The 143831-nt window shown below is 46.4% G+C and overlaps 1 protein-coding gene across 4 annotated transcripts; it reads left to right on the top strand.

The window, feature by feature from the left end:
* The first annotated feature begins 80106 nt into the window (after window positions 1-80106).
* Window positions 80107-142253, top strand: TMEM260 (transmembrane protein 260). Of its 4 annotated transcripts, none has more exons than XM_051822918.2 (16): window positions 80107-80426; window positions 86183-86214; window positions 86916-87067; window positions 107798-107975; window positions 109545-109658; window positions 113678-113857; window positions 115130-115170; window positions 117823-117906; window positions 121251-121365; window positions 123305-123474; window positions 125456-125627; window positions 127730-127878; window positions 131944-132120; window positions 134102-134155; window positions 135832-135922; window positions 139538-139719. In XM_051822918.2, the coding sequence occupies exons 1-16, from the start codon at window positions 80201-80203 to the stop codon at window positions 139541-139543; spliced, it is 1941 nt and encodes a 646-aa protein (XP_051678878.1). In that variant the 5' UTR covers window positions 80107-80200; the 3' UTR covers window positions 139544-139719. The 4 variants fall into 4 exon arrangements, with proteins under 4 accessions (XP_051678878.1, XP_069909700.1, XP_051678877.2 ...); XM_008269705.4 differs by having other exon boundaries at window positions 80112-80426; window positions 139577-142253; XM_051822917.2 differs by lacking the exon at window positions 113678-113857 and having other exon boundaries at window positions 80110-80426; window positions 139577-142253.
* Window positions 142254-143831: the final 1578 nt, after the last annotated feature.

Genomic DNA, 143831 nt, shown 5'->3' with positions numbered 1-143831 from the left:
GGACAATCTTCCTCACCATAAGTCAGCTACTCATAAACATTAGTGGTGTTTCAGCAACCCCTGCCTGGGTGTTTGATTGAATACCTGGGACCTTTGGTCTAGCCAGGCTGACCATCATTCTCTGTTACCCTATGCCTGTGCCAGCATCACACAGTCTTGATTACTGGAGCTTTGTGGTAAGTTTTGAAATCAGAAAGTGTGAATCTTCCAGCTTTGTTCTTCTTTTACAAACTTGTTTTGGCTATTCTGGATCCTTTGCATTTTTCCCATAAATTGTGGGATAAATCTGTCAATTTCTGCATCCACATTCATTTAAGAAAAATTGGCAATTTTGAAATCTAATGTCTGTGCTTGCAGGGAGTTAATCCAAGATGCTGTGCTTGACTTTGTAGGGGCAAAAATGTGATGTCTTTTCCTTATCCATTGCCAGGTTCATGGATGAGACCCCTCCAGCAAAAGACAGAGTAACAAAAGGAAAGCTTAAAACATTTACCTGATATACGTTTGACATGATATGGGACTTCTGAAACGAATACTCAGAGACAGGGAAAACTGGTTTTATGGACAGCCTTGCCAAAGTGTGGTCGGAGAACAAAATTATGTATTCTAATAGAAGAAACTGGGAGGGATTTAGGGAGCCTATTTGTTTAGTCTTCTCTGTGTCTCGATGTCTTGGTTCTCTTCCTCCAGGTAGAGAGGACCCCTGGAGTGGGGGTCTTCTCACCTGCCTTAGAGGAAGGCCAGAGACTTCTTTTAGAAGCTGCTCCAGGGCAGGATGGCAGGAGACGCTCAGGGACATCTTCCTGCTTCTGCTGTTTATTCAAATGCCAAAGCACCATATTTTGGGGGTCTTATGTCTTGAACCCCAGCACCTCTCAGAAGCATCTCATATGTTTCCTGTCTCATCCGGGATCGTTGTACTCGAGGTGCCAGCGTGAAAAATTGAGATGGGAGCGCATCACAGGAATAAAGGGATGAAGGTGACATCCAACAAGCAGCTTCAATTCTCTGGTACCAGCACTTTAGCAGTTTTTTCCTGCTGATTTTAAAACAAAACCAAACCAAAAAAATGGCATGCTCCCCATTCTTTACTTGCTGTGATTATCAGTGACAAAACAAGTGATGGTTCCATTTCCGCTGAGGAATCGCAATCAATTCCCTAGGTTGCCTGTAAACCTACTATGAGGCTTTGCAGAGCCCTGCGAGGTGACTGGCGAGGTGCTTGAGCGTGAGGTTTGTTCTTGCAAAATTTGGACGGCTCTTGGAGCGCACGCGCGCAGCCCGTGTGAAGTAGTGAGGCTGGTGGCACGTGTTTAATGCAAGTCTCCAGTGTGCATTCCTTGCCCCATTAACCGGGCCATTTTCTGGTCATTCCTACGTGATTGGCTTCTTCAAAGACGCTTGGACAAGAGGGTGAGTGAAAGTCCCCACCGGTAATTGCCGCCTGCTCCCTCCACCCGCCTCCTTCTCCCGGTGCAGCCATTCTCTGGTCTGGGAAGTTTCTTAGTGCCGGGCAACCGAGATGAGATTTGAGAAACAAAGGACATTGTTAAGAATCGGTTAACAGCCACTTGCCTAGAAAGATACCTAATTAGCAAATGACCCCTTGGGGGCTCACACTGAGGGTTCCTCACCTCTGCTTGTCACCTGCTTTGAGAATTCTTGTAAGAAGTGGAGCTGAACGCTCTTCTATAGAGAGGTTTGCTTTCTTCTTTCTCATTCAATAATCAGTTCCCCATGAAAGAGACGTGACACAAGCTGGGCGTTGAGAAGCTGAGTGTTTTCTACTGTTGGAAAAATGTGTGCTTGCACCCACCGATGATGCGAGGCCTGGGAAAGTGGCCTTTGATTTTTAATCGAAGACATTATGCCCTACACCATGAACACGGCCATGTCTTACCCTCCGTGAGCCGGTACGCCTCCGGGATAAAAGGCGCATTCAAAACACCCTCGTAGAACACCCCAAAATCTGTCGAACAATGCCCACGAGACGGATGCGTTTCAGTGTAGAAGGACAGTTGGCTTTGCAGAGTAAAGGTGGGCTGGGTACAGATGTCGATTATTCGGCCGGCGCCGCGGCTCACTAGGCTAATCCTCCGCCTAGCGGCGCCGGCACACCGGGTTCTAGTCCCGGTAGGGGCGCCGGATTCTGTCCCGGTTGCCCCTCTTCCAGGCCAGCCCTCTGCTGTGGCCAGGGAGTGCAGTGGAGGATGGCCCAGGTGCTTGGGCCCTGCACCCCATGGGAGACCAGGAAAAGCACCTGGCTCCTGGCTCCTGCCATCGGATCAGCGCGGTGCGCCGGCCGCAGCGCGCCGGCCGCGGCGGCCATTGGAGGGTGAACCAACGGCAAAGGAAGACCTTTCTCTCTGTCTCTCTCTCTCACTGTCCACTCTGCCTGTCAAAAAATAAAAAAAAAAAAAAAAAAAAAAAAAAAGATGTCGATTATTCTCTGGATTCTCTCACCAATGAGGCAGAACCTGTCCCACCCCCCACCCCCAGGCCAGTTTAAAAGCAGCATGAATGCTGTGTAATCTAGCCAACAGGATTGATCCAGGTCAGGTATTAAGGGCTAAAATGGATTAAACAAAAGACATTCCCCTTGTAACAAGAAGGAAAAACTTCAAAGATGGGATTTGTCCTTGTTATGACAAAGGAAGTGGATTTACAAACTGCCTCTAGGCACACCCCTCTGTGACTTTCAATTTGCTCTCCTCTGTGTGGAGAGGCCCCTTTCTTCTCTGAAGCCCCCCACCCAGCTCCCAGAGTCCTCCCCAGGGCCAGAACTTCAGGTTAAGAGGGCTTCGATGAAGAAGGCTTTTTCTTGTTTGTTTTTAAAAGACTGGGCACCAGGCATCTGCCCGATCCGATGATACTAGTGTCCCGCACCCCCTCCCCTCCCCCCGAGTTCCCATCAGTGGACGTGATCCACGTGATCCGTGACAGTGAGCAGCTGAGGTCCCTCCACCAGAACAGAAGGGCTGAACGCTCCATGCAGTACTGGCACTTGATGTGCAAATCCCAAAGAGGGAAATGCCAAGGAGAAGCATGGTGTCCTAATGGATTAAAAAGCACTCCACTCTATTAACGTACCTTAATGCATAGACTTCCTGGATCACAATTAGCCCTGTTGGGCTTTGTTTTCACTACCCTGATGCAGTGTTATAATAATTCTGTTGTAACCATGCGTGTATACCAAACACAAGCTAGCTTCTAGGAGTTCCAAGCGCTTCATAATTTTTGGATTATTATACTCAAATTACCCTTAAAATACCGAAGTTCTCTGGGATGAAAATGGAAATAGTGCTGACATGTAAATGTGACATCAGTTTCCAAACCTGAGTGCTTGTACAAAGCCTTCTAAATAGAAGCACACTCAGTTCTCACTGCTCTCCACATGTTGATGTCACCTATGTTGAGAATAATATGACTTAACCATATATGAACATAAAACTAGTTCCGTACCCCTTCTGTTGCCATTCTTATTCAATTACAAAAACAAAAATAGATACACTAATCACAAACAAATCATAAAACCAATACAATTCAAATGTACAGCATTAAATCAATGTGATATGCAGTGTTTTATTGAAATGAGTTACCATGTACAGCGCGAATGTGGTGCAGGCTGCCCCCCCACAGCTGTGGAGTCTGCTGTGCCAATACAGCCATCCCATGCCCTTCTTCAAACCAAATGCCATAAACCATTTACCTGTTTGTATTCAAGTATGTCTTCTTTGAATAGCAGTTGTCATAAGGATCTTTTCAACTGCAATGTACACTCTGTTCTATTCGCCAGTGCCACTGTAAAAGCCATCAGGCATTGCCTTGCTCCAATCACTGCAAACAATCGCAGACTTTGGTGATGAGGTCAGGTAGTCTGAATCCATTATACATGGACCTCTAAATGATGCAGAATATGATTATATAAGATTTTTAAAAGTTTTTTTAATTTATTTGACAGAGTTAGTGAGAAAGAGAGACAGAGAGAAAGGTCTTCCTTCCATTGGTTCACCCCCAAAATGGCCACTACGGCTGGCTCGCTGCGCAGATCCAAAGCCAGGAGTCAGGTGCTTCTTCCTGGTCACCCATGAGGGTGCAGGGCCCAAGCACCTGGGCCATCCTCCACTGCACTCCCTGGCCACAGCAGAGAGCTGGCCTGGAAGAGGAGCAACTGGGACCAGAACCCGGCACCCATATGGGATGTCGGCGCCGCCTGGAGGATTAACCAAGTGAGCCACAGAACTGGCCCCCAAAGATTATTTTTTTTAAGAGAGATCTTCTATCCACTGATTTATTCCCCAAATGGCTACAGCAGCCAGGGCTGGGCCAATCCAAAGCCAGGAGATTCCTCTGGGTCTCCCATGTGGGTGCAGGAGCCCAAGCATTTGAACCATCTTCCTCTGCTTTCCCAGGCCACAGCAGGGAGCTGGATCGAAAGTAGAGCAGCTAGGATGGAAACTGGCACCCATAAGGGATGCCAGCACCACAGGCGGAGGCCTCTCTACACCACAGCACTGGCCCAAGTCAACAGCTTTTTAAAGAGAACTCACTGGCCTACCCGAACATGTCCTAGATATTGATTAAAGGATTCTAAGTAACTTTTACAGGCTAAGCAAGGTCTGTGTTCCAAAAATGCGGTCTCTTGTTACAGGAGAGAGCATCTGAGTTTAAGAACAAACATACTTCTCCTTTAATGTGAGGGCGCAGGTTCCAATCAAATTACTAGTCTTCATCAGCTAACGAATCAGTATATACTATCTAATAAACTAGCCAGTAGACAGGTGCTTCCCCCTAAGGAGTTTACCATCTATTTGCGGGGACAAACACACATGCATGCAAATTTGAATATTTGAGAATATTCCAAGTTTGCTTTGAGGTATTAGCATTTCTTGTGAGCACAGAAGGCTTCCATTAGATTTTGGATGTATTATTTGTCATTTCCACCTGAATACTTTGTAAAATTTCAAATCATATTGTGTTCCTTTGTGTAGTGAAGTTGGCCATTTCTATACTGGCACCATTGCAATGAGGAAGCTGGTAGCATTTGGACTTTGATGTTCTGGAAAACACCTGTGCCATTTTTATAATGATCTTGAAATTTTTTTTCATTTGACAGGCAGAGTTAGACAGTAAGAGAGAGAGACAAAGAGAAAGGTCTTCCTTCCGTTGGTTCACCCCCCAAATGGCCACTACGGCCGGCGCGCTGCGCAGATCCAAAGCCAGGAGTCAGGTGCTTCTTCCTGGTCTCCCATGTGGGTGCAGGGCCCAAGCACCTGGGCCATCCTCCACTGCCCTCCCGGGCCACAGCAGAGAGCTAGACTGGAAGAAGAGCAACCGGGACTAGAACCCGGTGCCCACATGGGATGCCGGTGCCGCAGACGGAGGATTAACCAAGTGAGCCACTGCGTTGGCCCCGAAGGGCTTTGTCTTTGAATAAAGTTCCTGTTATTGTCCAATAATGATGACTTGATTGATCATCATCAGTAAGAATGCTACAGACCAGGCATAACAATACAGAACCAACACATGAGTGACCCACAGCGCTGGCCCCATCTTGAAATTTGTGACCCTACAGTCAAATACAGCCCATAATCGAATTGGGTCTGAGTGTACTTCTGTTAAAGTTGTGTGGACATAAGAAACAAAAAGTGTATGGAAAGCACATTTCTGGTCAGTTTCAAGGTCTTTAAAATTACAGTGGAAAGAAAGTTACCTACAGCAAAAAGTCAAAAAATGTGTAAAATCCGATCAAATGATTTTCCTGAATGAAGATGAGGTGTTCAGATTTTGTGATTACAAAGAATTGGTTAATGTCTTACTCCAGTCCAAGACAATGAACTCACACACCATCCACTTGGAGGGTGTTGAATTATAATTAGTGCATTCTTTTTTTTTTTTAATTTGTCTATTCATTTGAAAGAGTTACACAGAGAGAGCAGGAGAGGCAGAGAGAGAAAGAGAGGTCTTCCATCCACCAGTTCACTCCCCAATTGGCCGCAACAGCCTGAGCTGTGCTGATCCCAAACCAGGAGGCAGGAGCTTCTTCTGGGTCTCCCAGATGGGTGCAGGGGCACAAGGACTTGGGTCATCTTTGGCTGCTTTCCCAGGCCATAGCAGAGAGCTGGATGGGAAGTAGAGCAGCCGGGACTCAAACTGGTGCCCATATGGGATGTCAGCACTGCAGGCGGCATCCACTGGCTACGCCGCAGCGCCAGCCCCTAATTAGTGAATTCTGTAAGGATTGCTGACAAAAATCCCGCCCCCGTCCTCCATGAAATCTCTGCCCACAAATCAGCGTCAATCCTCCTCGTGGCCTGAGGCCATTCAAGTCTTTCAACTCTAGGAAGACTCAGAACAAAACATGAGCATGTGTTAGGAGGCTCAAACTTGTAGTTCCAATATATTTTAGTGAAAGAGGATCTGTGCATATTTGGTATTTTTTTAAGATTTATTTTATTTATTTGAAAGGCAGAGTTATAGGGAGAGGTAGAGACAGAGAGAGAGGTCTTCCATCTGCTGCTTCACTCCCCAAATGGCAACAATGGCCCAGGCTGGGTGGATCCAAAGTCAGGAGCCAGGAGCTTCTTCCAGGTCTCCCACGTGGGTGCAGAGGCCCAAGGACTCGGGCCATCTTCTACTGCTTTCTCAGGTGCATTAACAGGGAGCTGGATCAGAAGTGGAGCAGCTGGGCTTTAACCTGCTGTGCCACAGCGCTAGCTCCATATTTGGTATTTTAATGACTTGTAATTTTTAAGGTAATTTGTCTTGTTAGGGTAATTGATCAGTCTTATAAGTCCAGTATCAAAATATGTGATTTGGTAACTGATTTCGACTTGTGATTTTAAGTTGAAATCCAAGTTTATAAATAGTCCTGGAATATCTAGGAGTGTTTAAGAGTCACCACATGGAAGTTTAACTTACTTGATTTATAAGAATAATTTGAGTACTTGAGAAGGTTGGTCAGACAACTGATGGCCTTTAAAAAGATATCAAGTGGGACCGGTGCTGTGGCATAGCGGGTAAAGCCCTGCATTGCTGACATTCCATATGGACACCAGGTCAAGTCCTAGCTGCTCTACATCTTTAATAAAAAAAAATCAAGTATATACATCAATAGTTCAAAGTATGCTAAGATATTTAATTATAAAATTAAATGGTTCATTCAAATTTGAATTTTAAAATGATTGTTCATTTTAATCAGGCTGTTAAATAAGAAAATAAAAATGATAAATCTAACCTAAATACTTTAATTACAGAAATTATTAAATAATTTATTATATATCCTCATTTGAAATAATAAAAGTAGGAGAAGCACTTTTGTTTTACAAATTGTTCTCTTTGAAGATTTTTACCTTTGTCTTCTCATGCAGAAGATACTATTTAGAAGATAACTTCAGTTAAAATAGTAAATATTTGATATGCTAAAATGATAAACTATTTCATTTTCATGATGCAATCATGAGAAAATAATTATTTGGAAATTTAAAGATGTCACCTGCTACCCCCACTACCACCAGTCGTGGCCACCTGGGGTCATCAAGGAACTGTGGTTTTGGTTTTGCTGAATCTCAGACTGGATGTGTGCCTGGCAAGGCTCACGCGAAGTCTAGCTTGTAGGAATGCGCTGTCTTAAGTAAAAAGCCCAAACCACTCCCAATTTATCCCGCACCCCATCTTCATTACAACCCACCCTACGTTTAGCAGTGGAGACACTACTGTGGTGGAACACCCCCACGTGCTGAGGAATCTACTGGGGCAACAGCCACTAATATGGACAACACCCTGTGCACCCTGTGTTGAAGCTCTAATCCCGCATCTATGTGAGGACGGGCCTCTAGAAGGTAATTAGCTTTAGAGTAGGGCCTTCGTGATGCAATTAGTGCCCTCTCCCTCTCCCTCTCCCTCTCCCTCTCCCTCTCCCTCTCCCTCTCCCTCTCCCTCTCCCTCTCCCTCTCCTCACATAGAAGGTGTCTGTAAGCCAGGAAGAGGGTCCTCACCAGGGTCTGGAATTGGCCTGCAACCTCCCTCTTGGACTTTTGAGCCCCCAGAACTGTAAGAAACAAATTCCTGTTGTTGAAATCACCCAGTCTATTGAATGTTGTTGACAGCCTGAGCTGCCCCTATGACAGCTCTCCCTAAGGAATACTGCTTCTGATTAATAATAATAATAAAAAGACAAGCAAGGTACTAGTGGCATTCCAGATGGGTCTTTCTGATTAGCAACCACAATAATTGACTCAGGACTATTAGATAATGAAGTTACTCCGTGCTTTTTTCTGTACTATTCCATTTAATGATTCTCTTCAGTTTAACAATAAATAGGGTATCTTTTCCAGATCAAACAAATGAGAACACTGGCCCATTTTCCACCCCTCCCTTTGTCTGTGTCCTTTGCCATGTACCTTTGCCTTCCACCATGGGCAGGTTAGCCTAGGGGCTGGCACTGTGGCATATAGAAGGTTAAGCCTCATCTCATATGGGCACTGATTCGAGTCCCGGCTGCTCCACTTCCAATCCAGCTCCCTGTTAATGCACCTGAGAAAACAGTGGAAGATGGCCCAAGTGCTTGAGCCTCTGCGCCCTTGTGGGAGACCTAGATGAAGCTCCTGGCTCTGGCCTGACCCAGCCCTGGCCATTGCAGCCATTTGGGGAGTGAACCAGCAGATGGTACTGCCTTTCAAATAAATAAATCCATGCATATGAGGGGTCTTTGAAAAGCTGTGCCTTGACACTGTGCCTTGACACTGGCCCAGCCACGTGACTTGCCTTGGCCCATGCAGTGTTAGCCTTTAGGATACAAGTGGAGGCTGAAGTGGGCTTGTGCATTGGATCTGCTTTCCCTTGCACTTCTGCCATCAGCACAGAGACTCACGGAGGTCGGCCTGCTGCAGGAAAGAGGGAAGTCACCCTCTCTTACTGACCTGGGTCAGCCTACAGTCAGCCTGGCCAGACACGTGAGCAAGCCTGGGCAAGGTCAGCAGAGCCACCTCACTGACCTCCTGATGATGGAAGATGCATGGGCCATCAGCATAAACGCACACAGAGTGCACCTGCGGGAGACACGTGCTCCACCTGCTCCTCCGCGCTGGGAGAGGCAACAGACGGTGTTCTTTGCTTGCCCTGCTGAACTCTTTCACAGAGAGAGTTAGAACTGGTCTAAGTTCAAACAACCACGGAAATACACCTAGCATATGGGCTCCAACCTGCAAAGGTGCCTGGCAGCCCCCCTTAGCAAACTGATGATGATGGCCTTCAAATCCTACACAGTTATTTGGAGGTGTCCCTTAGATGAGCATATTCCTATTTAAATTATGCCTAAAGTCATGTTCGACATGAATTCATTATCATCCTGTCAGGAACATGGCCATGTTAACACTCCCAACTTGACAAACAAATGTGTCCAATGAGCATCATTACAGCTTCTGTAATGACCTGTCTTGCAGGGCTGGCTGACAGATTCAGCCCAATGACGTGTTACATCCAAGAAATAGAAAGGACAATATTGGAAGAACGCTCTCCTCCTGCCCCCTGGGTAAGAGGGAAGAAACCCTAATAGGTCCCTCACATCTCTCATTTCTGTGAGTCGGGTCCTAGCAACACAATGAGAAGGCAACCCTGTGAATCATTTTTAATCCAAGCCTTTCTCCAAGGAAAAGTCCCTGAGGAGTTAACATCATGTCACTAAGTAATTAGATCTCCATTGCTTCGCGAGGATTCTGCACCAAAGGCAGGGTAATTCTATTAGAAAATGAGACCACAATATTGCACAGTTCTGAGGCTACTAAACTTGTTTTTAATTATCCAGGTAAGGTAATTATGCAATCACTCCTAATCTGATACCAAGAGGAAAAGTTCTTGATGTGTTTTATTTGTGTGAGTGTGTGTGTGTGTGTGTGTGTGTGTGTGAAAGGGCCATGTAATTAATATGACACATTTAATTACTGAAATATAAGGATCTCTTTTCAATGATATATCCTCATCCAAGCGTGTACCCTGTATTAGCTTAGATCTTTCACCATTACTAATGTATTTGTGGCTTCTTATCTTATAATGACCTATGGTAATAATTAGCCCCATGATAGAACTCTGGGCTGTGTGGCTCAGTTCTGTGCATCACTCCCCCAGAACAACAGAGAAACAAGGAAGGTTCAGGAAGGAATTTAGATTCCCTTAAATGCTCATAAGAAATACTAAAGAAAAAAAACTACCCAAATCATGAAAAGTGACCTAGACACAGATTTTCAAACCTCTTATGTTAGTGCCACCCAATTAAGATTTCTCCCTTATAACATAACCCTTTGGAAATAGAAATTTTTGAAAATTCCTTAAATAGCAACTGAATTCTTAGGGTTAATATGTGTCCAGCTTTACCAAAATTGTTAGTTAAGTTCCTTTATTTATGCACACATGTACCACCTAAACAATGTTTCCTGCCTGTTCTTCCCCCTTATTTCTTTGGAATCTAACATGGTTCTCTAAGATTTTACGTTAATCTGTTCAGTATTTGTTGTGTGTGAAGGAACTTCACACGTGTTCATGAAAAATAGAATTAAAAGATAAGTTCATTTGGTGCACAAAGTTTTGAAACCCATGTGTGGGTTCTCCATGTGTTTTTTCAATGTGCTTTTCAAAGACCCCTCCTATGCATGGATTTTGACATTTTTTTGCACCAAAATAAACTTACCACTTAATTCAATTACCACAAACTTTGTAAGTCCCCTTGTACGTATATCAAATGATCGCAGGCCAGCGCCATGGCTCACATGGTTAATCCTCCGCCTGCGGTGCTGGCACCCCAGGTTCTAGTCCGGGTTGGGGCGCCGGATTCTGTCCTGGTTTCTCCTCTTCCAGTCCAGCTCTCTGCTGTGGCCTGGGAGGGCAGCGGAGGATGTCCCAAGTGCTTGGGTCCCTGTACCCGCATGGGAGACTGGGAGGAAGTACCTGGCTCCTGGCTTCGGATTGGCGCAGCGCCGGCCGTAGTGGCCATTGGGGGAGTGAACCAACGGAAGGAGGACCTTTCTCTCTGTCTCTCTCTCACTGTCTATAACTCTACCTGTCAAATAAAAAAAAAAAAAAGAAAGAAAGAAGAAGAAGAGAAAAAATTATCACAGTGTACCGGTAAATATGTAAATACATTTAAATTTTTTAAAAAATTTATTTGATAAGTAGAGTTATAGACAGTGAGAGAGAGAGAGACAGAGAGAAAGGTCTTCCTCTTCCTTCCATTGGTTCACCCCCAAATGGCTGCTACGGCTGGCGCTGCATCGATCCAAAGCCAGGAGCTAGGTGCTTCTGGTCTCCCATGCAGGTGCAGGGGCCCAAGCACTTGGGCCATCCTCCACTGCCCTCCCAGGCCACAGCAGAGAGCTGGACTGAAAGAGGAGCAACCGGGACCAGAACCCGGCGCCCATATGGGATGCCGGCACCGCAGGCAGAGGATTAACCAAGTAAGCCATGGCGCCAGCCCCAACATATTTAAATTTTTTAAAAGACATAGGTAGCACAGACAAGAACACCCATGCCATTGCACTCACCTTCTGATAAACCTTCCTTTCCTTCTACTCTTGCACTGGGAGACCTTCCAAAGTCTCCCTTTATCGCTTAAACTTTAAGTGAGCCTCCTGAAACTTCCCCTGAAGTTGCAGCCTCTTCTGCGTGAGTTCTCCTCCCTGTTCATCCCTTTGGCCAATCGCTGTGCAGCCCCTTCTGTTCCTCAGCACGGTAGAAGCAGCTTGATGCGTGGTGGTTATTATTTAGCATGGCTTGAAATCTTGTTTGCTGCACAGTGGACCTTCACGATACGTGAGCTGGGAAGATAGGCAGGGGTGAGGAGAGGTGGTCATTTGCCAATGGGAGAGCAGAGGGCTGGAGTGATTCTGCAACGAGTGGAGACCACAGTGCACCTTCTTTAGCGTCAGAATAGCAGTGCACCAGCAGAGTGGCTGGGAAACAAACGCCCATAGGCATGGGGCTTGAAACCACGTAATTTAGTAGCCCCCAGTCTCTGGAGGTCAAGGTCCACAGGGTAGAAATCTGAGTGTCCACTGAGGCTGCAGTTCTCACAGAGGCTCAGCATCCTTGCCAAGTTCACTGGTTGTTGCTGGAAGAATCCATTTCTTTTTATTTTTTAAAGATTATTTATTTGAAAGGCAGAGTTATAGAGAGGTAGAGAGAGAGAGAGAGACGTCTTCTATCCACCGGTTTACTCCCCAAATGGCAGCAATGGCCAGAGCTGGGCCAATCCAAGGCCAGGAGCCAGGAGCTTCTTCCAGGTCTTCCATGCGGGTGCAGGGGCCCAAGTACTGGGGCCATCTTCTACTGCTTTCCCAGGCCATAGCAGAGAGCTGGATCAGAGTGGAGCAGCTGGGACTCAAACTGGCGCCCATATGGGATTCCAGCACTGCAGGTGGTGGTTTTAACTGCTACGCCACAGAGCCAGCCCCTGGAAGAATCCATTTCTTTAGACACAGGACTGAGGCCCTTGCTTCCTGCCGGCTGCTGGCCAGGGGCCACCCTCAGCAACCAGAGGCCACCTACACTTCCTTGCCACCTGGCCCGGCAGGCAGATCACAGCTTGCACACTTCGTCTCTTCCAGGCCAGCTGGGGAGGGAGTAACTCTGCCTTCTCCTTCTGCCAGAGAGAACACTCAGCTCTTAAAGGGCTCAGTGATTAGCTCAGGGCTACCTGGATAATCCCCCTAGCTTAAGGTAGTCCAAAATAATACCTACATTTATGTTTGATTAAATAACTGTAGCAAAGTACACACACACACACACACACACACACTAATGCTCACATGTGTATGTAGATGCTAGATACGGATACACAGGTGTTTATGTAGGTGCTAGATACAGAGAAAGGGACAGATGGACATTATGGCCAGCCAGGGCTGGGCTGGACTGATGCCAGAAGCTAGGAACTCCACGCAGATCTCTCAGGACCTGCTCTGGCTCCTGAATTCAACTTTCTGCCAACGCAGAGCTTGGGAGGCAGGGATGATGGCTCAAGTGTCCGGGTTCCCATCCCTTATGTAGGAGATATGGATGGAGTCCCCAGATCCTGGCTTCAACCCTGGCCCAGCCCTGGTTGGCCATGGTGGGCATTTGGGGAGTGAACCAGGGGATGAGAGCCTTCTGTCTGTCTCCCTCTCTGTCTCTCAAATGAAATAGACTGAGGAGCCGTCAGCAAGGTGAAGGAAAAGGAGGAGGGTCACATGTCAAGGTGCAGCAGGTTAAGCCGCCACGTGCGACACTCACATCCCATTCGGGAGTGCCTTCTTCCAGTCCTGGCTACTCTGTGCTTCTGGTCCAGCTTCATGCTAATACACCTGGTGTTACAGAAAGCTGGATTGCAGAGATTCCCTGAGTTCAAACAGGCGCCAGAGGCTGGTGGAGGCTCAGCGGAAGTAGTTTATCATTGTCGACAGGCCCAGGGGAATCACTTCCCAAGACTGGTTATAGGTCCGTCAGCATCTTGCAGGAACAGTTACAGCTTTGGTGGGCTTCACTGCAGCCTGCGGGACTCAGGACCACCCAGGAGGAACTTGAGGCTTAGGGGGACTTACGAGGACACTGAACTGGGGGACAGAGGGTTTTGCAGAGAAGTGAGATCAGGACACCTACCAGGAGACCTGCCCAGACTTGTCAGCACCCATGGGGAACAGAGACTTGGATGACTGCTCCGACATGCCAGTACCTGTGGGGAGCTGGGACTGGGGTGACAGTGAACAGAGGTTAGGACATCTACCGTCCTCAGGGGTCTTATCTCTCCCTTGTCTCTACTCACAGCCTAACTTCCTTGGCACGAGGAGAGAGAGGAGGTGGACTATGTTCTTGGGCTTCTACCCCCTCATGGGAGACATGGATGATGCTCCTGGATCTTGGCTTCAGCCTGGCCTAGTCCTGGCTGTTTCAGACATTTGGGAAGTAAACCAGCAGATGGAGCTTCTCTCTGTGTCTGTCTGTCTGTCTGCTGTTCAAATTAATTATTTTTTTTATAAAGAAGGAAAATGAAGAATGTGGCCTCTTGGTAACCAAGTACAGAAGGTGTCTCAAGGAGAGAAGACAAATCAACTGGGTCAGATAATCTTGCTTGTCAAATAACACAAGCCCTGGGGGCTCACCACTGGATTTGGGGATGTGAAGGTCACGATGACCTTGACAGGCTGTTATGAAGGAACTGCAGGAAAGGACACTCTGACTAATGAGGGGTATAGGAGACCCTGAGGATAGACAACTTTTTAGATGTCAAATTTGGATCCAAGATTGGGCAAACACCAAACAGGAAACGAGTTGTGAAGGGAAGAGAGGAGGTCAGCTTACCAACTCTAAGGGGCAGGGTCCGGTCTAGGCCAAGGCCGTCCCACCTGGTGTTCTGCCTCTGGACGCTCCCTTACTGGTGTCCTGCAGGGTTTGGGGAGCGTTGGTTTCAGTCCTGCTGGACAGTGTCCTGACACTGCCCGGATCCATCATTTCTCCTTTGGGAAGTGCATGCATTGTGAGCCTAATTGCAACACGAGACCCAGGAGGGGCTGGTGTGGTGGCATGGTGGGTTAAGCTGCCGCTGGGACACCCTCATCCCATACTGGAGTGCTATTTCGAGTCCCAGCTCCTTGCTAATGTGCCTGGGAGGCAGCAGAGGAGGGCCTGGGTGCCTGAGTTCCTTCCAGCCATATGGGAGAGACCCAGATGGAACTCCTGGCTCCTAACTGGCCTGGCCCAGCCTGGCTGTTGCAGGCACCTGGAGAGTGAACCAGCAGATGGAAGATTCTCCTCTGCTTTGTTTCTCAATCTCTGTCACCCTGCCTTTCAAATAAATAAATCTTAAAAAAAAAAAAAAAAAAAAAGAGTCCCAGGAGACTTTGTTTCTTGCTTCCCTGGAGGGTCTGGCATTTGCAGCAGGGGGTCCCAGTGACTCCTCAAATCCAGGGGTCCCTGCGCCGCCCACTCCACCTGTAGAAAAGCCGGCCTGCTAATGCGAGTCTTAAGTGTTTCTAAAAAAGGAAAACCAAAATGACCCCAAACAGAGAGGAACAGCGTAATGGCCTCTCGCCTGCCCGCCTGGGAGGAGGGAGCAGGCCTCGTGTTTCCTGCAAGAGGTCCCAAAGAATGCCCCAATTGATACGACTCACTTCGGCAGCACTGAGCCTGAGTGGCATTTCGTGGCAGATAAAGTCTCCCCATGTCACACAGCGGAGGGCTGTGTGGCCAGATCTTGTTTAGAATTACATTGAAAACCTGGAAATCAAATGATATGTCCAGATAACTTCTGTGGTAAACCCCGAACCAGTTATGCTCGGGTTAAGCCTCTATGTGGCTAAACAAGATGCCTTTCTTCTCCCCAGGCCAATGCCAGGGCCTTCCCGCCAGCAATATCAAATAGCTAGGAGCTGAATGTCCCCTCTGTGTGCGCATTAAAGGATCAGCGGCTGAGGGAGGCAGCTCCTCTCTGCTGAGAAAATCTCCATGTTTAGTTTGCCTCCACCTCTCTCTCTCTCTCTCTCACCAAATGCACTCATTCCCTCTTGCTTTATTGAGTAATTTTCTAATATCTCAAATTTCAGCAACACAGCCAAAACTAAACAGACCTAAAGCAGTCCACCGCCTGACAAAAAGAGAACCCATTGCCGGAATATTGTTTCTGTACACATCTTCCTTGCAAAGATCCCCCCTGGTCATTGCGTGGTGTCGTCTTGTGACATCTTGCTTCTCAGGCTCTCAGACTTCGAAGAAACCAGGGAGATGGACAGACAGACGCTGCTCCTGGTGGCACCCTGGGGGTTGGGTGGCAAAGTCAGTCATCTGTCCTGGCAACAAAGAGAGGAAATGAACAAAATTTGTTGATGTTGTTCACTCCTTGTTTTATTGCTGAGGAAACCAGAATTGACAAGACAATGGGATGTCCTGGGGCCGGCGCTGTGGGGTAGCGGGGAAAGCTGTTGCCTGCAGTGCCGGCATCCCATATGGGTGCCAGTTCGAGTCCCAGCTGTTCCACTTCCAATCCAGCATATCTGCTGTGGCCTGGAAAACCAATAGAAGATGGCCCAAGTCCTAGGGCCCCTGCACCCACATGGGAGATCCGGAAGAAGCTCCTGGCTCCTGGTTTTGGACTGGTGCAGCTGTGGCCATTGCAGCCAATTGGGGAGTGAATCAGTGGGTGGAAGACCTCTCTCTCTCTCTCTGCCTCTCCTTCTCTCTGTGTGTAACTCTGACTTTCAAATAAATAAATCTTAAAAAAAAAAAAAAAAGACAATGGGCAATGGGATGTCTTGAGCAAGGTCAGCGTACAGGCATGTAAGACAGACATGGGCCTGGACTGGTGCCCCGTGGGAATGAGCTGCATTTTCTCCAGGAGTTACTCAGGCCCTATCTTCTGCCTCCCATAGCTGAGTCCGATCTGTTGGGCACAGGTGCTCATGCTCACATCAGGCATCGGAGGCCCGCACGCACCCATTTCGGTTTCTTCCGGTCCCTGGGATCAGCTTCCGCTGAAGATCAGAGCTCAGGGCGGGTGTTCTGTTTAGTGGTGAAAGATGCTGTCCCATGTCGGAGGACTTGGATTCAGCTCCCAGCTCCAGCTTCCTGCTAACACAGATCCGTGGAGGCAGTGACAACAGCTCCAATAGCTGGCTTCCTGCCAGTCATGTGGGAGGCCTGAATTGAGTTCCCAGCTCCTACTTTGGCCTGGCCCTATCCCTGGCCCTGCCAGGGCAGCCATTGGGTGAGTGAACCAATGGACAGCAGCCCTCTCTCTCCCTCTGTATCTCTCTGTCCCCCTCTCAAATAAATAAAAGTTATTAAAAAAAAAAAAAGATGAGAACTCAAAAATAAGAAGCTAGGATTGTCTGCCTCGTGTGCTTTCCCCATGCCAGGTCTGATGCGGAGACACTGAGCCACCCTGCAGGGAGGGAAGCACCATCTGGAGGAGCCCACGCAGTGTCCTGTCCCTGCTTTAGGAGGGTCGGGTTATTTTTTTTTTCCTTCGTGCAAAACTGTTGCGGTAGATTCTCTTGCTAAAAGAGTCATTTAAATATTACTGGTCACGTCACACTGTAGTTGTTTGGAAATAATTATATCCATATCACAGACAGTAAATAATAGATGTGCGTCCACTAACGTTTTATTCATGTTCTGCTTTAATATGGCAAACTTAGAAGTCATTTAATCTCCCAGTAAATTGAAGTGGTAGGGGGTTCTTCACACAGAAGACTGCAAGTCATTAATTCTGGGCAGTCCTCATCTTGTACAATTAGTCACTGTTTGCAGCTGGAAATGTTTTATTAATTTTCCATAGCGGTTGATTTTCCACAGTTTTCTCAGTTTAAATTAAGCAGTAAGAGCTGCTGTTTCTTCTTAAATAAATTTTCTTTCCACAAAAATACATGGCTCTGGCTATGTCAATTTTCCCATTTGATTAAAGTGCCAGCAGGCAATTAATAACTTAATGCATTTTAAAGTACTTTTGGAAAAAGTAATTTGAATAGCCAAACTTGTGTATTTGAATTGATGGTTGCGGGAGATTTAATAGACATTGCAAAGTCCTGGAACCTTGGGAAGGACAAATGGGCCCAGCAGCCGTGTCTGGAGGACCACGGTGTGGGCTTGGTCAGGGGCTCACAGCCAGGACTCCCCCCCGGCGGGGGGGCATAGCGGGGGGGGAGGAAGCGGCAGGAGGTGACAGCCACTTTCCTGGAGACTAATGGAACAAAGGTGACCCTAAATGGCCTTCAAGTGGGTGCGTGGAGAACCCTGGGCTGCAATGGGAAAGCAGCCTTGGGAAAGCCATTTAGAAAGCAAGGAGCCAGCCTGGATGAACGTTGGAGACCCCACGTGAAGTGCGATGAGCCAAACAGAAAGGGGTGGCTGCTCTGTGATTCTGCTTGTAGGAGCTCTCAGACTAAAGGGAGAGTGGCCGCGCTAGCCAGAGGCCGGGGGAGGAAGCAGTGGGGAGTGACTGGGCATAGGGTTTCAGAATAGGAAGAAGAGAAAAGTCTACCGATAAATGGTGATGTTGGTCTTACAACAACGTGACTATCCTGAATGCCACTGGGCTGGTTAAACTGGTAAATTTTATATTACATACAGTGCATGACAAAAGACTCACAGAAAATGCAGGTTTACTGGGGTGCAAAAAATGTTTGGAAATCCATGTATGGTTTCTTTATAAGGTGCATTTTTCATGAACTTTTTGAAAACCTTGCTCGTATGCAAGGATTTCAATTTACTTGTTTGGACCAAAATTAACTTTTCTGTAATTCGACTTTTCTACAAATTTTCTGAAGTGTCCGACATGCCTACTGAGACTCAGGATTCTTCCCAGACCTGTTTACGCCAGGTTATTTTAAGGACGCCGGCTAATTAACTATTATGCAAGCTGATGAAATGTGAGCTCTCATAGAAAGAGCTGCTGTTTCTTTTTTTCTTTTTCTTTTTCTTTTTTTTTTTTTTGACAGGCAGAGTGGACAGTGAGAGAGAGAGACAGAGAGAAAGGTCTTCCTTTGCCGTTGGTTCACCCTCCAATGGCTGCCGCGGCCGGCGCACTGCAGCCAGCGCACCACGCTGATCCGATGGCAGGAGCCAGGTACTTATCCTGGTCTCCCATGGGGTGCAAGGCCCAAGCACTTGGGCCATCCTCCACTGCACTCCCTGGCCACAGCAGAGAGCTGGCCTGGAAGAGGGGCAACCGGGACAGAATCCGGCGCCCCGACCGGGACTAGAACCCGGTGTGCCGGCGCCGCAAGGTGGAGGATTAGCCTAGTGAGCCACGGCGCCGGCCAAGAGCTGTTGTTTCTATGACAGGCAGGTTGAGTGTGGTGAGCCCTAACGAAAAACTGTGGCTGTACAAGGAATAAAGTCAAGTTCAAGCCAAGGGGGACATGATAAAAAATCAAGGAAGCTTTCAGAGGGTAAGTTGCTTTACCGATGTCTGTAAGTTTTTCCTCCACTTGAGAGAGACGGACACGGGAAATCAGGGAGAAGGCACCAGCCGTGTTTTAAACCCAGGAAGATGATGGGGAGCTTCAGCAGGGTCACGTGCAGCTCAGTGCCCAAGTGCATCCCAGAAAACGATTTCCATCAAACTTACAGGGAGCATGAACCATATACACACACACACATACACACACACACATATATATATACACACACACACACATATATATACACATATATACACACATAAATATATATACACACATATATGTATATGTGTATATATATAAATACATAATTTTTTTGCAAAGCCAATTGGTTGGCGGTAGCTACCTAACAGACTGCATTGAGAAGCATCCTGAAGTCACATCTGGATTCAGTAAGCAGCAATCCAAATCCAGAATTCCCAGTGTTCTCCAGAGGTCTTGCAGGGACACAGAGTGCATAAAGAGACACAGAGAGAATAAAGTAATTATCTAGAAAAAGACAGACATGCATAAGTGAAAAATCAAACAGTTTAATTGCTTTCTTTTAATTTTTGTTTTATGTATTTGAAAGGGGGAGAGAGAGAGAAACAGAAAAAGAGAGAGAGAGATCTTCCATCCAGTGGTTCATTCTTCAACTGCCTGTAACAGCTAGAGCTGAACCAGGCCTAAGCCAGGAGCCTGGAACTCCAGCTGGGCCTCCCACATGGGTGGCAGGAACCCAAGTCACCTGTGCCTTCCAGAACATGCATTAGCCAGCAGCTCGCTCACAGGCAGAGCCAGAATCAAACTCAGGCACTGTGGAATGGGATAAGGTGTCCCAGGAGGTCACCTACTGGCTGCACCAAATGCCCACACTGAGCTGCTATTTTAAAAAAGTCTTCGCTAGATCTAAGTCCAAGTCTTCTTCTTAAAAAAAAAAAAGAAAATTTATTTATTTATTTGAAAGGGAAAGTTAGAGAGAGAGAGAGAGAGAGAGATCTTCCATTGGCAGGTTTACTCCCCAATTGGCCATAAGGACTGAAGCTGTGCCAGGCTGAAGCCAGGAACCTGAACTCCATTTGGGTTTCCCACATGAGTGGAAAGGGCCCAACTACTTGACCAACTTCTGCTGTTTTCCCAGGTGCATTAGCAAGGAGCTAGATTGGAAGTGGAGCAGCCAGGACTAAAGCCAGTGGTCATATGTGATGCCAGTGTCACAGGTAGTGGCTTAACCTGCTGTGCCATAATGGTGGCCTCCCAGGCCTTCTTTGATTCTCGCAAAATGGCATGAGTCATCCAAAGCACCCTTCTCGTTCCAAAGCTAGCATCAGGTCAGAGTGAGACGCCCTGGCTTTGGGGTAGGCTGACCCCCACCAGGGCTCCCTCCTGGAGAACCACATCTCATTCACTGATCATCTTTCCTAGGGAATGTCAACAACCTTGAAAACGTTTGATTTTTTTCTAAGATCCACTCTTAGGGGCTGGCCAGCTCATTACTTCTATCATCCACCTGCTTGAATAAAGTGTGTAGGGGCCAGCGCTGTGGCATAGCGGGTAAAACCGCCGCCTGTAGTGCTGACATCTTATATGGGCGCCAGTTTGAGTCCCAGCTGCTCCACTTCCGATCCAGCTCTCTGCTGTGGCCTGGGAAAGCAGTAGAAGATGGCCTAATTTTTTGGGCCCCTGCACCCGCGTGGAAGACCTGGAAGAAGCTCCTGGCTCCTGGCTTCGGATTCGTGTTCATCAGCAACCATCATGTTGTAAGGGTGGATTCACTGTCTGGAGAACTTGAGAGAGAGGGGGAAAGGAAATTTAAAATCATCAAATCGGTTACTTCTCCAGAAAACTTCCTCTTTTCTCATTTGATGCCTTACTCCTTTGACATTTAAATTTTTCCCTATTTTCTTGTTTTGTAGATTCTTGCGTAGAAAGAGGTCTGTTAGACATACCTCAGTGTATCAACAAGTTTATAAATCCTAGATCCCTGAGGGAATCTGTCCCAGCTTTTCCTACTTTACCATAAAGGTCTGTAGAACTTAATAGATTACAGAACCACAATGAATGAATGATAGAGAGGAGATGAATCTGCTAAGTTTAGCTCTGGCTGCATAGAATAACAACAACAACAACAACAACAAAACAAGAGATGGAGGTATCAGTCTTTCTCAGCCAAAAGAAGTCACAGCCATAGATTGATGTTGCAAAGCTCAAAGACACACAATAAAATTCATTAAAAAGAACAAGAAGACAGTCCAGGGCTGGTAGAGGCGCTCCCTGGCCAGCAGAGACCTGGTACTGCAGCTGGCCGCTCTGCTACCACTGGTGTTGTGTTCCAGCTCTCCCTCCCAGGCCCACCTTCCAGGCAGCAGGAAGAAGGATCTAGAACATCACCCCTTGTCCCCGAAAGCTGTGACATTTCCTCTTGGCTATCACTAGCTGAATTTGAGTTATTTGGCTACCCCCAAACGCAAGGGAGATGGAAGGGTACATTTGTTTGAGCAGACGATAAGGTGTCCAGTGAAAAAGTCGAATTTTTGTTACTAGCAAATGAAGAGAGAGAATAAAGATTGGAAGTCAACAGCATTCTGGCCCCCGAGGAGCACCCAGGATCTGGGCGGAGTGTCAGGGAAGGTAACTTTTCTATCTCCCTGCAGAGCTGTTTGTAGGCATGTTGAGGGTGCTTGTGTGCTGGCATGGATGGATCCCTGGGGACATACCCCCTGGGGCGCTCCCTAGATGTTTATCTGCTGGCCATGCAAGGTGCTAATTCAAGGCAGCCAGTGTTACCACATGGTGCTTCCTGCGGGAGACCCAAACCTTCCCTTGTCTTCGCTCTTCAGCCCCAGCCCATTTCTAGTTAAGGAACTGACAATCACTTAGCATTCACCACTGAAAAAGAAAAGAATACAAATTGCTATCCCTTTGTTGAAAATGTTTGGGTGGCCGGTGCTGTGGCATGGTGGGTGAAGCCGCCCCCTGCAGTGCCAGCAAACCATATGGGCACCGGTTGTAGCCCCAGCTGCTCCTCTTCCAATCCAGCTCTCTGCTATGGCCTGGGAAAGCCGTAGAAGATGGCCCAAGTGCTTGGGCCCCTGCACCCATGTGGGAGACCTGGAGGAAGCTCCTAGCTCCTGGCTTCAGACCGACACAGCTCTGGCCTTTGCGGCCAATTGGGGAGTGACCCAGTGGATGGAAGACCTCTCCCTCTTCTCTCTCTTCTCTCTCTCTCTCTCCCTCTCTCTCTCTCTCTGCCTCTCCTCTCTCTGTGTAACTCTTTCAAATAAATAAATCTTTAAAAAAAAAATGTTTGGAAATCAAAGGCCGTGCAGACCGGCGTGCAGAATAAAGGAGTCTGTCATTTCCTTCTGCCATCTCTGTGGGTTTGTTTCTTTCCTTTTGGGGTATTCCTTCCTCTCTCCCCACCTCCCTACTCCATCCCTCTCAGTTCTCTCTCTCTTCCTTCCCAAAAGGAATCCAGCGTGGTGCAGTCCCTGTGCAGTGCGCGAGCTCCAGCTCTCTGGTTCCTCGGTCGCTGTGGGCAGGAGATTGCTGTGTGCCGCGGGCTCCGGCCCCAGGTTCTCGTCCAGGCCTCCCCCCTGCCTCCCTCTGTCCCTATTCCACTGACAGCCACAGCTATTTGGGAGTTAGCATCTGCTTTCTGACTTTCCCAAGGTGTTTTTTTTTTTCCCCTACTGCATTGTGCCCCTGCCAGTTTCCCCTGAACCCCCTTGCATGGATGCCTGGAGAAATCTTCAACATCTAAGCTTTTTTTCTGAATTCTGCTGCTTGCAGATGGGAAACACGGGGCAACTTTTCTGCAAAGTTGAATGGAAAAGGTGAGCTAACAAGCTATTGAGCGTACAAAGCCCTTTACTCTTGGTTGAGGGAAAGAGCATCCTAAGCAATAATTTTAAATGCTTTTCACCGGGTACCTGAAAGCAATGGAGGCAGTAGGAAAAAAAGCAAGCTCAGTGGAGAGCATTAAGCAATTATCACTGAAAATTATTGAAGCTCAAATACCTACAATAATTTATTTTATAAAATCGTACGAAGTCCTGGGAAGGATTCTGCGTGGCCAGTGTGCTTTCTCGTGCAGCAGTTGAGGAGGTAAGCAAAAATGTTGAATCCTAAAAGTCTCAGCTTGCTGAGTTAATACAGACTGGGGAGTGGCAGCAGGCACTTGAAGAAGGTGCTGAGTCATCTCTACAAATGCACTGGCAAATGGGATTGAATGAGTTTCCGTGACACAAAGACCTAACCAAATGAAAACATTGAGTCTTGCCCAAGTGATGGGTGACCTTTCTTCCCACTTCTCCTGCAGTAAAATGAACACTGTCCAGTATTTACAGAGGACCATGGCTGCACCTCACGTAGGAACATGGACTCAGAGCCAGATGACCCGTGTTTGCATCACTGTTCTGCCACTTGGGTAAGTCAACCAAGCACTCCGTGCCTCGGTCTCCTCATCTGTGAATTGGGAACAATGTGTGAGTTGCTAGCGGAAGTGTTTTGAAGAAGGCCTTGCACACCGGGAGTACTGTGTGTGAGCTGCTCCTGTTAGTGACACTGCCTTCTTTGCTTGTCAGCTAGTTCTGTCCTTGCCCCGGCTAGTTCTGTCCTTGCCCCAGCTATCTTTGAGACCACGAGCTTGCTGGATGCGATGGTCCTCGCAGAGCCTGTGGTTCCTCATCGTCCTTGGAGAGTGGGGAAATGACACCTGTTGCGGCTGGAGGAGAGGAAGCGTGCTGGTCCCTGTGTGGTGGTGTCCAGAGGTGGTGGAACCTTTAAGAGGCGGGGCTCAGACCACAGACGGTGCTGCTCTCAGAAAGGATTGCCCTTGTTCTCTCTGGACCCTGCCCCGTTCTCTCAAGATGAGTTGTTATAAAAACAGCAAGCCCAGCCCCTGGGTCCCTCTGGCTTCCTGCCTCACCACGTGATCTGCTCTGCCACCTGCCACAGGGCCCGCCCCAGAGGCTGAACCAGTGGGACCACCTGATCTCGAGCTTTCAGCCTCCAAAACTATGACTTAAATAAACCTCCTTTCTTTTTTTTTATTTGACAGGTAGAGTTACAGATAGTGAGAGAGAGAGAGAGAGAGAGAGAGAGAAAGGTCTTCCTTTTGCTGGTTCACTCCCCAAATGGCCACCAGGGCTGATCCAAAGCCAGGAGTCAGGTGCTTCCTCCTGGTCTCCCATGGGGTGCAGGGCCCAAGCATTTGGGCCATCCTCCACTGCCCTCCCAGGCCACAGCAGAGAGCTGGACTGGAAGAGGAGCAACCAGGACTAGAACCCGGTGCCCATATGGGATGCCGACGCCACAGGCGGAGGATTAACCAAGTAAGCCACTGCGCCGGCCCCAATAAACCTCTTTTCTTTGTACATTGCCCAGCCACCTTTACTTAGTTACAACAGAGGACAGACTAAGAGAAGGCATGGCTGAAGTTCAAAGTTGAATGTGGCTTCCAACACCCGGTTTCCCAGGCGCCTCCCCATCCTTTTTTCTTTCTTTTTATTTTTAAGATTTTATTTATTTATTTGAAAGGCAGAGTTACAGAGAGAGGGAGAGACCGAGAGAGAGAGAGACAGAGATCTTCCATCTGCTGGTTCACTCCACAGACAGCTGCAACAGCCAGGGCTGAAGCACACCAAAGCCAGGAGCCAGGAGCTTCATCTGGGTCTCCCACGTGGGTGCAGGGGCCCAAGTACTTGGGCCATCTTCTACTGCTTTCCCAGGCCATTGGTAGGGAGCTGGATAGAGAGTGGAATAGCTGGGACTCCAACCAGCACCCAGATGGGATGCTGACGTCACAGGCAGCGGCTTTACCAGCTATGCCACAGCGCTGCTCCTCACTTTTTTCAAAAGGGGAAAATTGCTTTCTTTTTCTTTTTTTTTTTTTTAAGATTTATTTATTTATTTTAAAGGCTGAGTTACAGAGAAAGAGAGAGGGAGAGACAGAGATCTTCCATCTACTGGTTCACTCTCCAGATGGTTACAATGACCAGGACTGGACCAGGCTGAAGCCAGGGGCTTCCCTCTGGTCTCCCACATGGGTGCAGGGGCCCAAGCACTTGGGCCATCTCCTGCTTTCCCAGGTGCATTAGCAAGGAGCTGGATCAGAAGCAGAACACTCAGGACTGGAACCGGCACCTACATGGGGTGCCGGCACAACAGACAGCGGCTTCACCTGCTATGCCACAGTGTCAGCCCTGAAAATCAGGCCAGCAGATGAAACAGCCACAATTTTCTATTTCTCTTAAATTTTGCTTTGTTTTTAATTGACAAATAATTTGTGGGTACAATGTGATGTTTTACTACATGAACACAAGAGGTCTTCAAAAAGATCATGGAAACACCTATTATGAAAAACTGTTAATAGATTTCAAAAATTTTTGAGCCAAAATAAACAAATTATTTATTAATTTCCACTATACTTGAACAGCAGAGAGAGGAAAAAGAGAGACAGAGAAATCTTTCACATGCTGGTTCACTTACCAAGTGTCTGCACCAACCAGGCCGAAGCTGGGAGTCCAGAACTCATTTGGGGTCTCCCAAGTGCACCCAAGTACTTGAGCCATCATCTGCTGCCTCCCAGGCTATGCAATAGTAGAAGGCTGTGCAGGAAGTGGAGGACCTGGGACTCAAACCAGCCACCCTGACATGGCATACAGGGTCCCAAGCAGGGTCTTAACAGCTACACCAAAAGCCTGCCCATAAACTTATTATTTAATTCCAGTTTTCCATGAACTTTTTGAAACCCCCTTCCACATGGTGGAATGATCAAAACAGGCTAATCTCTGTAATGAGTGTATTTAAAATCTTCTCTTCAGAATGGGCATCTGGCATAGGGGTTCAAATGTTGCTTGGGACACCTGTATCTGAAATCAGAGTGCCTTGGGTTCGAGTCCCGGCTCTGCTTCTGCTTCCAGCTTCCTGCTAACGTGCACCTTGGCAGGCAACCAGTGACGGCTCAAGTGGTTGGGTCCTTGACACCCATGTGAGAGACCGAGATTAAGTTTCTCTCCTGGAAGTTTGAGGAGTGAACCAGCAGATGGGAGGTAGGTTCCTTCCTTCCTTCCTTCCTTCCTTCCTTCCTTCCTTCCTTCCTCTCTCTCTCTCCCTCCCTTCCTCCCTCCTTCCCTGCCTCCCTCCCTCTCTGCCTCCCTCCCTTACAAATAAAATATATAAATGAAGACTTAAAAAAATTTTTAATGAAATTTACTTTTAGCTATTTTTAATTACATCAGGTGATATTTTAATTCAACAAGTGATAAGAGATGAATGAATACACAGCAAATCCCAGGTAACAGCCTTGTGACCTAACAGAGCTCTCCCAGTGCCGTGGTCCCCCGTGACCTAACAGAGCTCTCCCAGCGCCATGGTCCCCTGTGACCTAACAGAGCTCTCCCAGCGCCATGATTCCTGCCTTAGCCACGCATTGGAATCCTCTAGGAGTATTCAGAATCGCTCCTGCCCGGCGCCAGCCCCAGACAGCTCCTGATGTGATGCTCTGGGGCATAGTCCAGGAGCAGTGGGATTTTAAACGCTCCTCAAGTGTTCTGATTCAGAGTTGAGAACGACTTTTCGAGAAGTGCCACCATCTGAGAAATTCTAATGGTGGCGTCTTCCAGTGTCCTGCCAAGTTAACCCATGGGAAGGGGTTGGGGGCAGCAGGGCGTCAGGGCGAATGACCCTGACCCTGAACTGGTTCAGAGGATGCCTCAACTAAACAGCTGCTCCAGAGCCTAATAACATCTCCAGAAACGGAAGGAGGTGCAACACGTTATACTCCCTGGAGCGCTTTCCAGGGAGAGGAGGGAATTCTTTGATAAGTAGCTTTAAGTATAAATTATTAAAACCCCCAGGGGCGTGCTATGAAAGCCAGTGGAAGAATCCCAGGAGCAGATTGCTACACTGGCTTCTAAGAAGAGTGAGCTTAGTTAATCCCAGGAATTTGGTTTTACTAGGTGCGAATTAGAAGTTTAGGCCCAAACTGAATTGTTGTCAGCAGCAATAGGCTTTCTTCAGCCATCCCTCCCAAATCTTCAGTCTTTCATATCTATTTGTTGAGGCCTTTTGTCTCAGTTTGGACCGACTACCGGTTCCTCTGAGCAAAACTCCACTGGCCCAGCTGCTGCCTCCTGCAAAATCAAGGATGCCCAGCCCTGGCTGCACTTGATAACGATGGGGAAGCCCAAAACCATGCTCCCTCCACGACAGACATTTTATTACAGCTATTGGAAAACCTTGGAGCTGGCACTCTGGTGTAGTGGGTAAAGCTGCCGTCTGAGGCGTCAGCTGTCCGTATGGGCGCCAGTCTGAGTCCTGGCTGCTCTACTTCCTGTCCAGGTCCCTGCTAACGTTCCTGGGAAAGCAGTAGAGGATGGCCCAAATGCTTGGGGCCCTGCACCCACGTGGGAGACCCAGAGGAAGCAACTGGCTCCTAGATTTGGCCTGGCCCAGCCCTGGGCCATTGTGGCCATTTGGGGAGTGAACCAGCAGATGGAAGACCTCTCTCTCTCTCCCCACCATCTCTCTGTAACTCTTTCAATAATATAAAATAAATCTTTAAAAAGCCACTCTAGCCAATTTAGATTAGATTTCCAACTATGCAGTTACAAAAGATTTTGCCAATGATTTTCCATTTTTTAAGAATTCTCACTAATGTTGACAGTCAATAATCATTTTCAAATTAAATACTTCATGTTTTCTAGTCAGTTCTTAGCCTTTTTCTTTGCCAGGTACACAAGTGACAGGACAAGCCACCTGAAAGAGGGTCTTGAGCAGAAAGGAGTATCCTTCTGACAGCTGAATGACAAGGTGAAGGTCAGGAGAGCACCTGAAGTCAGCTGGGAGCCTGGTGCAGCCGCATCACAGCTGCGGCCAGTGCGTTTGTGATGTCACAGCCAGAGCAGCTGTGGCGTCACAACCAGTGCGCTTGTGACATCATAGCCAGTGCACTTGTGATGTCACAGCCAGAGCAGTTGTGATGTCACAGCCAGAGCTGTTGTCACAGCCCGTGCAGCTGTGATGTCACAGTCAGTGTACTTGTGATGTCACAGCCAGAGCAGCTGTGGTGTCACAGCCAGTGCACTTGTGACGTCACAGCCAGTGCACTTGTGATGTCACAGCCAGAGCAGTTGTGATGTCATAGCCAGAGCTGTTGTCACAGCCAGTGCAGCTATGATGTCACAGTCAGTGCATTTGTGACGTCACAGCCAGTGCATTTGTGATGCTCTGACCCATGTGATTGGGGTCCCTGCCAGAGGGACTCCTTATCCTCACGTGCCATAAACTACCCAGTAACCTAATTCAACAGGTACCTATTTAAGAGCCAGCCAGTGTTCGGCGATGCGGTTTCTCCCCTCTGGAGCTCACAATTGTAATGGAGAGAGAAGGAACATTTCCCCATACGAAGCAGTTACACAGCAAACTGTATCTTAGCACAGACTGATGCTGAGATATAGGTTGATATTGGTAAAATGTGTACCTATGTCTTAACTCAGGTCTTTCACTGGCAAAACGAGACAGACTTACCCACAGGGTTGTCACTAAGTGAAATAACTATGTCTCATTGGAATAAAATCTTTAAGCACCTGAATTACAGTTACCAACTCAAGAAATGTTCCTTGCTTATCTTCTATTACTCAGCCGGATTGAAGATCATCTGGCCTAGTATCTCCATTTTAGAGAAAGGAGAGCTGTGACCCAGGGTGGTAAAATGACTTGGCCAAAGTCTCATGGCTAGAAAGAGGCAGAACTGAAAACTAAAAGAAGGAACTGCAGTTGTCTTTGGATTTCTCAGAAAGTGATTGCCCTCTACAATCAATGCTCCCAGAACCACCAGGGCCCGAGTTCCTTTAAGTGACAAGACACAAGTTGCCCACCTAGGCTTAGAGCCGCAGTGCATCTGTTTTCCCTTGAGAAAGCTGCTAGCTCTGACGGAGAACCAAAACATTTTCAGCCTGAGGACTCACTCCCGCTGTTTGTAGATCAAACACAAACAGAAACTGTGGGAGGCTGGGCCATCTCTAACAGCGAGAATCAATATCAATGAAACAGACAAAATCCCAAAATCTCAAAATAATGAAAACAAAGATATCCAAGTCATAAAATCTTCTAGAATCACAAAGACAACACAACTCCGATCTCAGCTGGCTCAAAGAAAGTGTCCATTAACAAGGGATTAGCACGAGGGAGGCACACAACCAGTCAATAGGAAGTGAAAACATTCCCCACAGCCTAGTGGCACTGGGCCCACCCTGGGATTGTGGCTGAGGGTAGCTCTGACTACAGAAGGAGTCTCCAGAAAGCATGGGCTCTGCACCAGCTCAGAGACACAGTATTTACTGCACTGAAATTTGCAACTGACAAACCAGAAGATGAGACAAAGCACTGTATGGTTTCCCTTTCTGGTCCTGTCCAGTCATTTTCAGTAGCTCCTTAGAAAGCAAGTCATGCTGGCTGTCGTACGTGTAGCTTTTAAAATACAGAGTTCCCAAATGCCATAGTTTTGGGGGAGGAGAGTGGAGGACAGAAGAAAGAAAGAAGACAAAAGAACACACACACACACACAGATGGAATACAATCTCATTAGCTTATCACAAAGCCACAAAATAAGCCACGTTCAATTTCCATGTTCTATATGAAGAGAATGTAGGGGCTATGTTTTGAATATTTGTGTTCCACCAAAATGCAATAGAATGCAGAGGTGGACCCGTTTGGAAATCACTAAGTCATGAGAGCTCCATCCTCGTGAGTGGGGCGATGCCCTTTCCAAGGGGGCTTCCGACACCTTCCTGCTGCATGAGGTCACCAAGAGAAGGCGCCATCTTGTTAGGGGAGAGGGAACCCATATTGGACATGGAATCTCCTACTGCCTTGATCCAGGGCTTTCTAGTCTAGACTACGAAAGCCAAATTTCTAATACTTACAGATGACCCAATCTAAGGAGTGACTAAGATGGTGAGCATTGCTCACTAAACTATTAACATTTGGATGAGGTCAGAAACATCAACCAAAATGAATATAGTTGACCAGTCGGTACGAATTAGTACAATAGTTAATTCTTATAGTGATTGTAATATTCCTACTAAGTAGTCAAACTGCCTACAGAGTTGAATTAAACATGCGCTATGTATATGACAAAATTCAAATATTTCTGCAATGGTTAATGCCTAAAAAGTAAAACCATTTTTTCAAGGTTTTGCTTATTCTATTTTAGTGTAAAGCCCTGACTAAGTTCATTGGCTAAGTTTGTCTGTCGCCAGGTGCAGTTATAGCAGACAGATTGGACTATGGGGATTTCTTTGTTAATTATTAGCAACTCCAAGAAGAGATCCAAATGAAAAACCTGTCTGAGCTCATGGGCGCACCAAGTTCTGTGGTCTGTTCCACAGAAGTGCCTTGGCCTGGAAATGTGACTTTCACCCTGGAGAATGATGATCAAGAACAGCGAAGCAGAAATGCACACCCTGTGTTGGCTGCAAAGAGATTCAGCCCACAGTAATAGGAACTGGTTGCCCCGAGGTCAGAGGTGAAAGGGTGCATTTCACACACAGCAGATCAGCACATGTCCTGTAGCAACTGATCTGCAATGGGACAGAATATTTCAAATAGGGCCTGATCTGCAATGGGACAGAATATTTCAAATAGGGCCTTCCAGGAAGTCAGACTCATCTGCAGGGTGTCCTCACCATGGATTCTGCCGCTCCCCTGCAGGAAGGTTGTACCTGTGATGTCTTCTCTGGCTGCTCCGTGGTCCTGGCACCTGGGCTCTCCTGTATCAGCCACTATCTCCAAAACCCCTCTCTCCCACAGCTTCTACGTCTGCACATGTGCTCCCAGAAGCTCCTGCACAATCACCCGTTTGTCTTCCAGTTGCTAGAATACAAGATGTTTTTAAAGAGTTCACAGAAATTGTATATTATGAAAATAACTCTGCATAGATTTCAAACATTTTTGCACAAAAAGAAACTTATCTTCTAACTCCATTTTGTCATAAACTTTTTTTTTTTGACAAGCAGAGTGGACAGTGAGAGAGAGAGACAGAAAGAAAGGTCTTCCTTTTGCAGTTGGTTCACCCTCCAATGGCCGCCGTGGCTGGCGCACGGCACTGATCTGATGGCAGGAACCAGGTACTTATCCTGGTCTCCCATGGGGTGCAGGGGCCCAAGCACTTGGGCCATCCTCCACTGCACTCCCTGGCCACAGCAGAGAGCTGGCCTGGAAGAGGGGCAACCCGGACCGAATCCGGCGCCCCGACCAGGACTAGAACCTGGTGTGCCGGCGCCACAAGGCAGAGGATTAGCCTAGTGAGCCGTGGCGCCAGCCTTGTCATAAACTTTTAAGAATATTTATGTATTTGAGAGGCAGAGAGAGGAAGACAGAGAGCAGGTGCCCATCCGTTGGTTCACTTGCTGAATGACCACCAGCAAGCAGCTGGGAACAAAATCCCAGTCCCCCCCACAGGCGGCAGGAACCCAATCACCTGAGCCATCACCACCACCTCCCATGGTTCTGCATTAGCAGGAGTCTGGAGTCAGGAGCCAGACCTGTGCATTGGAACCCAGGCATGCCCACAGGAGACATGGGTATCTTGGCAGCTAGGTCAAATGCCTACCGCACCAACAGACTTCTTGAAGTACCCTCACATCCTCACTTCATCTACTGGCATCCCACATCTCCTATTGAGAAAATGTGATTTTTGCAGAGACACAAAACTTAGTCTTCGATAACTTGCTACTTAAAAGCAAAGGAGGGGCCATTGTTGTGGTGTAACAGCTTAAGCTGTCACCATCAGTGCCAGCATCTCACATGGGCACTGATTAGAATCCCAACCGCTCCACTTCTGATCCAGCTGCCTGCTAATAGCCTGGGAAAGCAGTAAAAGACGACCCAAGTCCTTGGGCCCCTACACCCACATGGGAGACCTGGAAGAGGCTCCTGGCTCCTGGCTTGAATCTGACCCAGGTCCAGCTGTTGTGGTCATTTGAGGAGTAGACCAGCAGATGGAATCTCTCTCTCTCTCTCTCTCTCTCTCCCTCCCTCCTTCCGTAAACCCTGCCTTTCAAATAAAAACATAAATCTTTAAAAAAAAAAAAAAAAGGCAGCCTGCTATCAGCCTTCTTTTCCCCTCTGCCTTTCTCACTTTGGCCTGCTGGAGGTATAGCAGCCGTGTGGCAATACTGAATCCTGGCCGGCGCCGCGGCTCAATAGGCTAATCCTCCACCTAGCGGCGCCAGCACACCGGGTTCTAGTCCTGGTGGGGCGCCGGATTCTGTCCCGGTTGCCCCCCTTCCAGGCCAGCTCTCTGCTGTGGCCCGGGAAGGCAGTGGAGGATGGCCCAAGTGCTTGGGCCCTGCACCCCATGGGAGACCAGGAAAAGCACCTGGCTCCTGGCTCCTGCCATCGGATCAGCGCGGTGTGCCGGCCGCAGCGCGCCGGCCGTGGCGGCCATTGGAGGGTGAACCAGCAGCAAAGGAGGACCTTTTTCTCTGTCTCTCTCTCTCGCTATCCACGCTGCCTGTCAAAAAAAAAAAAAAAAAAAAAAAATACTGAATCCTAGGACAAAATCCAACACACATTGAAAACCAGGGTGGGAACACACAAAAAGCCTGGGGCCCGGGATCTTGGATCCAGTACAGCAAACCTAGACTGCTGCTCCAGAGGTCTTGTTGCATGGACCACTTGCTAAAGTGACCAATTGTCAGGTATTCTGTATTCTCAGCCAGACATTTCTGAATGATACATGCATGAATGACACCTTTGAGTTTCATCTCTCTCGTCTGCAAAGCAGGAATAGAGTCTCTCAACTTCTGAGTTTTGCTGCAAAGCTTAGGTAGTATGTGCATGGACCCTATCCCAATGCCTGGATCACAGAAATAACTTGGGGCTATTACGAATATCAATAAAATTGAGTATTTCTTTGTATTTGGGAAAGCTTAAAGAAGCAGAGTTGATCTTTCCTTGAGGTGGGACTGTCTTCTGGGCAAGATGCTAAGATGATACTGAGATGGAAACCATTGACTCAGCTCAGCCATGTAGGGACCCTTGCATCAGTAGGCTGGCCTACAAATAGTGTATTTTTTTAAGATTTATTTATTTATTTGAAAGTCAGTTACACAGAAAAAAAAGGAGAGGGAGAGAGAGAGAGAGAGAGAGGAGAGAGGTCTTCCATCTGCTGGTTCACTCCCCAGTTGGCCACAACGACCAGAGCTGCACCAATCCAAAGCCAGGAGTCAGGAGCTTCTTCTGGATCTCCCATGTGGGTGCAGGGGCCCAAGGGCATGGACCATCTTCTACTGCTATCCCAGGCCACAGCAGAGAGCTGGATCAGAAGTGGAGCAGCCGGGGTTGTGAACCGGTGGCCATATGGGATGCCGGCACTGCAGGCGGCTACTTTTCCCTGCTGCGCCGCAGTGCTGGCTCCCTCTGTTCTTAGGCCAGGAGATTTCTCTGACTTACTGCTAATGCACTCTAGCTGCTCCTAACACTTGAACAGCAAGCTGTTGCTCTGTTTTCCGTGAAACCAAATCCCTTGACTGAATTTCATTCCTGAGTAGGAATCAGGCCAGCAAAGTGCAAAATTGGCATCTAACAGATTTGGGATGGGGGGGATGCAGTGATGCACTCCCCACTCTTCTTGTTACCTTTGTCTACTTTTTTTGGTTGTTGTTCAGAAGATGTGAAGTTATCCTAAGCCCGATTTGTTCACTTTGTATGCATTTGACCCTCAATTCTATGGCAAAAATGACAGTTGTTGATTCTTTTTTAACCTGCAGACTAGTTTTAGCTGAAGCCTATTGGTCTTTCAATGCAACACAGTCAATATATGGGGACTTAAAAATACAACCTGGGCAATGACTGAGAAAAGCCCACCACGAACATAACAGAAGCAAGATCCTGGGCCAGCTGCCTCCTGCTGGCCCTCGGCGGTACTTTACCGTAATGCAGTTCCATGAAGACAGTGTGTACCCGCCCACAAGAGGGTATTATCCAGCCACGACCATGAAGGCAAGCCTGTCATTTGTGGCAGCATGAAGGAGCCTGGAGGACCTTATGTGGAACTAAGTGAAATAAGCCAGGCACAGAAAGACAAATACTGCATAGTCTCGCGCATGACTATGGAAGCTTAAAAAAAACAAACAAACAAACAAAAAAAAAGTTGATCTCATAAGCATAGAAGGTAGAATAGTGGCTACCAGACACTGGGGCTGGGAAGGGGAGAGGGCAGGCAAAATAGGTTGGTTAATGGGTACAAAATGACGGCTAATAGGAGGAATAAGTTCTAGTGTGCTGTAGCACAGTAGGGTGACCAGAGTCAATCATCTATTACATATTTCAAAATAGAGGACTTTGAACATCGTGGACACAAAGAATGATGCATGTTTGGAGTGATGGACATGCTAATTACCCTGGCTTGATCATATATGCTGCATACATGCCTGTACCCCATAAATATGCACCATGATGATGCACCAGCTTAAAAACGGGGAAATATTATCTAGGAGAAACCTAGGAGCAATGTTTAATATTTTCAAAATACACAGGGAAACCCCGTTTTCTGAACTTTGGTTAAGCGACTTTGGAATGCCAGTGGATGAAGGCTGAAATTCAGTCAGGGATGGAAAAATCCCATCTGAATCCTTGAGAAGTGATGACTCCCATAAATAGCGACAGTCTCGGGCTGGTGCTGTGGCACAGTGGGTTAATGGCAAGTGCTTGGGCCCCTGCACCCACGTGGGAGACCTGGAAGAAGCTCCTGGCTCTTGGCTTTGGATCAGCTCAGCTCTGGCTGTTGCAGTCATTTGGGAAGTGAACCAACAGATAGAAGACCTCTTTCTCTCTCTCTCTGGCTCAACCTCTCTCTGTAACTCTATCTTTCAAATAAATAAAGTAAATCTTTGAAAAAAATAGCAACAGTCTCACTTAAGTAGAGGTTTTTCATACTACAAAGATTTCAACCAACTCTTCCTGAATACTCTGAATTTCCCTGTTTTCTAGAGAAAGCTCTATGACAGCACGATTCAATGGAAGCATAATGTGAACTGGAAATATGAGACACGTGTATACTTTAAATTTTCTTGTAATCGCATTTAAAGAAAAAAAAGCTATCGCTTCTCGGCCTTTTGGCTAAGATCAAGTATGAAGAAAAAAAAAGCAAAACTCAACAGGCAAAATTGATTTCAACAGTATAGTTTACTTACTCCCAAAATATCTCCAAAATACTATCATTCCAACAGGTAATAAATTTAAAAAGTTAATGAAATACTTCTACTTTTTTTTTTCAAACTTAGTCTTCAAAATCTGGTGTTGATTTTCCACTTACAGTACATCTCAGCTCAGATTAGACATGTGTGGCCAGTGGCTGACACATTACACACCTGTGTTGTAAGGCCTGCCACTCCACGTGCTGCCTCAACAGCTTCGATCCTCACGGAACCCCGAAGCCCAACTCTTTGAGTTCCCCGCCCCTCCAAGCCAGCAGGAAAGGCGCCCCACCCAGCCTGGCCGCCAGAACAGCGGCTACCCCTGGTCCTCAACCTTATGAACCCCTCCCCTGCCGGCCTGCAGGACTATTCAAACAAGCCAGGTCGCCCCGCTTGAGATCCCCTCAGCATTCAGGAAGACTGAGTGGTCATCTCTGGTCTCGAGAACCGGAGCTAGCCGCGAGGCCTCTTCTTGATCCCTAATCTCCATATGGTGCCTTGTGGGCTACCTCTCCATTCCCACTCCAACCTTTCCACCTCCAAAACATGTCTTGAATAGACAGCCTTTCTTCTTCATGGGCATGATGTAATCTCTCATCTGGGTCTTTAGCACACCTAAGGTGGTCCATCAGACTCACATTCCAGTGGGTCTCTCCGCCTCCAGGCCCTCCATCCTCTACTGTTACCTGGCACCATCCAAATCCCTTTTCCTGATAATCAAGACCCTTAATAATTAAGCCCAATGTGTCCTTTCACTTTAATCTCCAGCTCTCTCTTATTTATCTGCATTCTAACCTATTTCCTGTACTCCAGACAAACCCAGCACCTTCATACAGTGCTACCTTTATGGAAGCGGCTGTCTACTTGGCTTGCCTCCGATTCCTACCTAAAGGGAAAGAAAGGAAGATGGAATTGAACCTGTTAAGCAAAAGCTATGGGCTGGCACCGCAGCTCACTTGGCTAATCCTCTGCCTGCAGCACCAGCACCTCTGGTTCTAGTCCCCGTTGGGGCGCCGGATTCTGTCCCGGTTGCCCCTCTTCCAGGCCAGCTCTCTGCTGTGGCCCCAGGAGGGCAGTGGAGGATGGCCCAAGTGCTTGTGCCCTGCACCCGCATGGGAGACCAGGAGGAAGCACCTGGCTTCTGGCTTTGGATCGGCACAGCATGCTGGCCGTGGCAGCCATTTGGGGGGTGAACCATCAGAAAAGGAAGACCTTTCACTCTGTCTCTCTCTCTCTAACTCTGACTGTCAAAAAAAAAAAAAAAAAAAACTCTTAAAACAAAACAAAAGCTATGCATTACAATGTGGAACATGATCCATGAGAAATGGATTATGTGGGGTCAGTGAACCCCGAGAGGACTGGTGGAGCCCTATACTCCTGCCGAGCACCCCAAAGCCTGCTGTAGAGTTGTGCCATCAATCTGGAGACATTGCTGCCATGATCCCTTGAAACTGGAGCAACTCCAACAAGGAAGAATTTCAGTTTCACTCATTCAAGACACCAAAGTTGATCGTGTAAGTTAAAAGAAATCAGCCTTCCGTAAGACAGCTTATATAGAGTTTGGGTCCTAATCAATAAGAGATAGTACACTTTTTTTTAAGCTACCTTACATCTTTTTCTAAAAGGGACTTTAATTAGTTAATTAAGCAACAAGTTAATAGGGTGGCTAATTAGTTCATTCCAAATAGCAGAGCAAAAACTGTTTCCATAGGACTGTGTTTCTGGCCCGGTACTTGAGACATGAGGCCATGGACACAAGCCTGTGGCAAGACAAATGGCGGACCCACCCTTGTGCACTTCCAGCCTTGTGAGGGGTGAGAATATGGGCCCCCCAAGGGGCCCTTTGGATTGTTGTCTTGTTTTTTTCGCTGCCATAAGAATGCACTGCTTGTGACAACCCTGCCGGTGCTGAGCATCATGGGAGAGAGGCATCTTGGGATCTCCGGCCCCTGGAGCCTGAGAAAGACAGAGAGCTTCTCCGGCGGCAGTCTGGTGGCTGACTACACTGCTGCCGAGTGTTAACTTCCCCTTGTCAGTTCTTCACCCAAAAAAGCTAATCGCCATAGACACACACACACACACACACACACATATGTACATATATATATATATTTCAGTTCATTCTCACAGTGATGTTAACTTAGGTAGTTATTTCCATTTTGTAGAGGACAAAGTGGAGGCTTAGGGAGGTTAAATCACCCACAGAAGGTCAGACAGCTGGTTATTGTAGCGCCCGCTAAAGCGAGACACCGGGGCTGCCTAGCCCCGGCAGGTCTGTATGCTCTCTTCTGCATGCCATGGGCCCTTCAGCGGGACAGATCTCCATGGGAAAGGAAGCAGGGCCATTTCCTGCTCATCTTCACATGCCCAGCTCCGGCAGAACCCCTCACTCAGAGCAGGTGCTCGGTGAATGTTTATAGAATGCACGAAAGTGGAGAGAAGCAGGTAGGAGGTGTTGCTATCTTGCAAACTGAGTGAGGGAAAGAAGGTAGGGACACGTGGGTGTCCTTCCTAATTCAAAGAGACCGCACGCCACGTGTGGCACCATTCCAGGTCAGCTCCATTTAACGATGCCCGGATCTGATTTACATGGTCAGAAATACACTCAACTGCAGCGACCATCATTTGGGGAGCCTGCTTGGGCTCTTCATACCTGCTGATTTCCATTAAATACTGTTTAGAAAAATAATTGCGCTATTCTGCCCTGTTGGCATTAAATAGGACTCACTGGTTCGACTGCTAAAATATAACATTCGAGGTGTGCAGAGAGACAGGCAATCCTTTTTTTTTTTTTTTACCCCAAGAGGCTCTCACCTAAGGCAGGGGACCCTGGAAGCTGCCCATCACAATTTGCGACACGTGCGCGGCTCGCTCTGCTGGCGGCGCTGTGCTGCCACTGTCGCGGAGCCATCAGTCACGGATTAGGGCTGCGAGGGGTGCCCGGGTTTAATCTCATTTTTGAATGAATTAATATTATTAGTTTTGACGAATTAATGGTATTAAGTGTGCAAGGTTAGTAGGAATTAGGTCCACACCCACCCATTTAGTAAAAATGTGCCTCGTTCTTCTGCCAGGGAAGCTGACTGAATCCATGCGGCAGGATCCGAGAGCTTTTCGGTTTTCTGAGACGCCTTCTTAGGAGACACACGAAGGCGCGCTGCTCCACCCTGGGCCAGTGCTGAATGATGTAACTCCGCGCTGAGGCCGCGCCGAGGGGAAACAGCCGTGTCCGTTAGCACAGGCGGACACTGCTTTCTGTCGGTTTCTTCTGCGGCCTCACACGTGTAATCAGAGGTATGCTCCGTCCAGGAGATATCTGATGTTTATAGGAGCCTGGAGTGTCCCCCGCTCTGCTCCTTCCAGTGGGAAAATAAGGTACTCATTGTCCTGGCATTAAAATAAATGAGAGGGCGGGCTGCTTGGGGTGCCGGTTTGAGTCCCAGCTTCTCCAGCTCACATCCCACTCCCTGATAATGCACCTGAGAAGACAACAGGAGACGGCCCAAGCACTCGAGCTCCTGCTACCCCTGTGGGAGACCAGATGGAGCTCCTGGCTCCTGACTTCAGCCTGACCCAGCCCCAGCTACTGTGGCCATTTGGAGAGTGAACAAACAGATGGAGGATCTCTCTCTCTCTCTCTCTCTCTCTCTCTTTGCCTTTTTCAAGTAAGTTAAATAAATAAGTAAATATTTTAAAATTTAGAAGTCCACATACTTACGTGTGTCTTTTTCAGTCTGAAACCAATTTTTCTCTCTGACCTCAGTCTAAATGAAATGCTTATTATTAGCCAGCAAGGCTAACACTTATGTGTGGTGTTGAAGTTCTAGGTACACTATGATCAATGTAACCTAATGATTTTCTGAATGATTTATTATTATTATTATTATTATTTGAGAAGCAAGATTGTAGATAGAGAGATGGACAGACACAAAGACACACTGGTTCACTGCCCAAGTGCCTGCAATGGCTGAGGCTAGGCCGGGCCAAAGCCAGAATCTGGGAGATCAACCCAGGACCCCGACGTGGGTGGCAGGGACCCAGTACTTGAGTCATCACCTGTTGTCTCGCAGGGTCTGCGTTAGGAAGAAGCTGAAATCAGAAACCACAGCTGGCATTTGAAGCCAGGTACTCTAATATGAGATGCTGTGTCTTAACCACTAGGCTAGATGCCCACCCCTGGATAATACATTTAAATGCTAATTGAAGACATCTATGATGTTGAATACGGTGGAGTATGCTTATCTTTTAACCCAGAGTCTGTGGCACACACTGAAGATCACATCGATGATGTGATGGTGAATACAGCAATTGTGCCTCGATGGCCTGCTTTAAAAACACAGATTTTGTTGAAGTGTGAAGCTGAGATGACTGATTTCAGGAAAGATAGACACTTCCCCATACACCAGGGGAATAGCCCTATTGCCCTTTGCTGCAATCAAAGACCTAATTCTGGCCAATGAGATGTAAGGAGATGGATAAAGATTTTGAACCCCAGTGTCAAGCACAATGCATAGTACTTAATAAATAAATATTACATTTATTAAATGTAGCCATTCAGCATCTTCTTAAAGGGTTTCCAACAGAAAAATATCTTGCACACCTGTGCTTGCAATAACTCTTACAGACTTTTCCCTAAAACGTGCTTGCATGTTCTTGAGGGACCATATCACCTCCTGCATCTTCTCACCCAAAATTTCCACCATCTCCCACTTCATTAAAGCCTTTGTCAACCTTCTGCGGTAGTGCTTTCCAGTAGAACATAATGTGAGCCACATATGTAGTTGTGAATTTACTAATAGCTGCATAGAAAATGAAAAGGAAACAGATGGAATTAATTTTAAGGTTGTGTTTAACCCAATCTATCTGCCAGTCTTTTTTGCTGTTACTACAGCAAAATATCTGAGATGGGTACTTTACTTTGTAAAGTAAAGAGGTTTAGCTGTCTCACACTTTTGGAAGCTGATGATCCACACAGCATGGTCCTGCTTCTGGTGAAGACCTCACGGTGGCTCTTGCATCATGGTGGGAGTGGATACAAGAGGAAGGGGTCACCTGGCAAGGCAGGAAACCAGAGCAAAAGAGCGGAGGCCCACTTTTATAACAGCCGTCCTGAGAGAACTAGGCAGGGTTCCAGCAGAGCCCCTCCGTGACCTAATTACTTCCCCCTAGGCTCTACCTCTTCAAGCTCCCGGCGACTGTCATGTCACCACATTGGGAACCAAGCTTCCAGCACATGAATTCTTGGGAACACACTCAAATCTTAGCAAATTACACAAATTTTTTTAAAGATTTATGAATTTATTTGAAAAGCAAAGTTACCAAGAGGCAGAGGCAGAGGCAGAGAGATAGAGAGAGAGAGAGAGGGAGAGAGAGGGAGAGAGAGAGAGAGAGGTCTTCCATCCACTGGTTCACTCCTTAAATGGCCACAACAGTAAGGGCTGAGCCAAGCCAAAGCCATGAGCTTGGGACTTCTTCCCGGTCTCCCATGTGGGTGCAGGGGCCTAAGCACTTGGGCCATCTTCTGCCGCTTTCCCAGGCCATAGCAGGGAGCTGGATCAGAAGTGAAGCAGCCGGCACTTGATCGGGCACCCACTGGGGATTTCCAGCACTGCTCTAACTGTTCTGACAAAACACTGGCCCCAGATGTTCAATATAATTTCATTTCAATACATAGACAATACTTTTAGAAATTGTTCAGGTATTTTACCTTCTCTTTCTCTTTTTTTTAAATGTTGTCTTTGTTCCAGTATATATTTTGTACATACAGAACAGCTCAATTTGACCTGGCCATTATGGGCCAGCTTTTCTAGCTTCTTCCTAATATAACTTCTCATCCCACGGATCAGGTTAATTTCTTACCATGCTGAAATGTTTGTCTTCCCCATGCTCTCAAACTCCTATTCATTTTTTATCTTTCAGTTAATAAGCAGTTATTATTTAGTGCCTACCATAAAATGGAGGAAATATTTTCAGACTTTGAGCTGTGTACACATTTGGTGACAAGAACCCCAGTCAGGGCCAGCGCCGCAGCTCACTAGGCTAATCCTCCACCTGCGGCGCTGGCACACCAGGTTCTAGTCCCAGTCGGGGCGCTGGATTCTGTCCCAGTTGCCCCTCTTCCAGGCCAGCTCTCTGCTGTGGCCCGGGAGTGCAGTGGAGGATGGCCCAAGTCCTTGGACCCTGCACCCCATGGGAGATCAGGAGAAGCACCTGGCTCCTGCCTTCGGATCAGTGCGGTGTGCTGGCCGCGGCGGCCATTGGAGGGTGAACCAACGGCAAAAGGAAGACCTTTCTCTCTGTCTCTCTCTCTCACTGCCCACTCTGCCTGTCAAATAAATAAATAAATAAATAAAATAAATAAAATAAAGAACCCCAGTCAGAACTATGGCCTCCTTCTTTCGCATTCCTCTACACGTGGTAAGCACCATTTTTATAGCAATCATTAGACTTCCTGCATTTAGGGAATGGTTAGGGAAACAAGACTGTCCACTTTCAGGAAGGATTTCATCTGCATACACATGATAAGTAGGAGTTTGTACATAGAGGTATAAATCAGAAGGGATCTCAGAGAGCATGATGGTTAATTTTATCTGTCAACTTGATTGGACCACAGAGTCCCCAGTCACTTCTCTGCATGCTCCTTTGAGGGAGTTTTTGTTCGAGATTAACATTTAATGCAGCTGATTAAAGAAAGAGGATCGCCCTTCGTCACATGCATAAGACTTAGACAATCAATGGAAGGATGGAATGAAACAAAAATAGAGGCCTCTCTTCCAGTTAAATATCTTTTTTGGCTTTAAAGATTTATTTGTTTGAAAGTCAGAGTTACAGAGTGAGAGAGGGAGAGACTGAGAGAGTGATCTTCCATCTGCTGGTTCGTTCCTCAGATGGCCTCAAAGGTCAGGGCTGGGCTAGGCCAAAACCAGGAGTAGTCAGAGCTTCTTCCAGGTCTCCCATGTGGGCAGCAGGGGCCCAAGCACTTGGGCCATTTTCCACTCCATTAGCAGGGAGCTGATCAGAAGTGGAGCAGCTGTATAGGACGGTGGCATTGCAGACAGCAGCTTTACCAGGTACGCCACAACACCGGCTCTAGTTGACTATCTTTGAATTGAAACATCAGCATTTTTCTTGCTTTGGGACTCAAACTGAAAGATGGCTCTTGGTGGGATTTGAGTAATCAGACTGGAACTACACCATCAACTCTTCTGGGCCTACAACTTGCTGACTTATTGGTAGACTTTAGGGCTTGCCAACCTCCACAGTCACATGAATTAATTCCATTCATAGACACCAGATGGATGGATGGATGAGCAGTAGATAGATGATTATAATAGCTAGATTGATTGATTGGCAGATGGATAGATTAGGGTTCTGAATGGAGCTTGAAAAGCCTTTTGAGTGTGTTCTGAACGTAGAACAAGGTTCTGTTTCTCTGGAAAGCCCTAACACAGAAAGATTTTCATCCAGCCTCCATATTTAGAGTCGGCTAAACCAAGTATCAGAGAAGTGAATAACTTGCTCAAGGTCACACAGCCAGTTGTGTGACCTTGAGTTCTCTTGCATATTGTACCACTTATGCATCGTACCACATTGGAGCGTGTATGTACAAGTACGTAAATACACATATACTTTTAAAAAATGAAAACAGCTTAAGTAAATGAGAAATTTGCCTTTGTACTCAACAGGAAAGAACATTCGAGAAAATGGTGGTGGGAAGTCCATCAGGATTTCATGGAGAGAATTTGTTAGCTAAAGGGTGCATTTATGGTTGGTGGTGAGAAGTCCGGAGAGCCAGCAGCCATAGTTGTTCAGAATGGAATAAACTGCCTGAGGTTTTGGCTGTGCCTGCAGGTCTGGGTTAATGATTTCCTGAGCAAATCTGCCCGAGTTAAGGATTCTGTTTGGCCAATTTGCTTCTATTGTACGTTCTAACCCAGAAATACCTGAACGTTGAGGTACTCAGGGGTCTCTGTCATAAGGGAGCAATGTTGGAGGGAGCTAGACACCTAACAATGGGCTGAGTGGAAGAGGATGCCACTGAGACAGCCTTTTGTTACCTGGGTGGACTGAGACCATGCGGATCCTTGAAAGGGCTCACAGAAAATGGAGTTGGGACTAGTTTTTTTGGTACTAAAAAGTTTTGAAATCCATGGATAGTTTTTTCATAGTATGCATGCTCATGAATTTTTTTTAACTTTTATTTAATGAATATAAATTTGCAAAGTACAGCTTATGGAATACAATGGCTTCCCCCCCCCATAACTTCCCTCCCACCCACAACCCTCCCCTTTCCCTTTCCCTCCCCCCTTCCATTCACATCAAGATTCATTTTCAATTCTCTTTATATACATAAGATCAGTTTAGCATATATTAAGTAAATATTTTCACGAATATTTTGAAGACTCCTCATATGCATCGATTTAAAAATTTTTGCACCAAAATCTGCTTTTCTTTTAATTCCATTTTTCTATGAATTCTTTGAATTCCCCTTGCATTTCCCCATTTCCATGTGTACTTAGGAAATTTAACTTAAATGCATTGTTCAGCCTTGTCTTTTAGAAAAAGTCCCTCTGAAATCCCTTTTCTTTCCTGATCCTATTTGAAAATTCTAGAAGAAGCATGATGGTAAAATAACATCCAAGGGGCTAGTGCCATGGTACATTGGGTTAAGCTACTGCTTGCGATGTCAGCATCCCATAGAGGAGTATCAGTTTGAGTCCTGGCTGCTCTGCTGCCAATCCAGTTCCCTGCTATTATGCCTGGGAAACAGTGGATGATGGCCCACCCTCAAATCCCACCTGGACTCCTGTCACTCATGTGGGAGACCCAGGTAGACTTCCAGGCTCCTGGCTTTGGCATGGCCCAGCCCCAGTCATTGCAGTCATTTGGAGCGTCAACCAGTGGATGGAAGATCTCTCTCTCTCTCTCTCTCTCTCTAACTCTGCCTTTCAATTAAATAAAATAAATCTTTAAAACATAATTCATGAAGTGAGATCCTCAGAAGATTCTTACTCACAAATTAGAAAGTCATCTATGTATTAATAAAGATAATTCCTGAATATAACGAACAATGTTATAGTAAAAATCTATGTTACAGTGAAATGGCTTGGAAATGGTATGATTTCATGGTGGTTAGGATCATAGAACTTCATGGCTAGAGGTGCTTGTAGGAATCAGTCCAATAGCATCATTTATTGAATGAGAGGACGTCCAAACATTAGTGGAAAATTTTAAAAGGTGAGTTTATTTTGGTATAAAATTTTTGAAATGCATATGTGAGTTTTTCATGCCATGCCTTTTCTGTGAACTGTGTAAATGACATCGTAGGGGCACATGGGTGCCTGGAAGGGTCACGTGACCAGGTGGTGACCCGAGTCTGCGGATGCTGCCTCAGGAAGCGGTGTAGCATCCGAGCCTATCTCAGCCCAGTGTGTGAAGAGAACCTGAGACTGTGAGGTTTCTAAGGAATCCGCCCTAGGGCGCTGCAGGTGAAGGATGGGTGCTACGGGGCAAAGGGCAGGGCCTCTGGCGACAAATTACCTGGACTCAGTCTCGGCCGCCTGCCTCCTGAGCTCTGTACCCCAACTTCGCCTGATGGGGGAAAAACAGTCGTGACAGAACCTCTTCGTAAACTATTATTGGGCTCAATGGGTCCATCAAGGACTTAGAAGAGTGGCCTGGCCCATTGAACTCAGTAAGTGTTGGCCATGGCCACAAGGGTCCTTCAAAATGTTTGTGTAAAATGCATATTGTGGAAAAAACTAACCATAGATTTCAATTTTTTTGCATTAAAAAAACCTTGCCTTTTAATCCCATTGTCCCACAAACTTTTTGAGGCACCCTCGAACACAATGCTTTGATCAGAAGAGTGCCCCTGGTGCCATAGTTTATATGAGTAATTACCCAGGGAAAACTGCATGTTCCATGCAGACTTGAGACAGAAATTCCAGACTCAGCTCTGGCACCAGCTAGACGCTAAGATCTTGAACAAATTCCCTTGCTTCCTTGTTCCCAGTGTGCTTGAAGGAAGTAGTTTAGAATGTTTGGTTCCGAACCTGAATAATCATAAAGATGTGGGCAGGGCCTCCTTTGAGCGGTTCTGTTCACAGGGTGATGCCCCCAGCGAGGACTGCCCAGGACTATGTCTTTGAAAGGAGACCTTATTCTTGGCATCTTCCATGGCTTCCAGGAGATCCATGGTTAACGATGGAAATCTCAAACTGCCTGTGAGCCATGTTCTGAGAAGGGCAGTCGCCAGACCCTTTGCCTGTTCCCAGCTCCAAGCCAGGAGTCAACAGAAGCTGGCCCAGGACACTCAGGAACTCTCCCCAGTTATTTGTAAATCCCAGGAGAGTTGCCGCCACAACCTGCATATTTTGACTCATTTTGTTCTGCAGCGTGCGGAGGCCACTTTAGATTCCGTCCGGTCCCTTTCCTAAAATCCCACGTGACCCAGTGTGTTGAGCTCCATTTCCCGTGCCTCCGAGTGCTCCCCCCAAGCCGAGCAGAGCAGCCCCAGACCCGTGATCCGGAGTGAATTTACTCACCCAGGCTCTGATCCATTCTAATCCTCACAGATGCCACATCAGAATCCCAGAATCCCTCGCTCCTCTCTCCATCCTTTTCTCATTGGAGATGGAGTAAGCCAGCTGCTCTAGACAACAATTCCACAAATAAAAACAGGCACGGATTCATCTTTGTGGTCCTCTGTGTGTGTTTCCCAAAGCTTCCTTCAAACTTCGGCTTTGCAATTCTTAAACGCCCTTTCCGCTCTTCTCTGAAAACTCTGCTCATTTTGTACCACATCTACCAACCCCCAGTCAGCCCTAATCCCCCCCTCCCCGTAATTAGCCCTAACCAATACTTAAGTGCTTAATTTTTTTTCAAGTTCTGTTTGTTTTGCCCATGACACTAATTTATGGGTAGGTTAGAACGATGGCAACCACAATCATTTAAAGTGCTAAGAAATTCATAAGCTGTCAGGGACTTTATTTTGGGGTGGGAAAAAAAAACCCTAATGTGTTGTTTATTTTTACCAGTATTTTTGTTTTCAGGTTTCTCCCAGGATTTTCTCGCCATAGTTTACCTCATTCTAGGTATTTTAGGAATAACTAACAGTGAACTTGTCTGGGTAAAACTGCCCTGAGCTATTCTTTAAGTTAATTATCACTTCTTTTGGCTCTGTGAATGGCTGTTCAATGACACTGTCAGCAAGTGGAATGAACCAAATTACTTTAATTATGGAGTAATTGCACAGAGTGATGGTAATTAAATCTTGATCAGTTTAAGTGAGTGAATTAATTGCTCTAACTTGGAATGCACACCACAGCAAGAGGAGTTGTTTTGTGGTTTAATTAACACCATCCACTAAAGTCTTATCATATCTAAAATGTCGACAATTAATGAGTTTGATATTATTCTCACCTTCGCAAGAACTAGGACAGACGACATGCTGAGAAAGGTAGTGTACTAGGAGAATGATAGAAAACTTAATATTCTTGTCACTTGCATAGATATATTGGTTGCAATCGCGGCTTTGCCTTCTGGAGAAATGTGCAAATAGAAATATTTCCATATAATTAGCTTCTGGCCCCATTTCATTTTAATATTCCCTGATCTGTACACCAGTACATACATTTACAAATTGGTTAATGTTTTAAATTTCTGCATCCTGAGTTTTACTTGAATTGATCCATTATCTACTTGCTTTTCTTTGGGAAGAGTCCAGCTCTTGTTAAGATGTGCTTTGGGGGGAGTGGGGGGTTCTTCAAAAAGTTTAATCGTTTGTCAATCATCCTTTATTGGAAATGGATTTCCATGCTCCTTTTACTCCCCATTCTCCAGGGCTGGGAAATGCTTCATGCTTTCAGAGTGACTGTCCTGCCTTGCCCTATATCAGCAGATTTCTCCATAGGCATCAGACTCACCTGCAAAGCTTCTAAAAATTGCAGGTGCCCAGGCCCCTCTCCAGACTGCAGGGGCGTGGGACCCAGGCATGCGTATGTGTGTTTTAAAAACTCCTCAGCTGCTTCCCGTGTGTGTCACAGGGGAAGGGGCCTGATTTCAAAACCCCATCCGTCTCATCCCGTTAACATCAGAGGAAGATGGTCTTATCCGAATTTCCAGATGAAGACCCTCTGGATGGTGAGGACTGAGACCTGAACCTAATCCTTAGACCCTCTGCTGCCTCTCTCTCTCCTAAGAGTTGATTCTTCATAAATATTTCACAATTGTGCTCTAGAAGAAACTAAGTCCCTGTTTACAAACTGGAGAAGCAAAGAAAATAAACATGATTAATGCAGCAGTCTTAGGCATTTTCTTTTTTATTTATAAAAAGGGAACAACTTTCATGTATTTCATATACACCGTTTTTTTTTTTTTTTTTTTTTGACAGGCAGAGTGGACAGTGAGAGAGAGAGACAGAGAGAGAAAGGTCTTCCTTTTGCCGCTGGTTCACCCTCCAATGGCCGCCGCTGCAGCCGGCGCACCGCGCTGATCCTGGCAGGAGCCAGGAGCCAGGTGCTTTTCCTGGTCTCCCATGGGGTGCAGGGCCCAAGCACCTGGGCCATCCTCCTCTGCACTCCCTGGCCATAGCAGAGAGCTGGCCTGGAAGAGGGGCAACCGGGACAGAATCCGGCGCCCCAACCGGGACTAGAACCCGGTGTGCCGGCGCCGCTAGGTGGAGGATTAGCCTATTGAGCCACGGCGCCGGCTCATATACACCGTTTTTTAAGGGCATAATGATACTTTCCACCCTGCCCTCCCTCCTTTTCTTATTTTTCTTTTAATTTTTACAATGATGTACTTTCAATTTTCTTTATAATCACAAGTTTAACCCTCCACTAAATAAAGAAATCAAAAAATAGAAAATAGAAAACCACTGTTCCTTGAGAGTATAGACAAGGGCTATGAACAATAATCAAACCTCAAAATGGCAATTTCACTCATATATATTCCATTTTTTGTTCTCTGTATAGTCACCACGAATCAGGGAAATTTTGATATTTGTCTTTTGGAGACTGGCTTATATCACCAAGCATAAGGGTTTCCTGTTGCATCCATTTTGTTGCAAAACACAGGATTTCATTCATTTTTATGGCTGAGGGGTACTCCGTCGTAGAAATATACCATAATTTCTTTATCCAGTCATCAGTTGATGGACATCTGGGTTGATTTCATATCTTAGCTATTTTGAGCTGAACTGCTACAAACATGGGGGTCCAGACAAAGACAAAGGAGATGAACAGATTACTGTAGCAGTCTTAGGCATTCTCTTCTGAGCCTCAGAACTCTACTATGGGTTAAGGGTTATTTCCTGCGTGTCCCCGGGTAGTGAGGATTAAATAGCACTGGTGGGAAATGGCAGCTGTCACTGCAGCCTGAAGTGAGTTCTAAGTAAGATGTGTGTTGCCAGCCCTGGTCTTCTCTGCTCTCCAGATCCATCAACATTGAGTCTCCACACAAACAGCAGTAGCTCAGCGTGAACCTAAAACAGTAGGAACTTGATGCGAGACAGCGGTAAGTTAAGAAACATGAATACTGGACACTTGAGTTGGGGGTTTGAAAAGTTAGAGTTCTCTATGTGATGAAGAGTGGGAAAATGTCCCTGCGAGTCAAGAGTACTTGGATGCCAAAGGCTCGTGTTTGGGAAACGTCCGTGGCCTCACAATGGCTAGAACATGCACTGTGGAAGGGACAAATGCATTAAAACCAAAGGGCCAAAACTATTGATAACTTACTCCTCGGATGAAAAGTAAATTCCTTTAGCGTGGTGCACCAAGAGCGTGAATGGCAGACTTGTGGAGCAGCTCAGTGATAGGGGGTTGGGATGGGCTCCTTGTAGGATCTGGGCTATGACTGGGTGCTTCAAAGAAGACTTAGAATAGTGCATGCCCATTCTAGCTTGATTGCCATCAAGGGCAGGGGCAATTTTGTAACTGGGTATGCATCCATGTATCCAGTATACAGAAGGATTAAAGCCAGGCTAGTGTTATCAAGAGTAAAGTCTATCATGTTAGCTGGGAAGGGGCATTTACTTCCGTTTGTGGTTGTAGTGTAGCCTTGTCTGTTTGTCTCAGACATGACCATGTAGGGAAGTCGCCTGAGGCTTGACCCTTCTGTGAGTCAGGCTTAGGTGGGAAACATCTCAGGTGAGCTGCCAACAATGCTTTTCACTTTCCCAAGGGACCTAATCCTTGCTTGTCATTTTCAGAAGCTAAGATTTAAATGTTAAAGAGTTCTCAAGAGTGGAATAACCGCACAGAATTTCTGTTTTGGAAAGAGCACCTCGGGTGGTTACGTGGAGGGTGGGTTCCAATATGGCAAGACCAGATACAGAGGGTCCTGTGGGAACAGAGGGAAAAAACAATCCCCCCTTGGCCAAGAGGATGGAAAGGAAGAGACTGATAAGAGATGCTTTAGGGGCAGAAAAGATAAAACCTGGGCTACACAGCAATTCAAAGGGAAATAACAATGCAAAGTTACAAATCACAGGATGCTTCTTTATCTCTATTATTTAATTGGGGAGAAACATTTTAACACATTAAAGAGTTTCCTTTTCCTTGAAAAGTAAAACCTGGTGTTTGCTAAATTCCACCCTGGACAAATACAAAGGCACTTGGAAAAAGTGGTGGCAGGAGCTGGTGTTTAGTGTCCCAGTTAAGACTGCTTCGGATTCCCCCAGCCCTCCAGCGCTATCAGAGTGCCTGGGTTCGAGTCCCGGCTCTGCCTGGAATCCCAGCTTCCTGCTAATGTGCACTTGGGCAGCAGCAGGTGATGGCTCAAGTATCAGGGCCCTGCCACCCGTGTCGAGACCCGAATTGAGTTCAGTTTCCTGGTTTGGATCTGGCCCAGCCTTGGTTGTTGCTGGGCACTTGAGACGTGCACCAGTGAATGGAAGATGTCCCTCTGCGAGTCTCTTTGACTCTCTACCTTTCCAATAAATAAAAATAAATTATAAAAAATTTTAAGTTGAAAGCTGTAATTAAAAAAGCAGTTTATTTTGGTAGAAAAAAACGGAAATTTGTGCATCGTTTTTTCATAATACACATTGTCCATGATCTCTTGTGTGCATGCATTTCAAAGTGTTTTGCACAAAAATAAAATTACCTTTTAATTCTATTTTCCACAAACTTTTTGGGGTGCCTTTGTGTAATAATTTAGGCACCTGAAACTCTGGAAATGCCTCCACAATAATCTTTTCTCACTGAAGATGAAAAGAATTTGCAAGGCGCTCATCCTGCTTCAGTGTAGAGCAAAGCCGCACGTAACCAAAGCACAGAAACCGCTGGCCCAGGATTCCCTGAGGGATGGGCTCTGTCAGAGCAGCAGACAGCAAGGACAAATGGGGAAATCGAGTCAACATCCCTGCTCAGGCCTCTGCTCTCCAGTGCACCCTGCATCCCATCCTGCCCTGAGGAAGAGTAAACGGGCCATTCTGGATGAACAAAAGATTCTTAGGATATAAGAGAACTCTGGAAATGAGGAGAGGAAAAAGGAGAAAGAGTTCTTTGGTGTCAGGCAGGAGCTGAGCGTAACGGAGAGAGAGAGAGCCGTCTTACTTTGTTAGAAGCACACTAATGACAGGGTTCTCCTGCTTGTAATCCACAGTCACCATGAACTGATGTAGAAACAGGTGCACAGAGGAGACGTGTGGGGTACGAGGGCAAATGAACCAAATGCGATATTACGAACAGTAAATCGGACAGCAGGACAACACTAATGGCCACGGGACAGGACTTTGAGTCATTTTGGGGAAGAAAGCTATCAGGAGATTCATGGCCGGCGCCGCGGCTCACTAAGCTAATCCTCTGCCTGCAGCACCAGCACCCCAGGTTCTAGTCCCAGTCGGGGCGCCGGATTCTGTCCCGGTTGCCCCTCTTCCAGGCCAGCTCTCTGCTGTGGCCAGGGAGTGCAGTGGAGGATGGCCCAAGTGCTTGGGCCCTGCACCCGCATGGGAGACCAGGAGAAGTACCTGGCTCCTGCCTTTGGATCAGCGCGGTGCACTGGCCGTAGCGGCGATCTGGGGGGTAAACCAATGGAAAAGGAAGACCTTTCTCTCTGTCTCTCTCTCACTGTCCACTCTGCCTGTCAAAAAAAAAAAAAAAATGCTATCAGGAGATTCAAAAGTCTTTCCTTCTAGTGTTTCTTATGGGGAAGAGAAGGGAAGAGGATTGCCTTGAACCACTTAATTTTAATCTGTGACAGCACAGTTCCGTAAATAGCTTTGGACAGAGCGCTTCTTAACATTCACTTCTATCCCATTTAACACAAATGTTTCAAGGAGCAGATACTGGGCGGAGAGCAACATTTCATAAAATCCAGATGACTTGTTTCCCCAGTGCTTCTACAAGCCTATCCTGCGGATTAATCTTTCCTAAAATGTTTTCTATAAGCCAAATGTAACCCTGCAAAAGTGAGGATTCAATTAGTCCAGACCTTGTGTTTTAGTGGAGAAAAAGTGGCTTTGCAACCCGAAAAATGTGTTAATGTAGGGATAGAAATCTTTATCCTTTCACTTATGCTAGGTGCAATCAACAGAATGGATTAGGCCCCAAATAATCTGACATCAGCATTAAAACAAATATTTAAAAGCATGTGTATCCATTACCGATACATTATGTGCTGAGCTTTATTTCTTGGTATGAAGGCATAACTCGATCCCTAAACCATTTAGTAGAAATCCTCACCATACGAGCGGGAAGTAATGGCTTGTGAACTGGGAAGGGAATCTGGATGATGACTTGGGTCACTTTTTTAACTAACAGCAGAGGATACGCGTGATGGCCATTGAAGAACTGATTCGTGAGACAGTGGATTAGCAAAAGGGTATTGTTAGGGTCCAAAAAAGCCCACCGCCCAAGGAACGACTCCAAGAGACTTATTCTCTCATGCAACCAGCAAAGGGTTAAATTTATTGATCCAACATGTTGGGGCCCTCTGACAAGGACAAAGGAGCAGTGAGGAACTACAGCATAGGGTTTATAAAGGCAAAAACCGCAAAATCGGGAGGGGGGAGAGAATACACGGTTGCTAAGTGGTTGCTAAAATCTTACAATCAGCAATTATGATTTTAAGACATAGACAAATCACATCTTCATTATTAGCCCAGGTAACCCAGGTGCAACCTTTCTACTTTTAAGCTTGAGCAATCATGCTAGGGGGTTTTTGTGCTCTGCCAAGGGTGGTGTAGTGCACTGCTATTGTCCGACTATTTGAGATCATAGTGTCAGACCAGAGTCTCACGGTGGGGGGGTTGCTTTCCCAGAATGCAGTCTCAAGTGCTCCAAAATGGAGTCCCTACTGTCAAGGTGCTACTTTACTCTGTCTTATTTTCACAGCTGCACCAGGAAGGTTTAAACCTGTAAGCTTAAGCTTAACTTTTTACACCCGCACACACACAATTTTAACTCTTCAGTATCTGTGGCAGATACTTCTTCACCCTCTCCACCTGTGATAAGCAAAGGGCCACCTCCCCGAGGAAACTGGGTGCTGGTGTTCAGATTTCACCTCTAGGTCGTGACAAAAGGCACGTGAAGGTCCCCACAAACCATAAACCAGTTCAACCTCTGCCATTGGTTGACCTTGCAGACGTGAGCCTACCAATAGCAGGAGCTAATTTTAGGTGGTTCTGTTTATTTTACTTACTTCTTGAAAATGCAATTTTCCTTATTTCAAAATGTTATCTCATTTTCCATTGAGTTGCCTAGGTTTTTCCAGCACCAAATATATGACTCAGTAACTCGTTTCTCAGCCTAAAGTACCTGTGAATTATTTTCATTCTGACAAAACCCATAGGGTGTATAGATGCATTGTACCCGGCCCCTGCCCTCATGGAGCTTACATTCTACATGGCAAATCATGAAAGGTTAAGAAAATAACACTAAGTCAACAATCCAAGTCACAGTGTCTTGCTGAAGTGTGGAGTAAATGAAATAGATTGGATACAACGCTCTCAGCTTGTGGCCAGCTCAGAATCAATGTCAAATACAAGTGGTCAGTTGATTCTTTACCAAAAAGTGGACACTAAGCTGGTTCATCAGGAGCAGATGTTTGGCCGAGAGGTTCAGGTGCTCGTGTCCCATATTGCAATGCCTGGGTTTGAGTACTGGCTCTGGCTCCTGACTCCAGCTTCCTGCCAGTCCAGACCCTGGAAAGCAGCCAAGATGGCTCCGGTAATTGGGATCCTTCCACCCGCATGGGAGACCTGAATTTTGTTCTCTATTCCCAGCTCAGAGCCTGGCCCAGCCTTGGCTAAGTGAGTATTTGGGGACTGAATCGGTGGACAGGAGCTCCCTTTCTCTGTCTCTCTGCCTTTTGAGTAAATATGGAAAAAAAAATCTTTTTTTAAAGTTGGTTCATGACAGATGAATAGGAGCAGTGGTGGGCAGCTAAAAACAAAAACAAAACAAAACAAAACAAAAAAAAACAGCTCTTGCAATTTGGGGAGCCTGGTTTTTAGCACTTGTCAGTTTCCACAAATGTGCCCACTTGACTGATTTACAACCACCAACCTAGAGTCCAGAATCTGCAATGGGAAAGACATGCTCACATCCGGCTCTCGTGAGCCAGCGCAAGCCCACTCCAAAGTTGTGAACAGGAGATGGGCAGGCGCTGCCGATTCACTCACTTACCAAGCGTTTAGAAAAAAGAAAGGGTGGGGTGGTCTTAAGCTCTCCAAGGAAGTAAAATAGCAATTTGTTTTATCTCCTTCTTCTCCCTAACCCCCAACTCAATCAAGCACAGTCCCAATAAGAAACCAAACCGTATGGAGAGCTACACCAAGGGCTTTTCCTGCTAGAGCCCACAAGACTGACCTGGTACCAGCGCCGCCTTTGAGATGCTTCTTCCTGGTGTGGTGTGGTCTTGCCCTGAGCTACTTGCCCCTTCGTCTTCAGCATCTCTTAGAAAGAGAAACGTTCCGGGGATTGGGGACTACAGATTATGTTCTGGGGATTGATAGCCCCTGTTGGGCTTGGAAAGACTTCCAGCTAGACTTACTGCAGCATCTGGTCTTCCCACCTGTAAGAATCCAACCAGGAGACTAGACAGAGGTGAGCAGAAAAAGCAGGAGTTATTGAAAGGGGAAGGAGGGGCCGGAGCTGTGGCGTAGCACGTTAAGCCGCTGCCTGCAGTACCGGCGTTCCGTATGGATGCTGGTTCAAGTCCTGGGTGCTCCACTTCCAATCCAGATCTCTGCCGTGACCTGGGAAAGCAGTGGAGGATGGCCCAAGTCCTTGGGCCCCTGAACCTGCATGGATAACCTGGAGGAAGCTCCTGGCTCCTGGCTTCAGATCGGCACAGCTCCCACCATTGCGGCCAATTGGGGAATGAACCAGCAGAGGGAAGACCTCTCTCTCTCTCTCTCTCTCTCTCTCTCTCTCTGCCTCTTCTCTCTCTGTGTAACTCTGACTTTCAAATAAATAAATAAATCTTTAAAAAAAAGGGAGAAGAAAGGTAAAGGAATAGTACACACTCAGACATGAGTGCAGGCAACACCCACACCCAGGCTTATCCTTTTTATAGGATAAGGGGTGGTGCTCATTAAATGTCCAAAGGAGGCAGGGTTTGCAGTGGGGCTACAGCACACATGGTAGTGTCCAGGAAGGTGCCATGGCATCTGGTGTGTGATGGAAGGTGAGGCTTAGCTCCATCGTGAGGAGTGGGTGTGCCGAGTTTCAGCCATGTTGCATAGGCACAGAAGGTGATGGGATTTGGGTGGTACACACAGCTTGGGTGTTGGTAGTGGCTGCTCCTCACCATTCCCTAGCCACCTGCCTACCTATATCAAGAACACACATTTCCAAGATGACAGGCCCAGATTAAAAATGCAGGAGGTGCCCCCGGAACAGATCAAAGTTGCACACAAGCGCAGACTGAGACTGGATGGAAAGCTGGGTAGAAGATCGCTGATTGGCTCTCTCTTGTCAATATATTTGAAGTGCAGTGATGCCCCCGAGTCCTGATCGCATCACTCCAGAAATGTTGAAACCCCCTGGTGGCGCTGACCTTGACTCACCGCGATGACTAAAACAGAGGCTTTGGAAGTGAAAGCTGCAGGAAATCTGTGCAGGATCAAAGCTCTTAGGACTTTCTGCAGCAGCAGCTTTGGGCACATGTGTTTGCAAACAAGCAAGCAAAAAATAGCGTGACTTAAATGTTTCTAGCGATTTGCCAAGTGCTAATCTATGGCTAAAGGGAGAAGGCAAGTTGCGCATTCATTCATGCGACTATGAAAAGATTAAAACAGACCTCGGTTTTCCTTGCTTCAATCCTTGGCTCCTTTCTCCTTTTTCTCTCTTCATTTCACTCCCCTGTCCACCACCCATTTTGCTACATCGCCCATCCATGTATTTTACTTGACAACCTGCAAACTTATTTTTTAAAACTGCTCTTGAGGGGCCGGCGCTGTGGTATAATGAGGTAAAGCCGCTGCCTGCAGTGCGGGCATCCCATATGGCCACCAGTTCAAGACCAGGCTGCTCCATTTCCAATCCAGCTCTCTGCTATGGCCTGGGAAAGCAGTAGGAGATGGCCCAAGCTTGGGCCCCTAACCCCGTGTGGGTGACCCAGAAGAAGCGCCTAGCCTCCTGGTTTTTGGATCAGCCCTGCTCCACCTGTTACAGCCATTTGGAGAGTGAACTGGTGGATGGAAGATCTCTCTCTCTCTCTCTCTCTCTCTCTGACTCTGCCTTTCAAATAAATAAATATTTAAAAAAACACTCTTGAAAGAGTGGTTCTAGCAGTTGCTGGGATGTGATTGCCCTAATGGTCCTGAGCAGGAGACACAAAAACCCACAACCAGCCCCAGGTCTTCCAAAGGCAAGCTTCATAGCAGTTAGGGAAAACTGCAACCTACACCGAGACCACAAGATCTCACCTCCCTCTGCTCTCAGTCTTGAACACCTCCCTACCCCTTCCCCTTGGTGAGTTTCCAGGTCTTCAGACCCAAATTTGCACATGTTGATTAAAATCTTTAACTTTTATTTGAATCCCTTCATCTATTGTTTTTCCTAAACAAAAATATTGACTAGTCATCACCTCTGGTCACGTACAATTCTTGGTGCTTTGAGTACATCAGTGAACAGAGCAAAAGAAAGAACCCCTGCCCACGTGGCGTCTACACCCAACCATCCATAAGGGCGCAGGCCAACCGCCTTTGATGGGGTCAGCTGGTGTGTATCAGAGAACCATGAAACTAAAGGCTGGAGACAGAATTCTAGGGCTCTAGACCCACTGCCCGTTTCCCAAATACTGTTTATGTCCATAATCCTTTCTTAATTTCCCACTCTCTTGCACATTCCAGAAAGAACTTCTAGAAAAAAAAATCTTTCCAGAAAGTACCAGACTCCAGAATAGTAGGAGGTGAGAAATTAAAAACAAAAGTTTTCACTTGTCTGACAGTAGCAATGGGAGATCAAACACTGAAGTCAAAAGAGTGATTGATTTCTCGGTGTCAATGCATAACTCGCAGTGCTTGCCACTAATTACTGCGGAGGTAGACGCCTACAGGACCCCGGGATGCTCCGTTGTTGTCTAGAATCGTGGTGCCTGGTGATAATGAAATGAGGGATGACTTCTCAGTTTTATTCTTTTTAACTTCTTTCCCAACAGTGTAACCCCTTTTGCCTACACCCAGGTCTGACCGCTGTCACCCCTTTCCTCTCTGGGTGCACCATCGTCCTTCTTTCAAACGCTATCTTAGATGGATCTCATCTAGGAAGTCTTTTCTGACCAGTCTGTGTCAAGCTCATCCCCAGTACCTGTTTCTTCTGTGACCTTCTAAAGCCATTGTATTCTATCACTTAACTAGCCTTTTTTATTTTTTATTTGAAAGAGAGAGAGAGAGAGAGAGAGAGAGAGAGAGAGATCTTCCATCTTCTGGTTCACTCCCCCAAATTTCTGCAACAGCAGGAGCTGGGCTGATCTGAAGGCAGGAGCCAGGCACTTCCTCCAGCCCTCCCATGTGGATGCAGCAGCCCAAGAACCTGGCCCACCCTCCACTGCTTTCCCAAGCAGATTAGCAGGGAGCTGGATTGAAAGTGGAGCAGCTGGGACTCAAACTGGCACCCATATGGGATGCCTGCACCTCAGGCAGGGGCTTTTACCTGCCTTCACCTGCCACAGCACCGTGCCCTAATTAGTCTTTATTATGATACAAAATCAAATGTGTTAATGACTGCTTCCTGCCAACCATGTGTCCCCTCAAGTGGGATGTAATGGGGGCGGGACTGGGTCCAGCTTCTCTCACCTGCCAAATGGCATTGATTGTTGGTTCACCAGAAGGTAGCAGAAGAGGATACGGGTGGCACATGCAAGCCCTCCCAGGGCCCTCACTGCAGGTTTATTCAACAGTGTCCCTGTCTGAGCTCCAGTAATGCTCTCAGTAGAGAGTCAGCATTCAGCAGTGTCCAGCCATGCCTAACGACTCCGTGTAGCCAGCCCGCTCGGTGTCTTCCAGTGGGCAGTCAAGCCAGTGAGCACGATATGCTAGCGATGTTTCAGACAAAAGGGTAGAGTGACTTGGAGTACAGGGTGAGGATTTGGAAAAAGGAAGAAAGGAGAAGCTTAGTGGATCTTTGGGGCTTCTGCCAGAGACCCCTGGGATAAAAGGGCCTCCCAAAAGCTTGGGATTGCAGCGCCTTTGCCACGGGAGGCAGTGCAGCTTCCGCAGCCTGGACCACAGGCAACGACAGGAGCACTGCATGGAAGCAGCCTGATAGAAACAGCAGCGAGGCCAGTGCCGCGGCTCAATAGGCTAATCCTCCACCTTGTGGTGCCAGCACACCAGGTTCTAGTCCTGTTCGGGGCGCTGGATTCTGTCCCAGTTGCCCCTCTTCCAGGCCAGCTCTCTGCTGTGGCCCGGGAGTGCAGTGGAGGATGACTCAAGTCCTTGGGCCCTGCACCCGCATGGGAGACCAGGAGAAGCACCTGGCTCCTGGCTTCGGATCAGCGCGGTGCGCCGGCTGCCGCGCGCCAGCTGCGGCGGCCATTGGAGGGTGAACCAATGGCAAAGGAAGACCTTTTTCTCTCTGTCTCTCTCTCTCTCTCTCTCACTGTCCACTCTGCCTGTCAAAAATAAAAAAAAAATTAAAAAAAAAATAGAAACAGAAGCAGGGAGGGACAGTAGCACCCAGCCACAGTGTGCCTGGCAGGTGCTACTATTCATTGCAAACCCTAACAATTTTTTGAAAACTCACACCATGTCCCATCCTCTAAGCCAATGAGCTTTATGTATGTGGGTACTTCAAAACGTCCCTGGAAATTGGAATTCAAATATAGATTTATTTTGATGCAAAAAAAAAAATGTTGACATCCATGCATGGAGAGGATCTTCAAAAAGTTCGTGGAAATGCATGTAATGAAAAAGACATGCATGGTTTGCAACATTTTTTTGGCACTAAAATCGATTTACCTTTTAATTCTATTTTCCAGCAGCTTTTTGAATTACCTTCATACGTGTGTTATTCACTACTCACCGTCCTATGAGGTAGTTTGATCTCACAGATGCAGTGAGATAGGGCCTGGTGACAGCTGACCGAGTCTATTCTAGATGTGTGGTACACCCCACGAAACATCACAGACTTATGGGGTGAGCTGTCCCCTAGCCGAATAGCACATGAATACCGGTGCCTATTTATTTTTTCATATGACCCCACTTAATTTCACAGGTTGGTGAAATCCTGAAAGATACAGGTGATAACAATGAAATACTCGACCCAGGTTAAGGAAAAGATAAATACACACAAATCACAAACAGAACTGGTCCCTGTTCAACTCTCAGGAGGCATGGCACTGTCCTTCCTGTCCCCAAGGCAGCTGTGTGACTGGGCAGAGACTGATTAGCACTCATGGTTAGCAGATTGCTGTCCCCTGCAGTGCCAGAAGGGGTGGGAAGGTGAGAAGGCCCTCACCCCTCCCTCCCTCCCCACCAGCTCTAGGGGACACTAATTAGCACGTGCGGGTGATTAGGCCGCAAGGAAGTGACTCAGACTAGTGGTCCTGAGCCTTGGATGCTGGGCGCTGGAGCCACCTGGGGGCTTCTAGGGCGCCCCAACTCGACTCTCAGAGGTTTATAATTTAATTGATCTAGGGCCTGTGCTGGGGACAAGGGGTTTTTTACAGAAGTGTCCCAGGTGATTGCAATGGGCAGTCGCCAAGAAGCCCCTGGGCTGGAGCAAGCTCTGACGGAGGAGAGTTGATCGACTCGAATTTGCTGAGCAGCTCCATGCTTCCTATGGCCCTTTCCAGGCCTCAACATCAACTTGCAGGTAGGAGTACCATCCACCCTTCCTTCCTTCCTTCCTTCCTTCCTTCCTTCCTTCCTTCCTTCCTTCCTTCCTTCCTTCCTTCCTTCCTCTCTCTTTCTTTATTTCTCTCTCTCTTTCTCTCTCTCTTTCTTTCTCTCTCTCTCTCTCTCTTTCTCTCTCTCTTTCTCTCTCTCTCTTTCTTTCAATTTTTTTGTCTATTTCAAAGTCAGAATTACAGAGAGGCAGAGGCAGAGAGAAAGAGAGAGTGAGGTCTTCCATTTGCTGGTTCACTCCCCAGATGCCTTCAACCCCCAGAGCTGGACCGATCTGAAGCCAGGAGCCAGGAGCTTCCTCCTGGTCTCCCAAGCAGGGGCAGGGGCCCAAGGATTTGAGCCATTTTCCACTGCTTTCTCAGGTCATAGCGGAGAGCTGGATGGGACGTGGAGCACTCGGAACTCGAACCAGTGCCCATATGGGATGCCGGTGCCACAGGTGGTGGCCTTACTATACTACAGTGCCGGCTCTGAACACCATCTCTTTTTTAAAGATTTAATTTATTTACTTGAGAGGCAGAGTTACAGACAGAGAGGGAGACACAGAGAGAAAGATCTTCCATCAGCTGGTTCACTCCCCAAATGGCCACAATGACTAGAGCTGGGCTGATCTGAAGCCAGGAGCCAGGAGCCTCTTCCAGGTCTCCCATGCAGGTTCAGGGGCTCAAGCACTTGAACCATCTTCTGCTGTTTTCACAGGTGCATTAGCAGGGAGCTGAATAGAAGTGGAGCAGCCAGGACATAAACCTGTGCCTATATGGGATGCCGGTGCCACAGGCAGAAGCTTAGCCTCCACACCAGAGCACCAGTCCCAGGGATACCATCTTAAGGCTGAGTCAAGGTCGCTCCCAAAACCAGACCTTCCCAGCTATCCCCCTGCCTCTGCTGCGAGCACAGCACTGTCATTTCAGACACTGGATAAGAGGCACAAAGACCCCAGGGACAACCTTCTGCATCAGGAAGATCGGTTCTACAACATCTGTCCTATTGATGCTGCACCCGGCCCCTGAATCTAACCCACTTCCAAACTTCATGAGAAAACGTGCATTGTTTTCATGAAGTCTCATGTGTGACTGGGCAGAGACTGATTAGCACTCATGGTTGGCAGATTGCTGTCCCCTGCAGTGCCAGAAGGGGTGGGAAGGTGAGAAGGCCCTCACCCCTCCCTCCCTCCCCACCAGCTCTAGGGGACACTAATTAGCACGTGCGGGTGATTAGGCTGCAAGGAAGTGACTCAGACTAGTGGTCCTGAGCCTTGGATGCTGGGCGCTGGAGCCACCTGGGGGCTTCTAGGGCGCCCCAACTCGACTCTCAGAGGTTTATAATTTAATTGATCTAGGGCCTGTGCTGGGGACAAGGGTCTTCATGAGTTCACAAACTCTATGCATGGATCTCAATTTCGGCACCAAAATAAACTTTTTGATTCTATTTTCCATGAGTGTTTTTCAAGAACCCCTGTATCAGAGAACTGGAATACACAGTGCTTGCCTTCAGGAATAACTCTTGTTGAGCAGCAAATGTTTAATTACTTTGGAATGGAAACATAGGGCAAGGGGCAAATTCTTTGGAAGGCAGTGAATCACTCCAACCCTTTATTTATTTATTTGTAGTTTCAGTTTTTAATATATTTTTATATATCTATATTTTTAATTTATATAAAATGGGCAAATTTCATGTACAGATTTAGGAACATAGTGATACTTCCCATCCTGCCCTCCCCCCTCCTCTTTCCTTTCTTATTCTTTTAATTTTTACAGTGACCTACTTTCTTTTTTAAGGTTTTATTTTATTTATTTGAAAGGCAGAGTTACCGAGGCAGAGAGAGAAAGAGAGAGGTCTTCCATCCACTGGCTCACTCCCCAAATGGCCGCAATGGCTGGAGCTGGGCTCATCCAAAACCAGGATTCTGGTGATTCTTCCAGGTCTTCCGTGTGGGTGCAGGGCCCAAGGACGTGGGCCATCCTCCACTGCTTTCCCAGGCCATGGCAGAGAGCTGGACTGGAAGTGGAGCAGCCAGGACTTGAACCCATATGGGATGCTGACTTTGTGCGACTGGGCAGAGCCCATATGGGATGCCGGCACTGCAGAAAGTGGCTTTACCCACTACACCCCAGCACCAGCCCCAATAACCTTCTTTCAGCTTATTTAATAACCATACGATTAACCTAAGTAAAGATAATAATGAAAAAAAAAACTATTCCTCAATATTAGAGACTGTAAACAATAATCAGTTGTCAAAATGTCAATTTTGCTCATATACGTTATATTATTTGGTGGTCTGTTAGTTACTGTCGCTCCCCCTCTTCATGGAGGAACGACACTAAACCTTGCCTAGGCTTCATATCCGAGTCACGGCACCATTATGTCGCTCCCCGTCTTCGTGGGGGAACGACACTAAACCCTGCCTAGGCTTCATATCCGAGTCACGGCACCATTATGTCGCTCCCCCTCTTCGTGGAGGAACGACACAGGACCCTGCGCTGTTCTTTCGTCTGCTCGGCCCTCCCCGGGTTTGCTGCTGGTTCTTCTCAGGTTGGCTGCCGTCCCTTCCACCTCCGTGGAAGGGCGGTTCCCCCTGCCACTTTCCCCACTTCCGCAGGGGAGCGGCACACCGCCGGCCGGCTCTCTCGGGGGCTGCACAGGTGTTCCTTCAGATAGATGTTCCCCTTAGATGTTCCTGGTGCATGTTGTCTCTCTCCTCCTTTATAGTCCTCTTCCGCCAATCCCAACTCTGCTACCCACACGCTGAGTACGCTGCTCTCCTCCAATCAGGAGCAGGTCCCACAGTCTATTGGTTGAACTGGAGGCAGCTGCGTAGAAGCTATTTACTCCTCTCCCAGCGCCATATTGTGGGAGAGCAGATGCATAGAATAAGTCTTAATTCCAGTAACTTAGTCTAGTCCGAGTTGCTCCCAGTTGCTCCCCACAGTTACCACAGGTCAGGCAAAACATGCTATTTGTCTTTTGGGGGGACTTGCTTATTTCACTAAATACATTTAAAAAGTGGTCCTCAGACTGGGTGCACCAACATCCATGGGAAGTTATTAGAAATACAGAATCTTAGGCCCCATCACAGACCCTGAAGAATCAAGATCCACATCTTTTTTATGTTTTAAGATTTATTTTTTTATTGAAAGTCAGAGTTAGCCCTAGGCCGGCGCCGTGGCTCACTAGGTTAATCCTCCGCCTGTGGCGCCGGCACCCCATATGGGCACCGAGTTCTAGTCCTGGTTGCTCCTTTTACAGTCCAGCTCTCTGCTGTGGCCTGGGAGGGCAGTGGAGGATGGCCCGAGTGCTTGGGCCCTGCACCCGCATGGGAGACCAGGAAGAAACACCTGGCTCCTGGCTTCGGATCAGCGCAGCGCCAGCCGTGGGGCCATCTGGGGAGTGAACCAACGGAAGGAAGACCTTTCTCTCTGTCTCTCTCTCTCTAACTCTGCCTGTCAAATAAAAAAAAAAAAACTAATTAAAAAAAAAAAAAAGGTCAGAGTTACAAAGAGAATGGGAGAGAGAGAGGAGAGAGCCAGTTTCCATCTTTTGGTTTATTTCCCAAGTGGCTTCAACCACCAGGGCTAAGGCAGGCTAAAGCCAGGAGCCTGGAGCTTCATCAGGCTTCCCACGTAAGTGGCAGCAACCCAAGTACTTGGGCCATCTTGGGCACCTGCTTTCTCAGGTGCATTATTAGGGCACTGAATCGGAAGTGGAGCAACTGGGACCTGAACTGGTGCACATAAGGAATGCTGACATCGCAAATGGTGGCTTAATTCCACATGCCACAATGCTAGCCGCCCCCCATCTTAAAAAAAAAAAAAAAAAGATTTATTTTATTTATTTGAAAAGCAGAGAAAGAGAGAGAGAGAGAGAGAGAGAGAGAGAGAGATCTTCCATCTGCTGGTTCACTCTCCAAAAGACCACAGTAGCGGGGCTGGATCAGGTTGAAGCCAGGAGCCAGGACCTCCATCCAGGTCTCCCATGTGTGTGGCAGGGGCCCAAGCACTTGGACCATCTTCTGATGCTTTTCCAGGCACACTAGCAGAGAGCTGGATCAGAAGCAGAGCAGCTGGGACTTGAACCATTGCTCCAATATGGGATGCTGGCATCGCAGACTTAACCAGCTGTGCCACAACACCAGCAAAAACCACATCTTAAAGGAGCCCTGGGTGATGCATTTGGAAGTTGAAGTTCGAGACGCTGTGGTCAAAGCAACAACAGAGTTATTCCAGTCCCCTTTTGTTGCTTTAGGAACAGAACAGCTGCTGTAGCCTATTTTTCCCTGGCAAATTCCCTCTTACATTAGGAAAGAGAGGGGGGCAGGGGGAAGAGCTTAGTTGCAATTCTCTCTGCCCTTCTTAACGTACAGGAAACCAAGACGAGCAGAGAACTGGGACCACGCTCATCATTAAGTCATGTGTGAGGTTTCCTTGCACGGCCCCAGGTGCCCGGGCACAGCTGCTGATATTTAGTTACGTTATGCACCAGCAGTTCTAGCATTTGGGAAGTGAAATTCATTTTCCTCTCTCTGGATTACGAAAGCCTGGGGCAAAGGAAGCAGCTGGGGTGAGGAGAACAGCTGTAGGAAGGAATCAGTATTGGAGGTATCAGGTGTGGCGACGAGGTCAGCACCATTTTTGCTGTACGTTCTGGCATTTTCTTTGGGCCTTGGCAATCTAGCCGTCTATGCGGAGACAGGAAGAGTTCCTTAATTAGGCCACAAACAAAGGGCCGTGGATCTAAAGAGCTCTACACCGGACCGCCAAGCGCTTGTATTGAGTTACACTCTCATGCGGGCTCGTGGCCCCTCTGTCTGGAGTAATTACACGTGGAAATGGTCACAGAGACCCTCTCAACCGCAGTCTTCAGATACTCGTAAAATTAATTGTTCCATTTAATAAGAGAACTCTGGCCCCGTTGAACCCTGTATCGATGTATGATTTGCACTGGGCCGGGGAAGAAAGTGAGTTGCCTTCTCAGATCCTGCATCTCCCCTTGCACAAACCTGCTCAGCACTGAGAATAAAGACACAGGTTCTCTACTGAGCAGACCTACTGAGAGAGGCATGAATGGGCACCCATTGAGAAACTCTTAGGAGTTTAAAGGATGTGGGTGACTTTGAAACAAACTGTTTACTCTTTGAAAGTTGCAAAATGATGCCATATTATGTTCCCATTTGGAGAAATCAATCATGTTCCTAAGTCAGGGGTTAGAAATATAATTAAACTGATGAGTGTCATAGGACAAAAATAAAAAGCAAGGCCGGGGAGCTTCCTGAGTCTCCCCCCGACTACACACAAACACACACCTCCAGAAAGGCTCTTAAAGGAACATTTAAAACACAAGCTTTTGTTCCCTCCATCCATGGTGCTCAGGTCAGGTGGACCCTGTGGTGTGGCTGAAATATTTCAAACAGTCATTCACAAATGTGTCATTTGACCTGCTGTTCTCCCAAAGAGGTATGAAAAATGTGTTTCTTGCTGAGATAACTTGAAATCAAATAAACATAATCTCTTTAATTCTTTCTAAATAGTTCCATATTTTTTAAGTCTAAACACAATAGAATGCAAGGCTTCTGGCTTAAAAAAAGTTTTTAATTTTTTTTAATGTGTAAGGTATTAGATTTTTTTTTCCCTTCCAGTTTGTGTTGGGTGAATTTTAAGAATGTAACTTACATTTAAAACTGAGCAGATAGGTTTCCTTCCATGTAGAGACACACACACAAAAGATGGCCGCCTGGCTACCTGGTTAAATACGTCAGGTGCATTTCTAGGAGTGTGGTTTTAAGCAAGGACCCTCATTCTTATTTACCTAACCATCACTGGATAGACGAGACGAGACTTCACCGAGGCTTGCAACAAATTGAACAATATTTCCTTATGTAAAATTGGTTCTGGTCCATTGTTTTTATTTATCTGAAATAATGGTACTCACTCAAGTTTGTAATAACACTGTCATGGCTGAAAGGAGTTTGCTTTAGGTATTATATCCGTTATCTGCTCCCTCTCCCTTCTTTCAACAGAATCTCCAAGGAGAAAGTGTGGCTAAGGCTCAGATTTAAGAAGAACAGGAAAAACAAAAGATTTCCTAAAATCTTCAGTGTGTAGGATCTTCTTCTAGATTATGATTTTTAATAACTCTCCTTTGTTTGCCCTTGGCATTCAGCACTGGGTAGAAAAACATTCTGCATTATTCTTAGAGGAGACGGACGGCTCGGAGGGTTCACATGAGGCTCGGTTATTCTCCCTTGTTCTTTTATGAGACAAGCCTACCTAACCTTGTGCCAAGCGTGGAGCGCCTAGTACTCCTAGCAACGGCTGAATTTGGCAGTTCCGAGGTGTTTGCTTTTCTTCACCACCGCTAGAGGGTGCTCTAGTGCCGTAAGATCCAGCACGTTGTCCTTGCTGTGGCTGGCAAGGGACACCAATGAGATGCCTAGGAAGTCTCCTCCCATCTGATGACAGAAGTGCCATTTAATTGTCTTAGTGAGGCTAGATTATGATCACCGGTTTGACTAAGAGAGAATGGAAGACTTTCGCTTCAGCAGTCTTGCATGACACTATTTTGAGTAAGTTCACTTTTTGTCCTGGAATTAGCTCCACGTAGCTCCAAGTGGGGTGGTGAGAAATACCATGGGGCTCCAAAAAGCTCCTGGAAATTTTTCATTAGCATTTTTTTGGTTTTGTTTTCAAAGTTATTTATTTGAGAGCAAGGAGACAGGCAGACAGAGTTCCTATGTACTGCCTCCCCACCCCCCCAGTGGCTGGGACTGGGCCAAGCCAAAGCCAAGAGCTGGGAACCCAATCCAAGTCTCTGATATGGGTGGTGCTGACCCAATCATTGGAGCCATCACCTGCTGCCTGCAGGGCCTGCAGAACAGGAAGCTGGAGTCAGGAATCAGAATCAAGTAACAAATCCAAGTACTCCAGTGTGGGGCGCAGGCAACCTAACAGACGACTTAACTGCTAGGCTGAATGCCCATCCCCGCATGATCTTTTAATTTCATTTTTTTTTTTTGTTTTTTTTTGTTTTTTGTTTTTTTTTTTTTGTTTTTTGACAGGCAGAGTGGACAGTGAGAGAGAGACAGAGAGAGAAAGGTCTTCCTTTGCCATTGGTTCACCCTCCAATGGCCGCCGCTGCAGCCGGCGCACCGCGCTGATCTGATGGCAGGAGCCAGGATCCAGGTGCTTTTCCTGGTCTCCCATGGGGTGCAGGGCCCAAGCACCTGGGCCATCCTCCACTGCACTCCCTGGCCATAGCAGAGAGCTGGCCTGGAAGAGGGGCAACCGGGACAGAATCCGGTGCCCCGACCGGGACTAGAACCCGGTGTGCCGGCACCGCAAGGTGGAGGATTAGCCTATTGAGCCACGGCGCCGGCCCATTTTTTTTTTTTTTTTTTTACTTTTTATGTGGAAGTGCCAGAGTTTAAGCAAATATAAGAGGAGGATTACATTCCCTTTCACTTTATTTATTTTTTTAAAGATTTATTTATTTATTTGAAAGAATTACACAGAGAAAAGGAGAGGCAGAGAGAGAAATGTTTTTGATCTGCTGATTCACTCCCCAATCTGAAGCCAGGAGCCAGGAGCTTCTTCTAGGTCTCCTACGTGGGTGCAGGGGCCCAAGGGCTTGGGCCATCTTCTACTGCTTTCCCAGGTCACAGCAGAGAGCTGGATCGGAAGTGGAGCTGCCAGGACTTGAACCGGCACCCATATGGGATGCCAGCACTGTAGGCGGCGGTTTACCCCGCTACACCACAGCACCAGCCCCTTAATTGCATTTTTCTGTTAGCTTTTTGAAGCCCCATCTGCAGGCTCTATTTTCAGGCAATAACTCAGTTTATGTGGATGTCCAATGGGGTTACTTGGGCAGAATTCACGCCTTTGAAGCAAGAATGGAGCCTGCAAGCAAGGACACGTCTCCCTTTCTGTTTCCCTCCATCGTTTTTGTCTTTGATTCCAACCCCCACCATCTGAGTGGCCGACCTCCATCCACGGCAGCTTGGTATCCAGGAGAAGGTTTCTCTTGAGTGCCAGTGCTCCGAGCTCACACCCGGGCAGAGGGCCTCTCCTTCAGCCGTGGCTGCCCTGGGGCATGGTAAGAGTGCAGTGTCAGCGTCGTCACTGGTGGTCATGTGCAGGGCGTTGCTGTGTTCCTGAGTGTGATTCCAGCACCTCCTCCTCCTCCATCCCTCTGCGAGGACAGGGCACTCTCGTCCATCTTTGCTCCTCTGCAGGAGAATGAAGCTCACCGAGACTCTCTCCAGTTGCTCCTGCCCTTCAGTCTCCAGTGACCTAAGGCTTGCTCGCTCCTAGGCCTGGAAATAGCATCAGACCCCAAATAACATCCTCCCCCAGGGTGTCAGTCTAGTGATTCCAGCAAAGTCTGAAAACCAGGACCATTGGGTTCCCAGATGTCTAAGACTCTCTGCTAAGAGTTCAATGACCAGCACCTCTGGAGCCTGCATTGTCCTGCTGGCCAGAGGTAGCCCAAGGTGGCTTCCACAAAAACATATCAGTGGGCCCGCCTGGACTGATAGGGGCCCAAATAAGGGATCACCTAGGAGCTGACTGGCCCTGGAGGGCCCGAAGCCCAGTGAGCCATCTGAGGTAGCCCAGCGTGCCAGGCATCGTTTGCCCCTGGCTGGGCCTGGAGGGACCCCTACTGATGTCTGCGTGGTTCTTGAGGCTCCTTTACTCTGCAAATCTCAAGTTAGATTTAGATAGGGAGCATCCCAGCCCTCTGTTCAACTGGGCTGGCGGAGCTGGATGATCTTCCACTGAAGATTTCTCTTGAGCAAACAGAACACAAACCAGTGATCCAGGAGATCTAGATCCCCCTCTTCAACCATTTCCACCAGCCTCTGTCAACACTACCCCAGGAAACAAGGGTTTAAATACAAGAAGTGCACCTGCTACGGAACAGTAGCTTCAAGCCCAGACGTGCACTGAGAGTTCCCGCAGTTTCTAGCCAGAGGCCGACGGCTTTGAGCCACCATTCTTCTGGTGCGGTGAGGAGTCCGCCCTAGGACCCTGAACAAACTGTTGGGCCCCCCCTTCCAGAAGCTTACAGCAAAGAGCCCCTGAAGCACTCTAAACCTCCTGGCATCCAATTCATTGACTCCTGCGGCTGGGATTCCGTCAGGACCAGGAGCACTCCAAGTGTCGGGTCCTGTGGGCCTCAGCAGCTTCTGAGAACGCCTATGAAGTTGGTTTGTGTGATTCACAGAGCCCCACGCTGACCTTGGCTCCCCTGCTGTTGATGTGATCTTCCTTCAGCCTCCGGGCTTGTGTAACCTGCAGACAGTTCTCGGTGCAGAAATAGCCAGAGCAAGCTGGGCGATCTTATTCTCACTTGGGCAGCAGTAAGGAACTATGGCTGGAAAGAGCCCAGGCTCCAGCTTCCCCGTTGGGTTAGTTCTGGCATCGAGGAGGTTTACTGAGACTTTGTGGACCTCGGCTCTCTTTTTGGTGTAAAGTACAGGTGATGTGAGAAACCAGGCTTCGGTGGCATACTGCCACCCCCAACTCAGTCAAGTTGGGTGCATCACCTGGCCCATTCATCACTAGTGATTCACTCAGTTATGTTAATCAACCCACCCCCCCCCTTTTTTTTTTTTTGACAGGCAGAGTGAACAGTGAGAGAGAGAGAGAGAGAGAGAGAGAGGTCTTCCTTTGCCGTTGGTTCATCCTCCAATGGCCGCTGCGGCTGGTGTGCTGCAGCTGGCGCACCGTGCTGATCCAATGGCAGGAGCCAGGTGCTTTTCCTGGTCTCCCATGCGGGTGCAGGGCCCAAGGACTTGGGCCATCCTCCACTGCGCTCCCTGGCCACAGCAGAGAGCTGGCCTGGAAGAGGGGCAACCGGGACAGAATCTGGCGCCCCGACCGGGACGAGAACCCCGTGTGCCTGCGCTGCAAGGCAGAGGATTAGCCTAGTGAGCCACGGCGCCGGCCCAAAACCCCTTTTTGAAAGGAAGTGGTGTTATGATTTCTTCCTGGCTTTGTATTCCTTACTAAACAAGGAAAGGAAGCCATCATACCAGCCTGATGCTCAAGGAGAGAGGCGTGGAGAATTAAATCACCCCAGACCTCCCAACCAAGGCCAGCGAGACCAGCTGGTAATCAGCTGTCCCCCAGCCAGGTGAGCCAGTTCAGAGATCAGCAAAGTCACTTGCTACTGTGCCTGGGTGCATGAGCATTACTAACCCCTTCTTGTACGCCACTGAGGCTTTGCAGCGTTTTGTTGCACCAGATGGGTGAGGGGTATAAATAAAATAAGATTGGCCACGTGTTTGTAAGTGCTGAAGCTGGACGACGGGTATGAGAGGTTCACTACACTAGTGAACTTGGCTTACTGAGCTAAGTCGGTGGGCCTTGGGGTGTGAATTAAAATTCCTATTTGCTCTACCTAGTTGCCACCCCTCACCCCAACCTCGCCGTTGACAGCCTATGCTGAGCTTTGCGCCCGAGGCCTGCATATCTGTTTTCTTCAGTGCTCCACGCCCTCTGTAATCAGGCATCTTCACCCACTGCTTCCCCAGCATTCCTCATGTGCCAAGTATCAGCTTCTTTGAAGGTACCTATGTGATCTATAATACCCTCCCCACACAGTTTTTCCAAGTTACGCATCATACCTCCTCCTAGTCTGTAAGGTCTGGGAGAACAGAAATGATCCCTGCCATTCTGATAGTTACTTTCTTAAATTTTTATTCATTTTATTCGAATAACAGAGAGAGAGAGAGAGGGAGGGAGAGATTGCTCCCATCCACTAATTCACTCTCTAAATGCCCACAACAGCCAGGGTTGGACCAGACCAAAGCCAGGAGCTAGGAAGTGCATCTAGGTTTCTCACATGGGTGCCTAGGACTCTACTACTTGAGCCATCGCTGGTGCCTCCCAGGGTGCACATTAGTAGGAAGCTGAAACTAGGAGATTGCGGACTGAAACCCAGGCACTCCAATATGGGATACAGGAGTCCCTAGCAGTGTCTTTTTTTTTTTTTTTTTTTTTTTTTTTTTTTTTTTTTTGGCAGGCAGAGTGGATAGTGAGAGAGAGAGACAGAGAGAAAGGTCTTCCTTTTGCCATTGGTTCACCCTCCAATGGCCGCTACAGCTGGCGCGCTGCGGCTGGCGCACCGCGCTGATCTGAAGGCAGGAGCCAGGTGCTTCTCTTGGTCTCCCATGGGGTGCAGGGCCCAAGCACCTGGGCCATCCTCCACTGCACATCCTGGCCAAGGCAGAGAGCTGGCCTGGAAGAGGGGCAACCGGGACAGAATCCGGTGCCCCCACCGGGACTAGAACCCGGTGTGCTGGCGCCGCTAGGTGGAGGATTAGCCTATTGAGCCGCAGTGCCGGCCCTTAGCAGTGTCTTAACTGCTACACCAAATGCCAATTATAAGTACCACGGTACTTGCAATTATTTGCTGGCTCACAGAGCTTGGCACACAATAGATTCCTAATGGATGTTTTAACATGAATAATGATACTAACCAAATTTGTTGAGTGCTCGCTCTGTGCCAGCCTGGCTGCTAAGCCCTTAACCTAGGTTATTTTATTTACTTCTCACAATATCTCCCATTGAATAGATGAGAAGAATAAGGTTAGAGAAGAAAAGAGTCTTACTCAACTAGTAACTGATGGGTATGGGATTTGAACTCCGGAAGTGTAATTCCAAAGGCTGTGAGTGTCGCTGTTGCCCAGTAGTCCTGAAGGAGCCGATACCTCTATGTTCTGGGTCTCTAGCAAGACTACTGCTGGACAGGGAGGCCTATCCAATGGCCTCCAACTGCTTCCTGTACTCCACACAAGCTGTCTGTTCATTCCCTGCTCTCACACCTACTGCTCTTGCAACCTTCCTCCATTTCCACATATGCTTTGTGTGTTCTCATATGTCTAAGATGTTGGCTTCTAAGTTGAAGACTGTGAAACCTACTAAAACCCATGTTTATTCTTGTGCACCGGGAAGAAAATCTCATTTGTACCTCTGGTAGTATATTTGAGTCTTAAAAATAACATTTGCAGCCCGGCGCCGCAGCTCACTAGGCTAATCCTCCACCTTGCGGCGCTGGCACACGGGGTTCTAGTCCCAGTCAGGGTGCCGGATTCTGTCCCGGTTGCCCCTCTTCCAGGCCAGCTCTCTGCTGTGGCCTGAGAGGGCAGTGGAGGATGGCCCAAGTGCTTGGGCCCTGCACCACATGGGAGACCAGGAGAAGTACCTGGCTCCTGCCATCGATCAGCGCGGTGCGCCAGCCACAGCGTGCCTGCCGCGGTGGCCATTGGAGGGTGAACCAATGGCAAAAGGAAGACCTTTCTCTCTGTCTCTCTCTCCCTGTCCACTCTGCCTGTCAAAAATAAATAAATAAATAAATAAATAAATAAAAATAACATTTGCAGAATAACACCTGGGCCAATTCTACTGATATACAGTGAGGTTATTCCAATGTCCTGAACCTGGCCTCATGGTTCAGCCAAGTAACATATGCAACCCAGGGCATTCAGTCGGGGAAATAAGGCTCTTTTATTGCATCTGTGATACAACAGAACACTAGGATTGGCATTGCCTGTGCAGCTTGTCATACCCTTCCTGGCGCTGCATAGAAGTCTTGTGTATTTAGACACTGTTCATCTTGGCGTATCTGGCTGAATGTAGACTTGCTCCTAATATCTTTCCTAGACGTGGACTCAACTGTCAACATTCTCACCTTACCCATCAGGAGAGAGAAGAACACGGAGCACAGATCTAAGGCATCATCTAACTGAGTGTAACACCAGTTCCAAAAGCCTTGGTGTGGGTGGGGCTCAGACCTACTAAAGTTACCCCCTCTCTGTAATCTGCATGAGCTTGCCTCCTTGTTGGCTTCCCTATCACTCATCCCATTCAGTCTTAACACCCAAGCAGAAGCGAGAGAACCTATCTTATCGTAGGAAGAGAAACCTCTCTATGACACTCTGCTGATGGGTTGTGAAACGTTATCTTTTGGCTCTTGAAACATTTTTGAGCCAACACCTGCCTTTTCTAAACTCCAACTACTATGTGGCTATTTTCTAAAGAAAGTGCCAGTCTCAGAAAATCCTTAACGTACAGTCTGACACCTCGGTTTCCCAACTTCTACGATTAGATCATCACAAGCAAACCAACACTCCTGTGGATGGCATCCCCAGCCTTGATGGTAATTGTGGTTGAATGACCCTATTCACAAGAATTCCAAGTCAGTGAGAAGGAGAGAGCAATACTGCCCGCCACTGGGGTCTGGGTCTGGGGTTATTGACCCTCAAAGAGCGCCATCCAGATACTCCACTGCCTACAACCCAGAGAGACCACTGCACCTTCTGTAGTGGGTAAGCTTGAATCATATGAAGAATTGATGCTTGCATGCATAGATAAAAATATGTAATTCCTTTCATCAACTATTTTAGGTCCATCAAGATGTTACAAATCTACCTCTTGGTAAGTTTTTCTTTAGATCTTGGCAGCATGGATGCAGTAAATCTAAGATAAAAGAAAATATACTACACTGGGAGCCAAGTGTTAGATCACGAATTATATCTGTAATCCAGAGCAGGTAAATCTTGTTACATGACAGTTCTTTGCTAACTAGATAACTTGATGACTCTGGGGATGCGTGTACAGGTGCGGGTTGTAAGCCAGACCTAAGTATTGTGCGCTGGAGAGGCTAAGAACTCAGTTCGCAGAGGCAAGTCTGGGAGAGAGGAGAATGAGGAAGAGGATGGCGTGCAGGAAGCAGGGGAGGTGGTAGAACATTCTTCTTCCATTCCATTGACTGGGGGTGGGGGGGATCTCCATGGAAACTGGCTTTGGGAGCATGATCCACGGGCTAGAAGCTGAGCGGAAGCTGACGACAAGATTTCCCACTCTGGAAATATTGGGACAGGGAGTGGCCTTCCACAGACCATGGAACTGAAGTTGATATTTAGGTCTGACCAAGTCTCTAGGGAGCTAGGAGCTTCCCAGATCAAAGCTACATTACAACTGGATGCTTGCTTCTCCTAGAGTTTCAGTTCTAGCTCTTTACCTCAGAAATGGAAGCATGAACATAGGAGGGTGCTTTAAAATGTTTGTGGGTAATGGATTTAAAACATGAGCTTATTTTGGTGTGAAAAATTCTTGAAATGCACGTAGTTTTTTTCATAATATACATTTTCCATCAACTTTTTTCAAGATACTTCACATGAGTTTTACTTGCCCCTGTAGGGGCCAGCACTGTAGTGTAGCTGGTAAAGTTGCCACCTGTAGTGCTGGCATTCCATATGAGCACTGGTTCGAGTCCCAGCTGCTCCACTTCAGATCTGGCTCTCTGATATGGCCTGGGAAAGCAGTAGAAGATGGCCCAAGTGCTTGGGCCCTTGCTCCCGTGTGGGAGACCTGGCTCCTGGCTTCAGATCGGCATAGCTCCACCCATTGCATCGAATTGGGGAGTGAACCAGCAGATGGAAGACCTCTCTCTCCGCCTCTCCTTCTCTCTCTGTGTAACTCTGACTTTCAAATAAATAAATATTAAAAAATCATATCCTACAATAGTTCTTCTAAGTGCTAGATAATAATCATACCACCCAATGTTTAGTATAACTCACAGTGGGCCACACCCTGTTCTTTTTATTATTTTACTTATAGTTTTTTGGACCAAACTTATGAGGATGGCTGTGATTCCCATTTTTCAGACGAGCAACGCGATAGCCAGAGAATTTCGGAAATTTGTTAAAACCACAAAAATACTGGGAGAGCCAGGATGTGAACAGAGGCTGCTCCCTGGACTGCTATGAACATGCTTAATAACATCTAAGCTCCATGATTACCCTCTAAAATTACCTCTCATGATTCTATGCCTTGTAAATTGTCTTGGTTGTTTGGTTTGTATCTTAAACCTAGGTTATGAGAGACCATCTTGGGGTGAACCATTTAGATATAATCTTTTCCAGAAATAGTTAGCAAAGCTAGAGATCTCTCTATATCCTTACAACAGTCAATCACCAAGCAGTTTTTGAGTGCTTATTGTATTCTACATGCTAGTTCAGTCACCAGAAAAATCCACAGTATTCCTTTTCCACCTGACATAATTGTTATTATCATCTTCTTGCTCAGTGTAAAAGAACTTGATTCTCTGAATCTGAGTTAGAATAAAAAGACTTTGAAAATAACAAACACTTACAAACTCTTGTTAGACCAGTCTGGTGGAAGCCCTTCAGATTTGGAAACAGCAGCATCCCAATATATTTGTTACAAGATCCTCCTGTGGTGAGTCCAGCCAGTTTCGTTTCCAATTTGCATATTGAGTCAATGTTTTGAATTTCTCCAGTTATCTTGACTCAAATGTGATTGATGGATGGATGGATTGATTTGCTCAGGTAGAACATATTTGTCCCATGTATTGTCTTATTTTTTTATCAAGAGTCTTCCTGTAGGATGTAAAGTTTATGTGCAAAAAGTAAATTCGTTTCAGGAAATTTTCTCTATTCCCTTAGTATCTCAGGGGATTCTGGAGGACAATTTGCTTCCATGCAGCCATGTTCTTTCCTTGTGTGTAAAATATTTCCCTATAATCATTTATATTACACATGCATTAAAATATGTGTAACTTATGTCAACTCAGGGCAGTATTTTAATATTCATTACAAAACTGTCCAGTAGATTTTTCCAGAATCTGCCTGCCTGCCTACTTTTGAAGTTTTGAGATACACCATCTAGCTTGCAGAGTGCATAAAGCGCTATTAACAGTGTAAAACACGATTCTGAAGGCTTCCCCCAGGTAGCCACCAGCTGGGTGAAGGCCAGGAACTCACCACGTGTGCCCTTCCAACCCCGGCCCCTGCTTGCCCTGCAGAGAGCTTCCATCGCCCCCACAGCTGTGACCAAGAGTTTTGTATTTTCTTTGCAATTTAAAACCTTGTGGGTCTATTGCTCAACAATACAATTTCATTTCACCATCTTTGCTTTAAATAACTGGTGTTGCTCTGTATGCACTCTGTGGACAGTATCGTGTTCATGAGAGCCATGTGTATTGCTTTAGGAGCTACGGTGAGTTCATTCTCTTCATTGCATATTATTTCATTGAATGGCTGTATGAGGATTTATTTCTCTGTGTGATCACAGATGAACATTTGGGGCTGTTCCTGTTTGGGGGCTGTTATGAACCACACTGCAGGGACACTGGCATCGCTGTCTGCAATCACAACCTTGCACTTAATCACATAGTACATATCTCCCAGTATTGTGTGACACAGGTGAACCTGCGTGATGTAGATATTTTGCTACTTTATTTTTTAAAGATTTATTTATTTATTGGAAAGAGTTACACAGAGAAAGAAGGAGAAGCAGAGAGAAAGAGAGAAAGAGAGAGAGAGAGAGAGAGAGAGAGAGAGGTCTTCCATCTGCTGGTTCACTCCCCAGGTGGCCGCAACAGCCAGAGCTGTGCCAATCTGAAGCCAGGAGCCAGGAGCTTCTTCCTGGTCTCCCATGTGGGTGCAGGGGCCCAAGCACTTGGGCCATCTTCCACTGCCTTCCCAGGCCATAGCAGAGAGCCAGACCAGAAATAGAGCAGCCAGGACTCGAACCTGCGCCCATATGGGATGCCGACACTGCCAGCAGTGGCCCTACCTGCTATGCCACAGCGCCGGCCCCAGATATTCTTCTACTTTAAAGTTCATGCTGTAGTAACTGTCTCTACACTAGCATGGAAGGAAGTAGAGCATCAACAGTGAGTAAGTACTCCTTGTGTATCTTATTGGTCTGCCCCAGGATCCAGTCCAGCCATCAGTTGTTACCTACAGACTTTTTTTTTTTTTTTTTTTTTGACAAACAGAGTGGACAGTGAGAGACAGAGACAGAAAGAAAGGTCTTCCTTTGCCATTGGTTCACCCTCCAGTGGCCGCCGCGGCAGGCACGCTGCGGCCAGCGCATGGCGCTGATCTGAAGGCAGGAGCCAGGTGCTTCTCCTGGTCTCCCATGGGGTGCAGGGCCCAAGCACTTGGGCCATCCTCCACTGCACTCCCTGGCCACAGCAGAGAGCTGGCCTGGAAGAGGGGCAACCGGGACAGAATGCAGCGCCCCGACCGGGACTAGAACCCAGTGTGCCGGCGCCATTAGGTGGAGGATTAGCCTATTGAGCCGCGGTGCCAGCCACCTACAGACTTTTTTCTCTCTGTCTCTAATATTTTCTGTTTTCTGTCCTCCTCGGTCTTGCTTCCACCAGTCTCCTGTATCTCTCTCTCTCTCTCTCTCTCTCTCTCTCTCTCTCTCTCTCTCAATACTTTCCTGGATTCTAAAGAAGAAAAACCACAAACCTCATTTAGTACTTCAGTCTCTGTGATTCTCATACTACTTCGCTGCCAAACTACTTACAAATGCATTCTATTATTTTTTACTTATTTGTTTTTATTTTTTGAAACGGGGGAGGGAATGAGAGGGAGAGGGAGAGAGAGAGAGAGTGGAAGAGAGAGAGAGAGAGAGATCTTCCATCTGATGATTAACTCCCCAAATGCCCACAATAGCCAGGGCTGGGACAGACCCAAGACAGGAGCCTGGAACCCAATCCAGGTCTCCCACATGGGTGGCAGGGACCCAAGTACTTGAGCCATTACCTGAGACCTCTCGGGGTGTGCATTAGCAGGAAGCTGGAATTGGAAGTGGAGTGAGACTCAAACCCAGAACTCTGACTTAGGAATGGGTATCCCCAGAGGTGACTTCACTTCTGTGCCAAATGCCTGCCCCAGCATTCTATTTTTACTCCTTCATTTCCTAAGCACCTGGTCCCGATTTTCTTATCTATTCCTCTACTGAAACTGACCTCTGGGATTGTCAGGGTTCACATCTCTCCAGATCACCAAATGCAATTACGCAGGACAGGCCAGGTGCCTTCCAATGTCCATCTTCCCCTTCTTCCTTTGTATTGAAACCCTGGACAAGCTGTCCAGGTATAAAGGTGCATTTCCCAGCCTCCTTTGCCCCTAACACCTGCAGAACTGTGGAATGGCATTTCCAGAGCACTGCCCTCCCCCTCCCCCTTCTTGTCCCTTTCTTCCTTGAGTGTGGAGGACACGCTTGGGGCCTTAGCGGCCATCTTGTGCCAGGAGATGGCCTTGAGGCTGTGAGCTGACTGGGATGGTGCAGTTTCATCCTCAGTGACATCAGGGAGTTGCCCAACCGGTGTTAGACCGACTTCCACCAGACTTCCGCCACTTTTACGGGGAGAGACTGAAAGCTTGAATGTTTATGCCGCTGTAGCAGGGTCTCTGTTAGCAGGATCCTAATGCAGTCCCTAATGGATACAGAATGATCTCTCCTTGCTCACCCATTCATGCATTACACAAATATTTTGTTAATCACTGTTTAGATGCAATGCAAATAAGACAACGTCCCCTAGGTTTAAAAAGCTGCTAGGATATAGACATGGAGAAGTCAGAGTGAGATGGGGCTTAAAAAAAATAAACTACTTCTATAGTTTAAAGACAAGGTTAGGAGGCATAATTCTGAGATGTGGCACTCCGTGGCTACTATTTAAAACGTTCATCTCGGGAAGAAAGGCAGAGAGACAGGGAAGTGGACAGCAGCCCCAGTACACGCCACCACTTGGGACTCTGGCAGAAGCACAGCAGGGTGGAGAGCCCTGTGGCAAAAGGGAAGCCTTTGGAAGGGGCTGGTGCTGGGGCTTCAGGGAGGCGGCGACAGCCCGATGGCCCCTGGGAGGCAGAGGTACTGCTGTCGAAGGGGAGGGACTTCCTGTGAGAGTGCCTCACTAGCACAGCCCCCTTGCTGGGCCCGTCCCCAGCTTTGCATATGCAGTTGTGTGTTTGCTTAGAGACAGCTCTCCCAGGTGTACGCATTGGAGGGCCAGCTGTACCCCTCCCCAGTGTCCACCTCTCTGCGACACCCTGACCGCCTGTGCCTCATTGATGTTACTCCTTCCTTAGCTTCTGTGACCCCTCATCTCCTCCTGCTGTTTGCTCTCCTTCTCCTGCCGTTCCCTAAATGAAGAAATGGGCTAACGCTGGACCTGCACTCGCTCTCTCTACAGTAGGGCTTGGCCAACTTAGCCATTCTTCCCATCCGTACGTGACCAACACCTACACTGGTACTTTTAGCACTGAGCTGTACTTGCCAAACAAGGGCAAAGCATCCGTCCCTTCTGAGATAAAAGTTTATGTTTGCCAAGCTCATAAACAAAAGATGAAATGCATGAAAAGGGACAGAAGTCAAAGCCTGGCTCAGCCAGTACTGCTTATTGGGCTGCCCTTTCAGGAGACATGGAAGACAGCCTGCCTTTATCTACTGCCAAGTTACACATGACCCTGGACTTGGTGCTATAAAACAAGATTTACCATCTCAGTTTCCATAGGACAGCAGTGCGGATGGCCTTGCGTCGGGTCCTCGGGTTCTTTGGTTCAGGATCCCCCACAGGCTGCAGCGGAGGTCCTGATGGGAGTGACAGTCATCTCATGGTTGAGCTGGGGGCAGTCCCCATTTCCAACTTTGTCATATGGTGTTGGCTGGATGGAGCTCCCCAAAGGTTGCTGGCCTGTGCCGCTGGAGGCTGGAGGCTGGAGCTGCTGTGTGGACCCTGCACACAGCGTGTAGGCGCTTTCCTACTAAGAGCAAGAAGGAGGTCAGTGTTTTACAACCTGCTCTCAAAGCTGGCCGCCATCACTGGGGCCTTATTCTACAGAAGGAAGGGAGTCACTGGGGCCGGCCCACACACAAGGGGGAGAATACCAGGAGTGGGGCATCACTGGGAACGGTTGTAGACGCAGAAGCGAATTTCCACTCCGCGCCAGCCCTCCATGAACACAGCAGAGGTGACAAAGCATCGCATAAACACACCTGTCCCCCTGTATCCATGGGGGATTGCTTCCAGGACCCCCCTTGGAGACTCAAATCTGCTGATGCTCAAGTCCTTTATACGAGTATAAGATGGTCTGGTGTTTGCATGTCGTCTATGCGCATTCTCCCATATACTCTAAATCACCGCTAGCTTATTCACAATACCTAACACGATGTAGATGCCCTGTCGCTAGAATGCTATGCTGTCAAACTTGGAGAATAACCACAAGAAGGAAGCTCTGTAAGTGTTTGGTACAAATGCATTTCCCTCTCCAATATCTGCAACCTGCAGACGGAAAACCTGCAGACACAGAGGGCCAACTGCCCCCGCAAATGACTAAAGTAGGCGGGCACAGTGGCTGTCAATCAGCCCAGGTCTATGAACACAGAAACTCAACGTCTCTAACTGATCCACCTTGTCCTTAGGCTAGAACGGAAAAATATATTTTAATCTCTCTGAAAGGTACGTAGCGACTGCATAATTAGCACGCAGACTTATAATTACTCGTGTTGATGTGGTCCCTGGTGACAAATCGATGAATGAGTTTACTGGCCTATTTGCGCACACTGTAAATGCATCGTCGCCGGCCACCTTGGTCCTTTCGTGCAATTCCACCCCACACCACAGGTGGCGCAAGCAGCCCTTGCTCGCGCGGTTTTCGGCGCTACTCCCGTCTCTGTCGGAACCGACCAAGTCACTGTGAACGCGGGGGTGTAGGGAACCCATAGAGACTGTAGGCCCTAGCCAGACTCACTTCCTTAGAGGAATGCTGCCTTGCCGATGAGTTACTTTTAACCGCCTTAGAGGCGCGTCCGCACCCACGCGCGGGACGCCGCCGCGGGGCCTGGTTCCCTCGAGGCCCGGCATCTTCTCCTCCCATGCTCGAGCGGAGGAAGGTGCGGTCCGGCCTGTGAAGGTTCGACCCGGAAGCCGCCGCGGCCGCCGCGCGGCTCGAGCTTGCCTCTCGGCGGGGGATGTCAGTGCCGCCGCCCCGCGTCCCCGGGCCCGCCGTGTTCTCCTTCCTCGCTCGCCACCTGCCCATGGGTCTGCACGGCGACGGCGGGGGCCGGGCCCAGGGGCAGGCAGCCCGAACGGGGCCGCGGCGCTCCGGGGGCCTCGGCGGCGGCGTCGCCGTGTTCGCCGCGGTGGCCGCCCTGTTCGCCCGCACGCTGCCGCCCTCGGTGCCGGGGGGAGACTCGGGTAAAGTACTCGCAGGGTCGTCTCTGTCGCCCCGCGCCCCCCCTGGCTTGGCCTTAGGTGTGGTCGGCTCGGGCCCTCCGTCGCCCCCTTTGTGCGCGGCGCGGGGTTTTGCGCTCCAGAAGCTGCGCCTGCCCCCGTTGCTCTAACTCCGGCTTCTTAGCGCTCAAGCTTTGAGTCCGAGGCACTTGGCCCAGATCAGGTTTCTGTCCCGGAGTTTGCACTTTGCTTCTGTGTCTTGAGCCCTAGCAGGTCCTTCCCTGTGTATCAGGACGATGACGGGTGTAAGTCAGTGCCACGGAGCGAGCTGTAGTGAGGTTAGAGACGATCCCAAGTTAATGGACGAACGGGCGCGTGCTGAATGGGGAGAACTCTGCAGACAGTCCGAGGGGACCGTGCTTGGGAGCGGCCCGGGTAGGGGCCCCTCAGAGTCTCTGCTCTGCGCAGGCCCGTGAGCAGGTGGTGTTTTCGTGGAAACCTGAAAATAGAGAAGGAGACCTGCCTTGCAGGAAATAATGGGCTTAAAGCAAGCCGTTTCTGTTAAAAGAGTGGCTGGTGGGCCATGCAGACCACGTGCATCATAATGCTGGATTCGAGGCGAGAAACAAAACCTAGGATCTGGTTTTGCTTTGCTGTCTAGTGACCACCGGATAACGGCCACAGGTTCCGGTCCGCTCGGTGCTCGGTGTGCTGTGTCTCGTTCGCCGCACGCCAGGCCCGCGCCCCACACACGCCCAGGTCTGCACCTGAGGCAGCGCACGCTTATCTCACGGCTTATGGGGATCAGGAACCCGGGGGGGGGGGGGAGGTACCCGGAACTCAGAGCAAGGGTGCTGTCAGGTGTGGGCTGCAGCTGCGGTCCCTTGAAAGTTTGGGGAGACTCTGCTTCTGAGCTCAGTGCAGCGCTGTGGGTCTCTGTAAGACGGCCGACTTCTGTGCAGGAGAGGAGACGGGCGCGCTGGCTGACACCTCCGTCACTAGGTACGCCCCCGGCCTGTTCCATTCGTGCAGGCAGGAGAGGCTTGCTCGGGGCATCTTCCAAGCCGCCCGCCGTGCTGAGGATCCTTGATGTTCCATTTTCTTTCTTTTTTTATTTTATTTTATTTTTATTTGACAGAGTTAAATAGAGAGAAAGGTCTTCCCTCCGTTGGTTCACTCCTCAAATGGCCGCTAGGGCCGGAGCTACGCAGATCCAAAGCCAAGAGCCAGGTGCTTCTCCTGGTCTCCCATGCGAGTGCAGGGACCCAAGCACTTGGGCCATCCTCCTCTGCCTTCCTGAGCCACAGCAGAGAGCTGGACTGGAAGAGGAGCAACCAGGACTAGAACCCGGCACCCATATGGGATGCTGGCGCCATTGGTGGAGGATTAACCTAGTGAGCCACGGTGCCGGCCCCCCCTTGATGTTCCATTTTCAAGTCCCTGCCTCCCTTTCAGGTTCCACTGAACAGGTAGGGTTAGTGTTTCATTGGTGTAGTAGGGGATGGAGTTACTGTATGTTCAAGACTTACATTAAGTAATAGGAATAATTTTGTCATCATGAGAGTTTTGAGATAGGAGAACATGTTCCAGAGGCAGGTAGCTCTTTGATCCCCCCTCCCTTTTTTTTTAAAGATTTTTTTATTTGAAAGACAGAGTTAGAGAGAGAGAGATTGTCAGCTGATTCACTCTCCAAATGACTGCAATGGCTGCGCTGATCCGAAGCCAGGAGCCTGGAGCTTCTTCCGGGTCTCCCACGTGGGTGCAGGGGCCCAAGGATTGGGCCATCCTCCACTGCTTTCCCAGGCCCTAGCAGGGAGCTGAATCAAAAGTGGAGCAACTGGGACTTGAATCGGCGCCCATAAAAACAAAATTAAAACCCCAAAGAGTAGACTACTGAGTATGGCTTTCAGCCTGAGGTCTGAGGGTGGGATGCGTGACAACAGTTAGCATTTATGGGGCACTTCGGTGTGCCAGGCTGTGTTCCAGCTCCTTCGTACGGGTGCTTGTCGTAACTGCCCGGCTGTCTTCTGAGGTAGGTGGTATTAGCACAGCTAAGCTGTGTCCAGAGTCCCACAGCTAGGGAACAGTCGCGGAGGAAAGCCGAGTGGATGACTTCAGCACGTGCTGTCTGAACCTCTACTCTCTGTCGAAGAATTGAATGAAATTCTTTGTTACGTCTGCCCTCACGTATATAATGATGTTTAAAGGCTACTTAAAATATATGGTTGTTGCTTTGTCTTTATTCTGTATTTTATCTTTTCCAAAAGGAATAAAATTACATATTTGCCATAAGTCACCAAACTTTTAGGCGTTCCAGTTTGTTTAGTGTGATGGTGAGTAGTGGTTATCTCTAGTATTTTTAGTTCATTTTGGGGAATGATTAATAAACTGCTTTCCAAGTGTGTGCTAGTATGGAGATCTTGTGTAGTCACATCTTGGATAATTTTGTTTGTGTATCAAATGTATCACTCTCCTTGAATGTTTATGAAGTGTATTTTTTATTCAATAAACAGACTGCATCTCAAAACCAACGTAAAGTATGTATTATTCTTCCTGAAAAGGCTTAAGTTATATGCTATCAATCCGTCAGACTGTGTGGACTTGCACAATTATCTTTGGCACACTTGGCACACACAGTTCCTTCAGGGGCCGGAGTGCCCGTGGTCCAGCGGGGAAGGAGGTAGAAGTCTGGCTTTCACCAGTTCTCTAATGTGCGTTTGCATATTTTAGAGACTGCCTTTCACAGACTTGATAGAAGAGAATGCAGCATTATAACTAACATGAAAAAAGAGAAAGCTTAGGCATCTGCCAACAGCTCTGTGCAGCTCCGTGCTGGCTCCCGGTTTGCATCCCAGGACAGCAAAGCCGTGCTCCCTGCATTGCCTGGGAAACCTGGGCTCCCAGGCCAGGAGTCTTACCACACTAGGGAGTTTGGTCCAGGAATTTCATCTTTAAAAGTCCCCCAGAGAATGCTGGTGCAGGTAGCTGTGGACTTGACTTGGAGGCAGCCCTCGTGTGGAGTGGGAGGGCTCCCGAGGGTTGAGGCTTTCTTGGACACTGTACACCGCTTACCGCGTGCGATGTGACTAACATTTCCCTTTACCTCTTTATCAAGGGTGCCTTTGTAGGCTTTAACGAGTGGCATCTTTTCTAATTACCTTTCCGTTTCCCATTTGATAAGAGGTGATGGGAGTCTGTCGCATTCCAGGTTTATCTCCAGCCAGGAACAGCACTTTGTAACCTTGTGATGTAAGAGGAAGTTGGAGACAATAGATGTTTCTATTTATGTTGAGTGTAGCTCTAAGTCTAAGTGGAGGAGAATGAATAGTGACCTTGAGATTTGGACTTGGTACACGCTTTGTCACGCTTTTAAAGGTATAAGAACAACAACAACCAAACATCTGATTAAAAGTTCGAAGGCAGAAGAGCTATGCCGTTGTGGAGTTAAACCGTAAAATATCCTTCACAGTGGTTGGGAAGGGAATAGTTTTTCTAAAGACCGCTTTAAAAAGAAGTACCTAGGATTTGAACAGTGGCTGGTTTCTTAGGTGCTGTTGAGTATCTGAAGGAATTGACTGAGCAGTTGTCTTTGGGCGCCCTTATGGGGCTGTTCCCTGATGCGAACACCATTCACCTTAGATAGCAAGGATGACGATGATGTGTCTCAGCCTCTGTGCAGCCTTGCATGACAGTCTCTGACTGGAGGAGGGGTAGGTGGCGGTTCTTGGCAGAATCCTGGAATGGATAGGACAATGTCTTTAAACTTAGTGGGAGGGAAAACAAACCAACCAGAATACAAAGTAATCTGAATAAGTGTTAAATAGGCCGAAGCAGTTTGGGTGGAGGAGGAAGTGATTGATTCTGATGGAGAGGACTGGGGAGGGAGATGTGTTAGGAAATGTGTCCCTGAGAAGGCGGCAGTTGACAGAGGCCTTGCAGGATTTAGTAGAGAATGTTGGGAAGACACTGCAGGGTGAGAGTGAGTGATAAGAGGAGCAAAAGAGGAGCACTCCAGAGGCTCGGAGGGTAATCAGACCTGGTTTGGGTTTCATGGATCTAAGCCTAGCAAAGGGACCTTGAAGCCACAGAGGCCTTGAATGTCACACCGAGGAATCGGAACTCATTCCAGAAGCAGGGAGCAGGCATTGAGAGATGTTAGGCTGGGGATATGATCCAGCCATTTTGCTTGGAGAGAGAGGGAAAGCAGGGGTGATAGTGATTTCAGTATCAAGATGAAATAGAATATTGGCAAAGTCTGTTGCTGCAGTCCATGCCAGAGAAGTTACAGATCTAAATCTGCAACTTTGAAATTTAAAAGCAGTAAAAGTTAAAAGAATATTGAAATGTATTTTTAAAAATTTTTAGTTGGTTGGAAGAGTTAGAGAGATGGAGAAACAGAGAGATCTTCCATCTGCTGGTTTACTCCACAGATGGCTGCAACCAGCCAAAGCCAGGAGCTTCTTCTGGGTCTCTCATGGGAGTAGTAGGTACCTAAACACTTGGGCCATCTGCTGCTGCTTTCCCAGGCCATTAACAGGGAGCCGGATGGGGCCATTAGCAGTGGAACAGCCGGGGCTCAAACCAGCGCCCATACAGATGCTGGCTTTGTAGGAGGCAGCTTTCCCCCCCCCCCCATGCCACAGCGCCAGCCCCCACTGAAATGTATTGAAGGATGCAGTAGCTAAAACAAGAGGAGTCTGTTATCTATAACGCTGGGAATCAGAAGCGTTTTAGGTTTTGTAGTACTTGCATAGACTTTACCTGTTGAGCATCCCTAGTCTGAAAACCCCAAACCTGAACTGCTCTGGAATCCAGCACTTCTTGAGTGTGACGACTCTGGAGCAGTTCAGATGTCAGAGTTTTGGGTTATGGATGCCCAACCAGTGGTCAGTTTTGACACAATCATCAATATTGATGGATTTCTTACATTTTGCCATACTATAGTATACATGGAACAGTCAGAAATAGTCCCTGTGCTCTGGATACTTAAAGTATTAACCCATAGTCATTGAGTTACTTGCAGCAGATTTTAGTAAGAGTCACTAGATGATGAGGAACCATAAAAGACCGTAAATAATATGATTGAATGATTTGAAAAAATGTATTGTGATAGAGCTTATCAGAAGAATCTGGAGTTACTAAACAACTTGAGAACGCCTTCAAGATACCCGAGCTAGTGACTGCAGAGAATGTGGCAGATGGTGGTGGTAGGTAGTGGCTACTGTCTGGGAGCGTCCCAGCCTCAGACCTGCATGCTTCCTGTCACCCGAGGGTCGCGTCTTTCTAGACGGACGTGTGCTGAGTTCCTGAGCTGTGACACAGCACTTCACACGCATGCCCTAGAACAGCACGAGGGCTCTTCCGAACGTTCCTGGGAAACGCACAGCGTGAACACACGATGCGCTCATTTCCAGTTTTTTTTCTGCCCCCAAATAAACTTACCTCTTAATTCCATTCCTCCCCATAACATTTTTGAATTCTGTTATCTGTCTTTGCAAGTGAATACAACTATCAGGAGGGAAAAGAAGTCCTTTTTAAAAATGAGAATTCACCTGCATTGCCATTGACCAGTTATTAGAAACCATTGAAGACAGTTGGTTCTGTAAGACCTAAGGGAGAAAATATTCTTGGACCGTTTCATGCTGTTAAATCTCTGCAGATTTACAGTTTTATCCGGTCAAATTAATGCAAAACCCCAATGCAAGCATTTGGATTTTGAAAACTTTGGAGGAGTGTCATTTTCTAATAGTAATTATTGGTTTTACATTATTTTTTCACAGGGGAACTGATCACAGCGGCACATGAGCTTGGAGTAAGTATTAGTTTTATTGTTTAATCAATGCTCTCATTAACAGTTTTAGGAATTAAGAAAGTTTAATTAAGCATGGAGTAAAGTAGATTAATTTATTTTCAAACCCCAGTTTTTAGTAACTTATAAGTACAGTACGTGACAATTTACTTTAAGTTTTAAATCCAATTAAACTAAATTATAAAGCAAAGCCTTTACTATATGTACAGTAGCTGGCTTATTACCACCCCAAATTTTGTATAAGCTGTGGAGAATAAAATAAATCGGGTTAACAGTTTTAATAAGTTTATTATTTAATAAACTTTATTATGGTGCATGATCCCTTTAGGCAAGACCTGTCAGCATGGCGGTAATCCGATAGCAGTGTGGTCTTTCAACTTTCTAACTGATACGATTTTTCAGAACCTGCTTTTTCTCTTTTTCCCAGTGGCCTTTTAAATGACCCTAATGTACTGTGAACCCAGAGAACAGGCTGCAAGGGAACTGACAATGAAATATGTCACCCTTTCTCTCTGACGCACCGTGTGCTAGGCGGTGCCAAATCCACGAGAGAAAATATTGATTTGTATTGGCACAAGAGGATTACAATAGAAGAACCACCATGCAGACGCGTAGCCATGGGGGCCTGCGCCGCACCCCTGCCCGGGAAGGCGGCTGCTCCCAGCCTGCCTGAAAACCCTTCTCACTGTGGCTCATGTCCGCAGGTTGCCCACCCTCCTGGCTACCCTCTCTTCACGCTGGCATCTAAACTGGCAATCACGCTCTGCCCTTTTGGCTCTGTCGCCTACCGGGTCAACCTTCTCTGCGGCTTATTTGGAGCGGTCGCTGCGTCCTTGCTTTTTGACACCGTTTTCAGGTAAAGTAGTTGATGAGTTAAAATCAGTGTTGAACAACCAGAGACGTACATCTCCTGTGATCCAGCACGTCCATGACGGAAACCTTTTGTTGCTTTTTTTGCTTCCATCCATCGTTGATGCGATGTCACCTCCTTAATTTACAGTAATTCCATGTGCATTTACCCCTTCAAACGATTACACTGTTGGGTCTGCTTCCTACAACGGAGTGAAGGTGTCACCAGTTCATTATCCCAATTCGCTGGGTAGGCAGAACTAATGAGGTTTGTCATTTTATGAAGATGCAGATGGGCCAGTTTAGCTCAACAATGTCTAGTTCACCTTTTGGTAAATGGTAAATATCATTTAATTACTCACAGGATTGCTGATGGGCAGCTGCTAAGATCTAATTATACTGTATTCTAAATATGAACATGTTTCATACTTTTAGAAATGAGAGCATTAACTAAGGAAATCACATTTGCGATGTGGTTTTAATAAGGCTTCACTTTGTTCCATTATAGCTGTAGGGGAGGCTGGGAGATTAGAGCCCACTGACTTCCCTGATGGAAGCTTTTTCGGTTTAGGAGGCTACCTTTTAAAAAACTGGTCATTAGTTTAGGATATTGCTAAATTCATTTGTCTTGGGTGTTTCTGTCTCCTTCACTCTGAACTCAGGCTAACCTTTTCCTAAGAAGATGGTGGCAAAAATACAAATTGTACTTCCTGTAAATGACAAACACCAGGTTAAAATTCTTCTTCCAGAAACTTGAATAAGTCTTATTATAAAAACAAAGAATTTGTATGTAAATGTAGTTTAATTTCAAATATTTTCAGAGCCTTGTATACTAAAGTCATAATGCTGCCCTTTAGCTAAGTTCTTTTTAAATTCCCTTTCAATTATTTATAGAAAGGTTAAAGTTAACATAAATTTATACAAATAAATTATAAATATAATTGTTGATCATTTGATAAATTTTTGTCTGTATTATTTATTTCTACTTATTCTTACATGTTTTCAGTGATAGTCAAGCCTTTAAATATGAGATGTTTAAAACACCACCTCTGCTTGCCTTGATGTGTGTTGTGAATGCTTTTTCTAAATTACTAGACTAGTCCTCGTTAGGATTATTTCTTCTGAGTCTTTTATAACTAAGAACCTGTCAATTTTTCCCTAAAGAGAATAATCGTCTTTTCATTTTTTAGTATCTAGTTTGAAATTTGAAACTTAACTGTTCTGTCTTGAATTTGAAAGTTACTAATTTTCATAAGACATTTTAAGACAGACACTTAAAGAAAACCAATACTTATTTTGATAGTTCTTTTCTACTTTAGAAGATCATGTACATAACTTGTATGTAATTTAAATGTTAAACAGATACGGATAGCTCTTCAGAAAAAAAAGAAAGTGGTTTATTCCTAAAACTTTTCATGTTTTCTTTAATATATGGCTGATGCCATTCCACAGGAGATTGACTGTAAAAATCTTTTCAGGATCCAGATGGTTTTGGATGATAACTTTCTTTGAGTTGTCCACATTAGAAAATAATCCTGCTCAGTCATTGGGCTCGAATATGTGGGCTTTAGATGAGCACACTAGCCCAGGACCCTTTTCTTTTAATAGAGAGTGTTGGCGAAATGTGTTTTTCCTTGCTGGCACGTGCTTTAAATCAGAACTGCTAATATAACTAAACTGTACTTGAGTGACTTAGTAATACAGTACTTTAGGAAAAGTTGCTTTCTCTCAAAAATGGGCTCTTACAATATTATCTCTTACCTACATTTTCCTATGAAAATGCTTCATTATTTTGAATACAAATCACTGACAAGGTACACGTCCTTTGGGAACAACCTAGTTCAAGTGGCAAATCTGTTTTGTCAAACAATAGACACCCTTCAGAAAGAGAAGCCATCTCTATGGTAATAGGAGGAACAGTAGCCTATTGATTGAGTGGAAGAAGACGTTATACAATGTCAGCCAGCTTGTTACAATTTCATCTGTTGTCTGACCTGAACTTAACCTCTAAAACCTTTTCTCCTGTGGCTGTAAACCCAACAGCAGGACATGGTTTCTGTGCAGCCATTCCAGTGACGGCTTTTTTCCAGTCCCAGCGTACGGCAGCATGGAGCCCTGTACGGGCCGCCTCCTGTATCAGGATTTATTTAGGAGACATTTCACTACTTTATTCACTTACAGACCAAATCGCCCTTCCATTCTGATGGGGCACATTGAAGGTTTTGATCCGGGAGAACAGTTTTATTCTTTCTTTCCTCCATCACTTAAGCGAACATTACTGTACGTGGAAGGATTAGTGCTGACTGGTGTGCAGTAAATTAATTCTTTTAACAGGTTTAGGTGGTTTCTTTTTTTTCCTTTCAGGTAATTGTTCACATAACATTCTCCGTATTTAGCTCTTGGGGTGGACATAAAGACCTTCTGTACCTTTTAAACAAAGATTGTATTTCAAAAGCAAATTTCTGTTTAAATGTGTTGATGTAAAGAGCTCCATTTTTTTCAGTAAACATGACTTAGATTGAAAGAACAATTTATTCGTTGTTTCCAATTACTATGTAATTTTTGCTTTTCTTGCATCTTTCTCTTGCTTCTAAAAGCTGTAAGATGTCATTAACACTGCATTTTTTTGTCAATCTTTCCTAATGGTTGGCAAGAAGTCGTTTATATTTGCATCATTTAAGTGTGGAAAGCATGTGTGTCAAACAGCACATTGAAAGCTGCGTGTGTCACCATCGTTTATTGAAGTAAAACGAGTAAGACTGTGGCAGTTGTTTCTGTCTGTATTTATTTATGTATTGTCCCCTTCGGGGCGTTTTCAGCATGTATTATGTAAGGGGCGTCTAATCTAATACATTTCATTGACATGAAGTGGTATTCATGTTATTAACATGTACATCTGTGTATTTAAAATGATGTAATGAAGGTCGTGTTTTATAGGCACTGGGATTTTCCCTTTCAAGACCATGGAAGTAAATGAGTTTTTAAACTTCATAGTACATGAAAGTGCTCTATTCTATTTGAAATTCACAAACCCCACTAATGTAAAATTTAGAAGTTATTGTAATGGCTATCATTGATGTGAATGCCACTTAAATTTGCTTCATGGAGTAGAATTTCAAAATTATTTTGTAGGAAATGTCAAATCAGGTTCTGTAACGAAGGGAGGCGCGTGGAGTCACTGCCGGGCGGCTGCTGCGTCTCCCTCTTGTGTGTTCTGGCGGCACCGCAGAGCGGGAAGTGTGTGGAGGGCACGTGTGGAAGCTCCCTCTCGGCAGGCTGGCGCTGCCTGTGCGCTCCACTGGCGCTGTGTCCTGTGTCGGTCACCTGGGGAGTGACAGGGCAGGCTGCATATTCTCAACAGCTTGACAGTCAGCATTCCCTTTTCAAACTGTTAGGGACCAAATGGAACCACAGAACACTGCGTTCACCAGTGTGTGTTGAGCATTCGTGTGATCTGAAAGTAAACCTGTCTTAGTTTCCATAATCAAAACTCTGTGCTGATCTAAAAGAAAAGTAAGACAAAGTCACTCACCACTAAATACGCACTTTTACAAATACTTGTTTCTAAGAGGCACTCTTTCAGGAAACTTATGTAGAACCTGTTCTAACACCACTGACATTGTACAGCAAGAAATCAGATCTCTTGATGTCAGGCAGACCACCTAGAGTATATGAAGATCAATGATACAGATACGTGAAAGCCGTGCCTGCTTACTGCAGAGAACTTGTGATCAGTTTCAGTACGGCTTAGCCATCTTCTGGCAGATTACTCTGTACCAGCATTTTAGGCATGGGGTTTTGTAATTTTTGTCACTCCGTATTTCTAAGCATTATGTTGCTGCTAAAAATTAATTTGATTGCATTTTTGGAAAGCGAGTGCTTGATGCTGAATACTGTGCCTGCTATTCTTGGAGCTTCAGTTAAGATTCCATTCAGTGAAGAAGAGAAAGTAAAATGCCATACCTTGGAGAATGCAGAATCTCCAGCTTAAGGGACATTTGGATTTTCCAGCTCAAAGAGTATTTTAGATTATTGCCATAGAGAATAATGTGAAGCTCTTCCTAATTTCAGAAGTAACTATGCATAAGTAACAAATAGTCACCAAGTTTTTGTAGTTGGAGAAGAATGGGAAGTACTGGAGCATTAATTTCCATTCAGGAGAATATCTGTCTTGATCCCTGGTTAATTGATCATATATTTCTCTCGTGCTCGTATTAAAATTGCATTGACTCAGACTGGTTAAGCATATTAAGAGCTTGGTTCATTTGCATTTCCTTCTAAGGAAAGGGACATATTAGGCTCAAATAGCAGCGCTGCATTTGGAAGGGAAAAAAGCAGGGCAAGAACTCTTTTTTAAGACTGTGGAGTCTTTTCTGACAGCTAGTCAGAGTTAGAATTAGTTCAAGGAAATGTTAATAACGCACTGCCTGGCCTAATCCCTTTGATATCACCAGGTATCCTCCTGTTCATGGGTTAATTGCTTTAAAAGCGAAGGCAATATTCTGAGCGGTGGGCCGCTTCACCTTTTCACAGCTGTTACCATTGAGTGACAACTAAATCCCATGTGTAAGATGAGGAAGAGCTCAATCTCCAATTGGGAGAAAATTTATGTAAACCGCAATCCCTTCAGAATGTGCGCAAGTCATAGACTTTCTTGATTTACTCTGCTTTTCCCAGAAAGCTCTATTGTTCACTTTCCTAAGTCCCATCAACCCTTTGTAGCAGAATATCACAGCGGCAGCAGATAGCTTGAAATATATAAATGCTATCATAGCTCTGATTAATAGCAGTGCTTATGAGTCAAGTCTGATAACAGTGCAGCTCTCCACTCAATTTCAGATACTGCTAATGGAATCTGTCTTCTCCAATTGTAATATGAGAAGGCCTAATTTGCCATGGAGCTTGGAGCTGTCACCAGTAGGGGATTGTGGGGTCAGATGGGAGCTGCCAGGTTTTTGCCCTGCAGCTTGTATCTCTCACTTTGAATAGAGCAGCCCCCTGCCTGCCAGTTAGCTGATAGGCCGCCGTGGGGTTTATGCCACTGTATACAATAGGAGAGGGCTACATAGGCTGACTTTATAATTGTGAAGCGAGCTCATACTTCCACAGCTACTGTGCTGCATAATTTCTAATAAGTGGTTTTAACAAATGTCAGATTATGAAAAGTTTCCTCAATTACAAAAACTTATAAAACATTTAAATTGCTAAATCTGTTTCCTGCCGAGATTTTGCCACTGGAACTAGTCATCAGTTATTCTGGCCGTAATCATAAATGCATAGATTTCTCAAAATTACACATAAAATTATAGATGGGAGAGACTGGCTGTTTTTCAAGGCCATAAAAGTAGAAAACAATCTTTAATGAGTTGACATATTAATATATACTTTGTAACTTTGCATAACTTAACTACTTAAGATCAGATCTCTGCTGTTTATTAAATCGGTTAGTGTTGTTAATGAAAGTAGTTTTGTGCCTTCATTCTATGCATTCTATGGGTTCCAGTGACTTGGGTATTTTAAGTTCACTTCGTAGACTTTTTGTATTTCCGCATGGTAGAAATCTTGCAGCACTTCCCAGGTTTTCAGTTAGAGAGGACGCGGAGTGATGACGTGCTTCGCCAGTGCCTTTGAGACTGATACGCTGGAGTATACCAGCTTCAGTTGTGCTACTGCAGGCAGAAGGCACTGTCAAGATCCAGTAACAAGCTAATCTTGAGATCTCGTGTGTCTTTACACATTTCAAGCAAAATTGACTAAAACCTGTCATTTGGGAGTTGTTTGAAGCCTGGCTGTCCCTCAGCAAGGTTGTCACCTCCCATCATTCCGTGAACACGGCGCTATGCAAAGGCAGCCCATGTCCACAGAAGCTGAGCAGGGTATGATAAAATGTACTGTTTTAAACCTTCACTAGCCTCATCATTTGTTAGTTAATGCATAAATCTTAGGAATGGAAAACTCAGTGGTCCCATTGCATCTTGGGAGCCTCCTCTTGACCTTAGCGCCTCCATTTCAGTTGTGCTTTTTCTCCTTTCTGAAGGCTTTTTAATTGGTGCCCCCATTGTTTCTGGTGGTTTTGAGTCAGCAGGAGTAATTTGTGCGAGTCCTTCTAGAGTACTGGTAGCTAATGCTTACATAACTGGAAATTCCCAGGGAGGCAGTTTTCCTTGTGGTTGGATCTCATGGAACAGAACTGGCCTGGGTAGGATTGTATCTGGAGGGCCAGAAACTTTGTATTGAATCTGGGGGAGAGGGACTGACTTATAAATGTATGAAAGACGGAAACATTTTCCATGGTTTTCAGGTCCATAGGTAGTGGCTTCGGAGGAAGGACTTTTACATACCCTGCCTTAAATCGCCTGCTTGTGTTCGTTAGGTCTAAACTTGAAAACGCAAAGACTTCAATTTCTGTTGCTCTCTAAGTGGCTTCTGACTAGTTTTCCCTCAGTGCACCTGGCACGTGTTCAATGCCCAGAATGCGTTTGTTGGGAGAATATAGAGTGAATTGCCACCAAAAGAAAGGGGTTTAGCAGTGCTTAGGTTTTCAGTGGCTTAGCTCCCCAGTTTGACCATTCTCCAGGTAGAGTGGAGAGATAAATACATAGTGTGCATTTTGTGAATGGGTCAGAAGGGACCATTTATATCGTTTGCATCAACAGGGCCCAGAAAGATAAGAGCATGGTAGGATAAGGGTGGTAGGTGTGCTCTTGGCTGTATCCTGCCTTCCCATATTTCTTACCTGTAATCCACTGCACCATTGTGGGTTGACACTAATAGTAATTTATTAAATGTTAATGTCCACAGTACTGCATTGTATCCTGTCTACTCGAAGCCCACGTACCTCAACCAACAATTCTGTCTCGACAGAGGGGAGTGTGCCCTCCAAGTTGTGTTCTTTGCATGCAAATAACACTGAAGACAAATACATTCATGAATTTTATGAGGCACATCAAATGTGTGTTCTGAAAGAATTTCAGGTTTCTGTTATTTGCCTTTTGATTGAGGGTTAGACAAACATGTGACTACACATGAAAATCAAATACTGTGTAGTGGAAAGAAAAATATATCTTATCAATAGCAAACCTCTGCAATGGTGTGAATTGTAACCTCCTGATTTATCCATTGTGTCAACAGAGGAGCACTGTCCCATCAGCGAGAAAACTACCGCACAATCAGTCCCTTCCTTAGGAACCTTAGCCCAGTCTTGTGGATTTTGTGGACCAAAAAGAAGGAAGCTGTGTCTTAACCAGAGAGTTCTCATACATACATTTGTTGGTGTGGTTTTAATAGCATCATGTGTTGCTTACCCTAGGGAAGAGTGATGCCATCTGCATTATCTGGATGAAATTTTAACCACCTTTCCCATACTAGCTGTCACACTCTGGGTGTGTCTTTTCCCACTGACTAACACCGTGCTATTCTGGAGTGTGAGCTACATGATTTTTGTGCTAACCCAAGTAAAAAGCAACTAGGACGATTTCATTTATTGAAAACATACTCTAAAATATATTTTATTCATAAAATACTAACTATATATATTTATATAGAATACACTTCCCTGGCTTTGGACCTGATGTTTTAAATCATCTACATCATTGCTTTTCTCCATTCATGTGATACCTTAAAATTAAGTATGCCTCTCTAATGGTATTACAGCTTGATTTTTGACTCTTGGTACTGACATCTCACTATCTTTTACGATATAACTTTGTTGTTTAAAAATTACCATAGTAATCGTGTTTGAAGTGTAGTATCTTTCCTTCATATGTCCTCATAAGATTTGTCTTTCTGTAAGTCAGGTTAGATTCTAAAAATATGTATTTCACTTGAAGCCTTATCTCCTTTGGCCTTGCTCAATGAGAGATTGAGTTAGTGCTTGTATCTAATTTACCACAAAGTGTTCTTACGAAATGAAAAATAGGCCGGCGCTGTGGTTCACTAGGCTAATCCTCCGCCTGTGGCGCCGGCACCCTGGGTTCTAGTCCTGGTTGCTCCTCTTCCAGTCCAGCTCTCTGCTGTGGCCCGGGAGTGCAGTGGAGGATGGCCCAAGTGCTTGGGCCCTGCACCTGTATGGGAGACCAGGAGGAAGCACCTGGCTCCTGGCTTCGGATTAGCGTAGCACGCTGGCCGTAGCAGCCATTTGGGTGGTGAACCAACGGAAAAGGAAGACCTTTCTCTCTGTCTCTCTTTCTCTCACTGTCTAACTCTGCCTGTCAAAAATCAAAAAAAATAAAGATTTATAAAAAAAAGAAATGAAAAATAGTTTAGACTACTTACAATATATTAGTGAGTTCTGGTGAAAAGAGTTCTCATCTTGTTTGCAACCTTATTTGAATTTCCCTTCTTTTACTCCAATCTACTATTAGTTTGAGTGACGTGATTGAATCCATTTCAGTGGAAAAATGTGTTTTCATTTTATGAGTCATTTTAAGGTTCCATGTTAGCACATTAACTCATTAGATGTGTTTTTAAAATTAGTAATTACTTAAGCATATTTGTTCAAGAGAATAAAATGAAAATTGAAGGTAGCGTTCCTGGATTATTAAGTGAAAACATTATTTTTTTTCATTCTGTCATTTTTCCTTAGGGAAAAAAATTATAAGACTTAGTTTGTGGGTAGGTGTCAATTGTTTGGGGGGGGTGGTTAAAAACTTTTTATTTATTTTCATTTTATTTTAAAAGTAGAAAGAGAGTTTGATCTTCCATTTGCTGGTTCACGCTCCCAAATGCCTGAAACAGTCAGTGCAGGAGTCCAGAACTCAATCCAGGTTTCCCATGTGGGTGGCAGGAACCCAAGGACTGGAGCTGTTACCTGCTGCCTTCTGAGACGTGCATCGGCAGGAAGCTGAATCAGAAGCCGAAGAGCTGCCACTCAGACCAGGCACTTTGATGTGTAATGTGCGCATCCCAACTGGCAGTTTAACCACTGCACCAAATGCCCATCTGCAGCAGTGATTTGTCTTACTTGAGGGGATTGCTTATCTTTACAGTTCATCGTAATATTAATTAACCTTTATGGATGATACAAGGCAGCTTGTTTTGTGGGCTCAGATCAACTATTTCATTTAAAATTCTTATTTAAATAATAATGTCAGACTGGACATTCCTTCCATTCTTTTTTTTTTTTTTAAGATGTTATTTTTTTATTTGAGAGGCAGAGTTATAGACAGAAAGAGGTAGAGACAGAGAGAGGTCTTCCATCCACTGGTTCACTCCTCAGATGGCCAGAGCAGGGCTGGTCTGAAGTCAGGAGCCAGGAGCTTCTGGGTCTCCCACATGGGAGAAAGATTACTTAGCCAGAATTTGGGCTATTTAACAGTATTACATGCAGTAAGATGTATGAGTAATGTTTCGCTCTCTTTATATAATTTAACTCTGCCAAAAAAATTTCTAAATAGGGGCAGGAGCGTGGTGCCACCATGAAGTCAATGCTTGGGATGCCCACATCCCATATCAGAGTACCTGGTTCAAGGCCTGGCCTCTGCTTTCCATGTAGCCCTCTGCTAATGTGCACCCTGGGAGGCAGCAGTGATGGCTCAAGACCTTGGGTCCCTGCCACCCATGTGGGAGACCTGGATTGAGTTCCAGGTTCTTGGCTTCAGCCTGGCCCAGACTTGGCACTTGCAGACATTTGGGGAGTAAGCCAGTAGATGGAAGATCTCCTTCCCACCTCTCTCCCCCACTGCCTCTCTGTATTTCAAATAGGAAAAAAAATTATTTTTAATTTTCTTAATGTATATCATAGCCTTTCTGGGAGGTGGAGTGGAGTGGAGTGCAGTGGGAGGACATTTGCAGAGAATGTGTGTCCTGATAGAGAATTCCCTGGAAGAGATTACAGCCACCTCAGCGCTGACTCAGAGTGCCCCCGTATTCACTGGGGTGATACTCGGCTGGGCCCCTGAGGTAGCAGAGGCCCCAGTGACCAAGAAAAACAATTTATTGAAGACTTTAGGAAATCTGTAAATTCATAGGAAAAATGCCCTTTTTTTAAACCCAGTAAACAAGTGATAAGTATGCAACACTAAAACTAGATTCACCTTCAGACATATTAATCATCATGGTTTGTGCAGTGTCACCTTGGTAAGCCTTCTGCACGTTGAATGTTTTCTGTCTCCAGTATGCAGTGGCTTATTGATGTGGAGGATTCATTGATGTTTGGTGCAATAAAACATAAGGCAGGAGGACAGGAGTTTGACCTGTCTGTCAAGATGCTGTTTACAACACCCACGTTCCCTGTTGGAATACCTGGATTCAATACGTGGCTCCAGCTTCCTATCAGTGTGTGTCCTGGGAGACAGCAGTGATGGCTCAATTGGTTGGGTCCCAGCTAGCTATATGAGAGACCTGGCTTGATCTCCTGGCTCCTGGGCCAACCTGGCCCAGACCTGGCTGTTGTGGACATTTGGGGAGTGAACATGGGTGAGAGTGCTCTCTCTCTCTCTGTCTCTGTCTCTCTCTCTGCCTCTCAGACAAACAAGCAACCACACAGAAACATAAGATGGAAAAATTGAGGGATTTTGTTAGAAATGTTATAAAAATTTGGGGTAATATAAGGAATCTTCTTTACATATCAGTATACTATTGCCAAAAGATAGTTAAACACTTGACTTAAAGTGCAGAATGAATAAATGAGTATTCTTGAGTTTCTGGAAGATCTGTCCATATGAACATCACTTATCACTTCTAAAAGAAACAATGTAACACATTCAAAGTGGATCCTTACTCTGTCACTTAATCTCATTTGTTGCCAAGACACTATGTTTGTGACAGACAGCAGCAACAGTAGGGACGTGGTCCTTGAAAGAAAGAAAATTTACTCCAGCACCAGAATGTCTTTTGTCTTAATCTCTTGTAGTTTAAAAAAAAAACTCTAAGGATAAATAATTTTATTAAGTGGTATTTTAAAATAGGACTAAGTTGAGATCATTAGGAACCATTGCTGTTTGGAGAGCACTAAAACTAAGGAGAAGGAGTGTCTGAAAATAAATATATTAGAAAACCTTTAATTTTGAAAGTCAAATAACTTCTCTAGGGACACACACACACACACGGTGATACATACTGTTAATGTAAAAGGTACACGAATATGATGACATGGTTACTCAATAGTATCAATAGTCCAAAATAATTATTTTGGCTTTGTAATAAATAGAGGATTTGGAATTCTTCAAATTTGGTTTCCTTATGTTTTGGTTAGGTTATAGTTGAAATTTTGAGTTCCTGAGGGCCATATTACTTTGGAAATATAGAGAAGTCTATTTGGTGCTCATTTGGTGCGTTTAATTCAATAGGAACCTGGTGAGGGGGCAGCGCCTCCGGTCTTTGTGAAAGTATTTCCGGGAGAACTTTGGGAAAGGGGACAGCTGTAGTGTCACCTATAGTTAGTGATCCAGAGACAGCCCCATTTGCAAAGAAACCCAGAGGCAGAGAAACCCCTTGAGAGAGCAGGGACAGTCATTTAATGTCACTGCAACATGAAGTTTGAGAAGGGTTATATTAAGAAAGGAAGCCTCAGGTGGGCTGAGACCAGCTCAGGAAAGATCTCCTCTGTCATGAGGAGGAGCTTACATTATGTTTAAGGAGTCATAAACATGTCGAATGTAGAGACGCTAGAGAGCAGGTATGTTTCAGACGCCCCACTCTGGTGGTGGTGGCAGGCATTGGCCTGGAGGCAGAGCTGAAAAGGGACCAGGGTGTGTGGACCAGACAGGAGGTGTGTTTCCAAAACAGTCAGGAGGTAACATTGGCGTGGTGTGAGATGCTCATCAGTGAGAAGGAGGGAGAGGAAGCTTGGATGATGAATCCCAAGTCCCTTAACTTCGATAACTAGAAAGATAGTGGGAATGCCGAAGATAGAGACCACGGGAGCAGGAATCATTTTTAGGCAAGGGGATGACATTAATCTGCATGTGTTGACATTGGGCTTGGTTCTACGGGCCATCCATAGTTGGAGTGGCAGTGGGACAGACGGCAGCTGGTTGGAGATAACGTACGTCTGACACTGGGAGAAGGGGCGGTGCTGGGGACACAGTTGGTGTTTTCAGCTTCCAGTTGGCCGTTGACATCAAGATAACAGATAAAGCGAGCCAGACACAGCATGCGGAGTGAGAAGAGCAATTGCCTGAGAGTGGAGAGAACGCAATCCTGGGCAATACCAGCTTTAAAGGAATTAATGGAAAAGGAGGAGCCGCTCAGAGGAAACACTGGGAAGATGCACACCTTGGGGAGGGGGCCAGCCGAGAACTCAGTGGAGTGTGTCTGGAGAGGGGGCCAGCAGATATCGGGCCCCAGCCGAGAACTCAGTGGAGTGTGTCTGGGGAGGGGTCCAGCAGATATCGGGCCCTAGCTGAGAACTCAGTGGGGTGTGTCTGGGGAGGATCATCAGCAGTGGTCAGCAGTGCAGAGGGGACCTCGACGACAGCAACGGCAGAGAGAGCTAAAGTGAGGAAGAGAGTGGAGGCAGCCGGTGTGGACAGCGTGAGACTGATGCCCAGCCTAACTGGCCAGGAGTTATCTTCCTTGGTTTGCTGTTGAGTCATTTATCTCTGACTCATTAAGGTGAAATAAACACGCTCGGCTGACGCTCAGGAGCAGCATTTAAACAACGTGCTGGGCCTGTCTTCCTCCAGGGTCAGCCGAGCGATCTAGGATTACCACAGTGTTGGAGAAGTCATCGTCCTTCCTGTGGCTGATGGCATCTTTTCTATTCTTTGAAAGATTATTTATTTGAGAGGCAGAAGTAGAAAGAAGTCTTTCATCCACTGGTTCAGTCCCCTTCCCAAATGGCTGCAATGGCCGGAGCTGGGCTAATCCAAAGCCAGGAGCCAGAGCTGCTTCCAAGTCTCCCACATGGGTGCAGGGGCCCAAGGACTTGGACCATCTTCTACTGCTTGCCCAGGCCACAGCAGAGAACTGGATAGGAAGAGGAGCAGCCGAGACTCAAACCGGCGTCCGAGTGGGATGCTGGCACTGTATATGGTGGCTTCACCCACTATGCCGCAGCGCTGGCCCCATGATGGCTTCCTTTGATGTGTCAAGTCGCAGGCTCGGCTTGCTGTGCACAGGTGTGAGGGTCCCATCTCTTTGTTGGTGTGTATGTGTGTGATGTTGTGGCACTGGGCCACACCCTGGATTCCAACAGTGTGCTCAGCCTGCAGATCTATCAACGCATGGTGCCCCAATGACAAGTTGGCTTTCAGGATAAATACTTAGTTTTAATGAGAATCCTGAGATGCTGAGAGCAACTTTGTGAAGCTCTGCCTGTGGTCTGCCTGCCACCATAGTCTGGTTTTGCTTAACTGGTGTGTTCTATCTTCTAGCAACTTGATGTCTCCTGCCCTAACGCACTTCCCACTCCCCGGCATGCCGTCAGCTTTCGTTTCACTCGTTCCCCTGACAAGTCACACTGTCTTCAGACCCACGTCTTGGCTCCTTGTTATCTCCTCCTTGTCGGCCTCCTACTGGATTTGCTTCCTTCCCTATCCAGCCTGGGCCTCATGGCTTGTTCCTTGACCATTCTTTCCATGTTGTCCTGCTGTCCCTCCTACTTAGCAAAACCCTACAGACTGGCTCCATCCAGCCTCTCCAGGCCTGGCTCAGGATGCTACAGGCCTTCCCACAGCCGTGGGGCTGCTGCTGCTACTCCATACCTCCAGTCTCTTGAGTGTGTGACCCAGATGAGCGTGGCCTGCTACCCACAAAGCCTGGGCTGTGTCTCCCTGAGCTTGCAGCTTTTCCACATTAGGAGGATTCAAATCACCTCCAGTTTTCTTCACTCACTGGTTTGTATGTGTTGCTTAGTTGGAAAATATTGGTTGACTCTAAATATTTTTTAAGATATATTTATTTATTTGAAAGGCAGAGTTACAGAGACTCAAAGGCAGAGAGATTTTCCATCTACTAGTTCATTCCCCCAAATGGCTGCAACAGCCCAGAGCTTGGCCTATCTGAAGCCAGGAGCCAGGAACTTGGAGCTTCTTCTGGGTCCTCCACACGGGTACAGGGGCCCAAGCACTTGGGCCATCTTCCACTGCTTTCCCAGGCCACAGCAGAGAGCTGGATCAGAGGTGGAGCAGCTGGGATTCAAACCAGCACCCATATGGGTTGCTGGCACTGCAGGCAGCTACTGCTATGCCACTGTGCTGGCCCTGACTCTAAATGTTAGCATAAAACAAATGTTAAAGACAGTGCTGAGGCCAGCGCCGTGGCTCACTTGGTTAATCCTCTGCCTGCGGCGCCGGCATCCTTATGGGCGCCGGATTCTAGTCCTGGTTGCTCCTCTTCCAGTCTAGCTCTCTGCTGTGGCCCAGGAGGGCAGTGGAGGATGGCCCTAGTGCTTGGGCCCTGCACCCGCATGAGAGACCAGGAAGAAGCACCTGGCTCCTGGCTTTGGATTGGTGCAATGCTGGCCATAGTGGCCATTAGGGGAGTGAACCAACGGAAGGAAGACCTTTCTGTCTCTCTCTCACTGTCTATAACTCTACCTGTCAAATTAAAAAAAAAGTGCTAAAATATATGTATTTTAGGGGAGATTTGAAGTTGGACTTATAAAACACTACTGGAATCACAGAAATCCACATAGGCTTAGCCTATATATTTTATGAAAAAATAGTAAAACAAAGAGGCTTCCAAGATGTGTCGTTCTGTTCTGGTGTGGATGGCACATGACTTCCTGCTCTGGAAGGCAAGCTCCCTCTCCTGTTCCCTACAAGTCTAAGAGAACTTCGGTGTCTATTTTCGGAATTTTCTCACAGTTTCCCTTGAGAACATCATAGAAATTACAATAAAGAGGGGACATGATGTGTTCTTGGTGGCAAGCAATTGACTCCGACTGTGTCTGGCAGAAAAGAAATGTATTAAAAGGAAGCTGGAAAGAACTCTACGATTCAGTAATAAAAAGTCAAATAGCACAATTTAAAATTCGGGCAGAGGATCTGAATAGCCATTTCTCCAACAGAGATATACAAATAAACACAGAAAAAAGGTGTTAGCATCACTAGCCATTAGGGAAATGCAAATCAAAACTCAGAGAGGGGTGGGCGTTTGGCATAGCTGTTAAGATACCCATAACCCATACTGGCTCCTCTGCCTCTGACCCTGCTTCCTGCTAACAGTGCACACCCTGGGAGGCAGCACGTGAGGCTGAAGTAGTTGGCTCCCTGCCACCCACATTGGAGACCCAGATGGAGTCCCCCGTCTCCTGACTTTAGCCTCGCCCAGCCGTGGCTGCTGTGGGCAGCTGGGGAGTGAACCAGCAGAGGGGAGAACTCCGTCTGTGTGTGTTTCTGTGTCTCTGCCTTTCAAATAAATAATAATAATAAATAAATGTAAAAGCCCCTCAGCCAGATAGTGGTACTTCAGAGCCACTAGGATGTCTGGAATTAGAAGCCAGATAACAACAGGGTGTAGAGAACGCAGCCCCTCAAACACTGCTGCTGAGAAGCAAACAAACAAAACTCAGGATCCACTCCCTTTGTGTCTCCAGTTGACATTGAACTCCTGCCCATTTCCCTAGAAGCTTTGTTTGATCCCTGAGCACGTTCATTTATAGTATGATTCATGTTTTATAATCAGTTACCTCCTGTTCTGTGACTTCACTCGGCAGCCTCACAGATTATTTCTCTGAGACCAGGGAAAAATCAGGTGAAGGAATATAATGGATTATTCCATTGCAAAACCATCCTGACTTTGGAGGTGGGGGTTGGAGAGGGAAAACTGACTTTGCTGATGCGGGATTAGTCTTCATAAAAGGCTAATGTACCCAACTATATGAAGTAGTCTAAAGTGACTGAATAAATTTTATCACTGAAGTCAGTAATTTTACCTTACTCTCTTTAATTTTTGAAACCATGTGAAACATCTGAAGAGGCAGTTAATATAGTTCATCCTCTCCGTAATTAATGTCAGCATTTCTGACGGTTTAGGATGTCTTCGTGGGCATCATCACTGCAGATTGGGGAAGTCTGGTTTTCTTCCTGAGGCTTCGTTTATAATGGGACTTCCTCAGTTTGCGTTAATGAACTTTGTGATACTAAACTTTGACTAATGGTTCTTTCTTTTTTTAAAAAAAAATTTATTTAATGAATGCATTTTTTCATAGATACAACTTAAGGAATACAGTGGTTCTTTCTCCCATACCCACCCTCTGCCCCCAACTCTCATCCCTCCCCCCTCTCTCTCCCCCATCTCCTTCTTCATTATGGTTCATTTTTAGTTTGAATTTATATACAGAGGACCAACTCCATGCTAAGCATAGACTTCAATAGTTTGCACCCACACACACACAACATACAGAGTACAGTTTGAGAAAAAAATTTGCAGTCAATTCTCATAGTACAACTCATTAGGACGGAAGTTCTATATGGGGAGTAAGACTAATGGTCCTTTCCAAAAAAAAAGAACAAAACCAGACTCCAGAAGTTTTGAATGCTGGTCAAGCTAGTAGTGTGCTGTTTTGATACAACATAGAAACAGACACAATTCTGACAATCCCCAGAGCCTGGTACAGAGCTCACCAAAAAACAGTGCAGGTTATCGTTAGTCTAGAATAAATTACGTGACACTGAAGCTCAAACAGCCATCTTTTGCTCCACACCGTGGCGGCACTGGGCCTGTGTGCCTGCACCGTTTGTCCTGGTTCTGCTCCTGACTACAGAACTCTGGAAAGGTTAGCTGGCTTCTCTGGGCCTCACTTTCCTCATTTGTACAAAGGAGGTGCATAGGTGCATAGCGTCACAAAGGAGGTGCATAGCGTCTACTCCCAGGGCCACGGTGAGTCCCGTGAATCGGTGTACAGCACTCAGAACAATACCTGCTTACGCATGGTAGCCAGAAAACCCAGTAAGCTTTAGCAAATTATCATCCAGGAATGATAGCAGTTTGTGCACTTTTTGTTCTCATTTGAAGTAATTGCAGACTTAGAGGAAAACAACAAGAATAGTCCACTGTGTACTCTTCACCCAGGTTCCCCAAATGTTAGCATTTTGCCATGTTTGCCTTATCCTTGACTGTTTGTACAGGCATATGTTATTTTGTTTTCTGAGTCATTTGAGAGTAAGCCACAAACATTGCTTTTTTTTTTTTTTTAATCTTTCAGTGCTTCAGGGTCTGTTCCTTAAAAACAAGAACACATCTTTACATAGCCACAGTACAGTTGTCAAAATCAGGAAAATACCAGTGATCCAACACAGTTACCTCATCTGCAGACTTGATTCGGATCTTACTAGTGGTGACCGTAATGGCCACTGTAGCGAAAAAGTCCCCAACCATGACCACGCCTTTCATTCTGCCATCAGATCCGCTGAGCCTCCTTAATCTCAAACACTCCCTCCGGGACTTGGTGTTGCCGTTGTTGTCTGTAAAACTCTGGCATCTTGAACACATGAGGGCGAGCTATTGTGTAGCGTGTCCATCAGCTTGCTTAGATGTAGATAGCAGTACCATGGATGTGATGTGACGTTCTTTTCATTGGAATCCATTAGGAAGCACATGACATCTGCTTGTGCCATTCCTGGGGCTGTTTACCTTGGTCACATGGCTAAGAGTGTGGCCACCAGGTTTTGCTGCTCTGAAGTTAACCACTTCTTCCTTTGTAATTAATCTAAGTATAACGAGATACTGTGAGACTGTGCATATACTGTATTATTTCAAAACCTTTACCCACTAATTTTGCTATTTATTTAAAGTTGTTTTTTTTTTTTATTTGAAAGCAGAGTGACGGAGAGGGGGAGAGGGAGAGAGGGAGAGAGAGAGAGAGAGAAAGAAAGAAGTATCTTCCATCTGCTGGTTCACTCCCCAAATGCCTGCAATAGCTGTGGCTGGGCCAGGCGGAAGCCAAGGGCCTGAAACTTGATCTGGGTCTTCTCCCACATAAGTGGCAGGAACCCAGCTACCTAGGCCATCGTCTGCTGCCTCCCGGGTGCTCATTAGCAGGAAGCTGGATCAGAAGTGGGTGGGACTAGAATCAGGCACTCTGATATCAGATGAAGATGTCCCAAATGGCATCTTAATCTCTGTGCCAAACACCCACCCCTAATTCTTAAACTGGTTATCAAGTGGTGATTTTTAGTTGCATCATTTTTTCCAGTTTTTAACTGACTTCTTATGAGAAGGAAGTGCTTCCCCTTCTCCCATTTGTATTTACTTGTACAACATAGACTTGATTCTTACTTCCTCAGTGGGGGTAACCCACTGCTGTGATCACTTTGATGCTCAGATGAGCCGTTTGGCAGTGAGAGCCCCTGTGGCTGGCTCCTTGTCCTTCATCCTGTGTCCCTCATTCTTGGAGCACTTCCTTACCTTCTAGTGCTGCATGTTTCAGGCTCATTTTGAACTCAAGCAACGCCGACCCTGTAGTCAGCCATTTCTCCAAGGGTGCTGATTTGTGTTTTAAGTAGAGAGAGGAATGTTATAGTTTATGCTGACACGAAACTTAGACATTCCTTTTAGGATGCTAAAAATACTTTAATCCATTCTCTCATTCAGTTTCTTTAACTCCTACTCATATTTCAAAATCAATGTCAGAATAACTGATACAGATAATTAAATGTTATAGATTATCAGCGATGTGTTAGAAACCTGGTTATTGAAGGGGAATTTGAGAAGAGAGCAGCATTTGAAGAAGCAGAGAGGAGCTGGAGGACACCTAGTTCACGGGGACAGCGTGAGCACAGGCCCGGCATGGGAGCAGGAATAAGCTTGCCCTCGGGGGACTGGGAGGCACCAGCCAAACCAGCCAATTGAAGATAAAAGTGGCGGGAATTGTGGCTGGATGGGGCCCAGTGTGTCGGGAGCCTGCGTTCCAAGCTGACCCACTTAGAACTTACCCTTCAGACAATGAAGCATCCTCAGGTTTGGGGCTGAGTGGTCTTCAAGAGTGTGTTTCGGGGAATTCAGTGTGATGTTACAGTGCAGAAGATACTGGAAAACAGAGAACACGACAGGAAGCCGTTCCCATAACTGGGGGGCCGTTGTTGTGGCACTGCACCCGCATCTGACCCAGCTCCCTGCCAGCACACCTGGGAAAGCAGGGAGGATGGACCAAATACCTGGGGCCCTGCCACCCATTGGGAGACCAGGGCGGAGTTCCTCCCTCCTGGCTTTGGTCTGGCCCAGCCCTGGCTGTTGTGGCCATTTGGGAAGTGAACCAGCAAAGAGAAAATCAATCTCTCTCTCCCTCACTTCCTCCCTCCCCCCATCCCTCCCTATTCCCCTTCTCTGTTACTCTGCCTAGCAAATAAATAAATCTTTTTAAAAAGCATAATTGGGTCTAAGGTAGTAAAAATACAGACCGAAATATGAAAATAGTTTGGAAAGAAGAAATACCCTCAGGGTGTTGAATCAGGATCACTCGAGAATGAGGAATTCTGAAAGAAGTAGGAAACTGCTGATTTTTATAAGGGAAAAAATAGAAACCAAATGTGAATAGAAACTCAAAGGAAAGACAAGTTTGATATAGAATTCTTAGAATAACTCTGGGGTGGGTTCTGTGGTGCAGTAGGTTAATCTACCTACAGTGCCAGCATCCCGTATGGGCACCAGTTCTAGTCCCGGCCGCTCCTCTTTCAATCCAGCTCTCTGCTATGGCCTGGGAAAGCAGTAGAAGATGGCCCAAGTGCTTAGGACCCTGCACCCGCATGGGAGACCAGGAAGAAGCTTCTGGCTCCTGGCTTCAGATCGGCACAGCTTCCGGCCATTGCAGCCATTTGGGGAGTGAACCAATGGAGGGAAGACCTTTCTCTCTGTCTCTCCCTCTAACTGTCTATAACTCTACCTCTCAAATAAATAAAATCTTAAAAAAAAAATTACTCCATAATTTTTATATAGAACAGTATAGTTGGAAACTATGATTTGGGACCATATGGTGTCATAATTATTAGAAATACTAGTTTGCTGAATTTACAAAGACTGTTAGAAAAAGGCATTCTCAGTAATAGCTTTAACTTTGCTAAATGGTTTTAGCTTTCTACAAGATAGGACATTATTTTGGTGTGGGACATTCCAGTGTGTTCAAACCCATCACCTGTCTCAAATCAAACCTCAGAACTGAGATCCGGACTCCCAATGGATTTGAAGTCCATGGCTCTTGTTGGCATTTAGGAGTGAGAAATTTGTTTCCAAGTACAGCATTTGATTCTTTTAGTGTTAATGAGATTCACATCATCATCCCCTACTTTAAAAAAAAATCATTTTTAGACTTCAACTTTGTCCAAAGACAAAAACGTTAAAAACTGGCCACTTGGCTGTCCGCAGATCTCAACATGGCCGAGCTGTGGCAGTCTCTGACATGTTGAGAGCTACCAGCTGCAGCCATTCCCCCAGGAAGTGAGTGGGTGCTCGCTCCTGATAGAGACGCTGCAGTCCCATCCATCTTTGCAAGTAACCATACTCCACTCGCGGCCAGACGGTCAATCTTCCCGGGACCAGCAGGAGCACGGCCCAGTCTGCTGTCCCCACTACTGTCGGTGCAGGTTCTCTCAGCCGACTCAGGGGTCGCATGCGAGGGCTGAGGCTCACTCCCTCCACAGGCTTGTTCGTTTGTTTGCTGATAGTTTCACATACGGCCTTCCTAATTAAAATCCGCTGGAAGAAATAATTACACGAAATAGCGTCTTAACCATAAAATGTGTCGAGGAGAGTGCCGGGCGACTGTCATAATTTCTGCTGGTACAGTTTAGAAAAAGGAAAATAAAGTCGGTTCTTTTTGCTGGGAAAGAAGATTTCATGTTATCTGTGTTTGCAGGCTCTCTGGCTCACGCGCTGGAGGAATCCTTGCCGCGGGGGTGTTCTCATTTTCTCGCCTAACATGGCAGTGGTCCATCGCAGCCGAGGTTTTCAGCTTAAACAATCTGTTTGTGGGGCTGCTGATGGCTCTCACTGTACACTTTGAGGAGGCAGCAACTGCAGAGGAGAGATCAAAGGTAACCTATTTTGATCAAAGTGAAATCATTTTTTTTGTTTTAATTTTTAGACAGATGCTGAATTTCTTTTCAACTTTGAGCTTAGAGAGCGTTTATCTGTTCTGACGACTGTCAGGGCAGTCTGGGCCTGTTGACAGAGAAAAGGTTCTCAGTCCCTCCCCTGTGGGAGTGGGACCACAGGAGCTGTAGGGAGCAGAGCCCCTTCGCCTCCGAGGTCAGTTTCTGGAGAGTGAGGGCTGTGGGAGAGTCCCCGTGAGTTCTATGGGAAAAGAACGTTCACTCCCAGCTGTGTGTGCCAAGCTGTAGACCTGACTGCCTTAAACATTATGCTTTGTGATTTATTGACCTCCTAATTGCAAAAGAGAAAAATTATAATTTTTTTAACTAAAAGAAGAGTGTCGAATGTAAAAGTAGTTCAGAAGACATTGCAGTGAATTCCAAGACAACCATCATCAAAACCATTTGAAGTACGAAATGATCTTGTCCTCTCTGAGCTTTTGGTCTCCGCACTAGACAATGCCAGATCCACTTAGGCAGCCTTGTGTTGTCAAAGAATAGAGAAACAAGAGAGCATCAGGGTGTATCTGTGGTTTCCGTAAACAGATCTGTGATGCTATTAGAGGGTTTTTTGTTGTTGTTGTCATTTAAAATAACCTTGTTTTTCTGATGAGGTTCAACAAAAAATTACTCAGTACATTTGTTGAAAAGTAGTGAGACATGACTTTATCCAGGTTCAGATGCAGGACCACTGCCACGGGGTTGTTAGGAGAGGAGGGAGGTCAGGCTCAATCCCAGGTGCCACAAGGAGAGGCAGGAATGTATGGCCAAGGAGCAGGTGGAGCTGGTGGATGGGAAGTTCCCTGGGAGGACTCTGGCTTTGCTGACTTAACAGGGTCCTGGCTGAAGGGGGCCCCCACCCCTGTCAGATGCCCACCCCAGTCAGATGCGCCCTGAGGGAAGGTGGAAGGTGAAGCACCTAATCAGGTATCAAGGGAATCAGAGGAGGGGGAGCTGGGGCTTTTGGCTAAACTGACCTAGCAGGATTCCTACCAAGCTGGGACAGCAGAGGTGAAGGCGGAAGCCCCAGCGTCAGTGCCTTGTTGAGAAGAGAGTGCGGAGGAGCCTGAAGAGAGCCTGGTCTAGGGGAGAATCTGTCGATTTTGTAGCTACCGTTTGATGAAAGGAAGCAAAAACACCCCCAGAGATAGCCAGGTTTCCAAATGAAAGGTGTTACAGCTCACATATTTAATAGGAGAAAAGGTAAAGCAGAATTGTTCCAGGTACAGGTTTTCCTTGAAGAAAAATGACAGCAATACCCTGTTACTGTAAGTCCTACCCAGGCCTTCCAAAAGTGGGTGTGAAGACAGTCTTGTAAGTTGTTCAACAAGGATGAAAAATACTAACAGGAAACAATAGTGATGAATATTAGTGTCTGTCAGAATGCAACTGCTGGCGTCTCAGAGGCTGATTTGAATCTGACATGTGATACAGATATTTGCTGTAACAGAGTGACTTACTTAGCATTTTAGGTAAATTTTTAACTTATGGAATTTTTTTCTTTATTTTTAGATTGCTAAAATTGGTGCTTTCTGCTGTGGCCTTAGCTTGTGTAATCAGCACACGATAGTCCTCTATGTTTTATGCATAATACCTTGGATTCTCTTTCGGCTTTTAAAAAAGAAGGTAGGTCCTTAAATTTTGTAAAATCAATTCATATCTAGGTCCATGAAGTTTGGGGCATAATTTTTGGGGTGTTACATGGAGCATAAATAACCTCAGGCCCTAACACTATTGACTAAAAAGGGGGGGGGGCTTAGAAAATTATGCAGTATTGATTGCAGCAGCATCTGGCCTGTTTTCTTGCTGATTTCTGATCAGCATCTCAATGAAAATAGGCTAAGAAGACTTAACAGCAATATTCAGTTCCTTCCCTTGTTTGACAAACATCCTCAGGCACACGGCACTCATTTTGCTATGTGTCGAGTGCCTGCTCTGCACCCCAGGATTGCCATGGGCTCTGGAGGTCCAGGCTCAACAAACCTGACACCACCACTACAGTGACCTCTATAACAACATTCTCAGATAAACTGTAGTTCTGTTTCCTTAGAACCTGCTTCCCTGAAATTTAAAAGTAATTAAAAAATGATTTCCTGCTGTTTCTTCTTCGTCTGAAGGAGGGAAAAAGATCATTAATTAAAGTGGCAAAATATAGCAACATGGGAAAGTATTTGGTTAGGCACTGGGAGTTGTAGGACAAGGCAGGGAGTTGCAGGGAGAAATGCCCTCCAGTCTGTCAGACTCCTGCCCCGAGGTAAAGCAGCCCGTAAGAAAGCTGGGGCTGGAGTCATTTTGTTTATTGTGTTTATTATTTATGCACAAACTCGGTTAACGTTTACTTATCATTGTATTTGTTAATTATATCCAGCTATCAGAGTTGTAAGGGAAAACATAATAAAATTATTACATAGAAATAGGGAAATAATTATACCACAGCCTTAGATAACTGTATCTGCTGTGCTTGAACACATTTTGCTTCTTAGCTTCTTGGCAACAAAGCAAAAGGACAGCATGGGGATCATATAATTCTTACTCTGTGATTACGAAGTAAATAAAAGGCAAACATCACAGCCGACAGCACAGAGAGCCTTATTGGAGCTGGCACCTGTGCTATGAGCCGTGTAGGTCACGATATAAGGTATATCAAACAGTGTAACAGGCAGCATCTACAGTGGTGGTTTTCTTGAGTATCCAGAAAATTCTCAGGTTGATCTTTTATAGTATAAACACTTGACTTAAAATGGATATATCACATAAAAAAAAGTGAACTCACTGAAACCTTCTCTATGAAATTCAAAATGAGAAAGCCCCAATTTTTTTTTTCTTATAAATTGATGGATGCACAGATTGGTCTGGGAGGGACAAATGGTCCATTCTACCCAATCAGCAGTTGTAGCCAGGCTTCTGACATGAGTAGGTATCAGAGAAGCATTCAGTGGGAGGAATGTCGAGGGCAAGTGTTTTGTGTTGGTTGATTGAAAGGTGAGCCATACATTTTGTAGGAGACTTGGGGGACTCAGAATGGACCTGAGTTATTTTGGGGTGAGATCAGATTTCAGCATAAATACATATACCTGTACTAGGTGAGCTACTGATGAATAAGGGGGAAATTCGGGGAACTCTGAATTACAAGTGTATATTTAATTTCCATTATTGAAACAAGTGATTTGAGGTCAGGCAAGAAGGCCCAAGTCAGTTATTTCAACCACTCAAATTATCTGGGAAGCTCTTTAAAAACAAGTTTTATTTATTTATTTGTAAGACAGAGTGAAAGAGTGCGAGTGAGTGCTCTTCCAACTGTTGGTTCACTTCCCAAATACTCCCAACAACCAGAGTTAGACAGGCCAAAGCTGGGGCGAGGAACTCCATCCAGGCCTCCTGAATGCGTGACTGGGACTCAAGTACTTCGGCCGTCATCTTCTGCCTCCCAGGATGTATTAGTAAGGAAGGTGGATCGGAAGTAGAAGTGGTTCTGAACCCAAGCACTCTGATAGAGAATGCAGATGTCCCAAGCAGCGACGTAGCCCGCTTAACCACATGCCTGCCCTGTCTGGAGAGCTTTAAAGAATGCGTGCATTTGTATATGTGTACACATACACATATATAGCATTATACATGTATATGTGTGTGATTGTATTTAAATGAGTGTGTATATTTTTGCTGAAACCTAATCTCACCCCTGAATAATCTAGTAATTCTGATCTGGGGTGAGACTCAGACATCCGTAGTTTTAAGAAACTCCGAGTGATCGCAGCGTGCAGCTAGGACTTCAGAACCACTGCCTGGACTCTCTTAACAGCTCTCATGTAATCGTCTCCTGTTTGTGTCCCGCACTAAAGCAGTTCTACAGCAACTGCATCTTACATTCTGAATCCAACTTTATATACAGAGACCGCAACAGTATAGACATTTACTTTCCTTAAAATCCCTTTCCGACAGTAAAAGCACATTGTTTCACTATTTCTACCCTCTTTTCATGCATTCACATTTTATGTATCTCATTACTGCTGTAGAAATCGCAAATGAAATCAGTACTAGAATAAAAACACTTCATTTTCAATTAAGAATGTTTATTTGAAAATGCTAATATAAATCAACATGTGTTCTCCTGGTGAATGTAAACCTTGGTTCTTAGATTCATCCTCATATGAATTTCTCCTTTTTGTTAAGTAGAAGTTGACAATTTCCAATCCAATTACGATATTTGTATGGGACTCCCTTGCCCAGTTACTAACCACGCAATATCTGAATGTTTTTGGTATACCAGAGTTCACATTCTGCTGGACTCACTGTCCATAAAATTTTGTGTATATTGCCCTTTGTTTTAGAAATATACAAATGAGGCTGGGTGTTTGATACAGTGGTTGAGACTACTTGGGATGCCTGCATTCCATATTGGAGTGCCTGGGTTCGAGTCCTGACCCTGCTCCTGATCAAGCTTTCTGTAAATGCACACCTGGGAGGCAGCAGGTGATGGCTCAAGTACTTGGATCCCTGCCACCCACATGGGCAACCTGGATTGAGTCCTGGACTCTGGCTTTGGCCTGGCCCAACACCAGCTATGGTGAGTGTTTGGGCAGTGAGCCAGTAGTTGGGAGATCTGTGCTTCAAAAAGTACATAAATAAATTAAAAAAATGCATAAGAGAAATATATTCCCCCAAACAAGGCATATGAGGCAACATTGTTACATATAGCAACAAATTTCCTTTACTACAGCATCCTATATGTCAGTTGGGGTTGGGGGTGGGGGTTGGGGGTGCATTTGGATGAGCCTGGAGCTTATATAAAAGCTGGCTGGCCGGTGCTGTGGCTCACTAGGCTAATCCTCTGCCTGCGGCGCTGGCACCCTGGGTTCTAGTCCCCGATTGGGGCACCGGTTCTGTCCCGGTTGCCCCTCTTCCAGGCCAGCTCTCTGCTGTGGCCAGGGAGTGCAGTGGAGGATGGCCCAGGTGCTTGGGTCCTGCACCCTCAAGGGAAACCAGGAGAAGCTCCTGGCTTCGGATTGGCGCAGCATGCCGGCTGGAGCATCCATTTGGGGGGTGAACCAATGGAAGGAAGACTTTTCTCTCTGTCTCTCTCTCTCTTTCTCACTAACTCTGCCTGTCAAAAAAAAAAGGAAAAAGAAAAGGTGGCTTCACTTGTGCCAGACGTTTCCATGAAATGTCCAAACCCTTGTAGAAAGAATCGTGTTGGTAATGTACAGCTGTAATCAGGTAGATAATTAGATCTGCTCCCAGGGACAGTGAGGAAGTGAACTGATATTACGATAAGATTCGGGCCATGTGGAAAAGCAGCCAGGCAACACTAGTTGCTTCCAAGTGGGTTATGTCAGCTGTGCAGTGCTGCAAGTCATGGCATGGTTTTAAATGCAAAAGATGCAGTAAACATGGCACTCAAGAGTCTTGGCTAATATTTGCTTCCCTCTGATTTCACCTTCCATGCAAAGGAGTTCAAGCTGATGCAATTTCCCCATAATCCACAGTAATCAGAAGGTTTAACATAGTATTCTATGGTGACTTAGTAGAAATTGAGAGATCAGCCCTGAGTAAACATATTTGATGTTTTCCTTGATGTGTTCCTGGAAGTTCCAAGATGAATCGACTAGAATAAACATGGCTGTGCAACGCCGTGTGCTCTGCTGCAGGAACTCTCCCTGGGCTGCCTGCTGAAGCTGAGCGCCTGCTTCTCTGCTGGCTTGCTGCCCTACGTCTACCTGCCAGTCTCCTCCTACCTCAGTCGAGCCCGGTGGACCTGGGGAGACCAGACAACACTGCCGGGCTTTTGGACACATTTTCTCAGGGAAGAATATGGAACGTTCAGCCTGGTAAGACTGTGCTTAAAGCCCCTCTAGGGCAGTAGGTGTCCCAGCTGCAGTGTGCTGCCTGGACCTTGATTGAAAAAAGAAAAGAAAAAAATCGATAGTTATTGGTGGCAGCAGAAAGATTTTTTATTTCAATTATTTGTTTTTAAAGATTTACATATTTATTTGAAAGGCAGAATTACAGAGAGGCAGAGACAGAGAGAGATAGGTCTTCCATCCGTTAGTTCACTCAACAGATGACTGCAACACCGGAGCTGTACTGATCCGAAGCTAGGAGCCAGGAGCTTCTTCCAGGTCTCCCATGCTGGTGCAGGGGCCCACGGACTGCTTTCTCACTGATTTCCCAGGCCACAGCAGAGCTGGATTGGAAGTGAAGCAGCCAGGACTCGAACCAGCACCCATATGGGATGCGGGCAGAGCAGGCAGCGGCTTTACCCCCATGCCACAGTGCCAGCCCCTATTTCAGTCATTTCTATAACCAACTTGTCCCTTGGAATGTGACCTCTAACATGTTATAAAATAATCAGAATCATTCAGTCTGACATCCCATGGTTGTGTATCCTGAATCTGCTTTTCAGGATGCCAACCCCGGGAAGGAGTCCGGCCCCCGCTCTCACCACATTTCAGTCTGGTTAGCATTGGGTCCCACTGTGGACACTTAGGCTGTGAATACAAATATTTGGAAAAGATTGAAAGATAAAAAGACACTCAAAATTTTTAATTTACCTTGATCAAACACTCTTTTAGAAAGTTTTTTTATTTGAAAGGCAGCGTTACAAAGAGAGGGATAGACTGAAACAGAGATCTTCCATCCACTGGTTCAACTCCCCAAATGGCCACAATGGCTGGAGTTGGGCCAGGCTTGAAGCCAGGAGCCAGGAACTTCATCTGGGTCTCCCACATTGGCGTAGGGGCACAGGCACTTGGGCCATCCTCCTCTGCTTTCCCAGGTGCATTAGCAAGGAGCTGGAGCAGACTATAGCAGAGGAGTGAAAAAAAAAAAAAAAAAAAAAGGCTATTAAATCACTGAGGTATTAATCATTCCTGCTGGAATAGTTTAACTGATTTTTAGCCAATTATTATTTTTAAAATTCTTCCTAAAGATGTCCAAGTTTCGTTTTCACTTAAAAATTCAATGAGGCTCTGAAATGAAGAGAGATACTGCCTTATAAATTAAAAACATGGATCTTTTAAACCAAGGTCATTAGAATAGAATAGCCTAACAAAGCTTGAGCTTAATGCTTATACAAATAAATTTTTCTCCTTTGTGTTTAGGCCAAATCTGAAATAGGATCCAGTATGTCTGAAATACTGCTGTGAGTACAAAATGTTGGAAATTGGTTTTAAATGAATTCTCTATTAGTTCCTGATTTTAGAGTTCATCTGTAAAGAAGTATCTGAGAAGTTTTTACAGTTAACAGTTGTCAAATATTCTATCATTTTCTTCAATAAAAAAAGGCTTAAAGTGAGCAATAAATACAATCAGAATATTAGGAAACTATATTGAGCCTATAGAATTGTTCAACTTCCAATTGGATGCAATATTACCCAGTGTAGTATTGCTATATAAATAATTTATTCTTTATTCTGTTTTTTTATATTGTCTCTCTTGTTGAGACATTCTGTAATATTATATTCAGCACAATTTTAACAGTTATTTTCATGTCAATTCCCTTTTAAGCTATTTTAATTCTCTTAATTCTTCAGAGCTTAATTTATTTCTTATAACTTCCTTGAGGCTGTCCTTGTCATGAGCTGTGTTTTTGACTTACATATTTTTAACATCCAATTTTATTAGAGCCGGCTTACACAAATATTTTCATCTATCCAGTCATGTTCTTTGAAAAATGGGTTAATATTTGTTGCTTTGAACCTGCACAGATTAAGACAATTTGAAAAATATCCATACTACTCTCAATATTTTCAATACAAAGTTTGGAGGAAAATAGGTTTCTATAACACTGATGTGAACTTTTTCCGATTACTAATTTGGAGCTCTTGGAGCTGCATGAACAAACTATGGGAAAATATTTCAACATTACATATGAGGCAGTTCATGGGTTCTTACACTTTCTGTCGTTTCTCTTTAAACAACTTTTTTTCCTACTGCAAAAAAAGATGCATAATCATAATCAAAATGCAAAAATACAGGTAAACAAAACTAAGGAAATTAAAATTGCCTGTAATTCCAACATTCAGGGATAGTCACTATCACTAATCTGTTAACACTTTGCTTGTATTTTTCTGCTATTTCCTCTATTTTTGCTTGCTTCTAGGAACAGATAATGATATGCATACTCTTGTCAGCCTGCTATTTTTTGACTTTATACCGTATCTTGAGAATATTTGCATGCCATCAGTTACTCTTACCTAGGCTTTGGATGGTTCTCATGATTGATGTTGTTGGTGCCTTTTTATGTCTGAGGCTTCTGGGAGGCCTTTCTCTTTTACTGGGGAGAAGGGAGCAAGCGGCGCAGTCTCCTGTCAGATAAAAACTGCTTTATCATGATGTCTAAGCTTCATGTGATTCTGCCTTCTCCTTTCTACCTCCCTTCCAGGGCTTTCAGAATTACTGGGATATTTTGCCTTAACAAATCCCACATGAGCCCCAAAACCCCTCCACAGTAATCCTAGACCCTTGGTTTAGCTTTTCTAAGTTACACATAAAAGTCATCTGTTGGGAAACTGAAAGGCCTTCTTTACACTAAAATAGTAGCAGTTAGGTTCTGTACCTAGAAAAATGACTTGACTAAAGGGATGACCTCTCACACCCACACTATTTGAACCAAGTCACCATCTGCAGTGGAGGCATGATCCTAGCACCCTCTGAGTGAGAGTCTAGTCCGTAATTGTTTCAGGTGGGCTGGAGTGTTGAGAAAGGCAACTCGTAATTAACAGGAGAAAAATCCTTCAAAATGATGAACCCTAATCATCTACCCTTTTCCAGTCAAGCAAATTAAATTCTTTCCCCATGCATATCTCTAAATTGCAATCCCTGTACAAGGAAATTATTGAATCTAACCTTAGGCAGTGACCATCTTTTAGAGCTTACATTGAAGCAACAGATCACCAAGAATTAATTTTGAGACTGACTTCATTCCTTTTGAAGAATGGTTAGAAATGGGCCTCATGCTGGAATCAATTTTTCAAGTGTATTTGAAAATGAGTAAGGATATCTTCTTTGCAGTAGATGAGGCTCCATTAGTTGAATGCACATTGTGTGGTTTCCATAATGATGGCATCACATCTTCTGTGAAATTGCCAGTAGGGAGGAGAAAGTTCTTTGAGATGATGTGAAAAGCCTTTGCTTTTTAGAAAATCAGAGGCAGCTGGGGTAGCGGGTATTTTAGCACTCAGCACCTGAAAAATGCATCCTAGTTAATTGGAGAATTTAGTTTAATTATAGGGGGAAAAGAAGAATACATTTCCCTGGCATAGCTTAAACATTTTTCTGAACCAAACAATATAGAAGACAAGGAGAACTTTTAAGGAAGAAGATAACCCAGAAAATAATACTGGGAGATCATGTCTCTTGCCTTTGTTTTCTTCACGATTGGATCTCCAGAAAACTACTTGAATGAAATTTAGTTTTCAGTTGCTGAATCCCTAGAGACCGTGTCTGCATTGCCAACAGAGGAAAGTTCAAAAACCCATTTCAGACAACTTCTTATCAAGCCAATAATCAGGGACATCTTCCACAGTGTACTAGTGTCAGAGCACAGAAAAATTATTTGTCCTGATCCTATCCCAAATTATATGTGTTTGATAATTGGAAAACATTTCAGAACAGTTTAACTCTTTCTGTGGTACTTCTGAATTTTGAAGGAGACAAAATTTTAAAACGTGACCCAACCCCTAAAATTGTTCAGTGCATAGTCAGATATATTCCACGAAGATTTTGTTTGGAATTAACCAAGTTTGTTTTCTGCCATCAATAAGCTGGGTTGGTTGGTTTGTCTGTTTTACAGTTCTCAAGTAACAAATATGAAGGCTGAACTCTCATTCAACATCCAAGCCCTTGCAGTTTGGGCAAATATAAGTTTACTAAGAAAGTAAGTATCATAATTCCTTTTTCTGTGATTTTTCCCATTTTCATACACGGAATTAATCTTTTCAATACATCATTGAAGAACATATATTGTTTTATATTCTAAATAAATGATTCTCCTAACAACTTCTATTAAGATAAGTGCACATTGGCCAGCGCCGCGGCTCAATAGGCTAATCCTCCACCTGCGGCGCCGGCACACTGGATTCTAGTCCCGGTCGGGGTGCCGGATTCTGTCCCAGTTGCCCCTCTTCCAGGCCAGCTCCCTGCTATGGCCTGGGAGTGCAGTGGAGGATGGCCCAAGTCTTTGGGCCCTGCACCCACATGGGAGACCAGGAGAGCACCTGGCTTCAGATCAGTGTGGTGCGCCTGCCACAGCAGCCATTGGAGGGTGAACCAACGGCAAAGGAAGACCTTTCTCTCTGTCTCTCTCTCTCACTGTCCACTCTGCCTGTCCAAAAAAAAAAAAAAGATAAGTGTATATTACTTTTTCTTCCTACAAAAAGTGATTCTAAAAAAATGAATAGTATATTTTAGTCTAAAGGGACAACTCAGGGTGGGTGTTGTGGCATAGCCAAACGAGTTAAGCTACCACCTGAGATGCCAGCATCCCATACAAGTGCTGTTTCAAGTGCTGGCTCCTCCATTTCCAACCCAGCTCCCTGCTGATTTACCTGGGGAGGCAGTAGAAGATGACCCAAGTGTTTAGGCCCCTGGGAGGCCTGGACGGAGTTCCAGGCTCCTGCCTTTGGCCTGGCCTAACCCTGGTCATTGTGGCCATTTAGGGAGTGAACCAAGCAGATGGAAGATCTTTCTCTCTCCCCCACTCTCTCTCTGCCATGCTGCCTTTCAAATAAATAAATAAATGTTTTTTTAAAAGGCAACTCATTTGATAAACTTGTGATTTTATCATCCTTTACTACAGCCAATTATAAATGGTTGATTTGGAAAAGAAAGACAATTTAAATTCCCCTGATGGGCTGGCTCCGCCGCTCACTAGGCTAATCCTCCGCCTTGCGGTGCCGGCACACCGGGTTCTAGTCCCGGTCAGGGCGCCGGATTCTGTCCCGGTTGCCCCTCTTCCAGGCCAGCTCTCTGCTGTGGCCAGGGAGTGCAGTGGAGGATGGCCCAAGTGCTTGGGCCCTGCACCCCGTGGGAGACCAGGAGAAGTACCTGGCTCCTGCCATCGGATCAGCGCGGTGCACTGGCCACAGCGCGGTGGCCATTGGAGGGTGAACCAATGGCAAAGGAAGACCTTCCTCTCTGTCTCTCTCTCTCTCTCTCACTGTCCACTCTGCCTGTCCAAAAAAAAAAAAATCCCCTGATGACAAAAGAAAGCGTAAACATTTGCATTATTAACCTCTACTAATTTTTAACAGCATTTATTTATTTTAAAGGCAGAGCAACAATGAGAGAGGGAAACACACACACACACACTACACACGCATACAGATAGTCCATTTGCTGCTTTGCAGACCCAAATGGCCACAACAGGCAGGAGCTGGGCCAGGTGAAAACTAGAAGCCAAGCAACTCTATCTGGGTCTCCCACATGGGTGACAGGGAGTGAACCAGCAGATGGAAGATCTGACAGGGGCCCAAGCACTTTGGCCATTATCCCCTGCCTTCCAAGGCATAAAAGCAGGGAGCTGGACTGGAAGTACACGAGCTGGAACTTGAACCATCCCTCCAGCATGGAATGCCAGCATTGGAAGGGGACAGCTTAACACACTGCACCACAATACTGGCCTCTAACATCCATTAATATTTTAGTCATTTACTTTCCAGTCTGTTGAATGCATGTATAAGATGCCTTCAAAAAGTTAATGGAAAATTCATATTATGAAAAAACTGAATGAATATTAAAGTTTTTATCCCAAAATAAGCTTATATTTTAAAAAAAAGTGGTATTAATTTGAGGAACAGGCAGAGAGAGAGAAAGAAAGCAACATTATATGTTTATTTATATATATGTATATATAGAAATGTATAATATATAATATATAAAAATATATTTTATATATATATATATATAAAGAAACTCCAGTCTGCTAGTTCATTCCCCAGATACGTGCAGTGGTGGCGGGAGGGGGCAAAGGCAGGAGCAGGAACTTAATCCAGGGCTCCTGTGTGGTGGCAGGAACCCAGTTACTTGAGCCATCACTGCTGCCTCAAAGGTTGCATTAGCAGGACGCTGAAGTCCGGAGCCAGAGGCAGAAGTGAACCAGGCACTCAGATCCGGGCCACAGGCGTCTTAAGAGCAGCTTAACCACTAGGCTAAATGTGTACCCCCAAACCCATCTTTTTTTTTTTTTTTTTTAAGATTTATTATTGGAAGGGCAGAGTTACAGAGAGAGAAGGAGATGGGGAGAGAGAGATCTTCCATCTGCTGGTTCAGTCCCCAAATGGCCGCAAGGACTGGAGCTGGGCCAATCTGAAGTCAGGAGCCAGGAGCTTCCTCCAGGTCTCTCAGGTGGGTGCAGGGGCCCCAGGCACATCAGCAGGGAGCTGAATCAGAAGTGAAGTAAGTGGGACATGAACTGGCACCCATATGGGATGCCAGCACTGAAGGTGACAGCTTTACCTGCTAAGCCACAGTGCTGCCCCCCCCACCTATCTTTTTTTTTTTTTTTTTTTTTTAAGATTTATTTGTTTATTTGAAAGGAGAGATAGTGAGGTCTTCCATCCACTGGTTCACTCTCAAATGGTCACAGTGGCTAGAGCTGGGCTGATCCAAACCAGGAGCAAGGAGCTTCATCTGGGTCTCCCATGCAGGTGCAGGGACCCAAGCACTTGAGCCGTCCTCCGCTGCTTTTCCTGGCAATGAGCAGGGAGCTGGATCAGCAGTGGAGCAATTGAAACTTGAACCAGCACCCATATGGGATGTGGCACTGCAGGTGGTGGCCTTACCCACTAAGCCACAGTGCCCACAGCGCCGGCCCCCAGATAAACTTTTTTCAAAAGATGGTACTGATACACATTTTCATTCTACTACATCCCTACCTAACAAAGAGATGTGTTTTAAAACATTTTGAGCATGAAAACATTGTTTTGAGTACTTCTTAAATTTAACAAAATTGATAGTTTGTATTTCTTCTGTGAATTTTAACTTTGTATCCTTTGCTGCATAGTTCCAAGTTGTCTATAGTATATAATTCAAACTCATTACTGTATTTGGTTATCTGTTTTAATTCAGATTTTTAAAATGGAGATCCTTCTTTATTCTTGGTTGAAAATGGGATGGTTTGTGGTTCTGAACATTTTTCCCTACAATTTAAGGCTATGTAATATTGTTGATATTCATACATCTAAATAATTTTGGATCTGTTTTTATTTTTTATTTTTGTAGGGACAAACAGACTCCATCAGTAGTATGGCTTTTTACTGGAATGCTTTGCATTTATTCATTGTTCTTTGCTTGGAGGGCAAATTTAGATATTTCAAAGCCACTTTTCATGGGTGTGGTAAGTTTTGCTTAAATCTCCCCTTTTCCCAGGAAGTTCATGAAGACTGTATGCATTTGTCTTTCATGATCCCTGTAGAAGTACAAATTATTTCAGGCATAGTTAATATTTTGTATACTGTTGGGACAGGTGTTAGCACAGTGGTTAAGCTGCTGCTTGGGGCACCTGTGTCTGGTATTAGAGTGCCTGGGTTAGAGTGTTGACTCTGCTCTCCAGTCCATTTTCTTGTTAATATGTCCCTAGAGGCAACAGATAATGGCTCAAATACTTGGGTCCCTGCCATCCATGCAGGAGACCTGGATTGAGTTTGTGGCTGCTGACTTTCACCTGGCTTGGCCCAGACTCTTGCAGGCATTTGAGGAGTAAGCCAACAGATGGAAGTTACCGCTCTCTCTCCCTCTTTCTCTGTCTCTCTGTCTCTCTGTCTCTCTGTCTCTTCCTTTCATATAAATTAAGTAAATGAGTAAATAAATTTTAAAAAGTTAAAACTATCAATCTATTAAGGCTGAAGGTTCTTTTTAGGGAAAAAAAATACATTGTTAACATAGTTAAATAAAAAATAAATATAGACTTAAGTTGGTCATTGTGTTTGTGGAGGGATGTGTACACATGTTTACAGTTATTGCTACAACTATATTTCTTCAGGATTTTTAAAAAAAATAGCTACCTTTTTATTGATATTGCACTACAGTTCCAGCTTCCTACTAATCTGCATCCCCGGGAAGCAGATGATGGCTCAAGTAGTTGGGTCCCTGCCACCCGCATGGGGCACCCAGATGGAGTCCCCACTGCAGGCGTTTGGGGAATCAGCAGATGAGAGCACTTTCTATCTCTGCCGCTCAAATAAATAAATAGAATATAGACAACTCTTCTCTGACAGCTGGAACTAACTGTGTGTGGGGTTAAAGAGTGCCTCCCTTGATTGCCTGAGTTTTGGATCACTTGAGAAACTAGATAAGCCATTTTACTGGGTGAGGGAGTTACCTTTATTGCTAATAATGCTGAGATCAGAGAATGTGGCTTCTATGTGGGCCAAGGGACCTCCTTACACTGTGTCCTAGAATGGACACACACCCGTGAGCCACGGGCAGTGCTGCACAGGGCCGGCCTCTCCCCACCTCATCCCCAGCCTCTGGTGCCATTGGGACAGACTGTCCCTAGACAGGTGCTTTCTGGGGACAGTCCACTTCCCAGAGACAGAAAGAGGAGGAGCTCTGTGCAGGCCCAGGCCCAGCTCCCAGCTCACCAGTTAGATCAGTGTCCCCTAAGAAGAGTGAGAGAGGCCAGGACGGTTCTACTTAGGGAGCGCCTGAGTGAAACAAAGCCTTTCTCCACTTCCTGCACCCTGCCTCCTGGTGGAGTTCCAGATGAAGGCCGGAGTGTGTGGATCCAAAGAGGGAACCGCGGGCATCAAACTCGAAAGGAGGAATGTGTAAAGATGGAGCACTGAAGGGACCCGACACTGGGATGGGGGAGTCCGTGAATGAGCCTCAGTTGACAAACAGAGCAACTCGGTGTATGCAGTGTGCTCTGCGATTATTTATTTATTTCGAAGGCAGGGTTACAGAGAGGGGGTGGCAGAGGCAGAGAGAGAGAAAGATCTTTCATCTGCGGTTCGCTCCTCAAGCGGCCAAAACAGCCTGGGCTGGGCCAGGCCAAAGCCATGATCTAGGAGCTTCTTCTGGATCTCCCAAGTGGGTGCGGGGGCCCAAGCACTTGGGCCATCTTCTACTGCTTTCTCAGGCACATCAGTAGGGAGCTGAATTGGAAGTAGAGCGGCTGGGACTCGAACCGGCTCCCCTAAGGGATGCCAGCGCTGCAGTGGCAGTTTTGCCCGCTGTGCCACAGTGTTGGCCTCTGCAGTGTATTTTAAAAACATACAAGTACCTGAGCGCTTGCACAGTCACCTGGACCTGCTGTTTACCCGACTCTTTCTCAGGTGGAACGGTTCTGGATGCAGAGCAATGCAGTGGTGGCCGTCCTCGCTGGCGTCGGCTTGGCTGCCCTTGTGTCTGAGAGTAGCCGGGTGCTCAACAGCAGTGGGCTGCAGTGTCTGGAATGGCTCTCCACCACCCTTTTTGTGGTTTACCAAATATATTGTAATTACAGGTAACGCGTGGTTATTCTTATCTAAAAATAAGCACACAAGCCAGGAACGTTTGGACATTGAGATATCCTAGAACTTTCATTTTTATCTTCCGCTGGTTTTCAAGACTCAGAGTTGATGCAGTTTAATGAAGGCAGATGTTCTGAACTTTGGGGTTTTAAACCCTGTGACCCAGAGTCTGCACAGCTGATGTGTGTTTTTGGGCCATGGCAAGCAGGGGTCTGGATGGTGCATGCAGAGCGTGTACTTACTTGTGGAGAACCCCAGAAGTACTGTGGAGAACCTGGAGTACATGTGAATTTCCACAATTCAAAGATCGCTTAGATGGAGGAGAAAGAGATTTGGGGCTTTGTGTGTGCCTTAAAATAATTTACTGTATGCTTCAAAGATTTCATCCTTTGAGTAATACTTGTTCCTGGTCCAGATTACCCCATAGTAGTGAATGCCGATTATTTTTAAAGGAATTTTAACATCATAGGATATTAAATAATATCATAAATGTGATAAATAATATATTTAATATCATAGGACTTAATTTTCTTAAGTCTCCTATGATATTGGTATCATATATATTTTTCAAAATCTGCCTAATGGCTATTAAAGTAGAAATCTCAGTGTAGCAGAAGACGTGTGAGTGTTAGATGTCAGCCCGTTTATTTCAAAACAGCAGTATGGTGTGCACGTCACCCAAGTGGAAGAGTGAGTCCTGTGCAAGTTTGTTGCCATGGAATCTGCCTGGCATTGTTTTAAACGATTGTGCTTTCCTCCTTCAACTTGACTTTACAGACTTTACAGGGTCCTCTGTAATGCCGAGGCCGTGGGGGGAGCCCTTGTTAGGTGACGGCTGAGTTGCCAGGAGTCCCCATGTCACAGCACAGCTGCATCACCAGCTCAGGAAGCATTCACCGGGCCCCCGCGTGTTGCTTGCCCTTTTTTTTTTTTTCCAAATCCCAGTCTTCCTGTTTGTTGGTTCGCTAGAGCAGTCCAGTTTCAACACCAAGGACACTTCCACAGCATGAGTTTTCCCCCTGCGTCCGTCCGGGAATCTTGGGAGTAGGCAGCAGTGATTGCCGCACTGATGACAAAGGCGGGGGTGATACTCTGTTCCTGCAAGTGTCTGTCTGCTTGTGACACTCGCCCAGCGATTCCACTTGAGGCATTGTTTCTCAGCTCCATCTACTGTAACGGACCTGATAGCAACAGGCAGGGCATTGCTTGTCCCCATTGTCTGATGCTTTTACTTCTCTCATAGTCTTTTTCCTTTTTCCCAGAAAGCTCTTAGAAGTCGTGCCACTGTTTCTTTGAAGTATGAAAGTCCCTTCCTTCTTGAAAAGAGCTGCACTGCTGCTGTTGGCAGTAGCAAATGATGTCTGGAGAGAAGTACACATCTCAAAAACCCTATCCCCAAGCTCCCCGCTTCTCCGTCTCATTCCCTTGTGAGGCGAGCCCAAGAAGCCTGCAGGTCGTGGAAGCATCACATCACCCTCTGCGTGCGAGAGTCATACAGATGCCCCAACAGGACGCCAGACATTGGCAGATCTCCCTTTCCATTTCTGGAAGTTCCTTTGGAGTAAATGGAGTTAACATGAAATTACTTTAAATCACAAAGGGAATCTGAAAACCTAGTTTGAAGACTGAAATTGGCTTGTTTTTAGTAGGGAGGAAAGGACCTCTTCGTGAGCGCTGATTTCCCCTCTATGGACAGGATTGTAAATTCCAGAAGTGAGGCAGCCCACTGATAATTGCACAGTCTCCCCACCCCCACCCCGCCCGACACACACATACCTTTTTGTTTTTGTTTTTTATCAGATGGTAGCATTCTTTTCAAATATAGGCCTCCTGTTAGAGGATATAAATTAGAATGCTTTGGAACACTGAATGTAGATTGTGTGGTGGGACAGGGATGGCACGGAACATAAGTCTAGTGTTAATTAAAACTGTCAGAGTGTTACTGTTTTAATTTTTTAAATCCTTTTTATTTAGCATTTGTGACCAAAGGACCAACTATGTGATTGATAAATTTGCAAAGAACCTTCTGGCCTCCATGCCTCGTGATGCGATTCTCTTACTGAGAGGGGACCTGCCTGGGAATTCGCTTCGTTACATGCATTACTGTGAGGGCCTCAGGCCAGATCTCTCCTTAGTGGACCAGGAAGTGAGTACATGAAAAACGAGCTTGGAGCAGAGCAGCCACTCGAAAACATGTTGTTGTTGTTGTTTTAACTGTGTTATTTTTTTTTTAGCAGTGAATGGTTCTCATTTTTGTAATCATTGTTAGGTAGGATATATGTCACATTCTTTTATTTATTGTAATAGTGAGTTGCTTCTTTTTCATCGAAACTGAATGCTTCAAGAATTAACATGTTTCATGCTAAGTTCAAATAATATTGTAGGTCTCTAGTTCATATAAAATCCATGAACATGCTTATTATGTTGTAGATTTTTGTTTTCATTTAGTCAGTTCATCCATTCAAATTAAAACTGCCCACTGCTCCAGGGATTACAGTAAATTAAGTTGAATATAAATGATACTATGGATAAGTAAACATTCCACTCAAAATGGAAATAATCACAACTACACAATAGAATTTTTATATAAACTTTGTTAGTCCTATGACAGTATGTTAGGAGGGTACTTAAGAAATTTTCGGGGCTGTTGAAATAATTTTCTGGAACTAAAGAACTAGATTTAGACTGTAGGATTTATTATTTAAATCTTACGTAAAAGGGAACAAATCTATCTCTAGTGTTTTTAGAGCAGTCATCAGGAAAAAGGAAATTCTTAATCTTGAAAGAGTATTATGATTAGTTCAGTTGAGCAAATTATTAGGCACAATACTTATTAATAAACTGCAATGAATTAAAGATTAAGCAGAATTTTTGGAGGAAACTAAACAGATTTGCGAATACTCTATAGGGAAATTTGCACATCACACATATTTTTATGAGCAGTTTGCTTTTATATCATGTGCACAGGTTGACTAATTTGATCTTCAGGCTAGCTTCTGAAAACACTAGGTTATGTGTTGAGAACGTGATATCACCCCATGATTTTAAATACTACTTAGAATGGCAGGACTACGGCTGAGAAGCATGGATTTCAAAGTGAATTAGACCTAAATTCAAGTCCTCATTCTGTCACTTCCTGGATGTGTAACATGGGCCTAAGGATTTTCCCTCTCAGAGCGTCTGTTTGCTTGGAAATAAAATGGAAGTCATTAATATGTAAGTCAGAGTGCTTCTCAGCACAAGAAACAGGACAGCTGAGAGTAGCTTCAGCTATGGAATTTTTATTTAAAGTTGTGTTTATTTAATTTGAAAGTCAGAGTTACAAAGAAGAGAGGGAGAGACAGAGCTCTTCCATCCACTAGTTCACCCTCCGGATGGCCTCAACCACCAAGGCTGGGCCAGGCTGGAGCCAGGAGCCAGGAGCTTCTTCTGGGTCTCCCAGATGGGTGCAGGGTCCCAAGGACTTGGGCCATCTTCCACTGCTTTCCCAGACACATCAGCAGGGAGCTGGACTGGAAGTGGAGCAGCCAGGACTCGAACAAGTGCTCACATGGATGCTGGTGTCACAGGCAAGGGCTTTACCTGCTACGCCACACACTGGCCCCCAACAATGGAATTTTTCTCATATAACCAGTAGTCTGGAAATGAGAGATTTTAGGATTGATCCACAGTACTTCAATGAAGTCAGTGTTCAGGACAGCTTTGTCCGGCTCCTCTTGACGTGGTGCTCACAATCACAAGATGAATGCCCGGTTCCAAACATCACATCCTAAGGCAGAACAAGGTGCTTCTTCTGGAATTTCTCTTTGTCTCTCTGTCTCTCCCTCTCCATCTCTCCCTCCCTCCCTCCCTCCCTCCCTCCATGTCCCTCATAATATGTGCCCCTGGGGCCCCAGCAGGCCTCTCCTCGGGCGCCACTGGAGTGGTGCTTACGCTGGCCGTGAAAGCTGAGTATGTGTCGTCCAGGTGCTGGATGGAGGACGCCCTTCTGGGTAGTGAGATGCATGGAGGTGATGTGAAGCCAGGTGCTGATGTGACTGGCAATGGACATTTCTTAAGACAATAGAAACAAAGTTGAGGTCATTCAAAGAATAGCCAGGCACACACACCTCAACTGTGCTTATGGTTTTCGGCTGTGTGTGTGCTGAGTGAGCGTCTTCAGATCCTAGAACCTTTGCATTGCATTTGATGCACTTGATTGTTTTCAGAACTCTATTAAACTATGCCGCCCCCTGCGATTTTTGGCAGATGATGACTTACGAGTGGTATTTACCCAAGATGGCAGAGCACTTGCCAGGTGTCCGCTTTCCTGGGAACCGGTGGAATCCTGTGGAAGGAATGTTGCCTAATGGAATGGTCACATTTAATCTTTATCATTTTCTCGAAATAAACAAACAGTAAGCATTCTTTTCATATAATAGCTTTTCTAAACTCTTAAGCTTTTCTAAAATTGTTTCTGTAGCAGCTGTGCCTCATCGAAAAGACCAATTTTCTACACCTATTTCCCTGTCACCAGTGAGATTATCTTTGTAATTAAATTGAATATCTGTGCATAAATGAGGCCAGGCAGAAATAAATGTTATTGTTCTGGGTAAAGGAAAAAATAGACAGATTAGCAAGAACAGCAAATAAGATCTTAGTACAATTCAGAGAAATTGGAGATGTGCCTGCCTACTTGAAATCATTGCAGGTGGATCGCAAGCAATTATAGTTTCCCCCTGATCAGCACCATGGCCTCCTTTTAAGTGTAAAGCAAATGTTTTCAGGAATAATCACTATATAAAAATAGCTTAAGGATTTTTTTTTAGAAAGGATAAGATTTTTATAAATAAGAAAAACACCTACAGTTTATGCTGGCTGAGATACAAATATGAGAATTGTGAATTTTGTACTTGAGATCCTAAATTATTCCAAGTTAAGGCCAAGAATAAGTACCTTCAGTGGTCTAGTGTTGAATGTTTCTTTGTCCGTGAAATGGTTGGGATTGTCCAGACCTTGCAGAAGAAAATTTTACTTCATAGTTTCTTTATTCTTAAAAAAAGGACTTCGGAAAGTCTTTATAAATCTTCCCCCTTGCTGAGGACATAGTGATGCAGTAGTCCTGGTGTTGAGAGCCTGTGTTTACCGTGGCCCATGGAATAATGTAAAGGTGACGGGTAGAAATATGCTGTAAGAGTGACATTTAATTAGTCTATTCTGGAATAAAATATTAGGAACCTTAACCTACACACATTGGCATTCTTGTGAATTTTATTTAATTAGGTCCTCCAAATATTTTTTGAATGTCTGCTACATTACAGCTGAATTAGGCCCTAGAAATAAAAGATGAATGAGATTCAGCTCCAGATTAAGGAAGACCACAAGGCAGTGGATACGCGCATAGCTCCGACCAAGTAACCACAGTGAGATGAGATCAGTTCAGTACTGTGGCGCCTTGTAAGGAGCCAGGCAAAGACTCCATGCATCTACTGAGTGCCTGAGTGGCAGTGTCAGCCGAGTGTTCTGGGCACCTGGATGAGGAATCCATTAGCACTGCCTGAGAGCATTTCTTTTTTCTTTTTTTCTTTTTTCTTTTTTTTTTTTTTTTGACAGGCAGAGTGGACAGTGAGAGAGAGAGACAGAGAGAAAGGTCTTCCTTTGCCGTTGGTTCATCCTCCAATGGCTGCTGCGGCCAGCAGGCTGCAGCCGGCGCACCGCGCTGATCCGATGGCAGGAGCCAGGTGCTTATCCTGGTCTCCCATGGGGTGCAGGGCCCAAGCACCTGGGCCATCCTCCACTGCACTCCCTGGCCATAGCAGAGAGCTGGCCTGGAAGAGGGGCAACCGGGATAGAATCTGGCGCCCCGACTGGGATTAGAACCCGGGGTGCCGGCGCCGCAAGGCAGAGGATTAGCCTAGTGAGCCGCGGCGCCGGCTGAGAGCATTTCTTTAGCTTGTGTTTCAGAAGGTGGATGGCTGATGTGTTCCACGATCAATATTAGGGAAATACTGTGTGTTCGCTGGGAAACTCCACAGATACTGCGGGAAAGTGTGAAGACCATCAGTGTCATCTGTCTCCAGGACATCCACCATTAACGTGCTGATAGGCTTTGTTGGATTCCGTTCATTTGTAACATGAGTTATTGTTATGATTTATACGTACACACGCATGTGTTTATACACGTGCTGCATTTTAGGTCGCTGGGCTATCTTGTTTTCTGACCAGTTTTTTTCCACTGAATATCACATCATGAGCATTCACCATGTAAACAATAAAATGATGTCATCACTATTATTTTGGGGCTGTTGTAATACTCATGAAATACATAATAATTGAATGAACATTCTATGTTTTTGGAAACTTTTGTTTCTGGACAATTGCTGTTGTAATAGAACAGGGTGATGAGCACTATGGCCTACAAAACATTTTTGACCAGCAAAGATCTCAGCATAAATATTGGTTTTTGGTGTTAGTTTTTAAGATAGGCTTTTTTAAATTTTAAGAAGTAGTATGTGTCCACTATAAAATAAGGAATCTTTTTTTAAAAAGATTTTATTGGGGCTGGCACTGTGGTGTAGCAGATAAAGCTGCCACCTGCAGTGCCAGCGTCCCATATGGGTGCCGGTTTGAGACCGGCTGCTCCACTTCTGATCCAACTCTCTTCTATGGCCCAGGAAAGCAGTGGAAGATGGCCGAAGTTCTTGGGCCCCTGCACCTGCGTGGGAGACCCAGAGGAAGCTCCTGGCTCCTGGCTTCGGATCAGTACAGCTCCAGCCATTGTGGCCAATTGGGAAATGAACCGACGGATAGAAGACCTCTCTCTCTCTCTCTCTCTCTCTGCCTCTCCTTCTCTCTCTGTGTAACTCTCACAAATAAATCTTGAAAATTAAAAAAATAAAAAGATTTCATTTACTTACTGATTTTAAAAGCAGAATTACAGAAAGGGAGCGACAGAGAGAGAGAGAGAGATCTTCCATCTGCTGGCTGGGCCAAGCCAAAGCCAGGAGCATGGAACTCCATCCAGGTCTCCCATATGGGTGGCAGGGACCCAAGCACTTGAGCCATCATCTGCTGCACCCCAGGATGCATTAGCAGGAACTCAGACTGGCACCCATATAAGATGCTGTCATCCCAAGGAGTAGCTTAACCTGCTGGGCCATAGCACCTGCCCTTCAGTTACCATTTTTTCTGAACCAAGCTTCCTTAAACTATTTCTACTAATAATTTTTTAGTATTTGAAGGTCCTATGAATTATTCTAATCTAATTAATTTTATTCAGAAGATATGAAAAGACTTAAAAAATGTGGAAAATAGAATTAAAAGAATCAGTTTATTTTGGTTCTAAAAATGTTTGAAAGCCATGCATAGTTTTTTCATTGTTCACATTTTCCATGAATTTTTTTCTTTTTCACTTTTTTTTAAGATTTACTTTATTTATTTGAAAGGTACAGTTACTGAAATAGAGAGAAAGGTCTTCCATCCGCTGGGTCACCCCCCAGATGGCTACATCAGCCAGGGCTCAGCAGGGATGGAGCCAGGAGCCAGGAGCCAGGAGCTTCTTCCGGGTCTCTCACATAGGTGCAGGGGCCCAAGCACTTGGTTCATCCTCCGCTGCTTTCCCAGGCACACGAGCAGGGATCTTGATCTGAAGTGGAGCAGCGGGACTGCTGTGGGACCTCTGGCCTCACAGGCAGCGGCTTAACCTGCTGCACCACAGCCCTGACGTCTCCATGAGCTTTTTGAAGACCTCTTGTGTACGTGGATTTCAAAGTGTTTGCACCAAGTTAGGCTTCTTTAATTACGCTTTCCACAAACCTGCAAGTACCCCTGTGTGTTAATATATGAGACATAACCGCAGCAGTTTTTTATGACATTTGTCACTAAGTGATTTCTTGTAACATGGGGAATTTTTATTTTTTTTAAAGATTTATTTATTTATTTGAAAGTCAGTCACACAGAGAAGGAGAGGCAGAGAGAGAGAGGGGTCTTCCATTCCACTGTTTCACTTCCTAGTTGGCCGCAACGGCTGGAGCTGAGCTGATCCGAAGCCAGGAGCCAGGAGCTTCCTCCAGGTCTCCCACACAGGTGCAGGGGCCTAAGGACTTGAGCCATCTACTGCTTTCCCAGGCCACAGCAGAGAGCTGGATCAGAAGTGGAGCAGCCGGGACTTGAACTGGCGCCCGTATGGGATCCCAGCACTGCAGGCGACAGTTTTACCTGCTACGCTACAGTGCCGGCCACAGTAGGGTTTTTTCCATCTAAGTGTGTTTGCTTCCCTTCAACCCCTAAAAACAACCTTTTTCTTTTAAGATAAATTTCACGTAGTTTATTATAGAAATATTTAAATAAACCAGAATGTTTGCAGATGGCTTAATGGTCACCAAGATTTGAGTAAAAAAAAAATTGACCTTTCATGAATTATATCTTTAACAATTAGAACTTTCAGCTAAAAAATACATCCTTTGTTTTTCTGTTTCCAATAGAAAAGAAACGTTTGTCTGCATAGGAATTCATGAAGGTGACCCAACCTGGAAGAAGAAGTATTCCCTTTGGCCGTGGGGGTCCTGCGACAAATTAGTCCCTTCAGATATTGTGTTCAACCCAGAGGAATGGATCAAACTCACGCGGAATCTCTACAACTGGACGGAAGAATACGGGCGGTACGAACAGCCGTTGTATTTTTAAGCGGTCACAGTAACAGTGGTGTGTGCCTAAAGAAAGCACGCCATTGTGAGATGCCTCTTGATCTTGCTGTGTTTTTCATTAATTAATATTGTTATTTGCTGCCCACAGAGTATCATACAGCAGGTGCAGAAAGAGCGTGTCTTCCTTGTCCTCCTGCTTACAGAACAGCAGGCCATGGAGGGACAGGAGGCTGTGGATGGGTGGGTCCCCAGTGCTTAAGATGGGGTGGGGGGCATCTTCCACTTCTTGGCCTTTTAGTGCTCTCCCACCCACTGGCCTGTGTCTCATGACCCTGACCATAGATGGACAAGATTCATCAACTGCACTTGAGCTTTGACAGGCACTCTGTTCCACGGGCATAGGCCTGTCAGATTTTCTCCAGGAATGGCGGGTACCTTCTCTACAGGGAAGAATGAGATCTTATAACTCTTAAAAACTACTTATGTATTTGTTTTATTAGTTTATTTATTTATTTAGAAAGGCAGATGGTAGGAGAGAAAGTTCTTCCATCTTCTGGTTCACTCCCCAAACAGCTGCAACAGCCGGGGCTGGGCCAGGAGCCAGGAGCTTCTTCCAGGTCTCCCACGTGGGTGGCAGGGGCCCAAGCACTTGGGCCATCTTCCGCTGCCTTCCCAAGTGCATTAGCAGGGAGCTGGATTGGAAGCAGAGCAGCCAGGACTTGAACCTGCATTTGGCGTCAACCTGACTATGTTGTTTGGGGCATTATTAGTCTTCCTTCAAGTACCTCTTCAAAGAATTCACTCCCTCCCATATGGAAAATGAGTCACCATCTAAAGAAATTGCCCTCATTACCGATTTTTTAAATTATGAATCACTTAAAGATTATTTGACAACAGCAGGTGAGGCCGCCTAAGCAAGTGTCGTGTAGGTTTCTGAGCCTGTGTGAGCAAGTGGGCCTCATTGCTGTGTGGCAGCCAGGGGTAGGTTCCCAGGTCTACACATGGCACCCTGTGACCGTCAGCCCAGGGAACAGCATAGGCGTCAGACAGCTGGCAGTGCCACACACACGCAGCATTGTTCAGTGTCTTTATTCTGTAAAAATGGACGTAGAAGAGCAATTTCCGGTTATGAGAAGGAGCCATCAGCACGTGGCGTGGCCCGTGTTTGAGCAGTATGCTGGCTGCGGCTGGGTGATACAGCTCCAGGCTCATCTGCTTGCCTTGCAGCGCTTTCACTCCAAGCTGTGTCCGTAGAGTGGCCCACGCCCCGCTTCTGCACTGTTGCCGTCTGATGGCTCTTCGGGGCGGCTGGCTCCCCAGGTGCCTGCAGCCTCTTCCCCTTGACTCTGCCTTTGCTCCCTTGAGGCATTTGGGGCTCATTACTTTTTTTTATTTTTTTATTTTTATTTATTTTTATTTTTATTTATTTAATTTTTTTTTGACAGACAGAGTGGACAGTGAGAGAGAGAGACAGAGAGAAAGGTCTTCCTTTGCCGTTGGTTCACCCTCCAATGGCCGCCGCGGCCGGCGCGCTGCGGCCGGCGCACCGCGCTGATCCGATGGCAGGAGCCAGGAGCCAGGTGCTTTTCCTGGGCTCCCATGGGGTGCAGGGCCCAAGCACCTGGGCCATCCTCCACTGCACTCCCTGGCCACAGCAGAGAGCTGGCCTGGAAGAGGGGCAACCGGGACAGAATCCGGCGCCCCGACCGGGACTAGAACCCTGTGTGCCGGCGCTGCTAGGCGGAGGATTAGCCTAGTGAGCCGCGGCGCCGGCCAAGGGGCTCATTACTGAGACCAAGGGCACAAATGTCCCAAGCCCCCAAATTCCTTAGAACTGAAACTTTTGGGGAGAATAAGCGTACCAGTTTGGTCACTGTTAGCACTTCAAGACCCAGCCCCTTTTGTTGGCCTTGTCAGATCACAAAACTGATTCTTAACGTGTCCGTAACAACCAGCACAGCTGACGGCAGATGTTCCTGTTGTCTTGGAACTGCAGGTTTGCTGCGTCTTCGTGGGAGTCTGTGGCCAATGAAGAGATGTGGCAAGCCAGGTGACTAGTTTGCTTGTTTGTGTTTGCAGTCTGATTTTAACAGGCCGGAGAAGGTAGACTGTGGCACTGCTCATACTGGGAGCAGAGGTGAGGGGTGACCATCAATGCAACATTCATGAGCAGTTGTTATGGGTGAATCATCATCCTCATCTATGATCAAATCACCTCATTTCCACCTCAAAAAGAGCTGTGAAGAGGTTACTGTTGCCTGCACTTGTTTGAAACTGGCCGGAAGTGCCAGGTTCCTTGTCTGCAGTGACGGGCTGCAGGGCTCCCATCACCCCCTCGCTGCTGGCCTTTCCTGCCCTGACCAGACGAGAGTGAGTCTCGGGCTGAGCTCAGGTGGGTGATTACTGCCCTGCCTCCATTTGTAACAGGCCACGTTTCCAACACTGACAGCAGTGCCCCGGCCCTGTCGTGGGCATGTGACTGTAACCCAGTTCCTCGGATGGGGCAGACAGACATGTGAAACAGAGCGGAAGGTTAGTGTGGTTGCGTCTACACTGTCCTCCTGTTCATAGAGCAGGGCCACGCTGTGCTGGGTGTAAGGTTTCACAGTGACACCCTGGCTTCTTTGGGTTGTTGTCATTATTTTAAAATAATTGAGATGGCTAGCATTAACACATTGTAACCTAAATATTAACATTGAGCCCTAAAAAGTACAGAGAGGGTCACTTTGTACCTTCAGTGAAAATGTGCCTGCGCCCCCTCAGTGCCGGGGACTGTGCGCCAAGCATTAAGCTGTGCTACAAAAGACTTACGTAAGTTTAAAGGGATTTTGAAGAAATTGTCAAGAAATACAACTGCAAAATAAGATTACAAAAAAATCAATACTTTTGGGCAATTGTGTTTTCAATAAAAAAAATGAGTTTTTTATTTATAGGTCTAGTTACAGGGACAAATATTTGCTTCAAAGAGCTGATCCAAGGTGTGTGAGAGTACTTCCAGGAGTTCACGGAAAATGGAATTAAATGATGCTTATCCTGGTGCAGGAAATTTTGAAAATTCAGGCACAGTTTGTTCAAAATATTCAATTTCCATGGAGTTTTCTTAGACCCCCCCCATGTGCTTGGCTTTCAATATCTTTTGCACCAGAATAAACCCCCCTTTCCAGTTCTGTCTTTGCATGGGCTTTTTGAGTCACCCTCGTACCGTGCATCTGTGCAGTTTTTGCTGTGATCAGACACGGGAGAGCTGGGAAGGAAGACGCGAGAGACGCAGCAGGCCGTTACTGGGGCGGGCATGGATGGACAGCCGGGACAAGCGCGTGCGGTCAGAGAGCCTGGCCCCTGTAAGAACTGGCCACACGTGACACGAGCCACCGTGGTGGGCGCCTTCAGGGCTGTGCTGAGAAACCCCGCCAGTCTCCCCTCCCTGGCTACTCCCGCATCACAGCAGCGTGCTTGGGGAGGAAGACTGGCCTAGGAGAGTGCTGGAAACGCAGGCTCTTCTCCGGGTGCCACTCAGTCAGTGTGACTGCAGGGTCTCGCTGAGGGCGGCAGGTGGCCTTGCTGTTGGTTCAGAGTGAACATGTGTGGATCCGAGAGCCTTTGAGGTAGTGCAGTGCAGGGCTTTGAACGGTGCAGGCCCATGGGGGCGCCTGGGAGAGGTAGCCCTGCATGTGCATTTGTGGTTCCAATGTCAGTGACGGCTCCCCGCCCCCTTCCACTCCGCAGGATGAAAACGCCGTTCTTCATCTTCGACCTGGCCGAAAGTGCTAACCTGCCTGCAGACGTGAAAGCCCGACTCTACACTCACGCCTACAACGTACGCAGACTGACGCGGGAGATAGGTTTGGGGGAGAGCGCGCCTGTCAGTCACACAATCATTAGAGCTCTTGCTCTTGCGTCTCCCGCTTACCTGGGCCATTATGAAGCAGCCTCAGAGGCAAGCGCTCAGCAGTATCACGGTGTCTGAAGGGCACGACCGTGGTCCCCTCCCAAAGATGCCTGTGTCCTAATCCCCAGAACCCAGGGGCGTGCTGCCTGGCATGGCCAGGGCGCTGCGCAGACGTCATCAAGTGACAGCTCTGGGGATGGGCGAGGTCCTGGGTCATCCAGAGGGACACAGCGCAATCACGAGGTTTCTTGTAAGGGAGGCAGAGGCAGGGAAGGGACTGAAGACACCGCACTGCTGGCCCTCAGGACGGGGGAAGGGGCCAGGAGCTAAGGAGTGCAGGCGGAAGCCCATTCTCCCTGGGGCCAATCTGGGGGCTCTCGCCAGCCTAGGTGCAGGAGAATGCCTTGTGTTCGAGGGCACTGTGTCTCTGGTGGTTTCCGGCAGTGCAGCAGCATCAGGACACGAATAGCTCACCTGCTGTGCAAAAGCCGGTCCTGGTCCCGGGCCGGGGCTGGGAGAGAGTCCCTGAGTAAAGACAGAGGGTCGCAGAGAGTGACCGTGGCCCCTGGGAGCCGAATGGACCTGCAGGAGATGAGGCCCGCGGGAGCACAAGCGTAAGCAAGCTCTGGCTGCCCACGCTTGCGGCGCCGCAGAGCTGGTCTCGGAGTCAGCTCTCTGGGAAACAGCCCAGGCCTCGGGATCTCTGGATCTGCGCAGCCAGGGCCTTGGGGGCCCAGTGGATTCAAATAGCTTGGTGCCCAGGCCGTCTGACCAGCGGCCCACGGTTCAGATATGCATTCACAGAGCGTTCCTCAGGCACCTAGTCCTTTCCAAGTCTGCACTGGGGGCCGTCAGGCCTCGCCCTGTTCCTGAAAGGTGTCAGGCTAGCGAGGTCAAGTCCCCCTCCCAGGCCGGTCTCGGAAGTGCCTGAGAGGCCTGAAGAGGTGCTGCGGGTCAGAGAGCTGGACAAGGGCAAGCTATGGGGGAAGGGGTGCGGGGCAGTGGGCGATGCACTGGGGCTCCTCTCGAACAGAAGGAGCTGGCCAGAGCCCTGGGGCAGGGGCAGTGACGGGGGCAGGGAGCCCACCAGGAGGAAGCCACAGGCACTAGGGCAGAGCCCAGCGAGGTGACCCTCTCAGGGAGGCAGCACCCTGGCTGGCTGGCAGGAGGCCCTGGGCCACGCCCACTCTGCCATTCCTTGTAAACGCCCAGCCACCTCACCTTTCCAGCTCTTGACTTTTTTTCCTTCAAAATGTGGACTGTGACCTTCCCACAGTTCTCACGGCCCGCTCCCATCAGATCCGTCCATCTCTAATACCCTATGGTTCTATGGAAAGTAGGCGGGACTTCCTGGGGAGAAGCCTGAGGCTTAACAATGACTCCAGCTTCTCATCAGTGACCCCACCCATGGTCAGTCTTCCCTACTGAAGCCAGCTCATGGCTTGTGTCCCTGGGGGCCAGCAGGCTGCCTTCACATACATCCTCGGGAGTGGGACAGTGTTTATGGGAGAAGTGAGGCCAGTTACCTGGCGGGTCAACATGAATCCGCCTCCAGCACTGGTTCTGCAGGAAAGTTTTTGTTAGGCAGAGAGGGTGGTTTTGTAACTGCCCACGATACCCTGCTTTGTAGTTTATACGGAACGTTCAGTTCAGGTGTGGTGGGGGAACAGGGAGGAGCCAGGTCCATAGGAATAAGTTGCATAAATCGGCGGTCTCCCCTAATCCACAGAAGACAGCCCACTGAGACTAATGTCCCAGTCACACACAGGAGGAGCCGTGACTGCACACAATGAGCGAAGGGACTGGCGGCTTCGGTTTCGGCACATGCAGGAGGCCGTCCCAAGCGGTTGAGACAAGGGAGGTGTGCTGGTCCCGCATGGCTGGGGGGCTAGGGGAGTCTGAGCGAGCCGTGGGGAGCGCCCCTCACAGTGCCCAGGCCCCTCTTCTGAAAGCCCAGCGGTTCCTAGAGCCCACTCTGCGCTGGGCGGCCTGTCCTGCACGTCCCTCACTCCTCCGTGGAGGAAGGCTTGGGATGAGCAGCTGATAGAGAAAGGAGCAGAGAGCAGCAGGGTGGAGACGCTTGGAGTGCTTCACACCAGACGAGTAAGCGGCTAGCAGGCCGGCTGAGGGGCGTCGCCGGGCCGTGTGGGCACTGTCTCCTAGGTTAGAAGAAGAAAGGAAGGCTGCTCAAGACTGGGGGTTCTCCTACACCGAAGCCACCACGCAGGGACTGTGGAACTTCCCACAGGCGCGCTGCTTTAAAACAGTCCCACGTGTGTCTGCTGTGGAGCTGGAGTTGCGGACCTAGGAGCCTGGGTCCCTGCGGGCAACACCACGTTGTCAGTGCCAGGCTCACTCGGCATCACCAGCTCCCGGAGCAGTCCGCTTCCTGCTGCGTGCCCCAGGAGCCTGCCAGGAAGCCCTGGGCACCAGCCCCACCTCGGCCATCTCTGAGAAGGCAGTGGAAAGGCCAGATAAGCGAGTGTGCTGTCCCACTCTGCGGATTCACTCCTGCCACTCTGTCCGTTCACATTTTGATATGCTTCCTCTGGAAAATTAAGTATCCAAAATTCTAGCTCTATCCAATTAATGCCATCTCTGGATGTTGAGAAACAAAATCCTGCTTCCCGTGGGCACCGCTGTAACTGTCAGGATTGTAAATTGCAGGCTACTGGGAGGATTTTTTTTTTTTTTTGAGATTGATTTATTTATTTGAAAGTCAGTTACACAGAGAGAGGAGAGGCAGAGAGAGAGAGAGAGACAGGTCTTCCATCCAATGGTTCACTTCCCAGTTGGCCGCAATGGCCAGAGCTGCACTGATCCGGAGCCAGGAGCCTCTTCTGGGTCTCCCACGCGGGTACAGGGGCCCAAGGACTTGGGCCATCTTCCACTGCTTTCCCAGGCCATAGCAGAGAGCTGGATCAGAAGAGGATCAGCCAGGACTATAACCGGTGCCCATATGGGATGCTGGCGCTTCAGGCCAAGGCATTAACTCACTGTGCCACGGTGCTGGCCCCCAGGAGGATTTTAAATACCCCTCTTCCAGCGTGTCTCCAAAATGCCAGTACGCCCGACCTACGGGACCATTGTCATTGGTGGTGTTTTTGACGCACAGTGGAACTTACGTAAATAATGTGGGGGCAACATGTCCGTTCCTTCAAGTTCTTTTTCCACGCAGTCTCCCAAAGAAAGCTGTTTCCCCTCCAGCAGCTGAGTTTAGAGTTCAGCCCCCTGCCTGTGGAGTAATAGGTTTCCGGGAAGGAGACCCGAATCCCTCTCCCAGCTCCTCTTGGGGGAGAGCACCTCGTCCTGCGCAGCGTGTCCCGAGGCCCCCTCGCCAGCGCAGGCCGCGGAAGCGGTTTGCGGGGAAGCTGCTTGCCTCCTGCCACTGGCCTAGGTACGGCGACGGTCCCGCATGTCTGCATGGCCTGCCTGGCAACGCTGAGGTTTCTACTGTAGGCTTCTCTGTGTTGTTTTTTCTTCTTCTTTTTTTCTCTTGTGTTATTAGTTCCTCTGTGTTTTCTGGTTTTCTATTAAAAAAAGGGCTAACGCCGGCACACCGACATCTGTGCTGTCTTGCAGCTGTACAAGGAGCTCGTGTACTCACAGAAGGCACACCCAGTGAACTGGCACAAGAACTACGCCCTCGCCTGCGAGCGCCAGCTGCGCCTGGCGGGGCGGGACGCAGACCCCGAAGCTCTGCTGTCTGAAACCATCAGGCACTTCCACCTGTATGCCCAGAAAGCGCGGGATGACCCGCAGCGAGCCGACATTTTAGGTGCTCTGAAGCACCTACGCAAAGAACTGCGAAGTCTGAGAAATAGGAAAACTGCCTGAGACAGCAGAATTATGAAAATCCTGGCCAGTGCTCAGCATCCGGAATTCTGGAGTCCGGAACTCTCCTGCCAAGCTGAGAAACTGTACATCAGAAAATCAAACACCGAGTCGTCCCCCAGACCAAATAACGTGGTACAGGCAGTGCTGTTTATCGGGGGTGTCTCATGACAGATGTACTGTGTATGCAAAATTCTGGTTACCCCACCTTACCAAGTGAGCATTTCAGTAGAAGCTTCCGGAAAATCTTCCTGCTTCCACAGTCCTTCCTTCACCCAGTGATGGTGCTTGTGAGATTCGGGAAAGGAACAAATGCTCGGCGTCCGCCCAAGATCCCACCTGTGCCTCCTGTCACGGCCTTGCTCATTGGTGGTGGTTTTAGAGGAGAAATTCTGAAAGCTGCGAGTGCAAGACCAAAGACATGTTTGGATTCCTGAAAGTGAAATAATTTTTTTTGAGAGAATGAATGTTATGCTTCCAGTTGGAGTACGTTGTTTTAAAAGTAACTGTGGTTGTCACATTATCTCACACCTGAAGCTAAGTACCAAGTGGATGATATTTTGGGAAAAAAAAATAGTTGGGGTTTTATTGTCTTAGCTAGTTCTCTGAAGTCACTGGAAAGAAAAGCTAATTTGCTGTTTGCTGATTTTACTTGCAGAAGCTGATTGGCGAGTAAAAAGATTTTGTATTTAATTCATTTTATATTTATGTTTCACTTCTGTCTGGACTATAGATGTAGGCCTAATAATTAGTAGGCTCCTGCTAGCAAAAATGGGGAAAAAAAAAAGGTGGGGGTGGGGAGGCAGGGATTGGGGGGAATGGGGACATGGTTCAATAAATTCATTTCTGTTACAAACATCTTTTATACATATGACTGAAGAGAACACGGTAAGAAATGCAAATCATAGTTCTTTATTTTATTATGACAGTTAATTAATAGCAACCTGTTTTAATGAATAAAGTCACTCGGAGCCCTTCAGCACTTCCTAAGTAGAGGCCAGAACCGGTGGGGATTCTGTCCCACCCAATTGTGAGGCTCCTAGACTCTAAGCACTGTAGAGGCCCTGTATAGAAATGCTCACTAATGAAGGGGGAGGGCTAGGAGCTTGTCTGCCTTCCGCAAGAAAAGGCCCCTTACCAGGAGCAGTCACAGTTCCGTGGCATTGTGCTAGCAAAAGGGGCTGATCAAAGGTCTCCCGTGGAGCTTGCATGGTTCCCTTTCATACCACGACCATAATTAAAACCACTAATTCTCTTTTAAAATGCTGCAGGATGCCATGTAGGCATCTGTCTGGAGTGTCCTTTGTGATGTCATAAGCTGTTAAGGACCAGTGCCGAGGGCTTTGAGCGAAATGCCAGTCATGAAGGTGCTTCCAGACAAGGGTGCCTCGAGAAGCCTGACAGGGCCTTGACTGCACAATTCGGGCTGAATTTGCCCCTTGTCAGCTGCCAGTAAATAAATCTCAAAGGGGGAAAAGCTGAAGTTTCATTACCTGATCCGGGGGGCTTTGTTGGTTTTGGCATCACACAGGGGAAGCTCTTGCCCCTCCATTCTCTGGATTTGAAGATGTCCATTGGAGCCTGCAGCGCCTGGACAGGGTTCAGAGCGGAACCTTTTGAAGAGTGTCAATAGTGGTAACAGTTCAGCTGTTAGGAAGACAAATAGATGGAGGAGCTCATTAATCCGCTTTTGGCTCTCGGTGCCTTTTGCCCTTTTATCACAGCCTTATTAGGCTTCTACTCATCTTGAACCAGAAAAAAATGAATTGAAGTTGTTGAGGACTAATTGGCAAAGACTTTTAATCATGGGCCAAGAACTTTCACTGACTTGAAAGTAACTTCTCCACAGGGAAGAGCCGAAAACCTGGTTTACCTTAAAACAAAAACCTGTTGGAGTCCAGCGCGGTGTAAAAATTTAAGGAAGCATTGATAAATTGTCTAAGTTTATCCATTTGCAAGAAAGCGTGGTAAGATGATGACTGCATTTTTCTACGAAAACCACAGTAAAATCTAAACATTGCTTCAAAGTGCATCACTTCCTTGGTTCAGAAAAGAGGTGGTGTGCATACAAGAGACGGTCATGTGTGTCGTCGCTGAACGTCCACTCGGTGGTTGAGGAACCTTTTTAACTTCCTAATTTCCTATGTAGTCTTAATAATGACAACAAACGAAGGCGCCTCGTTCAGAATCCCCGCCCTTTAATTTCGTGTCTGATCCACGGAGCTACACACCTGTCTGAATATGTTCTCTACACTGATTATTGTCAAGTGATAGGTAGATTACCCCGTGTTTGTGCAACAAAGACTTTGGGTCCCCCTCTCTTTGAGAAAGCAATAATATGATGGCCCAGAGTAGATGCGGTCATCATCATGTAAATTTAGAAAAGTCAGTAAATGAAAAATAAAATAAATGTAAGTGGTGCTGAGATGGAGGCACGCTGGGCTTCATTCCCAGGGCAGCCCCACTACAGAATCCTTTCCTTTCTGTGTGTGAGGTTGAGCAAGCTGCTCGCTTGTCCTTTCTCCCTCTCCTTGGCACAAACACCGTCAGATCTCACAAGAGGGGTTCCTTTCGTCTCACCTCCCGACGTGGAAGAGGTGAGGTCTCCTGCAGGATTTGGCCGGCATTCTCCTTGCAGGGTCCCTGGAGTCCCACGGGTTGGCAGGATGACAGGAACCCCACTAGGCTAACTTCTGCCAGGACTTTGGCCTGAGGAGCAAGTGGAAGCCAGCAGAACTGTCTGCCTCTCCGCACGCTGCTGTGTCCCGCTGCCCTGGCAGGAGGGCGAGGGGAGAGCGGGCGGCGGCTCGCGTCACCTGACAAATGCGGGCGCACGTCCCTTCCCTCCGATGGGACTGTGCGTGGGTCTCCAAGTTGACTTCCTCTTTCTCCACCCCTCCCTCTCCCTCGCCCCTCTCCCCTCTCCCCTCCTTCTCCCCCCTCTCCCTCTCCCCTCTCCCCTCTCCCCTCCCTCCCTCCCTCTCTCCCTCCTTCTGTCTCTCTCCCTCCCTCCCTCTCTTTCCTTCCATCCTTTTTTAAGTTTTGCTGTGTTACTCAAATGCAGCCAAAATAGAACCAATTTCTACTGTACTATTCTGAGAACTTCCAATAGAAATTGTGGAACTTTTTTCCTGCCTGTATTCTTAGTGTTTTCTGATGATAGAACCATGAAATTTAACCTTTGTGGTATTTAAATAAAGCCCATTTTGAGTGCTAGGGTTATTTTTTGATCCCCCGCTAATATCCTTTAAGTCATCAAGCTAGGCTATGAAGAGTTGCTTTTTCTAAATTTATATTTTAAAAGTTAAACATTGGGAGTCCTTAATCACAGTTTCCATCAATATCCCTCAGAATTCAAAATGTTAATGCTTAATGGAAGAAAATTTTAATACCAAAGGTTGGGGAAAAATTTAATCTTGCTACAGCAAATCCTTCTGCTCTGCTTGTTTCTGCTGTATTTTACCAGTGCCCCCCAGCGTAGGATGTTACTTAACATTTGTTCTTCTAACTGGCTGCAAGTCCTACGTATGGTTAAGTGAAGAAGACGGCAGCAGCCCAGAAAGAAATTCACACGATTTTGGTCATTCTCACATTTCGTTGTGGATGCAAAGCCATTCTAATGCTTGCACTCACAAACAAATCAGTGACGCTTTCAGGGATTCTGGGACCATCTAAAGGCCAAGGGCTTGGCACAGCATTAGAGAGCAAACAAGGAGCGAAAGCTTTCGCAGCGATCATATCCAATGAAGACGTCATCGTCAGGCCCCTCCGAAGGTCTGTTTGATTTGGATCACGGTGCATAGTATTTTTTTTAAAGCCCCAGGAATAGTGCCGTGTGCTTACATGGAAATGGGAACATCTCTTGCAAAAGGATTTTAGCAGGAAAGGAAGTCTGATTGCTCTTCACCAATGTGCCACGTATGTTTGGTGGAAATTGTGCTGGACTGATTAGCTCAAATCATCCTGGAGAGGAGAAGGTGGTAATGATGGTGGGAAGGAAAGG

Source organism: Oryctolagus cuniculus, chromosome 12 (assembly GCF_964237555.1).
Source record: "Oryctolagus cuniculus chromosome 12, mOryCun1.1, whole genome shotgun sequence".
Taxonomy (NCBI): Eukaryota; Metazoa; Chordata; class Mammalia; order Lagomorpha; family Leporidae; genus Oryctolagus; species Oryctolagus cuniculus.
The sequence above is the reverse complement of the archived record's forward strand: the minus strand, read 5'-3'. Positions and strand labels throughout refer to the sequence as shown.

Coding starts and splice junctions, on each gene's coding strand:
- TMEM260 (XM_008269705.4), top strand. CDS start 80,201: ATGTCAGTGCCGCCGCCCCGCGTCCCCGGGCCCGCCGTGTTCTCCTTC. Junction 113,858..115,129: donor AATATGGAACGTTCAGCCTG/GTAAGACTGTGC, acceptor CTTTGTGTTTAG/GCCAAATCTGAAATAGGATC. Junction 125,628..127,729: donor TCTCCTTAGTGGACCAGGAA/GTGAGTACATGA, acceptor GATTTTTGGCAG/ATGATGACTTACGAGTGGTA.